General features: G+C 38.2%; 7 protein-coding genes across 8 annotated transcripts in view; 5 read left to right on the top strand and 2 right to left on the bottom strand.

Annotated features, from left to right (window-relative positions):
* LOC139728689 (ras-related protein Rab-37-like) overlaps positions 1–9,202 on the top strand; it is a 31,342-nt gene extending 22,140 nt beyond the window's left edge. The window contains exon 4 of the mRNA XM_071639625.1: positions 1–9,202. This exon is cut by the window's left edge and continues 30 nt beyond it. Coding sequence (XP_071495726.1) covers positions 1–73 — 73 coding nt within the window. The 3' untranslated portion in view covers positions 74–9,202.
* A 6,205-nt stretch (positions 9,203–15,407) lies between these two features.
* LOC139728673 (cytosolic Fe-S cluster assembly factor nubp1-B-like) lies at positions 15,408–28,892 on the top strand. Its single transcript, XM_071639608.1, has 10 exons — positions 15,408–15,539; positions 17,537–17,638; positions 18,269–18,402; positions 22,846–22,947; positions 23,952–24,042; positions 24,687–24,841; positions 25,697–25,807; positions 26,311–26,413; positions 27,127–27,210; positions 28,411–28,892. The coding sequence occupies exons 1-10, from the start codon at positions 15,509–15,511 to the stop codon at positions 28,461–28,463; spliced, it is 966 nt and encodes a 321-aa protein (XP_071495709.1). The 5' UTR covers positions 15,408–15,508; the 3' UTR covers positions 28,464–28,892.
* Positions 28,893–29,889: 997 nt separating this feature from the next.
* Positions 29,890–41,600, bottom strand: LOC139728686 (Golgi apparatus membrane protein TVP23 homolog B-like). The gene is made up of 5 exons (XM_071639623.1): positions 41,512–41,600; positions 40,271–40,505; positions 38,864–38,989; positions 37,385–37,513; positions 29,890–34,006 (listed from the first exon to the last, which is right to left on the bottom strand). The coding sequence occupies exons 1-5, from the start codon at positions 41,598–41,600 to the stop codon at positions 33,971–33,973; spliced, it is 615 nt and encodes a 204-aa protein (XP_071495724.1). The 3' UTR covers positions 29,890–33,970.
* A 12,512-nt stretch (positions 41,601–54,112) lies between these two features.
* Positions 54,113–68,751, bottom strand: LOC139728672 (ketimine reductase mu-crystallin-like). Its single transcript, XM_071639607.1, has 9 exons — positions 68,729–68,751; positions 67,027–67,282; positions 65,167–65,320; positions 64,104–64,166; positions 62,368–62,469; positions 61,030–61,207; positions 60,086–60,207; positions 55,723–55,807; positions 54,113–54,774 (listed from the first exon to the last, which is right to left on the bottom strand). Exons 2-9 carry the CDS (start codon positions 67,227–67,229, stop codon positions 54,701–54,703), a joined length of 981 nt encoding a protein of 326 aa, XP_071495708.1. The 5' UTR covers positions 67,230–67,282; positions 68,729–68,751; the 3' UTR covers positions 54,113–54,700.
* A 7,113-nt stretch (positions 68,752–75,864) lies between these two features.
* LOC139728685 (3-mercaptopyruvate sulfurtransferase-like) lies at positions 75,865–78,244 on the top strand. The gene is made up of 2 exons (XM_071639622.1): positions 75,865–76,453; positions 77,034–78,244. Exons 1-2 carry the CDS (start codon positions 75,865–75,867, stop codon positions 77,354–77,356), a joined length of 912 nt encoding a protein of 303 aa, XP_071495723.1. The 3' UTR covers positions 77,357–78,244.
* A 14,574-nt stretch (positions 78,245–92,818) lies between these two features.
* Positions 92,819–95,810, top strand: LOC139728676 (thiosulfate sulfurtransferase-like). The gene is made up of 3 exons (XM_071639612.1): positions 92,819–92,846; positions 93,964–94,578; positions 95,032–95,810. The coding sequence occupies exons 1-3, from the start codon at positions 92,819–92,821 to the stop codon at positions 95,328–95,330; spliced, it is 942 nt and encodes a 313-aa protein (XP_071495713.1). The 3' UTR covers positions 95,331–95,810.
* An 8,251-nt stretch (positions 95,811–104,061) lies between these two features.
* On the top strand, positions 104,062–125,906 carry LOC139728684 (thiosulfate sulfurtransferase-like). Of its 2 annotated transcripts, none has more exons than XM_071639621.1 (5): positions 104,062–104,358; positions 108,094–108,402; positions 109,265–109,391; positions 111,897–112,125; positions 124,914–125,906. In XM_071639621.1, the coding sequence occupies exons 2-5, from the start codon at positions 108,119–108,121 to the stop codon at positions 125,204–125,206; spliced, it is 933 nt and encodes a 310-aa protein (XP_071495722.1). In that variant the 5' UTR covers positions 104,062–104,358; positions 108,094–108,118; the 3' UTR covers positions 125,207–125,906. The 2 variants fall into 2 exon arrangements, with proteins under 2 accessions (XP_071495722.1, XP_071495721.1); XM_071639620.1 differs by having other exon boundaries at positions 108,090–108,402.
* The last annotated feature ends 3,143 nt before the right edge of the window (positions 125,907–129,049 follow it).

The raw sequence follows: 129,049 nt of genomic DNA, 5'->3' as shown, positions 1-129,049 counted from the left end.
AAACGATCCAAAGTTCAACGTCCGAGAGTTTGTCGAGCAGCAGAAGCAGACACCAACAAGTTGTTGCTCATAAGACGAACACATCCCTTTTGTAACCTTTGACCTGCCGCGGATGCCGTAGCTTGCCTGTACCAGTGACTGGACACTAGCTGAAAGGCAAGCACAAAAAAAAAATAAAAGTGGGTTTGAAATAAAGACAGGATGTATTTTGGAGTGGCGGATAGTCAAACTTACGCCAAAGAGATCGCTTGATCACCTGAGGCACGACGTAACTTGTTGCCATCCTGAATCGCACTGCTTGGTGGAGAGAGTTTTTGGAGGTGTACCCCGGTCCAGCGAACTTGTCACTGCCAGAAAGGTTTATCTACAAAAAAAAAAGAAAAAAAATGTTTGAGGATTGACGAGCGCAGCTTGGTGGAAAGAATGGGTTTTGAATGAGTGCAGATCGGTGTAGAGACCAATCTGCTTCTCAAGATACGGTTGAGGGCGCCCTTTAGGTCACCGCCGTCCGTCGCCAAAATGTTTCGCCACTGCAGGGTGTGGCTGCAGCGATGTATTGCTCACTGAAGCAAGACTGCCAGTAGAGGAAAAAGAAGAGACCTTTCAGCTGTAGAGATGGAAAAAAGAAAAACATTGAAACAAGATTTTGGTTCCAAACTTACCCCAGCAATCATCGGAATATGAGGGCCTTTTCTGACGAGTCTTGCTTGTTTAGAATATGGCTAGGGAGGGAACACTTTTGAAAGGCAAATGGAAAACTAGTCTGTCTAGTTTTATTGAACAGTGCCGTGAAGACATGTTGCCCAATGGATGGAAGATGGTAGGAAGACGACAGAATAGGGAGAAAGAGTTTACGCGACACATCTCGAGTCGAGAAGGCCAAGAGATCCGACCGCATGCACTCAGGGTGGTACGAGTGTGAAAGGATACAATGATTTGAGCACCAGTTCTTCTTCCGCAAAACAAGGTTCTGATATTGGACAGTGGCTCAGTGTAATTTTCAGCTGGAATATATTTACATATTCCATCAACAAAGGGTGAAAGACAGAAGTGCAGGGAGCTGTGTATCACTCCAAATATTGTATTCAAAAAGTTTCTTGAAGAGGGTCTAATTTTATTCCTTCAAACTGCGATGATTTTTGTTGTTTTTTGTTATTTCATTTTCTATACAAGATCATGGCCATATGATATTGAAGAGATTATTCTTTTCTTTTCTTTTCAGGGAAAGGTGCTGGAAATGAAAGAGGGTTGTTAGCTGGTAGATTGCTGTCATGATAAGAATTTTGTATGTTTGACACAGAGATAAGAGCTTCCCTCATAAGAGGGGTACAATCTGACATGAGCTGGAGTTAACAGTGAGATCAATTAGACCACGCCCATTGGAAGTGATTGACAACTGACTGCTCTAAATTGACTCCTTTTCTTGTGAGGTTCTGAGTCATGCTTTTCCTGTCTTTTCTTATGTAGCACTGCTGCTAAGTATTTTTTAAAAATAAAGCAAAGTAAGGATAATCTGAATTGGCTCTGAGATTTTTGCTGATTTAATACCCATTTTGGTAACATTCTTCTTAAATTGTCAATCCATTTTGCCCATATCATTTCCTCCCACCCCCTCCCCCTGAAAAAAAAAATACAAACAAACACACATTCACTTAATTTCCATCTGAGTGTTGGGTTACAAGACAGTGATGGCTGATGTTTCTTAACATCTATTGAGACCTAATGGGTTCTGTACAAAGTCTATGAAGATGGTGAAGTCTTGCAGTGAATTGGATCAATATTGCCAAATAATTTATTCTTTCCTTTTCACTGATTTTTTAAAGGAATTGTTACCCTTCTCCTAAGTTCAGAATGGTAACAGATAGACCTCCATGCCGTTGCACAGTCTGGTCAAAATATTTTGTCGCAATCATGGTGATGTTGGCACTAATTTTCTTGAGGAGCTCGAATGAAGAGTGGAGATAGCATTGAAACTGAATTCAGATGGGAATTTTCACTGCAGCATTTATACTCTTCTTGTTCTTTCATCTCTGCAAATGAAGGATTCAAAAAGGGAACCTTGGTGTGTAGAGGTGATTAATACACTATACTCTGAATGTGTGTAACCATGTCTTGGCAGTCGCTTAAGTTCTGGTGAACATAATATGTTGAATTGGAGGGAGAAAAAAGTACTATCATCTCTGTTTTTTGAGTAAACATTCCCAGCAAAAGTATATTCAACATTCCTGTCTTTGTGTGGATGTCTCAAATCCTTGAGTTGTAGAACAGAAGCCCTGTGTTCACTCTTTGTCACACACCCTCTTCCACAAGAATCTATGTATGGGACTAAGCATTTATAGATTGCAACTTTAGAAGGATTTTGATATAACATGTGTGCTTTTAGTGTGGTATCAAGGGTCTTGTAAAATATCTGATAAGTGTAGATGGCATGCACAAACGAGACACATTCTTTGCATTCTACATGTGTGTGTCAAAATAGGTTCAGGACGTGCACTAACTTTAACTTCATGTCATGCTGTGTTTGAGACAATCAAGTTTTTGATGGTGTTGTTTTATCTCTTTGTTCAAGCACTCACTTTCAGCTGAAGCTAGAGATGATGTGACAATGATTTAATTTTTCATATCATGCTCAGCCTGACATATCACAGCCAGCGCCATGAGTATAAGCTTACATTATCAAGGGGACAATCACATGAAGAAAGCCATTTTGGATTTGTGATGTCGTCTTAAAGGGCCTGTCCCACTGGAGGAGATGTCACTACGACTGCCATGACTCATAAGTCTCGAAAGACAAAAGAATAGCTTGTGCTTTCACCAAGAAGGTGACTCTAGGGCGACCCGTGAGATGTCTTCAAACATGGTGACAATTTATTCGCCAGGAAGTTGCGGAGACGTCACTGCGACTTCTCCTCAGAGGCAGAGAAATCTCGCGGTAGATCACCAAGGGTCTCGGCAAGGTCAAAGACATGTCTCTGAGACTTTGCAGACAAAAATTAGTCTTGGCGACTTGGGTGCAACTAGGGAGACACTGCCGCAACATCCCTGAGACCTTTCGAGACTGTGAAAAAAAGTCTCTGAAAAAATCAAACGTGTTTTATTCTCTCGTCACTCCACGGAGACCAGGCTAGACTCCAGGTGACATGGCGGAGACATTGCGGAGTCACTCTGTGACTAGGTAGACTCAAGTCCCCACAAGGTTGCCACCTAGTCTCTATGCCAATGAGATGCCCTCTTTGAATCAAAGGGGAGACAGCCTCACTAAGGAAGCTATGTTTTGTATTCGTCATCATGATCCTCCACATCGTTGATGCTATGGTAACGTGTGATATCCAGACTGGGTTTGTCTGGAAATCGTTACGTCACAAGAGAGCATGTTGCTCCGCTGTAGCTTTTTATGAGGTGTATGCAATGGTCAAGTCTGCCTATTATGTAGTAGGTGTGGTATTAATTTTCTCTCGCATGTGGATGTAATCTCATCTAACATATAATTATAAGATGCATTCCTTTTTCATGTTTGACCAAAGAGGCTCATTACAATATAGCGTCGCATCATATGGTGCTCTAGCTGTTACAAAAAAAAAAATAATCATAATAGATTATGATAATGATGATAATAAGGCCAATGTACATCATTTGTGAGAGTTTTTCTTCACAATGTTTTGAATATCTATGTGCTTGCCCAGTAGAACTCATATACAACTCATCTTGTATTCATGAGAAAAAAAACAGCAACTCAAATGCAAAGATTCATGCTTTGCAAAGCCCCAGTCACATAGACATGCCGGATCACCCCGGATCTGATCTGGGGTGGTCTGGGGAGAGATCCGTGTTGATCCCTTGGACATCCGTGGACATTCGGGAGGCCAACACGGCAACTTTTAAAGGTCAAAAACATCCGGCGTCATCTGGGGACTGCCATGTTGGCCAAGCAATCCGGGATGGTCCGTGTGGCTGCTGTGGTGGTCCGTGTAGACGCCACGCTCTTCGGGCATGGACCATGTAGTTGCCAGGTGGGTCCGGCATGGTCCGTGTAAGCGCTGCGTAGATGCCGTGTTGATACCATGTGCCCAGTCATCAACGCTCGTTTGATGCTCCATCCAGGGCGAAACTATCCCGGAACTCTCCGGATCATCGTCGGGATCCTTGAGGATCCGTGTTTATATGTGACTGGGGCTTTAGGATATTTTACTGTGCACTTGTGTGGTATTTTTTGAAGACATGCAGATGATGTTATGTTCGTCCGTTGCAGTAGATTAGCAATGAACGGATATTGTGATGAAGCAATGAGACAATGATATTGTTTGGCCACGTCATACATTTAATAGGTGTATCATATTGCATGAAAATGTGGAATTCTTGCTGGTGCAATCATTATTTTGTAGAGAAGCTCATGCTAAGATCAGATATTATACCAAAAGAGTCCAGTACTAGTGAGCATGTTGGTCGCAGATTGCGTGATGAGGTCCACAAGCATCTTTGTTTGATGTATGCTCAATAGGTACCGGTATAGAAAAAAACCACCTTCATTAGATTAATATCTTTGATTAATAGGAAATATTATATCCTGCTTCTTATAAGGCTTTGCGTGTTTACTCAAGTATACATTGTAGGCAGACAAGCGATTCTGATCTTATTTGGTTGGGGGGTTTTTTCCAAAGATTGTTTTCACAATTCACACATTGTTTCATACAACACTGTCCCTGGGGTAGAACATAAAATGGAGGTCCCGTGTGCGAGAGAATCACAAGTCGTGCACGTAAAAGATCCTGCTTCGTTTATTAATGGCAAAGTTTGGGGCTGTTTAACCCAGTGAAGTTGTTCCCACCTAACATCCAACCGGGCCCCATGGAAGACCAGCTATTGCAGCTGAATATGGGCTATCCAGCCATCCTCTCAGATGGAAATAAAACAAACAACAAATGCATGCATGATAATGAAAATAGCCACAAGATGACCATGTGACAGGCAGCAATTAAATGGCAAGATTATTTCTGCAGTTGTATGGCATGCTGCCACCAGCTACAAGCAGACATGCCACCACATACAGCCCAATGAACTTTACAATCAGTCCCGATTAACCCCTTGTGTGCCAATTGACACAGAGAACTCCTTAGCATTGTACACACTGTCCAAAGTCCCTGGCACAGAAAGGGCTAATGGTGTTGTGGTTGGTGATATGGTTTGTGATTACTTTCTTCCTTTGCCATAATGTATACAGCTTTATCAGTGGCAGCTAGGTCTCTTCTTACATGCTGATTTCTTACTAGTGCAACCATATGTGACTAGTTGAAAATGAGATTACCTAAGTATGGTGACATCCATTTCCGAGCTTTCTCTACATTTGTGCTCAGTCCATTTCAGCCTGACCAGGGGTCTCTTTTCCCTCGATGACAAGGATGACGTCTTCAATCAATCAACTTCAGTTTGTTCTAGTCAGCATTAATAAGTTACTGTAAAAGTGGAAATTTTCGCGATGTTGAAATTTTCGCGCATTTCATGCATCCACAAACTAGCGCGAAAATAAAAGCACGCGAATATTTTTGCTTGCCATATGTTCCTGTGCGTGATGTCTTGATTCCGCGGAATTAAAAACACGCGAAACTCTTCTTACCCGGCCAAGCGCAAAAAATTAATCGCGCGAAAATATCCACTTACACAGTAATCATTTGTTTTGTGTCTTGCTTTGGCTGAGGAGGCCAATGTGTGATTTGCAGCGACGTTTGCAGATGTTCCAGATCCAGGTAACACCATCAGCAGGCATCAGCATCTTGAACAAGCATGCTCCCATCAAAATCTCCTTGTGAGACCTAAACCCTGTTGGCTGACGAATGCCGAACTGCGGATGCAGTAATCTGATACAGAATGGATGTCAGTATTCCTGTTAGTATGTATCCTTGTTAATTGATTGGCAGGTTGTTGTTGTTTGGGTTTTTTTATGCTTTTATATCTTGAGTGCAGAAGCAATTTGGAATGCTGCTACAGGCATGAAGTGTTCAGGTTAAATTTTCCCATTAAGATACAACTTGCACAGCTGGAAATACCTTGTCGTTGTGTATGTGCATTTGAAACTGTTCTCAGTTGAACTCACATACATTTTTAGTCATATCGAGAGACAATTCTTTTTTAATACATTGTATAATTATGGTATCTATAGGTGTGGGCAGACTGGCAAAAGATCAAGAAGTTTAAGATCACGAAGTCTTCATCATCTCTTGTCATGCAATCACACCAGCAGTCAAACTTCTCGATCTTTTGCCAGTGTGACCGTGGCTTATATTTTGGTTAAAAGTGTCAAAACTTCAAGCTTAAGATGATTTGACTACATAGACAGTACTTCACGTAAAGCTAATGTTAGTAGCTGTCACTATCCACCACGGGGTGTATAGTATGATATCTCAGAATACTATTAGGAAAGAAGATGGAGGGCATATTATTCCAGTACTAGAAAACTGTAAACCTTTTTTTGTGTGTGTCGATGGTATGAAATCAAAGTTGAAAAGATGCCAGTATCTCTGTGAACATGATCAACTTCTGGGCAGACTGCTAGCAAAACTCTACGATGTCTCCACATGTGTCCTGACAGCTCTTGGCAGATTGACAAGGCATTTTGGAGACATTGGCAAGTGGGAAAACCAATGTGAATGTGTAATTCTACTATACTGCCATACTGTGTTTTTGTAGCACAACGTGTTTTGTTGATTGCATTTATCATATAGATAAGTCGGTACAGTGACTGAATGTCCCGTTAACTGAACCACACTTTTTTATTTCTTGGTGTAGTTGGTTTGTTTCTGTTTTGTGTGGTTTTTTTTTACCCTGTGGTCTCATTTCTATAGTTAATCTTGTCAAATACATTGTGTACTATTAAAAGATTACAGTAGATACATGTGAAATAACACTTGGGGAGATGTGCATATTTCCATTTCTATACAAAATACAATATTCCTTAAATTCCATTAAAAATGGAAATCATGGAAGCTGTATAACGAGCCAAACAAAGCTATTTACTGTGGATATGAGAACTTGACTATAATCGCCTCTGTGACTGTGATTGCTACTTTTCCTTTTCCGTGTGACAAGTTCTGTTGGCTCTAGACAGTTATGCTTCAAGAGTCCTATAGCCATTCAGAATGCTAATTATTTCCACTGAGTTGATATGAAAGAAGAATTCTGTCCGGAAAAGAGTCATGGAAAATGGTGATTTTAAGGCAGGCGGGGTAAAAAGATTTTTTTTTTTAAAGTATGACAGTTTGACTATCAGTCCACTGTCCTTGATGGCGTGTGGTCTGTTGAGAATATTTAACTGATATGGTTGTGCACCATTGTATGGTCATGCCACTCTATTTTAAGAATGACTGATATGATGATGCAATTTATAGAACCTTTGCACGAGTCTCCTAATTTGCCTTGTGTGAAAATTGACCAAAGTATGATCTCTTGGACCATGTACTAAGGAAAAGCTCCAATTCGAGAGAAAAAGTATGTTTGGTTTGGTTCGGTTCGGTTTAGTCTTTCTCTTTTCAATTATTTACATTTGAAGAAAGACCTGTGCAAAAACCTCTGAGTTTGCCTACCGTTGGTTTTTAGAATCAGTAGTGAGCACTTGTGACTTGCAGCTGCAACATGTGATACACTGTGCATCACTGCAAACAAGAGTTGTATGTAAGAAGAAGTAATCATGGATGATCATTCAAAGGCACATAGTGGAGGGAGTCCTGTAACCACAAAACCCACATTTTCAGCATTTACATTAGCAAAAACTGGCAATAGACCACTTGAGTTTCAGACAAAAATGTGATTTTAGAGAATAGTTTTTTGCAATTTTGTGTTTGTTGGTGAGTGTACAAATGGCTGCCTGGCAATTTTCAGTGAAAAAGCGGACATTTGAGAAAAGCTTTGGATTTTTCTTGCCAGTATAAGTGCCCCTTCTCTTGATAATAGCATGTACCACAGGTATAGATGTTCTCACAGGGTTGTATCAATGGCCTAAATATGTCATGAGCAGAATCAATGAGAAAATATTTCATTTGCTATTAAAGTGTGAGATTGATGAATTTCTCTGCACAAAACACATCAGGATTACTGCAAGAAAACAGTCATACTGTCACACACAAAGCTATTTTCGACAAGCTTTACAGGTCACTGTCTGAGTTGAAAGCATTCAAGTGGTTGTAGTGTTTGTATTATTTTGTCTGATTTCAAGTTCAAGTTGTCACATGAGCTGAACTCCCTCTCTGCAGTGCTTTCCCCCCAGACCAGCTTTCTCACTTTTGGATGAATTCTTTGATGGTCATTGGTCATCATTAAAGGACAAGCTTAGGGTAAACATTTTGTGCAATACTGAAAGGGTGTGTGTTTCCATGGAAACCATTTCTTGTTTTGTGTTTTTCCCCCTCTCAAAGTGATGAGGGAAAATTGTTCTCCAAGTGTTGGGGAAAGTTGTTTTTTTTTAAGTGGTTTGAAAAGTTCTCCGAATGATGGGGGAATTTATTTTCCCAATGTTGGAGAAAGTTAATCTCCATGTAGTGGGTAAAGTTGTTCTTCAAGTGGTGGGGAAGTTGTTCTCCAAGTGATGGGGAATTTGTTTGTGTGATGAATGATATTAAGATTGGGAGGTGGATAAGTTCTGTGGCATTGTTTCAGGCCATACTCATTTAGTTCTTGTAATCATATGCATAAAGTACCATGTGTTGTTGTGTTTATAATCATATTGGTATTTATTTGCCGTTCACGATATAGGAAAAAAATTGGAGTGTGGGCTGTATACCACTGTATATCCCTTTTCCCTTGTCGAATATTTATCAGTGACATTCATGGTATATGGTGGTGGTACGGCATATGGGAATGATGACAAAAAATTGTATAAAAGAAATATATGATTATGAAAAGATTGTTTAAAAAACTCTTGTATATACTATAGAGATCCTTTAGACTGCTTTGATTGGTCGACCACTGTAATAACTGCTACTTGGTCACCACGACATGAAATTTCATTGGCTGGCCTCCTGTGCATGAATATTCATTGTGTTTTCAGAACTTTCCATCAACTGGCCAGTGAGAGATATTGTGGCTATTCAACTTGTATTTATAAACCTTGCTATACTTCTTTCCTTGAATATTTTTGTGTCTCATTGTAGAAATGAAGAGAAAGATTATATGAATAAAGACAGAGAGAGAAAACATTGCACACGTTGTATGTCATCGGGCCAAAGGAATATTTGCACGATATGTTTCATATGTTTCCTATTCAAATGGTTGATACAGAGAGAGAGAGGGAGAGAGAGGTATACATAGAGATTGAAAGCATGGATAATATGCTTGTAATAGATGAGAGAGAAAGAGAATGAGAGAGATTTAGTATGAGAAACATTGGCCGACAGACAGAAATAAGGAGTAAAAAGAGAGAGAAAGGGTGAAATACATCATGGTGCAATGACAGATGAGAAGGGCTCTGCAAGTGACTGCAAGGTAGAGAGATAGATCGGTTGATTGACTGATTGATTGGTCGATTGGTTGATTGATTGATTGATTGAGTGATTGAATGAATGAGAAATAAGGAGGTATTATGTACTATATATATATATATATATATATATATATATATATATATATATATATATATATGTATGTATATATATATATAATATATATATATATATATATGTTTATATATATATATGTTTATATATATATATATATGTATATATATATATATATATATATATATATATATATATATATATATATATATATATGTATATATATTCTTGCTTATGGTTAGAGAATGACAGAATGAAATAAAGCTGCAGACTGGTAGAAAGAAGACAGAGGGACAGACATTGTTTTCAAACATTACACAAGGCATTCGGAATCAACGAGGAAGTATAGGGGTCAGAAGCATTTAAGCGTCATATATGGATAGGGGAACTAGAAGGGGTGATGGTTTGCAATTGCAGAAACAATGATGACATGTGAAGTGAGATCAATCGATTACATCATATTATATTGAAAGGGGCATTGCAGACGATTTTCATAATTTCACATCATGTAATGCATAAATCAACAGTTCTATGTATAGATTTGTGGAATTTATCGTGGCCCTTGAGCAGAGAAACCAATAATCTGAAAATCTTAAACAATTTACACTAAATAGTGTTGATGACATATAATAGGAGCCTCACATATTTCAGAAATGTAGCAGTGTAATTCCATTACAATACCGCTTGCTTAATAAGTCCGCCTGTTTAGAATCTATGCATGCCGCCTTCTTTTTTCTGCTTCCTTGAGCCCCAACTTGTGCATTCTCATGGTGAGGCTGCCATGTCATCGTCCTTGTTCATTGCAATTTCTTATAAATTTTGAAAACATTATACCTCATCCTAGTCACTATAAATTCTGAAACTCTGTACACAGTATAACTTATTTATAGTTGTTCAAATGTAAAAGTCTGAAAATCTTCCGGAGGTTCCCTTTAAAGCGAGCATCAATTTCCAAGATAATATGCCAACATGGATCATCTTCACGGACGGTAGTGCCGTAATATCTATTCTTATCAAGCTTGACAGACAGAAGCTTGAAGAAAGATGACATTTTGGGTTGACAACCTACGAGATGGCTTAATTTTCCTCTTAACTATTTACGTCAAGCACTTGTCATATATTCCTAAAATTTCTTTAATACATTAATGAAATCTCCAAAATAATATCACAATATTTTCCAAGATGTATATAGCGGGAGATATCATTAACAATCGAGTAGAAAATACTTTAGTCATGATTCTACATGTACACTGTATAATTATATGTATATGTGGGGTTTTTTCTGAAGATTCCATCGTGAAGATAGAAAAATAAGAATGAACATGTACAGTGTGGCTCTGTTACGTCCGTCTTTCTTTTCTATTTGTTTATAGTGTCATTGATATTCAATTTTTAACACATCTATAGGCAGGTGCATGCTCTTCATCACCTCAGCCACTCAATCTTTCAAAACAGAATACTCTGTGTAAACGCCCTCGCTATCCCCACGATGTTAGGGATCGGTAATGTTCTTGATTCAGAACTATAGCAGGATAATTTTGTCAAAATGACTGGCTATGGCCACATAATGTTGATACCCCTTAATTCTCAGGTGCACAATCATTCGCAAGCGTGCGAATTCTTATGAGAGAGAGACGGGGGTGGACATGAAATAGAGGAAATCATGCAAATACAAACATCCTCATATTTCAGTCAGATAATTATGATACAACTGATGGTAGTTCCCCTATATATACTTTCTAATTTACTAAAAAAAAAAAAATCTATTTCCGTTGGCGACCAATTCCAGAAGTATAAGAGAAGCGCGTGAGGAAATGGTATATAATTATATCGAATGCCATATACTTTACAACGATATTGTAAATTTTGTTCTTGGCAAATCGTTCTCTGAGATTTCTTTTCTGTGAAAGGCCCCAGAATCAGATAGTGGGCATACTCAGTGGAGTGCACCAGAAATATGTTCCTACACTACAATTATACAAAAAAAAAAAAAAAAAAATACCGTCTGAATGTCTACGAATGTGTACTTCTTGATGTCACGAATCTGATGGGCGCTGTCGTATTTTCAACAGCTGTTTATTAAAAAGCTTTCAACAGCTTTTTTTTTTTAATGAAAAAGTAGTAATGCACAAGGTACAGTCTTAACACATGTTATTGAATCATGTGGATTTCGGAAATCTTCGTCGTGATCCATCTGAAACGTGGTTTTACAATAGGAACTATATATCAAGAAATAACGCACCGGTCTATCGCATAGTGCAAAGTGTATTCATCATTGTTCATGATAGGTTTTAAAACATTAATAGCAATTCCATTAGCTGCGATTCATAAGGTTTCGGTTTAACACCTTACAAAGATTCTGATATAGGCCTTCAGGCCCAAACGCTCGATGGTATTTTATAATCTTCTTTCATACATGTATTTGGTCATCTGAGTCACGATCGCGGCGATAACATACCATTGTCAACGATTGTCTACAACTTAAACCATACCCCTCTCAACGTATCTACTCCCAAGCGTGTTTTTTTTTTTCAGTTGGTTCTTGCATCCATATTTAACGCTCCAAAATGTAACATTTGATATAGACAGAATTTGTATCACTGATACATGTACTACATCAATATTTTGACAGTCCTCATAAGTTTGTTAGTCACAAATATCTACGATCTAGGAGTAGTGAACACGTGCTATCGCAGAAATTGTACATACACCCCGGTCGTTAGTCGGAATCTTGTACGCTCTCGTATAGCTGCGGAGTTGAAATTCATTTCGACTTCTTGTCGCGGATATTCCAGGTCGAGATGATGACCTCTCAACCCGAATTCTGAAGAATTAATTCTTTCAAAAATCAACAAAGATAGCTGCGTGTTCTCTTTTGTACACATTGTAGCTCGGATCCTCCTAAGCTCTTGGAGATTTCTTCCAGCATATAGCACATCGGCAGGACATCGGCTGTCTATCGGCAGGACTTCCGGGTCCCAAAATACTGCACTGAGACCCACAACGTGAGCATAGTTATGTCTGTCTCACATAAATTATTCCATGTTCTCCTCGTCCAGAGATATTCCTGAAATTATATCATAAAGATATTTGTTTTAGTTAGTTATTATACAGCAAGTGCATTTCAACTCGTCTTTGAATGTGAAATTTGATCACATACCAAAGGTGTCCCAGTATTATGTAACATTGCAATTTTACAAACCTATAAATTGATTCCAATTCACACAAGCACACACACATAATCACATAATATACGTGTATAATTATGTATATATGTATGTATACCTGTCTGTCTGTCTGAATGTATGTAGGCCTATGTGTAAGTATAAATCATGCATTCATGTACTTTTGAAGGCATGCATTATGACGCTATACCACCTACTTTAGGGCCTATTATCTATCCATCTATCCAACAATCTTTATCCAAACATCTCTATCCAACATTACATCCAACGTTATCGCGAAGACAAGAGAAAGAAGTGGCAATATCAAGGTACTCAAACTTACCTCTCTCTCTGATGAGCAGTGCTTGTAGAATATCGTGTGCCTGGTACTGATTACTGGTCTTTTTCCCTCACTGGTTGACGGTGAAAATAGGCCAGAAAGGCTGCCATTAGCATCACCAGCAGGATGAGCAGAATCAGAGGAAACAGCTCGAACAGAGAGTGCAAGTGAATGGGCATCTTGAATGCACAAAGTCGCGACCAGACAGTAACAAAAGCACAATCTTTATAGGAGTTCTAAACCTCCGACATATTTTTGACAACAGTTAACAGCATTAGTTGTTTCATTGTAATCGCAATTAAACCTGCGTGGTTTCTGTGTCACGAAAATTTACTCAGTGTGGCCTGTGGGTAATCTGTCATACCGTATCTTCAGCTGTACTGTTTGCACTCAAAGAGTATGAATTGAACCACATGCATAAAAATACAAAAAAAAAAAAAAAAGACAAAGACAAATTTGGGCCAAGGTAAATAAAATGCATCGCGCTTGACTGCTATATGAAGTAGGCGTGTTGACTCATGCGAACTCTGAGATACAACATCGAACAAATCAACTTTCCACGGACGAGTGAGCGAATGACATATTACGATTTCAAGAAAATGGAATTTATTGAAAATATCCCATGCCAATTTTTGTAGTTACTATGTCTGTTTTCTGTATAGGCCTACCTGTCTCCCTATAAACTGTCTGTCTCTCTATCTATCCGCTAAACCTATCTGTATGTCTATCGGTCTTTCTATACTGTTGTATATCCATATATCTATTTATTAACCTGCTTATTTCTTTATACATCTATTCTTTAATTCCGTTGCAGTTAATCTTTGTTTATCCGAAAATTTGAGACAGGGTCGTTTATCCGAGGGTTCATTGTCCGGAAAACGAAAAAAAAAAAAAAGGTTCAGAATTTTTACGGTTCGTATTTATACGCACCTTCTTTAGATCATTGCAGATTAACAAACCTTCGGAAAAACGGACCTTATTTCAATTTCGGATTAACAAATCTTCGGAATAACTGCCCTCGGGAATAACGACACAAGTCTGTTCGGATTAAAAACCCTCATTTTCGGATAAAAGAACATCAACAAATAGGCATAGGACATTTGTGTGCTTCGGAATAACGGTCCTTATTAATTTTCAGATTAACGAACCTTCGGGAATAACGAACACCATCCCTCATACTTTATGTATATCTATTTATCCATCTATCGCATATCCATCCATCTATCCATCCATCTAGCCATCTTTGATGTAACATAAGTTTAACACTTTAAAGCAATTCATTGTCATCATCAGTAAAGTGCTACTTAAAAAAAAAACAAGAAAGCATATACAATTTGTATGTGATGGGTGCATATGTGTATTTTTCTTTCTAATACACCGAACACCATGACAGCTACAACGCAGCTATTATCGTGATTATATTTTCTCGTAATATGTATTATCGTTTAATAAGTTATAGCCAATGCTAGCAGATCCTAGATAAGACCTATCATACCTATATATTATAGGCCTATCAACCATGCTTCAATCTTCGCGTGTGCAAACATTCTTGATTTTGTCATGTAAAGTACTACGTCAGCATGAACACACAATATCATACGTGAACACTCCATTTTTCTTTTAATTCTGTTCATTGACTATTGATATTCATCATGTCCCTTATACTCGTTAGGTTGCATTAATTGAAGGCTATCTCTCATACAATGTAAAATGAAGGTATTGATATGCAAAGATTAAAAAGGAACAACGAGTTAGTGATAACAATCATCTATCTTTTTTTATAGATTAGTGTACATCTAGTATATGATCGACATATAGGCCTATGGAGAAAAAAACACACACACACACACAAATATATATATATATATATATATATATATATATATATATATATATATCATGCGAGATTACAAGGCTATAGTGAAAAAAAAAACCGACTTCCTTATATCATTTCCGTCTTGAAGATGATTAAATGATTTCATCTTTCCATCCATTTATATAATACATGTTTTATAGGCCTATATATCCGCGTCTTAGACATAAGCTCTCAGCCGGTGAAATAAGACAATGACAGAAACAAAATGATTAATGTTTGTATGCCAATAGTTGAAATTGATAAAATATATGAATTTTTAAAAAAAAAATCTAAAGGCAGTTGATAATGTTAAACGTAGTGAACAAATCAAAACTCTTTATCTTGGAATAATAATGACTGGTTGCTGTTGATATGATCCTCCAAAGTAGGCCTACAGACCATCATCATGTTTGGGCCCTGCGTTTCTATACAGGAGGTAGATATGATACGTGTTGCGCAATCTCAACCCAACTACAGGACAAAGTGTGCGAACTGTTACTAACTGTGGACGAAATAGCGAGCTGAAAAAACACATCCGTCTCGTAGTTAGTCATCCTATTTCATATTATTTGTCGGTATAGATCTGTATCAACTAGAAACAGAAATAACCATGGATGACGTACCTGAAAATGCTCCAGAACGTAAGTTTTACCCAAGAAAATATGCTGCTTAATCACTGTGAATGGGATTGTGGTCGTACGCTTAGTCCCATGTATTATTCTTTGTGTCTGCTGCTGTGCACGTATCTGTTGATAACCGGTGATAACAATCGTTTCTGTAATTTTACAGACAGTATTAACTGCTGTACTGCTGCGCAGGTTAATTTTAGTACTGTATGTGACTCGGGTCAGTCTGAATGTAGTTTTAGGCGTCATCATCATTTCATGGTACTTCACACATAGAATCTACTACCATCAAAAGCCAAATCGTGAATGTTCAACGGCACTGTTTTCATATTTCCTCCAACAGTGCAGCAGTGCTCTCCCTAAATTTAAATTAAATTTATTTAGTTTGAGACATTTCCAGTTATTTTTCTTCTTTTAGTTTTACACTCAATAGTAGACTTTAATTAGAGTTTTACTTACCGTAACACAGATGCCAAATTACAATGTCTAGATCTATGCCTGTTATCAGATTATGTAATCATGACCAAATGTGTGTCATTAAACGTGTTCAAATTCAATTTATGAAAATGATTATGGCTTTAAATCAGTGCACCGTGTTGATTTAGTCAATTTCGTATTTATATCTCGTGTATGATGAAGGTCATGAGGTAGGTCACACTTACATCAAATCATCAAACATTGATTGGATCGTCAACGTTTTGAATGAATTTTTATAAGAATCAGAGTAGCCCAAACGTCTTTCATTTTTTTACTTTGTACACTGATCAAAATTAATTTGGAATTTTTTTTTAAAACAATATTGTGGGTAAATTACAGAATACTGGCAGCCAATCAAGGAGAGCGCAAATCGCTCTGAAAAGAGGGTAATTACGCTTGCCGATAGCAACCATCTGAAATATTAATCCGTTTTTGCGATACGGTCCGTGATTCGGCTGTCGACGATTACATTTGTTTACGTGTGTTTTCTTTGGTCTGTGCGGCGAGAAGTGTATTCATACGTGGATTTCGGGGGTTTCGGGGGTGTCCCCCGATAGCGATAATAATGTAGTTCTAGATCCTGACGATGCTAGTCTAGACTAGCTGTTAAAATTTACCTGAATTTACGATGTATACTCACGTTTTTAGGAGTTGAGGATAGTCCATATCCTAGAAATCGACAGCAATTTAGGTGAGACAAGAAAACAATCACTTATCTAATTGCTGGTGCTAGCTTACAGTAGCTGCTTACGCACTGTGTGGGTGCGCTTGACAGCCCACCATATTGACTCTATACAGTCATACAACAGCACCCTACACATAACAGCTCATGATGCGTAAGTGTGCAGTGGTAGCACGTATTGAGTCTGCAGAACGCGCGCATGTTTGCTACTAGTAAAAGTACTACAGTGTACGATACGTATAGCAGTTGAGTGTGCACATGTCTCTTGACAATACGCGTATACGCGCTGCCTTGCCAAACTAGTGTGTAGTGTGATTGATCGTGAATGACTTGTGTCGAAAAGAGTGAAAGGAAGAAGAGCTGCTAGCTGTGATGACATCATCACGTTCAAAATAGTTCCGTCAAAATCGGCTCGATTTTCTTCATCGTCGATTTACTCGAGTTATCTTGATTTAGAGCAGTTTTCCTCTGAAACCACTCAATTTTCATAAAAATTATTTGGTCAACCTACTTTTTGACGGCCGTTCCATTCCCGGGCTTATTGGGGGCCCCAGACAATGGGAAAGACAAATTTCATCTCTAAGGGAGAGCCGCCGGAGGCGGGGCCTTTGGCCCCGCCTCCGGCGGCTCTTATACGCACCAATATGCTAATTTATATGACGCAAAACCGCTATTCTGTAATTTCCCCAATATTATTTAGTCATCTGAGAAAATGTTAACTTTGCCTGTCTGTCATGTAGGTAATCATAATCCTATCATATTCTTCAAAGAATTTGAACAACTGAGCTTGTATTAAGCATTTGAGTGAGTACGATTCTTGTTTCTGATGGACAATCATGCACTGTTGCCACAGATTGCCCAGGTACCGGGAGTGAAGATGCAGGGAAGGCGTCGGCCTGCCAGGGATGTCCAAACCAGAACATCTGTAGCAGTGCCTCTCCCACCATTGATCCAGGTGAGCTAGGATTCATATTCAGAAAATCACCATCATGTCCCAGTCCGGAGCAACAGCCGGGGATCAACAACAGTTAAAAACATTTTGAAGAATAAGCAGTTGCATGGCACCACTTTTGGATCAACAACAGTTAAAACATTTTGGAGCATATATGTAAAGCAATTGCATAGCACCACTTTTGGATGTGCGATCGCACCTCATCTGTAACTTTGGATACTCTTCTTCATTGATTAAAGAGTAAATACATGTAGATCAAACAAGGTTCATGTTCATGAAACATTCATGTGTGACAAACCTTCAAGTTCTCAGATTAATTCTTTATTTGCATATCAAAAATGTATGTTCACTTTTCTTTCGTTCTATAATGGGTATGTCAATGTGTTTGCATAAATTTGTGTGTGTGAACATTTCTATATTGCTATAGTGCATTTTGAACAGTGGATAACATGACTCCTAACAGTCATTGACTAGACAATTAATGCTCTTTACAAAGAACGCACGAATAAGAATCCCCTCCAAGTTTTCCCTTCACATAAAAGACTATGTCTGCATATGGGTATGATTGCTGAATAGAGGCTGCCTTTGTGGACATGACGGATACACGAATAATGGCTATATTTCTTCTTGCAGCTGTTGATGAGATCAAAGAGAGGATGTCCTCCGTCAAACACAAACTGCTCGTGTTGTCGGGGAAGGGCGGAGTCGGCAAGAGCACTTTCACTTCCCACCTTGCCCGAGGAATGGCTCGAGATGAAGACACACAGGTAAAATTACACGTAAAGATGTTAAAAAGCTACAACATGTATACCAGTCTAATACTACAAAAAATATTAACAACATTGTAATGTACACTTCTGTGCAAAATTGTGGCGCATGTCAAAATTAGCAACAGGAGCATTTTTTTCCATGAAAACTATATGAGTTCTTCAAAGCTGGTTGTATGAAAAAAAGAAAGAAAAACAAATAATTTTTCGTCATGTCTCTTGACATACATGTATCCTTGGGACAAATGTGAAATGTTATTAATGGCTATACAAGGGCAATTCCGCGGTAACGGAATTACAAATCAGAGAATTTTGGCTCATATTCTTTCACCCTGTACACTGGATTGATTACTTTGCCTTCTCTTGATACATTTAAAAGATGCAGAGGTACTCACACTGTCACCCCAAATACAAATTTGTTAAATGTTCTCACTTGGTTGGTTACAAAGGAGGTCTATGTGCGACGGTAACGGAATTACCAGAAAATTGAGTCACAACTTCAACTCTGACTTTGGGAGTTGTTTCTCTGAAATCTATAACACATACACTATAGGTTGTTGTCTGATGTCATCTTTGATTGTGTCAACTTCAATTTAGTTGTACTGTTTTTCAAATATTTCATCACATTTTCCCAGCAGCAGGCTTTTTCCCTGTAAAGTCAGTGGTAACGGAATTACACAAATGGTAACGGAATTACGCCTTCTAAAATACATTGGAAAAAATACACATTCTTGGTACTCATGTATTCTGAAATGTCTTGATAAAGATTGTTTATGCCTTTAGCTATAATATAACCACTAAATAAGTACTCTCTAGTCTTTGACCTTGAACTGCTACAAGTGTATAGGTGCCAAATGAGTTTTTATTGTAAAAAAACATAAAATTTTCATGCTAACGACTGTGATTTGAAGTTGTAACTATGTCAATCAAGATCTCGTAACTTGTAAGTACCGGTACCACATCCATCAAAATTTGTCTACTTTCAAGTTAAGAATTTCACACTCTGCAGGTAAATGACATCTAAGACACATGGTAACGGAATTACGCTAGAATAGCCCTACACAAGTACAATTCTATAAATCCAGTCAACAATACTCAAATTTTCTTGTATTTCTTTTGTTGATATCATGCAAGACAGATTTCTCTGTTTTCTTCCTCCTAAATATGCCAATAATTGATAATATGTGTTAATTACTTACAAGTATTGTACATTAAACATTATGTGCACATGCACAAGAAAATAACAAAAAAACTGTCCGGATTGACACTGAATTTAGATCTAAATCATAAAGTGCCAATTTACAGAGCAAGAGCACAGTGTGCAGCCCCATCATTGAACACAATGTTTAATCCAAAGGATGCTTGAAACTTTTAATTTGTTAAGTGAAAAGATGCAATTGTGGTTCAATGACAAATATAACAAATTACAATTCAATCATAAATTGAAAAGAAAATTTTCTTATTATTATGGTACTGCACCAGTGCTCAGTTATTATTATTTATATGTTGTGGCTTATATTAATCACTAAAAACTTGTGACATTTTACTAATAGCTGAAGTTGCCCCCTGGTATACGTAGTGCATAATTTGATAATTCTTTTACAGTGCTGTAAGTCCTATTTAAAATGAACTAAACTAGAATAAAACAGAATACAGCAAAATAACTTTAACAAACTACAACTTTTTGAACCATTAGAGTGAGTCCACCAAATTATGTTAATTCATAGAAAGGTACAAATTGTAAGAGGGCCTCTTTAATCCATCTGCAGCTCACTGAGTTAGAGTCAGATTAATCAACCTGTGAATAATGTTAGTATTTACTTCTAACCACACAAAAATTTCCAAGTGATGTCTTCAGAAACACCACAGTGATTTGATCATCCACTGTAATCATGACTTAGCCTATGAATTTCCTACAAGTTTCCTGTCTCTGTCTTTCTTCTTTGACTTAGTCTATTTTCTCATCCTGAGTGTTGCCATCTACTCACAAGAAGTGTGTATCTTCTCTTTTGCAGTAAGTTGTATTTGACTGCCTGACAGCAAAAAATGCTGTAATGGCACTTTAATGAAAGGAAACTGGATTGTGCAGCAAATGGTAACATGAAGAGTAAAGGTAGAAGGTAGAAGCCCATTGACTTTAATATTTAAAATCTTCTTAGGATGGGAAAGTATAGGCCTAAATGTTATATTGTAGAGCTGTATCACAATTACTGACTGGGTAAATTTTCATCACAAATGGTGTTTTTGTCTTTATTCCTTTTAAGAAGAAAGGATTAAAGAACAAATTTCAAAGGGTAGCAGATGCTCTGTATCAAATGGGCATGTAAATAAAAATAAATAGTCTCTGTGGAGGAAAGATCTAAGAAACAGATGAAAGAAGGTCATAGTCATACACTTACCATTAAAGATAAAGGACTTGAGGATGAAAACAGGACATGTTCAATAAAAGGTCAGACTATTGACTTGGTGATGATAAAGCCTTTAGCATACAGAAGGATCAAAGGTGTCACATTCAGTGGGCATCCCATGTCAAATAATGACTTCTAATCGGTTCTATCACAATGTGTATGATCCTTCTCTTAAGTTCTTGATCTTTCCTCACAAAAATTATCCCGTTCATTTCTCTCTGTCAGTAGCACTAGCAGTGCTCTCTTTTCCTTTTAAAGAAATTTTATGTCCTTCCTCTTCTTTCTAACCTTTGTTCAATTTATGCTGCATCACACCCATTCAATAGTCCCTCATCACTATACTTAGATTTTGTATGAAACCATGAGAATTTTTAGCAAGACAATATACATTGATATCTCAGAATTCAGTATGATTTTTAACATTTGAGAATGAGTATCTGTAGCAAACCTTATAAAGTTATCAGTTAGCACAGTCTCCATGTAGTTCTTGTACATGAGAAAAGGTGAAAGAAGGGAGGAGACTTTCAGCACAAGAAGTCTTGTCAAGCGTGTACCCTGATGTCAGGACTCACTGTCAGAGGCATCCAGCTATGCTGAGTCATGTCAGTGTATGGTATATTTTTCAACTTTCACTCCTTTACTGCCAATCACTAACACTGTTAAGCTCAATGATAGTGCCCTGAAGCTATTTCATGAACAGTTCACACACATATTGGCACAAAAGTCAGTTATGTCATTTTCTTCCATATTAGATGTGCGTGTAATTCCGTTACCATGTAATTCCGTTACCACAATTACAGAAGAACTGAAGGAGATATTTCACAAAATGTTTTGTGAGTTTTCAGGGAGTCACATGTAGAGAAAAAATTTACAAGGGGAGAAAAAATCAGTGATTACTTTGTTCAGGAGAAAACTTTTTTCATTTTTATGGTAACGGAATTACATCAATTTGTCAGTAGATTTTGAAAATTTCTCAAAAAAATATCATAATGACCGTGACTGAATGCTTCATTAAATGTGATTGTTGAAGCATAGGAAGAAAGATGTGGAAGTATGGTTAAAGCAGAGAGATATTTAAGTTGTTTCATTTTGAATTTTCATTTAATATTGTAAAATTTTAGATAAATACAATAAATAGTCTTCCAACTTTAAAAGTATGTACAACAAAAACGAGGAAAGTTATTGGAAAAGGGTTTTTTGTTTCCGTACATACAACAATCCGTCTGTATGGGAAACTTAAATTTCTGAGCATTTACTTAACTTTGAATTTTGCTGTTTTTGCCCTTCCCATACGGAATTGCCCACAAGTCAGAGACTGTGAAAGGGCTGGAAAATTTCACTTTTTATTGGCAACATTTAGAGGGCACCATATGTACATTTTGGTCTGGATGTACGCATCCTGTAGAAGTAACAGTGGAGTAAGTTGCAGCGTGCCTGTTATTGTGTACTGTTGCTTAAAAGGATGAGGACATGAAGACATACTAGTGCATCTTATCTGAACTCATCAAAGTATTGATACCACCAAAAAAAAAAAATACTGGCATGATCTACTTCTTTGATTCAACAGATTTGATTTCAGCTTCATTTATCTCTGAATGCCAAAACAATTTATTAATTCTGTAGTGCTGATGAGCATGTAAATTTTTCTAACTACATGGTTTCCTTCCTATGATTGGATTTCATACACTTGATACATTTATTGCTCTTGCAAATAATCCTATGAAATGTCAGTCCATTATGAAATGCAGTTGACCTTGTTTATCAAAGTTGACCTCGCATAAGTCAAATAATTGCCTAAGTCGAAGGCCTATTCAAGTCCTCTTCTCTATATTCTATCTATTTTTATTTCTCATGAGTCGGATTTTCTCCAGGGTGAAGCTATTTCTTCAGTCCAAATAGATTCAACTTAGGCGAGGTTGACTGTATGACATTGTAAGTGTGTATGCTTTGTGCTCATAATGTTCTGCATCGGCCAGAAATGCACTCTAAGATGTCAAGCTTCTTTGTGTCTCACTTTCCCCCTGCTTACACCAAGGTTGCTGTCTTGGATATTGACATCTGCGGTCCTTCTATTCCAAGAATCATGGGACTGAACAATGAACAGGTTCACCAGAGTGGCTCTGGGTGGTCTCCAGTGGTGAGTTTAGGTCGCCATGATGACATGTTTGCTGATATCATCTCTCTTTCTTTCACACTTTCACTCTTTTTTTCTTTTCATTTTTTGCTGGGGGGGGGGGGGGATGGATGACCTGCTGGCCATGGGGTGAGTTAGCTTAGTCAGTAGCGCTTCTGCCTCACGGTCCAAAGGACCCCGGTTCAGTTCCTGAGTCCCACCAAGCAATGTTGTGTGTTATCACACTGTCTCCTCTACTTTAAGAGGCAAAACACTCTGTCCCTCAGATAGGACATAAAATGGAGGTCCTGTGTGTGAGAGAGTTACAACTCGTGTATGTAAAAGATCCCGCTTCATTCATTCATTGCAAAGAGCAGGGTGTTAAACCCAATGAAGTGGTTCTGCCTTACATTCGACTGGACCCCATGGGATACTAGCTATTGCAGCTGAATATGGGCTATCCAACCATCTTCTCAGATGGAAATGAAACAAACCAGGTGATATAGTTTCTATGATTACCATCACATCTGGATGAGGCAAAAGGATAGGGCAGAGTTTTTGTTTAATGCATGTTTTCAACAAAATGTTAATCAAATATATAAGCAGAAACATGCCACTTTTTAAAGACCTAGAAATAAGCTCAATAAATCAACTTCATATTTGCCACAATTAAAGTTGTTCTCTCTATGAAACTGAATTATTACAGTCTATGTATTTCAAAATTGATTTAAACTTCAAAATTTATGGAATTTTGAAAGTGAAACTGTTGTGGGCTTTTATTTTGATTTGCATTATGGTTTGTAAAGTGTGATTTGTGACATGTGGTTTGCTAAGGATGCACGAGATGCTTGTGAGCAAGAAACCACAGGACCAATAGCTCTAAGTCCCATCTGAAAGGCTTGGTAAAATACCTTGCCCTGGGGCACAACTTTCACAACCAATGGACGTGAACCAAGGGCCCTGGATTGACAGTCCACTGAGACACGGCTCAGGCTTTTGTGACTGATATACTTGTATTCCGTTTGCAGTACGTGGATGATAATCTGGGTGTGATGTCCGTTGGATTCCTGCTCAGCAGTCCAAATGATGCTATCATCTGGAGAGGTCCCAAGAAAAATGGTGAGCTTATTAGTCTTATCTTCTTTTTACCTTTATTCCTCCACCCCTCCCCCCCCCCCCCCCCCACCCACACACACACGGACAAGATTCCTTTCTCATGTCTACCTCTTTTATGCTGGTATTCTTAGACTAGACTTACCTTGATACTGCATATAACAACTGTTTGAAATCATGCACTATCAGCTTCTGTCATAAAGGTAGGATAAAGATAGGATATTATTTATTATTCTTGGAGAGTTGTAGCTTTTTGGTGATGTATGAGAGCCCCATTATAACGATTAAGTTGGGAACATAACAATATTCTCGCTAAATGGAAATTGTGATAAAGTGGACAAACTAAACAAAACGAAGTAATGACATGTTCACCAGAAAAATCCTCTCAGTCTATCAAATTTCAGTATATCTGTGTTTACTAAAACCCTGGTGAACCTGTATCTTCTTCGTAGGTGACTCAGACTGTGTTGTTAGACAATGATGATTTTTAAGCTTGGCTTTAATAGCCACAGAAGAAAATTGGGACTTTTATTCCTCTTAAACTTCATACGCTATTCACACTGTCAATCAAGGTTTGAATGAAATCCTTGAAAGAGTCATATGAATATAAATGCTCAAACTTCTACTCATTGTTCCTCTTTTCTACTAAGGCCTGATCAAGCAGTTTCTGCGGGATGTGGACTGGGGCGATGTGGACTATCTGGTGGTGGACACACCCCCTGGCACCTCGGACGAACACTTGTCCATCGTCCAGTACCTGAAGGGGGCAGGAGTGGATGGAGCGGTCATCGTCACAACCCCCCAGGTCAGTGGTTGTCAGTGGTTGTCACTGTTGTCCCTCTTTGATGGACAGAACTGCTTGCGGCAGTGGTTAGGGTTGTAAGAAACTTGTAGGAAACACTCTTTCATGTTGACAAGTAAAATGAGAACAGTAGCTAGTGCCCATATGTTTAATTGTTTGAATTCTTTCGTTCCTAGTGTTTGAAAATGCACTCTTGAACACTTATATGGCAGGGCTTGACATTACATGGGTAACTGTTTTCTCTGGTGGCCTGTATGGGCTAGGGCCAATAAAGTCTTTGAAACTTTAAAAAAGAATGATAATGTGGTGACCTGAAATAAAGGGAAATATCAGAATTCATGTTGAAATTGAGCTGGCAGATCGGGCCACCACAAGATACTGTAAAATCAAAAATATTAGCGGCATTAAATTATCCCAAATTGGAGGCAACAGCCTTTTTTGCAGCATGAAATGTTGGTGAATTGCCACTGGCATTCAGTGCAATTAGTGTAGACAAGAACTCGCATTTTAATTTTGCGATTCGTGGCTCCTCACGAAATTCTTTAAGATTTCATGCCCGCAAAAATTTCTGATTTTACAGTAACCTTTTTAGAAATTTTGGTGGCCCAACATCAATTTTCAGTGGCCCAGGACCACCAAGCCATTGCTAATGTTGAGCTCTGTATGGGAACTGAAACACGGAAATCTAAAATTTCAAGCAGGATTGTAAAAGATTTTGTGGTCTTGTTCAGATTACAGCTGCAAATTTTTTTCATCAGTGCTGATGGATATTTTGAGGTCAAGTGCAACATCCAGGCAAAGAAGCAATGCTCAGGGGAATCATTGATAAAAAAAAATTTTCTCGTAAACACATTGCAGGAGGTCTCCCTGATGGACGTGAGGAAGGAGATCAACTTCTGTCGGAAGGTCAATGTCCCGATCATAGGAGTGGTGGAAAACATGAGCGGTTTTGTGTGTCCAAAGTGCAAGGTACGTATCCCAGTTATTATATCTCATTTTATAAAGATATTTCAGAAAAGTCTGGCTAAGAAAAACACTTTTTAAAGTAATTCCATACGAACGTGCTGTATTTGGAATCTCCTTGAATTTGATGGGTTTGTATAATAATTATCGATTATTATCATTGAACAGATTTCTGATGAAACTTGCTGGAAAAATTTATAATGACAAAAAGAACAGATGATTAAAAATTTGATAGTGATCCGGGAATTTATGTGGATTTTTGAAGGATCTTTTAGCGTTCTGCATGTGGGGTCTGAAGTGCTTGCTCTGCTCATGCGGGGTACCATGCAGCTGGAAGCTGATGCGTGAACAAAAGGCTTCTATATTGGGAAATTGAGTGATTTTCAGCATGCTCGTATGGCTGGAAATTAGCTGCTTTGGTGGAGGTCCCCGCTCTCAAAGTGCTTATCTTGTTTACTGGTATTTCATATCTTGCTACTTTCTGCATTTATCTGTTCCAACACCACCAGAAAGAGTCCCAGATTTTTCCTCCCACGACGGGTGGAGCTACCAAGATGTGTGAAGACCTTAAAATTCCCTTCCTAGGAAGACTTCCACTGGATCCAAGAATAGGTATGAGCAATATCTGTCCTGCAAGAGCAAAGATGAATTCATGAATCATGTCTTTTGAGTCTTTTAAGTAGAGTTTACACTGATAAAGAACCGACCATATTCTTGCAATGATCCAGTTATATTATACTAGTCATACTTGTACGAGTCTTTTCAGATATTCATCACGATTTTTCTCTGGTAATAAATCAGAATTTCATTCTTTATCATTTGAAGAGACCTTGTAGCTTTGGGTGAGATAGGGTTTCGGGTTTCCAACTTTTTTGTGAGGTAATGAGAAACCTCTTATGAAATAGGAAAGAGCATGCAGTCGTGTAACAAAGGAATTCAAAGTTTATTTGATGAAAATTTGATTTTAAGTGGCTGAACTATGCAACAACAAAGTGGTTCTAGTGAAAGGTGGGTCCCACCTTTGATAAGGAAAAAAAAAGAGGGTAATTGTTCCAGTGACAATTGTTTCAGTCTTATTTTCTCTAACGACCTAGGGTTACTAGAGTTAGGGTTGTGATAGTGTTTTAGGTTTAGTTTGATATGAGGATTGCAATGTGGAGTAGGTTATGTTTGTCAGCAGAAATTTTGTTCAGTCAAGGCCCAAAATTCCAGACCCTGCCATAGCCACTGTCCAATAGCATACCCAGTGGGTCATTCATTCATTCATGTAGGTTTTATCTTTGATATCTCATCCCCCGTCCGCCCCAATCAATTCTCTCCTTCAGGTAAATGCTGTGATGAAGGCAAGTCGTTCTTCGAGGAGGTCCCAGACTCGCCGGCCACACAAGCATACCTGGATATCATTCAGAGTAAGTAGGAACGGATTCTACTGTGGCCTGTATGAAACTTAATCAAATACTGTGTATGCCATATATTTAGCGAGTCTAAATTTTCACAAATATGTTACCTCCTGACATTTTTGCATGTGGTTGAATTGACAATCGTGGAATACAGTAATGGATGGAGAAATATTCCACATCACATTCATGTGGAGATCAGAGTTAATATATCTCTCATATCAAATTCGCTAAAGGCACCAGAGGCATAAAATTCATGTCTAAAATGAAAAATCTCATGGAATAATTTTGTATACAGTACCCTCCGCTACACAAATTTTCTATAGGTATTTGTGTGAAATGTGTGCACATTTGACTTGTTGGCACTGAAAGGGTTATTGTTGCATTGGTATTGAGAGAATTTACTAGTGAACCAGACTTCCAGATTGAGAGATGATTGTTCTTTTTTTTTTTCTCTTAAATTCATGGATTTAAAAAAAAAAAGGAAGAAGAAATGTTTGTTCAAATTATATCAAACTCGCAGGAATACACCATGTACTGGTACCCTGTTCGGTGTACATTATAGTTCTTCTTTTGCCTGCTTCGCCTGTGCCAGAACTAACATTGGTAGTTTAAGTCTAGTCGGTGGATCGTGCATATTGTGACCACATTAAATGAACTCAACACTGCCTGTTACGTCAACAGACAAGTGCATGTGCTGGGAATGTCTGTTTTGCGTTACTTTGTTTTAGTTCATGGACTAAGTGTACACCATGGATCCGATTTAAACTGTCATTGTGAACTGGCGCCTCAATGTTTTGAGACTACTCCTTTAACATATCAGCAGCAATTTTCATTAAGAGTGGGTTTTATAGTATGTAGTAATGCAAATTTGCTATGTAACACCTTGACGAACTTGTACCTAGATGATGGCTGATATTTGTATAAATTTCTACCTTGCAGCACCAGTGCCATAGAGGAAGTTTCTGGCATATTTTTTTTAATGTTTTTATTCATCACCAAAAGGAAAAAACAAAAAACAAACAAACCCACTTTCCTATGGTGACAAAATAGTGCATTTATAAACTCAATTCATGTTTTAATAGACATGCACATTCATGATCTTGAACAAAAATGCATTCCATGCCATATTTTACCAGTATACTATTCTACCTTTTGTATAATTTTTGATCAAAATGTCATGACTTCTCTATTTTGTCATTCACCCATTAGGAATAAGATCACACTGCACAAAGGGAGAAGAGGTTACCATGGACTGCACGTGATCACTCGAGACCAATTCACCTCAGTGACTCACCGAGAACTGAAGCTCTTAGCGTCAACAAATTCAAAGAAACAAGAGACTAAATAGTTACTAGTTTTAGTCTGGCTTGGTCAGTACTCTTGGACTTACCTATTACAAGCTGAAGCTACTGAGACCAGAATGTGCTGGATCTCTGTCTTTGGACGAGCTGCTCACAGAGGAAAATTTATTAATGATGCAGACGTAAAACTTTGTGTGAGATGAGAAAATCATGTAAAAAAATGTATGATATAATAGTGGATTACACTGTAATTCTCTCACACACATTGCGATGTTAACGGTATTAATTGAAACATGATCTTTAGTCCCACATATGCAAATTAGTGTCATTATGATACGTTTTCTTTATGCTAACTGATATAACGAGATATCAGCTGTAATGAGAAAAACTGCTCGGTCCCAACAAAATTTTGTTCGTTATATCAGATATTATTAGTTACCCCCTGCTTGTTCACGAAATACGGGCAAATATCTACGGTCTGGTGCCATATTCCATGAGGCCGGAGGCCGAATGGAATATGGCACCAGACCGTAGATATTTCCCGTATTTCGTAAGAACAAGCAGGGGGTAACGATTTTATCTTTTTAAGTGTAAGTGCTAACCTTCTTCTCGCTGATTTCCCCTCGTGAATGATGTTGAAATCGGCGGCTGTCAGCCATGACCATGTTGACTAAGGCCTACGTCTCGCGAGCTGATTACTGTATGCGCGCATACAAATACATACACGTACACGCCATAAGATACTGCAGTAGCCAGAATAAGTTGCTGTTGTTTATCAAGCGTCTAGTGGTCTTGGGTTATGTGCGTAATACGCTTGAGGACCGCACGCTGTCCTTTTGTGTTGTACAGGATTAGCGCGCACTTTCCTATAAGCGTCTTTGGTACACGCGCAGCTGGCTGTGTAAAACAGTATCATGACGTCATATCACGGAATACGGGATATATTCAGTGGTTGATTGACCAGTGAGATTACAGAATTCACCACCACTAAAGGATAATTTGTTATATCAGTTGTCAGCAAATAATGCAAAATAAAGAAAAAAAATTCTGTGGGACCGGGGAAATTAGTTTATTATATCGGATATTTCGTTATATCAAATCTCTTTCTATCAAGTTTCCACTGTGATAATAATGTAGAGGAATATCACGTACTGTAATGTGTTGAAAGGACATGTTTCTACCAGTGAATCCATCGTGACCTGTACACTCGCGCACACACACTTTAGGTCCTTTTACATGTTATTATGTGTAGATTTGTACAAACAGGAAATAAATACAGATGAACACCAATGTATTTTGAATTTAACTTACATAAACATGTATTTTTTTTTTCTTTACAGGAAATGATAGAATCTATCACAACATAATATAAACTGTTCATCCACAAATCAATGAATTAAGCATGTCAATAGGTTTTTTTTTCATTGATAAAAATACTTGTCACATCAATGCAAGAAGGTCTGTGATGGCATGCTTTTTTTGCATTCATCAGTGACCTTTTTACATTCATCAGTGACCTTTTTGCTAGGGGAGAAACTGTGTTGCTGTGTTTAAACAGTGGAACTTTGTTAAAAAGAGGTTACCTATACCAATAATAATGTGATTTTGAAGGTATGAACTCTTTACATTTCTTTCTTCTTATACCCTGATACAGCAAGAAACCCAATACATTTATCACAAGGTAATTTGTCCTGATACTTTAATTTCAGGTCAGTGTTATAACGACGTTCCCTTGTAAATGGGATGTCAGACGAACAGGGATGACAAAAAGAAGTACACATTAAGAAGAAACTAGCACAACTTGGCAAATAATGTTCGGGGGAACCTCGTTATAACAAGGTCGGATATAGCGAGAAACCTGATGCGGGGTAATTTTGCTGGTCCCATGCCTTTCATATTCTGTAGTTATTATCCTTGATATAATGTGATACGTAATAAAATGTCAGTAGTCCCAAAGCAGCTCAGTATAAGAAAATTCCACTTTACAACCTCTGTACCTACGTTCACAACATGACTTCCCAAGCAGATCTTGCCCCCAAAACAACAGAATGTTTTCCAATACAATGGCAGCAAGCTATCAAGACACTCAACAATGTGTGTCTGTCTGTGCTGTGTTCCAGCCTTTCACAATAACATCGCGACAAATTCTGACACAATTACAATTATAAATAAAATCTACAAGAAAGCAAGTCTTTCTGGAAATGTCTTTGTAAACAAGCTGACAAGCATCTACATGTATATCTATGTCAGTGGCAATAAATGTGATGATTGCCGCCAAATTGTCATGTTGTTTTGTTGTGGGTTTTTTTTTGTTTTTTGTTTTTTTCCCTGATTCTGATTGTGACAAAATGAATGTACAATGTAGTTCACTTTGAATCAGTCTTATCTGCTGATTGGATAAAACATCAAATAAGCAACAAGAACAACAGAAAATGGATCTATGCATGTGCAATGTTCAGTCAGAGATCAAATTGAGTACAGTGTAGTCTACAATGGCCACAAATCCCATTTCACCAAGTTTTACTCGTTCCAGTTCGGCTGTAGTTCCTACAATGTACCATACAGGTAAAGCACCAATCACAATGCACTGTTAGCATGCATCAAAACCAACTATTTACAAATGGCTTCTCATAATCAACATTCTCCCTACCCTCCATACACGAAGAAAGGGCATTACTGGTAGGTAAAGTGAAAACAGAAAGACTTACGAACTACATGGGCATCAATCACATACTAAATGTGACATCATATTTCACAAAGGAATGCTGCTTGGAATGACAAAAATCTTACATGGTTCAAGTAAAATGAACAACAAAAATGATTTCACAAAACTGTATACATGTAATAGACACAATCCAAAAACTCCTCCATTATATGTAGAATACGTTGTACATGATAGAAAGTTATACTCATTCACGATTATGAATAAATAAATAATGATTGGAAGTACATGTTTACAGCTTTGTACCAGCATTGTGAAATGCCCAAAATAGAGCAAGAATCGTAACTAGGAGACCAAGCACGAAACCCTTTTTCCCCTACCAGAGTTGGGTCATCGGAGAGAGAGCGACCAAGAATTTCATAACCTTTTCTCTCAATCCCTTGGTCTAACCACTGGGCCAAGCCTAATCCTCCTTTGATTGCAATAATAACCCAGTTTGTCTTAATTCTCATTGTCCTGCAAAAGTATTTTTGTGTTAACATCCCTCCCCTCCCCCTACACACACACATGCACACAAAATGACAGCCTAATAAATCTGACCACACTTATGCCATGCACACATCATCATTGCCCATCCCCCATTTTTTAAACGTTTTAGCTCTTACAGCTAACTGCTCTCACACCTCACCATGTCACCCAACAGTTGTCCAATATCCCAAAACTGACTTCAAGGTACATATGAAGTTCAATGAAGCTTTTAAAAGATGAGAAAAATGTACCTCTCTTATCTCATCAGTGAATTACTGCATGCTAATCTTAGCAGGTACATTATGCTCATTTTCCCTATGTCAAAGAAGAAAGAGGACTATTCCAAAGTAAATGGCTATCAAAAGTAGACAAAGCTTTTAAAAAAATTCAGTAACTACAAAACAAACTTACAATTCTCAAATAGAAGTTTTTTGAGAGGTGATTTAAAACAGATGAACTACAAAGTACGAGAAAATCTACTAAATTTCTGAATTGTGCCTGATTGCAAGACTTACATAAATCATTTGTTATACGTCTTTGTGTACTGGTTCTTGATCTCGACAAAATTGAACAGTTTCACTATTTTTTCCACTAAAAACAATGAAACATAAAACTACTCTTAGAATGATTGGAAAGCTTTAAGATACAAACACACATTGAACCAAGCATTCTGATTGTGCAATGCTGAAAGTGGAATGAAATGGTAAAATCCCTATAAATAACCATTCCAACAATCTTAAAGCATTATGGTATGACACAGGGCAATGCATGTAAGATAAAGTCATATTCACCTCGTTAAAAAAGAAAAAAATCCACTTAAGTATGATGTCCTATGGTTACACTATGCAATGAAAATTGTCCACTGAACATGTGTCACATCTAGATGGCTGACAAATAAACAAAACATGTACTTTTCACATTGCACAACATGGTAAATTCACACAGTCTGGTTCTCGAATGATTTGATAGCGCTATGGTATTTAACTACAATACAAAATCAAAGACTACTTGTTCTTTTATACCACAGAGCTATGACAGATTGGTAGGTCCATGTTCTTACTTCAAAAATTAGCTGAAGAACGGACTGTACTTAAAGGGATACATTACTGGCAGGGATAATTTCTAGTTTTGTTTTTTATTACAATAAGTAACCACTCCAGCATTCTCAGACTTGGACTGTGGAATGTCAAATGTAAGCTCATACGTACCTCCAATGGATGTGCGAGGATACTATGATCAATATGCAGCCAACCTGTTACCTCAATATTCATTCTGTCTTTTGATGGATGTCATTTTCAAATTAAGCATATGCTGGCATCACAGTATTTTGCAAGTGAAAATTAACTGTCCCACCAGGATGTAAAGCCTGTTGGAGCCTCCTAAACTGTAGCAGAACTATGACCTGATACAAGTATCGGGCATCTATACCTGGACCTCACTTTAATTACATATGTGTTGTACTTCTTTATAGAGACCTGATGTTGTAAGTAGGTACAGCTGACTTATAAGAACACAGATATAACACAAACTCGTATTTAATTTTCTAGCCCTGGAAGCTCAAAGTTTCTTCATATTTGATTGTCTGACAAATTGTACAAATCCAGGTAGGTCTACACACAAAGAAAAGAAAACTTTGAAAGAGTGCTTCTGAGCATTCATCAATCAGAAAATCAGCTATGAAATTGTGTACTGTAATTATGTGAACAAATGACTGAAAAATCCATGCAAATTCATACATATATTTCATATGGTCCTATTATTTCGGAGGGGGTTTGACACTTCCAAATCATTGGAATAATCTACGACTATTCATCAGCTTCAAATATCTTGACAAGCACTGAGTTGAAACATGTCATAAATGATATTTTTTCACAATCAGGACCCTGTTTTATGAAGACTTAAAATTGATTATAAAGTTGATTTCAACTGTAAGTCTACGGCAGACTGCGTGGTAAGGAAATCTAAAATCGATTTTATCTTTTGATAAAATGGGGCCCTGGATGTCAATGTGACAACCTCTACAAATGTAAAATGACATAAAGAGACTTGGATGACAAAAAAAAAACACACAAAATGTACCATCTCCAGATGCCCAATCTACCCAATACTCCTGAACCACACATAAGAGAATACAAAAACACTACATACAGAAAAGTAGCGGGAACACATCATCATGCAACTCATCCTCAATCCAATAAATTATCCCTACAAGACGAAAGGTGGAAACTCCCCTCCAGATGGCCTAGGATAAATACTGCTGCCTCAGGGTTGCAGACTATTAAGTCGTCTGTGGGGCTGTGGCTGAAGACATTGCCTGCAAAGATAAGCAAGAAAACCATTACATATGATAAGCAGAACTCAATAATGATGGTAATGACAATAACTATGATGATGATGATGATGATGATGATGATGATGATGATGATGATGATGATGATGATAATAATGATAAAAATAATAATAATAATAATAATAATAATAATAATAACAATAATAATAATAATAATAATAATGATAATAATAATAATAATAATAATAACTGAAGATCTTGGATTTAAAGTGCATTCTAAGCAGAAAGTTAATAAAACTGAGCCATGGTGGAAAAGACGGCTGGAGGGACAAATAACGGAGATGAGGGCTGCTATAAGTAAACTGACTGAGAGCGAAAAGAGGCACTGTAAGAAAATCAGAGGACTATCTCAAATTGAGAAAAGGTACAACGTAAAAGAAAAAGGGAGGACTGTCGTCATTGAAGAGCTCAAGCAGCGTGTGACGGCGAAGGCTGCCAAGGTAAAACGATACCAGCAACGTGTAACGCAATTCAGACAGAACAAACTCTTCAAGACGAACCAGAAGAGATTATATGAGGAATTGAGTGGTACTAGAAATCACCAGGAGGAACATCCAGACCCAGTCGAATGTCAACAATTCTGGGGTAAGATTTGGGGTAATCCAGTTGAACACAACAAGGATGCACAATGGCTAAAAGATGTCAAGAGACAGCTCAAGCATGTCGAGAAACAAGAAAACATCTTCATTGATGCACAAAAAGTGAAGAAACAACTGAGCAAAATGCCGAACTGGAAAGCAGCAGGACCAGACGCAGTGCATGGATTTTGGATCAAACATTTCACGGCAGTCCATGAGAGAATAACAAAGCAACTACAGCTTGCTCTAGAGAGCGGGGAGGTTCCCCACTGGATGACCACAGGCAGGACGGTCCTCATCATGAAGGACAAATCCAAAGGTAATGTTGCCTCAAATTACAGACCCATAACTTGTTTAAACATGATATGGAAGTTAATGACTGGCATCATAGCGAATGAGATGTATTGCTTCATTGAAGGGAAGGACTTATTCCCTGTCGAACAAAAAGGTGGGCGGCGAGGGTGCAGAGGAACTAAAGACCAACTACTAATTGACAAAATGGTGATGAGAAATTCCAAGAGAAGGAGGACCAACCTGTGTGTAGCCTGGATCGATTATAAGAAGGCTTATGATATGGTGCCTCATTCGTGGATCGATGAATGCTTGCAAATGTTCGGACTTGCAGATAACATCCGAGCTTTACTGACAAATTCTATGAAGGCATGGTGCACAACCCTCACATCGAATGGCAAAGATCTTGGTCAGGTGAGAATACAACGAGGAATATTCCAAGGGGACTCACTGTCACCTCTCCTCTTCGTTATATCACTCATTCCACTTACAAGCGTTCTGCGAAATGTATCGGCCGGTTATGACCTCGGAGGAAATCATGGCTCCCTCAATCATCTGCTGTTCATGGACGACCTTAAGCTCTTTTGTAAAGACGAGAAGCAGTGCGACAAGCTAGTTCAAACGGTTCGTCTGGTCAGCAAAGACATCGGCATGGACTTCGGCATCAACAAGTGCGCTACCCTGGTTATGAAGAGAGGGAGACGAGTGAAGAGTGCAGGAATACCACTCCCTGATGGAAGAATACTACAGAGTTTGGAGGAAGGAGAGAATTACAAATACCTCGGAGTGTTGGAATCTGATGATGTCTCGAACAATGCTATCAAAGTGTCTGTGACGAAGCAGTACTTCTCACGTGTAAAAAGTGTACTAAAATCACACTTAAATGGCGGACACGTGATCACAGCTCTAAACACCTGGGCGGTAGCAGTTTTGAGATACACAGGAGGAGTGGTCGAATGGACGAAGGCGGAACTGGCTGGTATGGATCGGAAGACAAGAAAGATGCTCTCGATCTACAAAACCCACCAAATGAGTGCTGATGTCGACAGGTTGTACCTGCCAAGGAAAGAAGGAGGCCGAGGGCTCGTGAGTGCGTCAGATTGCGTTGAAATGGAGCAAATCAGCCTCAACAATTACATAAACAGCAGTGAGGAAAAACTCCTTCGAGCCGTTCTGGTTGAAAGTGGAAATAATGTAAACGCCATTGATCCACTTACTTTCAAAAGCCAGAAACGAACAGAAAGATCTGCAAAGTGGAGACAAAAGCAGCTGCACGGGCAGTTTTGCAGAGAGACGGAGAACATCAGCAGTAATGACACATGGTTATGGCTGAAGAAAGGAGAACTGAAGAAGGAGACAGAAGGACTGATCATCGCTGCCCAAGAGCAAGCACTGTCAACAAATGCTCTGAAAGCCAAGATACAGAAGAGAGATGTGGATGCCACATGCAGGATATGCCGAGAAAGAGACGAGACAGTGCAACATATCGTATGTGGCTGTAGTAAATTGGCGCAAAAGGAGTACAAAAGACGACATGACGAACTGGCACAAGTCCTTCACTGGGAGCTTTGCAGAAAACATGAAATACCATGTGAGAGCAAATGGTATATGCACGAACCACAGAAAGTTTCTGAAAATGATCAAGTTAAAATCCTGTGGGATTTCGATGTTCAAACTGACAATGTCATCCAGCACAGGCGTCCGGATATCATCGTCGTAGAAAGGGCTCGACAGATGTGCACAATCGTCGATGTCGCGGTACCGGGAGACAGCAGAGTAGCCGAGAAGGAGAAGGAAAAGATAGAGAAGTACCAAGACCTTGCCAGAGAGCTTCGCCGCCTGTGGAATATGAGAACGAAGGTGATCCCTATTGTCGTTGGAGCACTCGGAACAACGCCAAAGCAGCTGCGACGGCACTTGGACGATGTTGGTGTGCCAGATCGAGTGCAAACGCTCCAAAAAGCAGCATTGCTGGGGACGGCACGAATCCTGAGAAAAGTACTGGAAGTCTAAGGTTCCAGGATGGAACTTGACGTGATATTAATCTCCAAGAGATATCTTGTGAAGATAGAGATAATGATAATAATAATAATAATAATATTAATATCAATAATATTAATACATGTAATAACAATAAATGACAATATATAAATCAATGAATAAATGAATAAGATACAATACTAATGTGCATGCTGCCTTTACGCTGAATGAATACTGGCATTCCTGGCATTCCTTCAACATAATGCTCTGTTGACCAAACTGGAAAAGGATTTTTTAAAAAATGACATTTGTGGAAGGGCTGCACAGTGCTGGCAAAGGAATTCCACCTTTTCACACTGCCTATCCACATGAGAATATCCCTTGCCCCAAGAAAGCAGGGTTGAAGAAGTTCTTCATGTTGAACTTTGACCTTCCAACCTTCTTTCATGACATATCATTTCATTACGAAGCTTCATCACGTCGCAAGCCTCACCGATTTGATGATTTGCCTTCCCAGGAACTGGGTCGCAATCGACGACAGCTCTTTCCGCGAGCCTATTTTGCAGCGGATGTATCCGTAAAGGTTGGCGCCATTCAGAATGACGCCTATCGTTGTAATGATCTGATCAAGAAACAAAGAGGAGACATTTCTGATTTGGCTGCAGCTGCTTCTTTTCATACAGTATGTCTAAAAGAAAATACAATCGGATTTTCGAATTGATAACTCCCAATATGATTAAACTGTCTAAATGCTACTTCAGGGTCTTAAAATACATGCATAACATCTTAGCTCTATTTTGCAGGAAACCCCATTCAATTTGGTTAAGCGGTCCCAGAGAAATGTGAATTGTTGTAAAGCATGTCATGAGTCATGATCTCAAGATAAGCACTTGGATATTCTTGGAACTTCTTATTAATGTGTGAACACAATGAACAGAACTTGGAGGGAAGAGATTCCTGACATGCTCTACAAAATTCCTCATTTCTCTTTGACCACTGAAGCAAATCGAATGGGGTTTTTGGTAAGATGTGTGCAATGAGTTATAGTTTCATACCCTGAAATCGTATTTGGATTGATTTGGAGTTATCATTGCCGAGGGTCCCATTGTAATTTTTTTTTTTTTTTTTTTTTTTTTTTTTTTGGGGGGGGGACATACGGTACAATTAAAATGCAATAATCAAAGAATAACAACAGGGTTTGACATTAGCGGTTGCCTGGTGGCCTGGGACCACGACAAGTTGATGTTGGGCTGCCAAATTTCCACAAATGTTATCTTTTGGTGGCCTGATCAAGCTGTTAAAATTCTACATGAAATCTTATCCTTTCATTGCAGGCCACAGTTCTCTTTTTCAGGCCAACAAAATTTCAAAGTCAATGATTTTAGTACGTTGAACACAGTGCCGCAAAATAAATGAAGAAAAAAAAGGGAAGTGTCAAGCTCTGACCAAGGTCTGCTATGTCACCATCAACACAGAGGCATTTTCCTTGAAATGATGACTGTACGGTTACTCCTGTTTGACTTTATCAAATTTGTCAATTACAAATGTGTATAAAGTACTATGAGAAAAACCATTATCACACCCATAAAAACCCATTCCAAACGAAGCGTCCTCAGCACAATGCGTATAAATTGACTTGTAACTTTAACAAAGGAGTTTGATGTAAAGTTTGCATTGAAGTATAAATAACTCTTAACCTAGGGAGCAAAGTCTGAACTTTCAATGGAATAATCATAACAGTGTACAGTTATTACACCTGATTTTCTCTTTAATAGCTTATAGCTATAGGTGTTAATCCCTGCAGCAAACATACACCGACTCACAAAATAATACACACAAGTCTTTCCAGCAAACCAGTGTGCTAGAATTCAAATCTTAGAAGTACCATTATAACAAAAGTTGCACCTCACAACTAGAAAACTGAAGAAAAAAAAAATCCTCCAATATAACAACTTCTGTCTTGAAACCTTACCAGCCAATTTATTTTGAGACCAAATATATTTGTGAAGACAAAGACGATCCAGAAGATGGGACAGACAATGAGACCAAACCAGAATATTCGCGACTCTAAACCAGACTCTTCATTCTTCTTGGAACCCTGAAAGAAACACAAGAATATGCGCAACAATCACACTGTCATTAATCTACTTTTAACTGTTTGTATGGTACTGATTTGTTATCACTTTGGTTTGATTTGCTTTAGACAAATTTTCTTTTTGAAAATCTTGATACACGATGAGCACAGTTCCATTGCATTAATTCACAGTATGATCAAAGTTAGGCATTCAAATCAAATTTTCATTGTGCATATTTATGTCACTATTATACCAATATTCATAGCACACATTTCAAATTATGAAATATGTTGGGTTTTTTTTAAGGGGGGTGTGTCATCAAACTAGCTGATTTTGATCAAACTAGTTTACCATTATCATAATATTTCTGAAACACCCTAAATCAAACATTCAAGCTATCTCTCTACAACAGAATCATGCCAAGGAGACATTTACTTGAATTAAATTAGTTGGGGAAAGGAAGTGAATATTGCAGTGAAAATTACGGTAAAGTTAGGCAGATAACTGGAGTACTGCTATCATATATCAGTATGACTCACATCAAAATGTCTAAAAAAAAAGAAAACCCTCTTGGGGTTTAACGTGAAATTTATATCTTTTAAAGTTTCTCCTTGAATATTATCTGCTCATGACAAGTAGATCATATGATATTATGTTCCATGCACAGGGTCCCTACTTTTTTCTGACACGTTGATATTTACTATTTGGCAAATCTTTAATAACGCCTTGCACGACAGTCCAATGGCATCACAAAATGCATCACAGCACATCAGCAACATGATAAAACAGAAAAAAGATGCAATTTGTGACACTTTTACTCCACAGTTTTGCTCATTATATGTCCACAAAACAGAGACTCCAACCCGAAGCACCTTCTGATCTGGAGATTCTCCCACCTGAACCCCCTTGCAAACGGGAGACTCCAAATTTATGTGCGCGAAGCGCAAAGTCCCTTGCGGCCTGGGTCCAGGGCCTGCTTAAGGGCCCTGGAAGCTTTAGGGTTCCAGATGCTCTCTCGTGCTATCTCATGCTTATTTTTTGACATACGATGATACTAGGTAAGATATCATCTCAAGCGGGAGACACAGAGCCAGGGCAGGAGAAATTGCATCTCAAGCGGGAGAACGGGAGATTTTGCAAAAATTGGCTTTCGGCGGGAGATCTCCCGTCGAGAGCGGGAGAGTTGGAGTCTCTGATAAAACAAACTTCAGCAGACGAAATTCTACAGTTCACAGGAACTACAGCTCATTGGAAGTTCTACCACAACTAAGGGTGTGGGTCTCTCGTCATGACCCCATCCTTACCTTTCTCGCCTCAAAGACCCAGTGACTGGTCCCATCTTCGTCGACGTGGTTCCACCATCTCAGCCCGACCAGCAGACGCCCCGTCACATTCTTCACCACCCAGAAGTCCAAGGCCAGCATGAAGACGATGACCACAAAGTCCAGGATGAAGCTGCTACTAAAGAGGTTGCAGAAGAGGTATGCCAGAAGTGCCCCCACCCGGAAGAAGAGGTGGGCCACCGCTGCCATGGGATACCTGGTCAGGTGGAAGGAGGAAATGACAAAAAGTGACTGACTGCATTTTCAGCTCTAACACCCAACAAATGTTTGAAGTGCAGTCAACCTTGCTTAAATCAACCTCACGTAAGTCGAATAATTGCCGAAGTCAAAAGTCTTTTCAAGTCCTCTTCTCTTTATATTCTATTGATTTTAACTTTCATAAGTCAATTTTTTTCTCTAAGTCGAAGCTATTTCTTCAGGGCAAATAGATTCGACTTGGGCAAGGTCAGCTGTATGTACCTCTCCCTGTGTACCACTTAAACATTTAATGTGCCAAGGCAGTCAGCTTAATTTGCTAAACTGTTTCATTCAAGCATTCTGTAATCCATCTAAACTTCACCTACAGTAGTTGTAGACCAGCAACCCCCATCGGGTGTAGCAATGTGCCTCAGTCCAACAGGAAGTCATGAGTTTAGGCAGAATAAGTAATCTCTATTCATTAACCCGTTGAGGACGAGCCCCAAGTGTACTCGGGCAAGGGTCTATGGGAAATGGCGTGTTGTAGCAATATCAGCTCATCCTCAACGGGTTAACAATTAGTTTCAAAAAATCTGTGGCACTTGTGGAAGAGAGCGGTCCAAGGTGCCTGCCAATTGGCAAACAAAGTGCATTAGGTTTTAAACAACTGATAGACATACACTGTAGAAAATGGTGAATGCAACTCTATAAGCATTTCTTTCTATTCCATCAAATACAGATATCGAGTTTAAAGTAAAAGTGGCAGTTGCTGTTAATACCATTATTTCATTACACTGTTTGACTCCAAATTTTTATCAATCACATCTCTTTTTTTTCATTTTTTACTGTATGTGAATGGTTTCTTTTGTGGAAATGAGAGCACAAATAGATGAATTAAACAATAAACAACTGACTGTGAGAATCAAGAACTGATGGATGAATAATCAAATGCCTTTTTGAGCTACAGAGGTTCCAACATCTGACTTATCTCCAGGAAGTATACAGCTTGTATGTTCTCAACAAACCTTAGTGTTTTCTGTTTTTTCCATTCATCCTCTGTTCCAAAGTCCAGCGCCACATCTTCGGTATCGTCAAGACTTGCCTGTAGTATCATGACAAAAGCATCATCACTAATCACAGTGACATTAAACATTGTACTAACACTGTAATCAATGTATGTATCAGCATCAAACATTGTATCAACATAAAGAATAACAAAGAAACAAAAACATTATCCTACCTAATTTTAAGGAACCCTACCAATGTTTAAATCCTACTAGTACTATTCACTGTGATGCTAGATATCTCATTCTCAGTAAATAACAGTGTATTGGCCCTTATGAGCCCATGCACTTTGCCAGACATGCTGAATAAAAAGGTAAACCTTTGGTGCAAGACATGCACTTCTGGATAGTCTATCAATGTCTTGAATAACATTAAATATAATTTGTTTGTAAATCAAGACCAAATGCATTGTCATAAAAGTGACATCTGTCATCATCATCTTGATCATCTTAAAAGAAGAATTACAAAAAAAAAAATGAATAGAATAAAATCTTATTCTTCCAAGTTCAGTTCTGCTCCCAGCCAATCAGATGCAAGGATTTCAGTAGCTTGTAACAGTTTGTCAGAAAAATATCCGACCAAAATGCTTCATGAAATGCCCCCCCCCCCCCTCCCCCCCGAGATGTGCTGATCACAATGAGGACTGTGGAAATGACACTAGGAATCAATAGTAGGATAAAGATATTGCTGGATTATTGCACTTTATTGTTACAAAACAAACAGACAGTCACACCAACAAGTAAATCCAGCCTATGGATGTATCCTCCCTTCATGGATGGCGACTGCATCTTCCATGGTGCAGTTACTGCCTGTAACTAGAACACTAGAGAAAGCTGTTCAAAGTTTGACTGCCTGCTGAACTATGAGTGGCCGAAGGTACTACTACTTGTACATGTAGTCTTCTAGCAGATCATGGATAAAAGTTAGCTGGATTTGGCATCAAAACTCGAATCAAGCAACTCCCTAATTCACTGAATCAATAAATTTACTGGTATTAAAAGAAGTACCTTCTTTTCCTCTTGTTCCTATGAACACTGCACTTCCAGTTTTAGTTGGCAGGTGATTTAAGCTCCATAGCAACACATAACCTCATACCAATAAAAATTTCATTGTGAAAGAATTGTTAATATAGACTTGCACTGTATGTAGGCAGGATCTAGCAGTTCAGTATGCCTGTACTCTACTGCAACATTTTGGCAAATGAATAGCTATAGCTGTTGCTGCTGTGAGCAAGCCATGGATATGTATCAAACACCCTTGCCAAAATATGCCTTCATGCCAAAATTCAACAAGAGCTAAACCTGTACTAACTTACTAGATCTATGCCACTTGCACTGCACTTGGTACTACATGGCGACTTGTTGATGATAGAGTAACGATATTCGTTTTTGCTGTGAAGTCTGAGCAGCCCTCTGATTAACTGTGACCAGCCCAAACATGAAGTGTTCAGTATAACTGTGTACTAGAAGCACCCAGGGTTACCCTTTTAATCTGATACGACTGCTGAATTCCGAAAGAGATCCTATGGTTTAGGGAAACCACATGCAGTAAATATTGGTAAATTAAAATTTACTGCTTTTTCCTCACCTTTTAGAGGAAAATGCATTAACGCAAATGTAACCGTGGCAACAGACTAGCCTATACAGCAATATAACATATGAAAATTTAAGTTAAGTAACCATTTTAAGACTCACTGCCCAACAAGCATGGCTACATGATTACCCATATTTTTGTTGTCAGTCAGTCAGTCAGTCAGTCAGATTATGGATAGCCCCGGAGACCGCGCCGCCAGGCGCGGTCCTGGCGGCTTCCCCGCAGTTTCGCTTATGTGAGCTCCCCTATTGCCACATGCGGCGACTTCACAAATAAACAGTAACTAAATTTCGATAATGAACACAGTAACGATCAAAATTGAAGTATAGATTACTTCATTGGCTTGGTTCTTCTCACCAATTCATCTGGAAACTGCAAAATTTTCCACATTTTTTAGGAGTAAGCGACCTGCCCCTTGCTGCCATTTTGAACGTGTATCCATTTGCACGCACCTACGCATGCGTAAATAATGACGTCATCGGTAGGGAAGCTCAAGGATATGAATAATGCATAATTACTCAGTGCATAATTACAAGGTGAAATGAATATGCATCAAACAGTTCATTTTCAATGTTTGCAATACTGTAGTACAGTACTGTATCATTTTGTATACAATTACACGGCTGGCTTAGTTACAACTACTAACAGTCTAGTTTATATAGAATTGTGATTTGAATCACAGCATCATGGATGCCATATTTAGTGAGATAGAGGAAGAGGTGGGGTTTCAGTTTTTCCTTGTTTTGTTTTTTTTTCCCATCGGCCGCATCGTCGATGTACATAATACTAGTAACATTGTAAATGAATATTCATGAACTCAGTGTGCATGATCAAGACATTATTATCATTATTATTATTATTTTGTAAGCGATTCAAGCAGCATTACTGGAACACATTTCTTCGGCGTATTAAGGGTACGGAAAAAAAATGCCAGCAGCATGTTGTTGTTATTTATTTATTTTTTTTTTGGCGTGTATCATTCATTTATGAATTACGTCTGCAGCAAGTGATACGTAGCCTTTTGTCAAGGCCCTCTCGCTGTATGGTGTGGAGAGCCAGCCGAGTGGGGTAGCGCTCTGCGCTCGGATGGACTAGCTTCGCTCGTCCGTTCGCTCTTCCGTTACAGCGAGAGGGCCTTGACAAAAGGCTAGCAATACAGTTCAAGTATTCTGTGCACTTGTGCAAGTGATTGTGAATTCTGTGAACATCGGTGAGCTGCTTATAAGACATCATTTTGCGCATCACAAGCAATGAAATGCATCAAACAGTCGCCAATGATAGTCATTTAGGTTTCATCGACCCATGTAAGTATTCCTAGTAGTTTCTGTTGAAAAATTAAGGAAATATAGCGCCGCAAAGGCACCCGTTTGTTCAACATGAAGATCTTGAATGGGAGCACGGCGCAGCCGCCACACGCAGTGTGGCGGCTGTCGCAGTTAGATTATGGACTGACCATCATGATGAAGTATGGTTATCAGAATCAATTCAAGGGTTTTTAACTATTTTGATCCAATCTTGAAACTTTATTCATGGACTGTCAATACTTCTGTATATACTACATTCATAAATACAAGCAATACATAAGCGGACAATTTTTAGTTTAGAATTTACTGCGTTGACAACGGTGTTGAACTAAGCAAACGCCAATATGGACGTATGGGACTACATTGAATGACTTCTTCCAACCAGCATACATATCGTGGTCGATTAATCGTTCTCATCTCTAAATCGGAACGACATTTATTTCATGTGAAAAATCGAAGATGATCTTAATTCGTTCTTACCATTTTACACCGGAAAACTTGATGGCCTTGAGGGATTTTATCTGCTATTTCTGTATCATGTATTAGGCTACTGTTACACGGAGCATGATGATGGTGTTCAGTACACGTCACAACAAACAACACGCACGAGAAGCTTGCAATTGCGATCGCGAGATACAAGTGGACAAACGTGGATGCAGGGGCGAGCCTGACACAGCTGCGGTGGCTGATTACTGTGATATATTATGCTCCACAAAAATCTTGATTTGATCGATTTTTATTATCCAGCTCCACAATATAGTTGTGGTCAATATGTTTGTAATATGTTTCATGTGATGTTTCAAGTTGATTGCAGCATGAATAAATAAATAAACAAACAAATAAGAAATAAAAAGTAACTTCATTTTCATTCAATCCAATCTAATCCAATCCCACGTATTCAATTCAATTCAGCGCAATTCAATTCAATCCAATCCAATCACAACGTACAGGAAATCAATTCTTCAAAAAACAAAAACAAACATATTGCGTATACTTTTAGCCAATAATTGCAGGTAGACAGGGAGGCTTTATCTATTTTGTGCAACAAAACATAAAATGGACTGGGGGATCCAGGGAGGAATGTGGAGGCGGGCGGGGTATAGGATATGAGCATGTATACCTCCATGATACGAGAGAAGAGGAGATCGCAGGGTAAGGGGGAGGAGACGGGGAGATTTTAAAAGGGGACGTATGAGATGGGACAGAAGGGAATAAGAAAGGAGAAGAAGCTATTACCTTTTTATAAATTTCCTCAGGAGTAGGAATTACACTTCCCGACCATATATCATATATTTCAAACTATGGTGGAGCCTATTAGGCTCCTACAACATTTCATAATCGTGGTCCTTTCCCATATGGATCCCATGCAATTAACTTGCGGATATACTTCTACTTTGCATGTCGAAGATCTGTAAACGCAGTCTGTCTATCACTTCTGCAACAAAGACAAACTATTTTGACATCGTTTATTCATAAATTATATGATTGCTGTTAATTTGTTTTGAAAAAAAAAACTTCTGTTATACGTACCTTTCTGTATTCATGAGACATCTTTGAATGAAATTACATTTTCAAAGATTTTTATCGAAATGCTTCATTCCTCTTCATCAAAAGAATGAAATCATATCCCCCTCAGATTTCCCGAAAACTGCATTAGCTATTTTCCATATTTTTACTTGTTTATCGCTACCTAATATTACAGGGACTCCATGGGTTTTGTTGAGACCATGCACGCTTCAGGGTTCTAACTTTTTTGGTGGGATAATGAGAAACCTATGTAGCTGAAGCTCGTATGAAAGGTGAAAGAGTATGTAATGTCCACGAGGAATTATATGTTTATTTGATGAAAATTAGTTTGGAAACGGCTGAGATATAAAAAACAAAGCAATATCGATATAAGGTGAAACCAACCTTTTATATAAGAATCGTTTTGTTTTACTTTGGGGTTTTTGATATCTCAGCCATTTCAAAACCGATTTCCATCAAATAAACTTTGAATTCCTGTTAGAATGGTATGCTCTGTAACATTTCAAAAGTGGTTTCTCATTATCTCGCAAAAAGTTAAAAGTTCAGTCTTCATCTCCTCCAATACTGTATCATCCCTTTAAGTTATGATAAGTAAGTGACTGCTCTTATGATGATCTTTTTTTTTTCAAAATTTGCTCCAATAAATATTTTTTTTTCATAAAGACCTTTGCTATTTTATCCTTACGCAATTAATCCTTATTACTGAAAAAGATTGGATTTAATCTTCCTTAAAACAACAGTGTTTCACTACACGCGCATACACACACACACGCACACACACACACACACAGATAAAATTTCCTTCTGCTGTCCTTAAGATGTGATAAAAAAGTTTTCCATTCAATTCTCATCTCACTATGCAAAAGCGGTTTTTAAAATATGATTCATTGAATCTTTAAAAATAATCCGAAATCTGTCATCCTGAGACCATCATCACTACAATCTAATTGATAATAGAATCTGAGATATCCCTTTTTATTCGATTTTTATCATGATTCACATAAATTCAAATCAAATCTTATAAATCTTTGCAACTATAACCGACTTTTGAACATTTTATGACAAAGCACAAATTAACCCAATTTATAGCCAAACATTTGTTTCAAAACAAACGTTTTTTTTTTTTTCAGTGCCATAACAGTTAAAATTCTATGCTTCCAACACCAAAAAATGCTCTTGATTTACTCAATATCTCTTTGTGATTCATTTCTCCTCTCATCTTAATATCTCACTCAAAAATCTTCATTTCGGGAACTATATTTCAGTGCAAAAAGCCCGGTGTTAAATATGAAATACCGAGCTGGTATTAAATTGCCGGTGTTCATTTGTGGTGTTAGATTAACATCTCCAGGTGTTATTTCACAATATAAAATTATTTTTTGAATAGTTCCTTGAATAGATATACTGTTCTTCTTGTTGATTTTGAACTTCGAAAAGACGATCATAAATTTTCCGATAAAGTACTTGATTTTTGAAAAACAAAAGAAGGTGTGAACATAACATAACATTACACCACAGTAACACCAGTTGATGTGGTCTCCTATTGAAGCTGGACGGGTGTTATACCACTGACATTAACACCAGCAATACCATATCAACACCATGCGGTATCACTGTTGAATTAACACCAGCGCAGTGTCAAAGATATTACCAGCTACAGTGTCAAATTAACACCACAAAGTGCCAGGTGAACACTTTTCAACACCATCACAACATACTTTCTACACCTGTGGGTTTGGTCCTCTAGGATCTATTGACACTTGATCGGTGTACACCATGGGTGTTAAATCTAACACCGATGTTTTTGCGGTGTTCCCATGGGTAATCTTCCATATACACATATATATATATATATATATATATATATATATATATATATAGATGTAGCCCATATGGCTACTAGCACATATAATAAGGAAAAGAATAGAATAGAAAGTTAAAGAAAACAGAAGCATTACAGTTGTTTTCCAAGTCACCCTGTGACGTCAATATGAATCAGTCTTTTCCCTTCTTGGAGTTCTCCTTTATTTTGATGTACTTTAGTGCAGTAGGTCAGACAGGAATTCCAAAGACAAATTCAGGGACAACAACCCAGAAAAATGATGACGAACACGTTGGACGTCATAAGGACACTATCTTTCATTTGGTTTATTATTTTGTTATCCAAGAAACAATAAAGTCTTGACCAGTAGTTACAGAGAACAAGGAAATAAAGAAACTAAAAGACAGTGGGCGAGTTAATCAGAAATTGAGATGAATCAGAGAAAACGGAGTTCCACAGAAACGAATGGGAGGAGCTAATGGAACAACTGACCAATAAGAAATTAATTTCCAGTGAAGATCACACCCCAAAATAAGATTTAGCCAATGAAATACTTTTAGGGAAAGGATGCCAATAGTAAATTTGTTATAAAAGACTATGTTCGAGCAGAGATTGATAGAAGAGAGGGGACACAACAGAGGAGCTGCGTGATTAGAGAGACCGGCAGATAGAGAAGGGCCATGAATAGTTGGAGACCACATCTGAGATAGAGTCAAGAGATCCCCTTTCCTTGTACATCATGCTCCCCTCCATATTAATCAACTAAGCTCTATCAACGCTGTGAACGTGACAAGGATCTTGGTTGGACTGCCAAGAGTCAACGAGCTAACTGGTGAACAAAGTATAACTGGTTGACAACGACAAGTTGAGAAACTTTACACCACGACGAGACAGAACTTTGGTTTACACCAACCTGGGGTGTAATGAACTCCAAATAGTCGACTGGTACGTGTCAGTAGAGATGTTGAAGCGTCCTGTCAGGTTGCCACAACGTGTACGGCAATGGTGATGAATCGTTTAAGGAAGCAGTGAAAGCAGACCGGTTAACAGACGCCCCAGCCCTTGGACGAGCTCGATCGACATGCAGGCGAGAACTTCACCCCGCGACCATGCCGACGTCGAGATAAGTGGCCACACCCATTAACATCATTATATCCCTACTAACAAAACCCCTCCCCTTCCCTTAAGAAGTGTTAAAGAAGTAAAGGTCTCCACAGGTGTAGAAGAGTAGAGTGATATTAAAATGATGTGTTCAATTGAAAGTAATTGGTGTTTGTAATCAAGTATCTATATTTCAGACCTACGAGAAGGCAGGTCGGTGAATAAATATGCTGTTCGCAGCATTAACATTATCCATATAAATTTTATCCCTTCTCCCGCATTTTATATTCACTGTTGTTGTGAAGCAATAATTAGTCTCTTTCTGACTTTTGGAAATTTGTTGATGTTTGGTGTCTATGTGATTAGCTAACCCCCGACCAGTACAGAGAGAAGCTAACAGACCAGACCAAAATTTATCCGCCTCTGTACAACATTGGTCGCCCCTTGAGACAGTATTAGGGGTTTGGGGGTTGCATATATAATAATCCATCTGATCTAAATGAACAATTTCATATAAAAAGCCCTTTATTCGCTTTGCCGTTATCTTAGAAAGCATCTTATAATCCGTATTTAACAAAGTAATCAGCCTATAATTATATATAATGCATCTTTGCCCTCTTTTTCAATTGATGTTATTACACCTTGTTTTTTAGACGTTGCTAAACCTTTCTCGGACGCTTCATTAAAAACTTGAAACATTAAACTTCTTAACATGGAAGCTACAATTCAACAGTGAAAACATCATTACCAGGTAATTTATTAGATGTCATACTTTTTAACGATTACCGACATTCTTCTTCGGTATTTCCCCATTCATAAAAACTCTTTCAGGATTTAGTTGAGGGATATCTTTATAAAATATGCCTTCTCTACAGTATACTTTAATAGTACATGTACATTCTCCCAGATCTGATTACAAATTTTAAATAAAATTCTCTATTCAACCGCAACATTGCATTCTTATCCTAAGTTACTTTTTTATCTGAACACATTTCCTGTAAAATTTTCGTTTTATTTGACTTGAGTAAATGCTCAAATAATCTTTCTTCTGTTCTTCCTCTTCATACAAAAAAAAAAAATGCTCTTGACCCAACTTTCAAACAACCTGTATACACATTACGCTATACAATTCTTCTACATACCTTGTTTATCATATATACATTGTACATCTTATATCTACAATTAGGAGACCACTAAAGATTTTTCTCAAGTATTTCTTCTTTTTTTATATTCAAGTCGTTCCATGCGTAAATCTATATGTATACACAATTATATATAATTGTATATATACATATATATATATGTATATATACATTTTATTATATATATAAACACAAGTGTATATATATACAGAACAGAAGGTATATGTATATATATATATATATATATATATATATATAATCATATTTCATACAAGTGTATCTACAATTACAAAACCACTACTAATTTTCTTAAGTACATGTATTTCTTTTTCATATTCAAGTCGTTCTATGCTTAACTTTCTCAAGTACTTTTTTTTTTTTAATACTTCCTTTGAAATTTTCATTGCAAGGATCTACACACACACACACATATTCACACACAATACTTCCTTTGAAATTTTCATTGCAAGGATGCACACACACACACATACACACAGACGTGGCCCTCCCCTATAAATACCGTGTGCATCTAATACAATATATTGTACAATTACTCCTTCACATATCTAGCCTTCAACAAATATTTGATAAATGTTGGCATTCATATGTACAAAGGTTGCGTATGATTAGCAAATGTGTACACACAGAGAATGTTTCACATTGAATATTGCTTGAAAGTAGAAATAAAGACAAACATGCCTGCATTCACACACACGCACACACACACACAAGCACACACATTCGATATCAATCCCCTTCCTCCCCCCCCCCCCCCCTTCCTCTCAACTCCTCCGTTCATGTGGACCTTTTGTGTGTTCATGTATGATTTAAAAATTAGCATCCATATTTAAAGAGAAACACATCAACGCCAAAGAATTATTTCTGTCAGTTTATTTTTTTGGTACATAGGAAGACAAAGACAGTTAATACACCACCTGATTCAGGTTCAGAAAAGCCACAAATACAAGACAGTATCCTCATTAAAATAAAAAAAAATAAATAAACAAATCGCAATTTCACCTTCCATGCATTCTTGCACACTTTTACCTGAGAACATTGGACATTTTAGGCCTGCATATGGATCCCCCCCCCCTCAACTCGGGGGGGGGGGGGGGGGGGGGGGCAGCCCTGGATCTGCAATTAACAAACTTGGAACTAAAGTCATCAATGTACAAACTTATGATATTAACTTTGCTTTATCATTTCTGGTTCTAGAGCAGAAGATTTTAAATATTCCTTAATGTGGGGGGAGGGGTGGGCCCCCTAGGGGCCCCCCAAGAGGGACATGGTGCCCATTTGAAGGAATTGAGATTCTATCCCCCTAGGGATGCTACCTGCTAAGTTTGGTCAAAATTCATCATGAGGTTTTCAAGAAGAAGATGAACATGTACAATTCAGGCTCCATTACAACTGTAGGACTTCTTCCCATCCCTCTCCTGGATCCCCAAGGGGGGGGGGGGGGGGGGGGGTGGGCACCCCTGATTCCGCCATGAACAAACTTGAAACTATGTGTGTCATCAATGTACTAACTCATAGTATCATCCAAGCCCTATCACTTCTGGTTCTAGAGAAGATTTTTAAAGGTTCCTTAATTTTAGGGGGTTTGGGCCCCCTGGGGACCCCCCAGGTAGGCCATGGTGCCCATTTGAACAAATTGAGATCCTGTCCCCCTAGGGATGCTAACTACCAAGTTTGGTGAAAATCAGACATGGCGATCTCAAAGTGAAGATGAAAATGTACAATTTAGGCCCCATTAGAACCCCTCCCCACCCCCCCTCCCCTGGGTCCCAAGGGGGGCACCCCTGATTCCCCCATGAACAAACTTGAATCTACAGTCATCAATGTACTTACTCATAGTATCATTTAAGCCCTATCACTTCTGGTTCTAGAGAAGAAGATTTTTAAAGATTCCTTAATTTTAGGGTGTTTGGGCCCCCCTGGGGCCCCCCAGGTGGGCCATGGTGCCCATTTGAACAAATTGAGATCATATCCCCCTAGGGATGCTACCTGCCAAGTTTGGTGAAAATCGGTCATGGGGTTCTCAAGAAGAAGATGAAAATGTAAAAAGTTTACGCACGACGGACGACGGACGACGCACGACGGACGACGCACGACGGACGCCAAACGAAGAGCGATCGCAATAGCTCACTTGAGCCCTTGGCTCGGGTGAGCTAATAAAACCCAACAAATTCTTGGCAAATGACGTAGGGCCTACAAAGCGCATGATAGGTAACGGAAAAAAAAACACACACACACACACCAAAAAACCCAAATTTCATTATGTAATAGGAAGACATCACACCACATCATTTTGTGTACATGTATTTTTTATTTTTCATTTTTTTGTAAAAAATATCATTGCATACATAATACTGGAATATCAACACATATAGATCTTTCAAATTGTAAGCCATAATCTCTGCATGCACACAGGTTGTAATGTACAAAATTTTCCTCCATCTAGCTCTTCCAGAATGTACATTGACATAGATACACTGAAATTCTCTACAGGCTTAACAACATTCACTAAAGTGTATTCCATGATAATGAATATCTCTGTGAATAATGATTTGGTCGTGCAATGAAAACCTGAAAATGACATTGTAAACTCAAACTTTACGAAACTTTTCTCTAATTCCACAACAAAATCATGAACAAATAACTCATGAAACCAGCAGTTGTACAATTGACTGAATGAATGGATGGATGAGAAGTACAACGTAGTTAGTATCTATTACACATACTTTAGGTTCATCTTTGACGTAATTGTTGACACTGATTCTTCATTTACACACACACACACACACACACACACACACACACACACACATACAGCTTTCCTGCATAGTTAAGAAAATGACTGCTTGCATTTGTGTGACAAATAACAAAATCGACGGATAATAACTAACCATTATTACTTTGGCATTACAAAGAAGAATTGTCAAATCTTAGTCATGGCAGCATTCATATAAAAATATCTAAAACACACAAGGTAATAATGAAACCTCTCACTACACACGAAAGCAATGTGCATGATGAGACATATAAATTCAGATAACATAGATTTGTGCTACATTCTTTCATTCAATATTTCTGAATTTCTTTGTCAGTTCAGACTCAAGCTGAAGTTTACATATCAATAATTGGTTTGAAAAGGGATAATCGAAAGACATTACTACTCAGAACATTAAGATTGAAAATGTCAAATGAATCTTCACAAACCTTTTTAGTTTTACTTTCTGGAAATCAATGTCACATTATTTTCACGGGTAATGCCACTACCTTTGCATTCAATATCATCTCTTTATAGTTATGTGCTTCAACAACTTTCAAGCCCCAAACATCATTCATTACTTGATTTATTTCACTGTTCCTAAACTTTCAAGGACCCATTTACCACTTCCTATCTAACTTATTCAAACTAGGGAAATGACAATCGTTCTTTTAAACAATTTTCATTAAAAACTGAACGTCCTCAAATTGACGCCTCTTTTGTGTTACAGGTTGCAATATTTTGGGGGCAACATTCTGTTTTGTATACAGTCTATACATCCAACATGATTCAAACTGCACTACGAGTTAGTCAAAAGATATACTTGCACTATGAGTATAAGAGGATACTGCAATATGAGTCTACTTGCAATGAGTATAATAGTCAAAAGAGGATACTGCACTATGAGATAGTCAAAAAATACTTGCACTATGAGTTTAATAGTCAAAAGAGGATACTGCAAAGTCAAAAGAGGATACTGCACTATGAGTTAGTCAAAAGAGGATACTGCACTATGAGTTAGTCATGATACTGCATGATAAGTTTGTCAAGAGAATACTGTAATATGAGTCAGTCAAAAGAGGATACTGCACTATAAAAAAGAATATGACACACACACACAATTTTCCATGGTATGTTTTATCTCCCATCACATTATAACATGATTATGAAAAAGGAATAAAAGTGGCAATTATAAATTTAAGTAGCAGCAATGAATTTCCTTTTCCATAATAACATGATTAATTATGAAAAAGGAATAAAAGTGGTAATAAAATTGAAGATAAATTTAAGTAGCAGCACTGAATTTCCTAGTTTATATATGAAGCCACTCTAAGCATTTGACTTTTCACTGCTTTGGTGAAGATAAGAGGAGTGTACACAAATGACAAATAAGTAATTTCAAGCACCTTCGTGAGGTCTGTTCTGCAGCACACCAAAACAGACACAAAATTTAAGTACAAGTGTTCCCATATTTGCGACTTAAATTTCGGCACATACATCTCCACTGAAAAGAAAAAAAAAAAGAGTATAGGAGTTAAAATCAATTTTTTACACTTTACCTTGTGATGAACAAGGCACAGCAACAGTTAACCCGTTGAGGATGGTTTGATTTTGCTACAACACGCATTTCCCATAGACACCTGCCCGAGTATACTCGGGACTCGTCTTCAGCGGGTTAAGGAAAAATAAACACATAAAACAGAACAAAAAAGAGAGGGAAAAATGCAACAAAATGAGTAAAATGTATATACACATGTTAACAAACACTACACCACAGAAGCAAAAAAGGCAATGAAACAGTAGTGAGAAGATTTCACAAGGAGTTGTGCGACAGCAGGGTAGTCTGTTGAGATGTCACTCCATCCCCAAAGCCTTGGAATAGAGGAGCTAGGTGGCTTTTTCGCGTCCAACCACCTTGTCGAGGACAATCCTGGAAGCGGCGGCATCCTGGATGGCCAGTCCTACAAGAAAAGTGACCAGGAGAAACCAAAGACAGCTCAACTATCAAGACATGGGACAGATGTGAAAATCAGGGTTTGCTGCAGTCCATGCATGGGTGACACGACATTCGCTTCCGCAACATATTATTGCTCTGGTCTTATTTTCTCAAAGGACTACAAGGGTTGGGTTAGGGTAAAGGGCTGTGATAGGGTTTTGTTAGGTTTAGTATGATGTTGGGAGGATTAGGATTAGGGTTATTGTTATGTTTGTTGATAAAATTCGTTTGGCTTAGCATGCAGACAGTCCACGGGAGAAACTGTCACAAGAGCAAATGGCATTGAACCCAGTCCATATGTTTGGGGAGGGGTGCACGCATTTTAATGGTTGGACTGTGAGAAGGGTATACCTTCATGTATGCAAACCAACATAAATATAATCCTTACTCCAAAAGGAACATTTTTGTTTTCCCAAATCCTGTTCAAACCATCTCTGACAGACTTATTTCAAGTTACCACATTTTCAATCACATAGGTATAATGGAGCACACAGCTACAGAAATGGCCTACAAAGTTATATCCAAGGTTAATTCTCTCTGTTTACTGCCGTTTCGCAACTTCAATGCCAATTACATAGCCTCCATACGTGTGGAGTCTCCTAAAGTAAACATACAGTATCTACAAAAACATCATGAAGCAAAAAGGCGTCTCCTCGATACTTCAAAAAAAGTTCTGGCAGTATGTCACAGATACTATAGCATGTTCTGATCAGCCTTCTTATTTCCTGACTTGACCAATGTAAATGAAAGTGAAAGGACAAGCTTCTTTCAAAGGATGTCTTCATAATAACTTCATGGGACAACAGCAAGGACCTCACTGCCATTGAAAAATACGCATTGGGGTTGGGATGCTTACAGTTCGATAGGATGTTGGCAACTTAACCCAAGACTGTATTTGAAGACATCCACTCACCTAGAGACTTGTAGACAGTTGTCTTGTTCCTCATTGCTTCAACTTTTCCATTGATAACTTCACCAATCTCACCAAAGATCTCCACCTGGCCGACAAAGTGAAAGGAATAATGCACGCAATGAAAAGTAAAAGGTTCTGTCTACAGAAATGACTGAAATAAAAGAAGGCATTTGCCTACTAAATAAAATGAATATTCATCACGTAAGCTCAATCTTTATGTCTCATTCATTATCAATACAGTGCACTCCCGTTATAACGAAATGCTTGGGACCGGCCATTTTCTTTCGTTATAACGAAATTTCGTTATAACCGAACAAATACAATATATAACAAAAACAAGGAAACCACGCATATATCATATTCTGTTTGTTGAATACTCATCACACAGTGGAAAGCTATATGAAATGGGATGGTACCTTTTTGATTTTATTTGGATATTACATTTAAAAGAGAGCATAAAGTTGTTTGTTGTCACACAATAAGTCGTATAGAAAATGATGGTTTAGGATTCCGTTACAGTTCGCTATTCCAAAGATTCGTTTTTCACTAAAGTTCGTTACTCCGAAAGACTCTTTGTTTCGAAGTTTCGCCATTCCCGGGAATCCGAAGGTTTGTTCGTTATTTTGCAGTTTCGCTCTTCCGACGATTCGTTATTCCGAAAGTTCATGATTTAGTTATAAATATATTGTTCGTTTTCCGATGGCTCGTTTATCGGAAAATGAAATGAGTTCGTCATTCCGAAGGTTTGTAAATGAAAAAAATGAGAAAGGTTCACTGTTCCGAAGGTTTTTTAACCCGACAATGAAATAAGGTTTGTTATTCCTCTGAAGGTTTGTAAATCAAAAAAAAAAAAGAAAAAAAAAAGAAGAAACGAGAAAAGATAGTTATTTCGAAGGTTCGGTTATCTTAAGACGATTATGAGGTTTGCAATTCCCACGTTTTGTTAGTGGGCACACCTTTTTCACCTTCGGATTAACGAAACTTTTTTTTAATGTTCCGATTAAAGAAAGTTTAGAATTCCTGTCATTTTCTGACTAACGAACCGTCGTAATAAGAACCATATCTCATTGTCGGTTTAACGAACTTTAGTGATAACGAACTGTTTGAATAACTCCAAAATGTTCGTAATAACAAACCCTATTCCATTTCCGAACCAACGGACATTTAGTTGTATAAGAATCTGTGTGTTTTGTGATAAAGTACCTTCGGAACAATGAAACAAACCTTGTTTAATTTCAGATTATTGTATTACAATAATGCAAGTTCCCCTCGGAAACTGTGTAGGACACAAGGAGCGAACACGTACACGGTGATGAGAAGCGTTCGCCCATGCAGAGACGCTATAAGTGCTTGTTCCGCTACGTATTTTCGGAAGCGATTTGCCTTTCGTTATAACGGAGCACATTTCTTTTGTTTTTCTTTGTCAGTGGTGCTCAGAAAATACTTCGTTATAACGAGAATTTCGCTATAACCGTGTTCGTTATAAGCGAATTTTCTACCATAGACTTCAATGGCGATAATTTTGGGACCAGAAGTTTTACTTCGTTATAACGAAATTTCGTTATAAGCGTGTTCGTTATAACGGGAGTACACTGTATACATTTTTAGGCTCACTGTCACCTAGGAGTAGCTTGCACAAATGCTGTGTTCTTAATTCTCGAGGGGTGTTACAGACAGAACATTAGACCAATGTCTCAATGAATCTCAGGATAGAAAGTATTGCTGTTTCCTTAAAAAAAAAATAACCGAAAACATTGTGTAGGATTGTTCACATTTTACTTTTGCAAATCTTGGCCCCTCTTGAAATTTGCGAAAGTTTCATGCATGAGAAAATTTCTGGAAATTCTGAAAATCTAAAGATTCAAGAGGGCTCTTACTCTAATACAGGGGAAACTTGGTATAACGGACACTGCTATAACGAGATATCGGTTATTACGAGGAAACTTTCCCAGTCCCAAATTTCCTTCCACACAAGTCTCTGAAAATGCTACTCTTATAGCGAGATCGGCTATAACGAAATATCTGCTGTAACGACATAAATTTTGTGATTACAAAGAGATAGAATATAGTATTGCCAAAAAGAAAAACAAGTTAGCGCTTCATTTTAGGAAATGGAAGTTCTCTTTATGACTTCTTAATTAAGAATATTTGTTGTTGATGTTTTTGCTTTTCTTCCTCACTGCTTGTAAAAGTGTAGTAATCTTAAATGACATATTGTTTTTTACATGTATATATTTACGTATTCTAAGAACTGAGTTTGTAAAGTTCAAGAGGACTGCCATTATTATAAGGTGACTAATAATTGTTCATCGCTGTATAGGTTGTATCATGTTATCTAAATCGTCGTTGTGTGCATGTATCATACTGTGTGATTAGTTTCATGCTGAAATGTACGCTGTACACGTGTTTTGTTTTGTATACATAGCAGGGTTGAGGCTTGTTCAAATGATGTTTTGTAAAACTTCAGGGAGAGTTTCCGCGATTTTCGCCGGTTTCATGTTTTACTTTTCTCCAGGGGATGTTTTGTCTGTCTCGCTCCTACCCGAGAGCGGGGGCGGCTCCATGTAATACAAAGAGTTGGTGTTAATATTTCAGTGTGTGTCTCTGTGTCTGTTTGTCTGTGTGTATGTAGGTTAGTGTGTATGTGAGTTAGTGTGAGTATGTGTGTCTATTTAATGTATGTGCGTGTGTGTGTGAATGGGTGGGTGTGGGTGTGTTTATTTGTTTCAAACAATATACAAACTACAACAAAGTTAAAAGCAAGTCATATTAAGATGAAGATGGAGTCGGGCCCCGACAGGGAAGTTGTGAGACTGATCAATGGTTACTTTGTTGGTTTAATTGTTTGCGGACCCTGTGGGAGCTGGAAGTTTGTTAGACGGATTCTCTTTCGATTTTAAAGTTTGTTTGTTTGTTTGTTTTTCGCCAAGCCTCAACTCTTTTTCCTCCACCTCTCTCTCCCTTCCCCTCTGACAGAATGCGATCTCTTAAATCGTTTCGAAAACATATGTATTAGTGCAACTGGTAATCTTATGGATTTGTTTTTTTTTTTCTGTCGGAGGGGGGGCGTATAAGCTGCATTTATTGTTATTATTATTTATTTATTTATTTATTTACTATTTTTTTTCATTCATGCTTGATTTCGCTCACAAATTTGTCTAATCATTTGTAATATTTTGTATATATCATGATTTTGTTGATTCAATAAAACATGAAAAAAAAAAAAAATATCTGAAAACTACAGCCGCAACAGATAATACATATAACTCTGGAATCAAGAAAAATACTGTACATGTGCAGTTGTAAGTATACATTTGGAAATCATCGCTCAATAAATTTCAGTTGCGAAATGCACGTCTAGTAAAAAAAAATAATAAAAAAATAAAAAAATAAAAAAATAAATAAATAAATAAATTTTGTGATTTCCAAATATAAAGAAGCCAGTCAAACCTGTTATAGCGAGGTAAAGCAAAATGTCTTTGGGTAAAGCTTTACTTCACCTGTGCTATCATGTTCCGAGATTGTAAAGCTCGCGATGCGCCCAAAACTATCTTGTACACACATATTTTCTTCAGTGCACTCCAGCTACCACCGCTCACATGTTGTACGTGTATGTGTGTGTGCGCGCACACTGTATGCAGAAAATGTAGTGGGACGGCTGTATGTATACATGACATCATCATGATGTTTAGCAGGTGTGAGGCAATCTGATGCTGTGATTGGCTTTCTACGTAGGGAATTCCCCATCTTCACACAAGCAGTCATAGTGTACATTAATACAGAATGTGTCACATACACACACAGCATTGTGCAGACCATAATATTCAAGCTTTCCACACACAACACACACCTGTACCATATCCACATACCAATCCACATACGATATTGACACAATCGCAAGCTAAATAAATTTACAAATTCAAACATCTACAATTAATAAGAAACACATTCTTGATATTGGATTTCATTGGCAAAAAAAAATCTTCTTACCCATAAAGGTGAGTAATTCCCTCACACACATTACCAAGTTATCAGTAATGATTGAAAGATGATGGGTAGTCCCACATGTGCAAATTAATGTCTTTATTATGTTATTCTTTCTTTTATGCCTTCTGATATAACGAGATATAGGCTATAACGAGGAAAATGACTCGGTCCCGACCATCTCGTTATATCGAGTTTCCCCTGTATCAATAAGGTTCGGTGGGTTTATCTCTCCATATTTGGCGCCTTTATCTAACGTGTAACAAAAAGTCGAGCAAGTTGTATTGCCCAGCATACAACTAAGTTTGTCTGTGAGTTGTCTATGAGTACAAGTTTGTCTATGACACTCTGTTCGTTTGTGTCTATGTCACATTCTGACCTTTGAATGAATGACATCTCCAGATTCCTGCAGCGCCCCCGGGGTGCTGTCCGAGTACACCACAGCACTTCTCATGACCTCTGACCCCAGCTCCTGCGCCCAGGGCACGCATGCACCCACACCTGTTTAATAACGACAAAGGGAGAAATATTTTTATTATGTTGCCTGGTACTGAATGGAATACCACCTGGAATACTTATGCCTTGCTGAGAGCAATAAATCGTTTTTTAAATTGATGAAATATAGCCATCTGCTCTGACTGATATCTTGTAACAATGATTTATATGACAAAATTCTTATGCACCACTACTACTAGTCATTGCTCATCAACTTTGTTCATTGCACTTCATGAATCATGGGAGGCCATAACATTGTTCACAAAATAGCTGGTATATATGCAATTAAGCATGCCAAATGGTAGCATCAAGCCATTCATTTCCAAAGACTTTTAACAATTTATGCACTTGTATAATTGGAATTTAAAAAAAAATCCTTTGTAATTTTTACCCGTATCACCAACTTACAAAAGCAAACAACAAAATCTAATGGCAAATAACTTTCCTCAATAATCTTAACACGGATTTCATTGCTTTGTCTACTTGGATGCCATAATCAATTTTTCAGCAGATTTGAAGATGAAGCAGAGTTTCGGTGTACATGCCAAAAAAAAATAAAGGAGATGAACCTTGTCTCTAAAGCCCTATTTTAACAGATCAGACCTTACTGTGGCAACATTGCAACAACGTCTGGAGAACAAAATTCCTTGCCTCAAACAATAAAACAGCAGGAGATTCTGTGAAAACGTCCGAGCAACAACTAGTTTTTAACAGGCAGGGTGTAAAAAAGATTATCAGAACACTGCCGCAGGAACTCTAGTTTGAAAGGCTCTGTTAAAGTGGAGCTTAAGATGAAGATGTTAAATAGGTGAGAGAAAATCAACTTGCCATTAATGTGCACCCCCTCCTTCAACCAGCCGGCCTCCAGGACAGGAGTCTGGGCCGAGGTGCAGGAAGCAATCACGTCCGCATCCTTGACGGCCTCCTTGGCCGTCTCGCAAGCCACAACGTCAAACTTCTCGGCAAAAGCCTTGGCCTTCTCAAACGATCTTGTCCATACCCTGATCTACACAGTGAAAACACAAGCAAGCTAAGAAAAGGGCGGAGCAAGCTGGAATTGGAGAAGTGTGTCTAGAGTTAGCGAAAGAATGATTCCGTTTAAAAAGGGCCCATGATAATGATCTGCTATGATACAAAAAGGTGCACAGCTTTTAGATGCTGAATAGAGCTCAAGTAACCCCATCACATCCAGAGGCGTGACTATCACATGCATTTGCCACGGCATTTGAAACAAGACACCCTTTGAAGATTATACTACAGCCTTATCTTCAACCTTTCATTATTCAACATCATCAATGTCAAAAACAGTGCAAAAGCATTATCCATGGCAGAAAAAAAATATCCAAATATAGATGAGAGTTAACTAAACTGAGTTTTGATCAACCCACACTGGTACACATGATCAGACCAAATTTAAAAAAAACAACAAAAACAAACAAACTTCAATAAAATTTGCTTTCTCAACCAGAAGAATCACATGAAACACGTGCCATTTTTATCAGAGAAATCAGACAAGATGTATCAAAATGATGGTGGAAGTTGTTGTTCTATGCTTCTGCTTTGACAAATGAATAGAAAGTCATTCTATACACATCTGTCCACACCATATGGCATAGGTAGACATGAAGGTAGTCTTGACTAGACAGACAATTACTGCGTACAGAAATAAATCAAAACTGCAAACTACTTTACATTCTCTTAATGTCATACATCAAAATATTCACCAAAAAGTAAGGATCACACAAATTATATGCTTATCTTTGTTGTGTCTTGGTTAATGATTTCATTTTTATCAATTTATCTATTCATTATTCAATCATTTAGTAACTTTGGTTTGTGTGTGTGCCGAGGGGTCATTTCATTGAACATTCAATTTTTCAATAATCCTTGATTCTTCTTATTGGTATCCGGTTTTTAGCATTCCTACATGCTTCGTATAACACTGCAATCTACCAAACCTACTGTGACACCACCCCCCCCCCCCCACTCCTCCACCATTACATAATAACAACACAACATGCACAAAATAAAACTTTTGGAGAACCAACATATTTCAAGAAAGAAATGAGTGTACATCAAATTGATACACTATATATTCTTAATGTTAAGAAAATAAATGTTTGAAAACACAGAAAACAGCAGAAGAATTCTCTTTCATGGACATACCTCCTTCAGCTTTAAGATGTGACGCAAGGCCTTCAGGTGATATTCAGCTTGACTGCCCGCCCCCAGGATAGCCAGGGTATCAGCGCCCTCTCTGGCCAAGTACTGTCAGGCACAAAAATCATTTGAAGGGCAACATATGACAGATATTCACCTCTTATTCTTTATCTCTAGATTGGTTTTACAAATTATTGAACTACAGTTTCGTGACTCAAGACCATTTCATAACATATCATATGACCAAAACTACCATGAATCATTTTCATCAAAGAGAGTCAGTGTAAAGCTTTTTACAAGCACTCATCAAACTCTCCTTTTCAAACACAACAAGGAAAAGTAGAAATTACGCGGTGCGTAAAATATGTCCCCGCCGGAAGTAGCATTTAGTAGCAAAATGTACAATATAGGTAAAAAATCAAGGTCAAAGGTCAAAGAAGTCAAAGGTCAAAAATCTGTGTAGAAGTTTTGAAGCCCTCACCTAGTGCTATCACAAAAAGCAAACGGAATCGGAATTGGGTTAGAAATGGCGAAGGAGTAGCATTTTGTAGCCAACGTACAATATAGGTCAAAAATCAAGGTCAAAGGTCAAAGAAGTCAAAGGTCAAAATTCTGTGTACAAGTTTTGAAGCCCTCACCTAGTGCCATCACATAAAGCAAACAGAAGTGAAATTGGGTTAGAAATGGCAAAGGAGTAGCATTTTGTAGCAAAATGTACAATGCAGGTCAGAAATTAAGGTCAAAGGTCAAAGAAGTCAAAGGTCCAAATTCTATGTAGAAGTTTTGAAGCCCTCACCTAGTGCCATCACAAAAAGCAAACGGAATCGAAATCGGGTTAGAAAAGGCGAAGGAGTAGCATTTTGTAGCCAATGTACAATATAGGTCAAAAATCAAGGTCAAAGGTCAAAGAAGTCAAAGGTCAAAATTCTGTGTAGAAGTTTTAAAGCCCTCACCTAGTGCCATCACAGAAAAGAAACGGAATCGAAATCGGGTTAGAAATGGCGAAGGAGTAGCATTTTGAAGCAAAATGTACAATATAGGTCAAAGGTCATGGTCAAAGGTCACAACTGAAATTATGTGTAGAAGTTTCAAAGCTCCCATGTAGTGCTATTATATAAATCAAACAGAATCAAAATTGGCTCATAAATGACAGAGAAGTAGCAAATTGAACATTTTGATCACACACGGACGCACAGACGGACGGACGGACGGACACACGGACACACACACGTACGGAGCCCGTTTCATAGTCCCCTGCTCGAACTTGTTCGGCGGGGACAAAAAAATATATCCCCATACACATTATGTGTGGGTGGGGGTATAATGAACCCAAACTGGTTCCCTGTTACTGAGACTTGCAAATGAATGCAAAAATTGTCGTTATTCTTTAGATGAATAAAGAATAAGCCATGCATAGAAGTTCCAAAGTTTCCCTGATACTAATCATGACTGAATACATTACAAAATATTTAATATTCCCAATCTGTCAAACCACAGTAATCACATTGAGATCAACTGTTTAGTTGATCTCAGTGTCATTCTGATTTTATATCAATATATCCATGAAGTGATCTCTACACATAGATCTTTATATCTCACAGTGAGCCCGCACATAAATGTTACAAATCAATAATGTTCTATTCCAAACCTGAATATCTGAGGGGTGTCTTTATGATGATTTGGGAGCACATCATGCAATTATGTTCTCCTTCCCTGTCATCAATCGTTGAGGGCTCACTCACCTTGGTAGCCACTGCTGATGCTGCTGCAGTCCGCATTCCAGTCACATGATCTCCATCAATAATCTGAAAGGGTTATAGCTGGAGTTTTCACACAAATGCCATACTGAGCACTAGATGACAGAATTAAGTATCATCAACAATTATTGTACATTTGGGTGACACTGGACAGTCATATGTTTGGTTGCATTTTCCAACCCAACCCCAACCCCCTCCCCTACACACATCCAGAAACATACTTTATAATTGCTATTGTACAGGCCGTATTATTTAGTTAGTAAGTCTAAATTTTATGTGAATTGGGACTTTACAATTTCGCAAGTGGTTGAATTGGCAATCATGGTATGTACATCATCAAATTTTGCTAATAGCACTCGACTTGCAAAATTTGCAAAAATATAAACTGTGTACAGTATGCTGTACACAGCTGAGACATACATGTAGATCCTCATATAAATGTAATTTACATCCATGTAATATATTGGAAAGTGGTCAGTATTCATCACTATTCAAACTAAAAATTTTTACTATTCAAAATATGCAGAGTAATTTATTCTCTAGACCAAATAGGTAATGTGGAGAAATAATGATTTTCATTTCATGCTTAAAGCAAAATCTAGGACTGGTGTACACACACATAGCATAAACGATAAGCAAAAGCAATGAACAAGGTTCAAGGTGCAAAAGAAATGGGTTGCACCACTGTATCCACATTAGCTGTCGATAATGCTGAAAGCAATATCTATATATGTAAACATATCCCTGAGCTCAAATAATGATGTCAGCAGATTCTGATTACAAACTTGAATACTGAGAGAGAAAATGCAGAGAGTAAAAAAATGCAGTCGAGAAACTTTCAAGATTAATTTTTTTTTTTCATGTGAGCTCTGTACACATGGACCTTGAGGCAAGAGTTGGTTTTATTCTTTCATATTGGGTGTTGCATCATGTCAAGAGTTTAGAAAGGGGGAAAATCATCAAAGAATCAGTGCACACCAACAGACAGGTCAACACACAGGAAGAAGAAACTTTAAAAAAAAGAAACAAACAAAGAAAAAAAACTCACCGCTTTTATCATCCCAGTTTTGGAATCATTAAGAATGATGTTGGCAAGATGCGATGGGATGTTGTGCTTTTCCATGTTATTTTTATAGTTTGTGACGATTTTGGTCGCTACAATATCATCTGCTACACTGTAGACTGGCATGATATAAGCAACCCTGGAAAAGAAAATAAAAGAGGAAAAATCTTGTACCATTATCACTTCCCTTAAGAGGCACTGTTTCCCTTGCTGGAAACCACCCAAATCAGGTTGTCTTTTGGAAACAAGTGCTTTGAGCTTCACTAATTTTTTAATTCAATAAAGGGGATGGCTAGTAACTGATCAGTGGGAATCAGTGGGAATGCTTGGGGATGATTGTTCCCATCCTTGTTGGATTCACTTAAGAGTACATTCTATTGTTGTGTGAAAATTATTTGCTTCAGACCGGTCTCATATTCAAGTGATGTGAAGTTTAATACCCCGTCACTGTACAGGCATGCTAACCTGGAAACATTAAACTGCGCATTACTTGAATACGGTATGAGACCATTCTAAAGCAAATAATTTTCACACAACGATAGATATATAACATACTCTTAATAAATCCCACAAAGAATTGGAACAATCATCCCCAAGCATTCCCACTGATTCCCACTGATCAGTTACAATGTACTAGCCATCTCCTTAAAAGATACAATATGCTTCAAATCACTCAAATCAGCCTCTGAAATATGATGTTGTTGCAAAATTGTGTGACCATTGTATCACAATTTTTTTATGCTGCCAAGCTGACAAAACCATTTTTTCCACCTCTGCCTTTTCTGACTCACACTATTGACTCATAATTTTTATAAGTTGTCCAAAGTTGAATTCATATTTAGTGAATCCACCACTTTTTGATCCCATCAGATATCTTGATAGGGAATGGAAAATGTGTGCTCATACTAATCAAATGTATATTTATATGCTGGAATGAGCAAGAGAGACTTATTTAAGATTTTTAAAAACAAAATCATGAAAAAGAAAGAAAAAAACTAATAACACATATCTCTTTTCAATGCCATATTTAGTAACAATATCATACATTCACTAAAAAATATGGTTTACAGCATCAAACCTAATCAGCTTTAATGTGATGTAGTATAATATGATCACTTTAAGTAAATCACCGTGCCATGCTATAGTGTATTAAGTTAACATTTTGAAATCAAGTAACAGTATAAAAGGCAAGGAAAGAATTGCTTTCATTAAAATCTGGCCCCAAAATATCAGATTTGGAATTTTAAAGTACAATTTCCCACGATATTGATGAAATTGAAAAGTAGAGTAGCAATGTGGATGACGTAAATAATCACGGTGAATCATCCATCACAACTCTCTAGATCCCAAAACTTTGATGCAAAATAATGATTTTTTTTTTTTAAAGCCACAAAATTACAATGTGAAGTGACAAGTCAGTCCTCTCTCATTGTATAAAACTAAACAATAATCAACTTCAAAGGATGAGTTTACTTTTTTATTCTTTTATTTTTTTCAAGGATATCCATGTCAGATTTGTTTGCAAGTAGAATCTACAAGACTTGCAATGCTATGGCATCATCTCATGTAATTTGTGCAGAATTTCTCACTTGTACGAGCTTGTGACAAATACGAATGTTCGGTGAAACTTTGGCATTCCTAAACTTTTCCTTTCTATAGTCTTATCCTTTCAATTTGAATCTTTCATTGCTCTAGATTTCAACAGAGAGTAGCATGAAATTGTGGAGTGAAGAGCTACATGTACTTCGCATATATTTTAGTTTTGAGACATGAAATATAAGAATCTTCAGTAAGACTATTATTAATAGGTGACATCACAATATTCATTGTTGTTGCCATAGTTACCCCTCATGCTGTGAAATGGGCATCATCGTTCTCTGGGGGAACACACCACTTTGATTCTGCTCATTCCCGTCCTCACCGCACTTGTCGTTCCGTCGCGAAAACGTCGCGTGAGCCTTCTCAATGGCTGGTATGAGGTCTGCGAACGTCAGCACAGCTGCTACTTCGGCATGGCCAATTATCCGTGGCATAATCGAAGCAGCCATGGCAACAGTGACTATCTATAGTTCTCTAGACTCTAGACTGCTATAATCGTCGCCTGCAAATGAACAAACAAGAAATTGCAATTATTTAAGGCACCAGAATATTGCAAACTGGATGAAGTACACTGTAACTTAGTGTAAAATAGCCCAACGAGACGCTACGCTGTGCGAACAACACGGATCTACATACAGCAACTGGGCTGTGTATAGTTAGTGTAAGATATGATAAGAAATAAACAGTGTCAGAACAGCCAGAATTTGATACTGCTACCTACCGTTAACTTTTGTAGTCAGGGATAGATCATAGATCCTACATCTTCAAGTTAGATCTCCACTCACGTGTGTAACCAGAGATCAGTGACATGTTATGGTACAGTACATATTTAACCCTGGGACGCTCCTTGTACACAGTTATACTGTGCAGCTAGGTACATACATGTGTGTACCATCATCACGACCATACACAGCTGATGATATGAAGCTTAACGTTAAAAATACATTGTTGGCAGCTAAGAAGTTGAAGCTACAAGTTGTATATCGTGTAGGATACTAGGTGTCCTACATTGTTCAAGATTAGGAAAGGATCAAGTGATCTAACAGTTACAAGAAACCCAACGCAGGATCGATAGCCAAGATCGGCAAGATCGCTACCATAACACCTCGAGTGTCACCAAAATGCTACAAGAACTTAATTGGACCACTCTGGAACAGCGCAGAGAAAATGACAGGCTAATTATGATTCTATGTACAAAATACACAATAATCTCACTCCTCTTTCAACACAGGACTATATCATCATACAGGCTACTCAGTTAACGAGAGCCTCGCAATCACACTCCTATCAGGTATCATATTCGAGAACTGAATCGCATCGCCATTCGTTCTTCCCAAGAACTGTAAGGAACTGGAATTCCCTGTCGTCAGAAATTGTTTCAGCTCCATCTGTGGGATCATTTCGAAACCGTGTAACGGTTGATCACAGTGGCTAGTATTTTCGTCAAATTTTCTATGTGCTTGTAAATATCTGTAAATAAATTGTATTATAATGTAAATAGCACCAGTCTGCAAGAATCTTCAGTCTATTGAATGAAGGATCCAGGCAGACTTAATCATCATCAGAAGAAGATTTCGGTTGAAGAACAGTATCTAGTTCTACAGATCTATCTGCATCATACGAACGTAAGTAACGCTAGACGCCTTCTCTAGCTAGCTAAGCGGAGGAGGGCCTAGGCCGAGGAATAGAATCCTCTGCTAGCTCTCAATCAACACTACAGTTGTGCATACCGAGGTAACTAACGTTACGCATAATTCTGGGAGTTACGCATGACTTGTTAATCTGTTAATGTTAGTCTTCAAACTTAAAATATTTTAGTGAACCCCCCACCGTTTATACCTATGTCGAGCGCAAAAAACAGGTGTGTTTGATCCAGCAAAATACAGATTATGTTAAAATGTAGGCCCGCTGTATTTCGTGACATCTGATGTGAGAGAGAGAGACTCACCTCCAGAGCTCCCGGAAGTTCAAACATATGCCGCAACTACGGGTCTTTAATCAGTACGGTACTGTGCTGTGCAGACACCCGCCCCCGAGTGCAGTGGTAGTCCTCAGTAAAAGTACACACGTGCTGCGCCCATACCCCACGACCCCCTCTAGCTCCCACCCAGTTCAGTGCTACACCACCCCTGTACGTGATGAGACCTCTGTACGCCACTGACGTGCTGTGTACGCACGCACCCCTGGATATGTATGGAGCGCCAGCCTAGTAGATTACCTTTTTTATTTTTTTTTATTATTCAGTTCTAATAAAAGCATTATGGATACTATATAGAATAGTCTCTCTGTATGTACCAATGTAATGTTCAAATATACTTTTTTATATCATATAAAGACAAAAATAATAGAAAAATTCTTTATCCACATATCGCCAACATAATACCGGTAATCGAGACTTGTTTTATTGCACGCCGTAGTCAAAGACTGGAAATGAAATTCAAGAGGGATATTCAGCTCATACTCTCTGCTCCGAGACTATAATAAGAGGGGAACTTTAACCACCGTACAAACATGAATTGTTCAATCGAATAAAAACTTGAGGGAAATAGAAAAATATGTTCAAATGTTGAATCCACATGTATGTAGAACTCTCATGGGTAAAGGTGTTATCCCTTATCCCTTACAGAAAGACTACGGTTTAATTTTTCTTGAGATGAGTTGAGTTTATTAACAACATATTTGTACATATACATGTGAATATGATAATATGATAACAATAGGATAAGATACAATAACATGACAATTTTTTATGAGAATACAATGATATTATACAAGGTACTTACAGTTATGCATGCATATATTTTACATATTTTTATACATTTATCTTACATAAGAATACATGTGGTGTAATTGATTTAGCATTATGATATATCTATCACTGAAAAGGCAAAAAGAATGAATATCGTATGTAATATAGACATACAGCGTGTATATTAATATATGCCTAGACAAAGGTTCTGAACAAAAAACAAAAACAAAGAAAAAGAAACAGAAGATAATGTTATTAAAAGGAGAACCAAAAGTTAGCACAAGTGCTAGTCGAGAATGGTTCTCCCATTATAGCTACATTTAAAATGCTTATTGCAAGGTGCTACCCTTCTAAAGTAAATGTACTATAGAAGTACATTAAACTAAACATTTAAATATTCTTTTCATCACTAAACTTTATTGAACAAGTGATTTTTTTAAACTTCACGTGTTTTCTAAATTGCTTTCCAATCTGTTGCGCTTGGACACTGGGAAGAAATTTTCCCCATTTATTGCTTTAGGGTTAATTGGTTGTGTGTGTGTGTGTGTGTGGTTTTTTTTTTTATTATTATTTTCCTTTAGTGGTCCATTACAAGATGTAATCGTCGTCGTTGTATTTGCTGTTCATTTTTATTTTTGTTTTTGACAATGCCAATGACAATGCCAGTAACTTAGGCCCTACATTGCTGATAGATATAACTGCAGTTATCATGAAAATTGTCACAATGACTTAATGTTCATCTTATCATTTGGGTACCTAATTAGAACAGTAAAAATAAAACAAGAGAAGCACTCTAAAAGAGCGCAGACCTCCGCCAAGCAGCTAATTTCCACCAATGATCTTGTCCACCGAGATCAGTGATTTTCCACATTGTTGAAAATCGCCCGATTTCCCAATACATTGTATAGAAGCCTTTTGTTACGTCATCAACCCCAGCGACAACGACAATGACAATGACATTAGTGCACGTATGAACACCTCAAAAATGCGCAGCTTGAACTCACAAGTTCATTCCCCCTACCTACCAAAATATCGAAAGTCCTTCGTAAAATCCATAAAAGATTTCTGGATCACTACCAAAATTTAATCACTCTGTTGCTTGTGCCATTCCCAACATTTTCTGTAAGTTTCGTCCACATCAGTTCACAACTTTTTTGAGTTTTTTTTTTTTCACACGGACAAACAAACCAACAAACCAACGTCGAAGAAAACAAAACCTCCTCCCTTGGCTGAGGTAATAATATTTCATTATATGGCTTACCATACTTATGACCCGTCAGGGCTAATCATCTCTTATCTGTTATGGGGACATTCCCTGCAGATATCAGAGGTGTATGTTATATGCGTGAAGAGAGGGCTGGTGGTGTACGTGTTTGTTTACCAAAGAGCGTACAAACCTCTTTGGTGTTTACAGTGCAGTAGACTGTAGTGCAGTAAGAGCTAGAGAGTGTACTGTCAACCGTTACCCGTCTGGTGATCCGAAGATTCCGAGTTGTATGAAGCCTTGTAATCTCTTCCAAACAATATAGTCCAGATAGGCCATCCAGATAGGACTGGCGTGAAGCTCCGCTACAGTTACCGGTATATGCAAATTTGTACTCTAATCTTGGGCTGCCTTGCTGGTTGAAGTCACCTACTAATTGTGATCTTCCAAGTTCCCGTTCAGGTACGTGCGCAGCCACAGCCCAGGCCAGGATCCTTTTATTTGGGCTTTTAACTTTTTGCGAGATACCAAGAAACCACTAAATGAAATGGCACAGATCTTAGACTGTACCACAGAGCATACCATTCTATGGAGAATTCAAAGTTTATTTGACATGTTTGTTGAAAATTTGTTTTGGAATTCATGGGCGTCACCAGGGGGGGTGCGTTGGGTGCGAACGCAGCCCCCTTCAGATCCTTAAAAAAATAAAAAAAATAAATAAAAAAAAAATCAGTCTTCGAGTGACCTCAACGCCGGACGCTAAATAATATTTTTTTTCTATTTTTTTTTTCTATTTTGCACCAGGGACACACACACACACACACAAACACACACACACACACACACACAAATCGTCGGTAAAAACAATTCGCACCCCTGGTTCTGGCAGCACTGATTTTATACATATCTATTAGCATTCTACAGTGTTTACTATTTATCGACCGTAATGTACATCCGTACGATACGGAGCACTTATACATGTTTGCATGTACGTGTGCTACTTACAAGTATGTAGGGTCTATGTACGTTACTTCAGACCTATCCACATTGCCAGCCCAAGAGCGAGCCTTAGCCTCATTTTTAAAAAAAAAATGAAAAAAAAAATGGAGGGGCAAGCATATCATTTTGCCCGTCCCCCCCCCCTCCATAATTCCAGAGACGAGAAGATTTTCTTATCTTTTTTTTGACAGAAAAACAAAAAGTAACCCCCATAAAAATATTGGAGGGGCAAGCATATTTTAATTTTGCCCCCCCCCCCACGATTAATAATTTCCGAAATGAGAAGATTTTCTTGCTTTTGAAAGAAACAAAAATGTTGCCCCCATAAAAATATTGGAAGGCAAGCGCACCATTTGCCCCACCCCACATAATCATAATTCCCGCAATGAAAAGATTTTCTTGCTTTTTTGTTAGAATTCAAGAAATCCGTCCGATTATTTCACCCAAAAGCAGTGGCGTAACTATATAATTATATAGGTATATAGTGTGAAACATTGTTCAAAAAGCCCGGACCCGACAAAAGATTGTGATTCAGCGTGATTCTCGAACGAACGAAGACTCGGTACAATGTTGCGCAATGTGATGTAGAATGTACACCTTTGTACCTTAAGCTTCGTTATATCAAAGCTAGATCATTGATTTTGCAGTGTTGCTTTACAAACTAGTCTACATAAAAATGTCTTGCATTCCCAATAAAAAGACTTGACCTGGGCTACTTCCTAACTTTTCCATGTATATAATACACACACACGAACAAACTCGCACAATTAGTTTAGGGGATGCTCTTAAGCGCAGATTTTGGACATCCTTTCCCCGCTTGGTCACTTCGACGCCACCTCGCTGGTCATACCTCCCCATTCATGAACATAAACCCACACCCTTGACTACCAGTGGCGGATCCAGGGGGAGGGGCGTACCGGGAGTCCCCCCTCCCCCCCCCCCCCTTTGATTTCCAAAGCGAAAAAAAATAATAATATAGCTTCAAACGGCAGTTTTTGGACAGTAAAATGTCAAAATTTTCAAGCTCGCTCGCTCCTCTCGCTCGCATTTAGTCGTAATGCCATTCCCCTGAAGTTGCTGCCAGTAATTGCCTGCAGTTGCGCCTGGTGCGCCCCCCCCCCCCCCCCCCTTAATTTCCAAAGAGAAAAAATATAGCTACAAACGGCAGTTTGGGGACTGTAAAATGTCAAAATTTTCAAGCTCGCTCGCTCCGTTCGCTCGCATCTAATCTTCATTCTTCTGATGTTGCTGCCATCAGTAATTGCCTGCAGTTGCACCCGGTGCCCCCCCCCCCCCCCCTTAATTTCCAAAGCGAAAAAAATATGGCTAAGAACGGCAGTTTTTGGACTGTAAAATGTAAAATTTTCACGCTCGCTCTCTTCGCTCGCTCACCTCGTGTTGCTGCCAGTAATTGCCAGCAGTTCCGCCCGGTGCCCCTGCCCCCCCCCCCCCTTGATTTCCAAAGCAAAAAAATATGGCTAAGAACGGCAGTTTTTGGACTGTAAAACGTAAAATTTTCAAGCTCGCTCGTTCCCCTCGCTCGAATGTAATTATTATGCTCTCCTGATATTGCCGCCAGTATTTGCCACCAGTTGCGCCCGATGCGCCCCCTTAAATTCCAAATGTCTGTCCAAAAAATCTCGTAAACATTTAGTGTCAAAACGCACCCCCCTTGAAAAAAAGCCGGTGACGCCCCTGGAATTGCAGAGACATCCAATTCCAAAAGCAAAGTAAAACAAAGCGATGGTAATTAAAAAGGTGCACAGGTCCCACCTTATTCGGATCACTCTGTTTTGGATGTCTCGGCCATTTCAAAGCCAATTTTCATCAAATAAACATTAAATTCCTCTTGGAATTACATGCTCTTTCATATTTCATGAGAGGTTTCTCCTTATCTCACCAAAAAAACAAAAAAAAAAGTTAGAAACCTGAAGTTAGGTCTTAACCAAAACTATAATGGTCGCTAACTTTTAACAAAAGACATCACAAGGAAACATGCAAGTTATGCTTCCTCGGTCTAGGAAATATTGTATTCCAGTATTTACCAGTGAAATTAACAGATGATATCACTGGCAGAGTCTTAGTTGGGAAAGGTTTTTTATTTTGTGTGTGTGTGTGTGTGTGTTTTGTAGGAGTTTCCAAGTAATCTGAAGAAAGATAGTAGAAAAAGACATGAAATATAATGGCACATTAGATACTCGTGGCCACATAAACTCCCATAAGTGATGATCTGGGTACGATGAATCAATACAAATTGACATACCTATTGCACTGCTGCAATGGAAACCTGCGAAAAGCCAAGAATTGAGACTAGTTAAGTAAAGTCCTTCTTCATCATCATCTTCTTCTTCTTCTTCTTTATCTTCATCTTCTTCTTCTTCTTCTTCTTCTTCTTCTTCTTCTTTATCTTCTTCTTCTTCTTCTTCTTCTTCTTCTTCTTCTTCTTCTTCTTCTTCTTCTTCTTCTTCTGGTTCAGTCTGCCTCCTTCAATCCTGAAGATTCAGATAGATTACAAACTTTAGATTTGTGTGTGTGTGTGAACCACAGTGGTTGAGGTGCATGGTGCAGGGTATCAAACAGCACGAGGACATGTATTTAACCCATTTTGAGGACGGGCTGATTTTGCCACAACACGTATTTCCCATTAGACACCTGCCCGAGTATACTCGGGACTCGTCCTCAATGAGTTAATACAGTCCAGGGACTAAATATCAACCACTGCCTTCCGTTTGTCGATGTCAGAAGGTTTCCAGGGATAGTGTGGTTACACTGCTCATTCCATGTTCTTGGTGTTCTTTTGAGGAAGGAAGACATTTTGTGGTGTTCCTGTTCTGGATCCTGGTACGATGACATATCCTAGTGCATGGAGAGCTTATGTGGGTGCAGCAACCGGAATGATGTAGGACTGGGTCAGGAAGTTTATGCAGTGATGGTGGAGTTAAATAGGCCTACATCACTGTGAGGCCGACGTCTTGTCAACATTGCTGAAGGGAGGGACATTCAAGCTCTTCTAGTATGGATTGCACACTGTACGTGTTGTGGTACCTGTTCAGCGTTAGAGGAATCATTACTTCTACAAAACAAATTGCTTGTTTAAAGGTGATCACGATATCCCTCTTGCAAACATCTCAGCGAAATTTGCATGGTTGAAGAATGATGTCCCCCAACATCACATACGAAATTTTAAATACACCTCAATGTTTGGGGTGTTTGTTTACTTTTTGTTTGTGTGTTTGCTTCATGACAGAATTTAACTAGAAAAGCACTCTGAGAGCGCAGACCTCCACCAAGCAGCTACTTTCCACTGATGATCTTGCTCTTCCATAGAGATCAGTGATTTCCGCCCACTAAAAATCACGCAATTTCCCAATATAGAAGTCTTTGTTACGTCATAAACCCTCAGCTGCACGGCGCATCTCACCCTAGAGCAGAAACTAGAGTATGCACTTTAGTACACCCATGAAAACCTCCAAAATGCGCTGCTTTAACTCCCAAGTTCATTGCCCTACCTGCCAAAATATTGAAAATCCTTCATAAAATCCATAAAAACTTCCAGATCACTACCAAAATTTAATCAGCTGCTCCTTTTGTCATTCTTAGTTTATCGAAATCTGTGAAATGGACAACTTTTTGAGTTATTTTGCATACGGACACACAAACTAACAAACAAACCAACGGTAATGAAAACATAACCTCCTCCCTTGGCAGAGGTAATAAACTAACCCCATGCCATATATGAGAATATGCTCCTAGTTTCAAAGAATAACAGTTCTTCATGATGAAATCTCTAGTCGGCACAGAGAGAGGCTTGCAGAGCACTGTGCTTAGCTTGTGATATCATGTGGTCATGTTACACATGCCTACCATAAATATTGAACAGTTTACAGTTGATCAAATATCAGGGTCCATGATACACTATAAGATTTGTTTAACTGTTGCAAGCCAAGTTATTTCTTCACTACTTGAATGATTTCAAATTTACATTCTTCAGAGGGGACATTAGACCGGCATTCCTTGGTTGCCTACATGTACGAGTATTCATTTGCTGCCAAAGTGGCCACATAGAACAAATCACAATTTGTTCCATGTTGATTTTGTTTGTGTCTTCTCGCAGGAGTAAACCAAGGTTACGATGCAGCGAGTTGGTGCCCTAGTCAGCTGCGGCTGGCTGTCCCGAATCTTGTCCCCCAGTGCTCAGCATCTCAAGGTCCTTGATGCAAGGTGGTACATGCCTGGCAGTGATATCAACTCCAACGCAGAGTACACTAAGAAGCACATACCCGGCGCTGAGTTTTTCGACATCGATGCCTGCACACTCCCCCAGTCGCCATACTCCCACACCCTCCCCACCCCGGACTTTTTCGCTGACTACGTCGGAAACTTGGGCATCTGCAACGAAACCCACGTCGTCGTCTACGACAATCACGCGGACTTCGGTGTCTTCTCGGCGCCACGGGTTTGGTGGCTGTTTCGCGTGTTTGGTCACAACCATGTCTATGTACTAAACGGTGGGCTCCCACAGTGGATCAAGGAAGGCCATCCAGTGGCGAGCTCAACGGCACCAAGGGATGTGGAAAAGAAGACGTTCAGTGCAGTACTTCAGCCCCATCTGTTCAAGAGATTTGAGGACATGACAGGCAACCTGGAAAAGAATAAGTTTCAAGTTATGGATGCAAGATCTGCAGCACGGTTTAAAGGGGAGGCTCCTGAACCACGAGAAGGTACAATTTCCTTCTTTACTAAACTTGTTTTGTTTTGTTTTAATATTAGGCTAGTTGATGTAGTATTCAAGTCAATTATTTTTTTTTTCTTCTGCATTCGAGAAACATTGGAGAACATTGTAGACAAACATTGGAGAAACAAAAGCCAAAGGGGATACAAACATGCACATGAATGCAAATATTAGATGGGTGGAAGGCAACGTGTACAGTTATTTTACTGGTAATGATAATTTTTGTGTTTGTCATGGTTTGTACAAAGTTTCATCAATATTTTAACCACTTTTGCTTCTTTCTCTCAAAAACTCTAAAATCTTTCTTTGCAGCACAGAGTACTATGCTATTTTCGTAAAGCTTTCCAATGTCAGTATTAGCTGAGGTTGATATTCAAAGTCAAACCTCATGTAAATAAACAATCTACACTGTACATCTTTTGACTGAATACTTCTGCCAGGACAGAGGCTTCTATAATTCCCATCATGGCATGTTGGACTAATTAAATGTAGGCAATTCCAATGGGATTCAGTGGGATGGGGGAAGATGATTCCTTATTAATGTGTGTCTTCCTGTCAATCATCTGCAGGTCTATGCAGGGGCCACATGCCAGGGTCCATCAACGTGCCGTTCTCCTCACTCCTCAATGGCAAGGATGCCGAGCAGTCGCCCCGCCTCATGAAGTCGCCCTCCGAGCTCGAGGAGATCTTCACCTCCCGGGGCATCGACCTCTCCCAACCTTTGACCGCTTCCTGCGGCTCGGGCATCACAGCCTGCATCCAGACCCTGGCGGCCTTCGAGGTGGGCAAGCAGAACGTGGCGATGTACGATGGATCGTGGGAGGAGTACGCGCAGCGCGCCACGCCCAACCAAATGGTGGTGTGCAACCCAGAAGAGGCCAGTGCCGGCTGAACTGAGAAAAATGGTCATGTTTATTTTGCTTTGATCTGGAGAAGTATCACATCAAACTCTACAACTGGTTATGAATGGAGAAGGATGTGGAAGTGTGTCAACGTGTTCATTGTCGAAATCTATTTTTTTAAATGTGCTTCTTCTGTTATGTGTTTGAAGGTGAATCATGTGAGCAATATCATCAATATGGAGGTTCCAATGTGATAAAAGACCCCATGTTGTGTTTGTTTCAAGCTACTCTGTATAGGCTCTAATCTTATATTTTTTCACATATGATTTGGGCTAGTGTAACACCAGGTTGGTATTTCAATCTGCCAATATTCCAAGGAGTAGATGCCCACCTGCTTTATAACTGTGTAGGTGCATAGGTAGGATGGTGTTTCTTATTTTGTCGATTTTGTGAAGTGCAACTCTTTGGAGATGTGGAGTTAAGTTTGTCAGGATCTGAATAGTGTTTTAAAGGCTGATCCAATAGGTGCATGTAATGAATCAGTGGGGATGTCTCCCATAAAAGTACGCTCTTCGTACATCATGTACCATTGATTTTTCAAATAATATTTGGCACTGCGTCAGACAAGTTATGCAAAATTTTAAAAGAAATTGAATGAAAGGGACCTGTTTGTGATGACATTTGGTTTTTTTTATGAGTCCAATGTTGACATTTGTGCAATTAGCGAGGAAGATCCTGATTTCAGTTTCCATTAGTGTGATCTACAGGAGAGAAGACAGCATGGGCCCTGTTCCATAAAGCTGTTTATAAGGTTATGTTACGCACGACTTTACAAACTTCTTAATTATGGCAAGCCAAGTGGGTTTCCTAATCTTTGTTGATTTCTATAGCTAGAGTTGAAATTTGCAGATGATAACGGGCGGACCCAGGAATTCTGTGAAAGGGGGGGCGCAACTAATATTTCTGGTGCCACTTCCGAGCTTCATTTCATTTTTTCTTTTCATTTCTTTTGTTTTTAACGAAAGATAAAGGGGGGGTGTGCGCCGGTTGCACCCCCCTCTGGATCCGCCACTGTGATAATGATTTTTGTTAATGTTAACACATGTTTTTAGTTGGAAGTGTAATTTTTCTTCCAGTGTAGATGAAATATTGACATACAATCGTACTTTGTTGAAACGTATTAGGGAAAAAAGTGGGCGCACATATTGGCACTTCATATTCCAATTGTTCCAGCTTTATGAAACATTATGCTAACTTTAGTGGCAAAAAAAAGCTGCTGAAAACTGCTTATCCAATAAAGGCAAGCCAATGGAGTAAAATGGAGTCAAAAGGGGCCTGAGCTTTCGATCCTAGCAGAATCTTCGTCAGAGGCAAAATGACAAACAAGCAGGGAAAGCAATCACATATAAGGACTTCACACAAGAACAGACAGGTACAGGCTGGGTACACAGAACAAAGAAAACAAAGGAGAGGGTGGGAGTTCATGGGCAAGGAGCCCAACAGGTAAAGAGAGGGGGGATTAGAGCAGGAGGGTGGACAGACAAAGGGCAGAGGAGAGTGGACAGACAAAAGGCAGAGGAGGGTCAGTGGTGATCAAGAGGATCAAGGGGGCAACCAATGTAGGAAAAGGATGAATAGGGAGGCAACATCAAAGAAGATAAGGAACACCAGAGGGATAAAGAAAGGGAAAGAGTGAAAAAGCCAACAGCAAGGGGAAGGGGGGGGGGCGAGCAAACAGTGAACCCTGAAAGGAGTACCAGGAGGAGGCAGCAAAAGGAAGTAATCAAATAAATCAAAGTATATATACACACAGTAATGATAATGATAATTGAAGTAACAATAATGAAAAAGATATTGATAAAAGAAATGAAATAAAATACATATGAAAAAACTGGGGGAAAGAAGATTGTATACAATGTACACTGTGTGTGGATAGGCAGGCAAGGCATGACAGAATACCCCTCGTGACCACTTTCCATCCCAATCTACCCTCTCTCCACAATATCCTTCGTGATAACCACCATATCCTTCATACCTCTGATCGTCTCTTACAGGCCGTCCCAGATACTCCCATCCTGGCATACCGACGCCCCCATAACCTCAAGGATCTTATTGTCCGTGCTGAAGTACCCTCCCTCACTGACAATTCTTCTCCTTTACAGCATGGCACATTCAAATGTTCAGCCAGTAGGTGCATCATTTGTAGCATACACATCCACGAGAGTGACTCTTTCACCAGCAACTCTACCGGCCTCTCTCACCACACAAAGGGAAACATCACTTGTACTACCACTAATGTTGTGTATCTCATCACTTGCAGAGTTTGCAGAATCCAGTATGTTGGGGAAACCAAGACAACACTCAAAAGACGCTTCTATGGACACAGATCTACTGTCAACACAGCCAAGCTCGACACTCCAGTGGGCCACCATTTCAATCTACCCGATCATTCCATCACTGATATGACTCTACAGGGCATTGAATCTTTAGGCACTCGTCCAGACACAGTCAGAACCAGCAGAGAGAAGCTCTGGATGAGACGACTTCACACCATCCAACCCCATGGCTTCAACATCCAGGAGGGAAATGACTAACCACCTTTTATTCCTTTTTATTCTTATTACTATTGTTATTCAATTCAATTCAATTCAATTCAATTCAATTTATTTCACATCTTTAAGAAAAAACACACACAATGATAGACATACATATATGTATAAAATGTACAGAACAGAACACAGAAATATACACAAAACAAAGCATAAGCAGTACAAGGACAGTTACAATGAAGTATAAACGCAGTAAAAACAGTAAGATCTGCAGCAGATGTGTGGGAATGACAAAAGGCCATTGGCCTGTCAAAGGTCAAACCCTTGATGGACTGCATCTTACAAGTTTGCATGTTAAAAATTGTGTTTAAATCACAGAACATAAACGGAGACAAAAAGAAAGACAGTAGAGAACATTGCAAGAATAAGATAGAGAGAAGCAATGACAAGATTTACATGAACTAAACTCAAAAGACAAATACAAACAAGCTAATGAGCTACAACAACAATAACAAACAATATATGAACAAACAACAGGCAATCAATAAAACATAAAGATACCTCATAATATATTACATATTATTTTTTCTCTAATAAATAAAATTTATACTTCCTTTTAAAATCACTTAAAGTGGAACACTGTTTAAACTTATCTAACATATTATTCCATAGTACAGGACCTTTATAAGAAATCACTGTTCTTGAGAATTTATATCTATAAAAAGGAATATACATTTTATGGGAATTTCTAGTAACATACATATTCACATCAAAATTATAAATGAAATAATCATTAAAGGCAGAAGGTAATAACTCTTTGGTGAAGGAATACATAAAAGAAGCAGTCTGAAATTCATTAATACTATAAATATCCAATAATTGCAACTTTAAAAATAACTCTTTAGTGTGTGCCAAATAATGTGTTTTAGTTATTGTACGTATTGCACGTTTTTGGAGTTTCAAAAGTTTCTGCGTTAAATACGTTGCACAATTACCCCATACATACTCTTTTTCATTTTTGAATTTCATTTTGTTCTTTCTTTGCGCTTTTTCCATTTGCAGACCTGTTTATTCCCAATTAATCCCTTCCTCTAGTCCGAGTCTCTTTTATACAGCCCTTTTCTACCTAAACATACACGCACTTGGTTTTGTTGGTTTATACTTATTGTGCTTACTATGCCTTGCCTGCCTATCCACACACAGTGTACATTGTATACAATCTTCTTTCCCCCAGTTTTTTCATATGTATTTTATTTCATTTCTTTTATCAATATCTTTTTCATTATTGTTACTTCAATTATCATTATCATTACTGTGTGTATATATACTTTGATTTATTTGATTACTTCCTTTTGCTGCCTCCTCCTGGTACTCCTTTCAGGGTTCACTGTTTGCTCGCCCCCCCCCCCCCCCCCCCCCCCCTTCCCCTTGCTGTTGGCTTTTTCACTCTTTCCCTTTCTTTATCCCTCTGGTGTTCCTTATCTTCTTTGATGTTGCCTCCCTATTCATCCTTTTCCTACATTGGTTGCCCCCTTGATCCTCTTGATCACCACTGACCCTCCTCTGCCTTTTGTCTGTCCACTCTCCTCTGCCCTTTGTCTGTCCACCCTCCTGCTCTAATCCCCCCTCTCTTTACCTGTTGGGCTCCTTGCCCATGAACTCCCACCCTCTCCTTTGTTTTCTTTGTTCTGTATACCCAGCCTGTACCTGTCTGTTCTTGTGTGAAGTCCTTATATGTGATTGCTTTCCCTGCTTGTTTGTCATTTTGCCTCTGACGAAGATTCTGCTAGGATCGAAAGCTCAGGCCCCTTTTGACTCCAGCTAACTTTAGTGTTCAGACTTTATGACAGTTTCAATGAGCAAAGTGAACCTGAATTTGGAAGTACCTATACAGTGGTCACAAGAGATTTTACTGCCAACTGTTTGAGTTCAAGTCCAGACTTTAAATTGTGCAATGTCCTGAAGTAGTTTGTAGGTAAATAATCCTATTCATACATGCCTGAAATTAATGATTTCTCAATATCAAATTTTTGCAATGGAATGTGAACACCACAAAATCTTGTATATGGACTCACTCACTCACACACACAACACACACACAAAGTTAACTCTCGCAGCAGAACCGTCATGATAATTTGCCTCATGCAGTGTATATATTGAACAGTACATGCACATATACATGTATACACACACACAAACCCCCCCCCCCCCCCAAAAAAAAAAAAAAAATCATACATACCTGCACACTACAACACTCGAGGGGTTGTATTTTTCTTTTGCCATGTGTGAACAGTAGCAAATAGAAGCTTTGCATTGCAATGTGAAAACCAATAAATCTTGTGTGTCTTCCTATCTTTCTGTAGCTTGGTACCAGCCATGAGTAGGGTTGTGTGCCATTTAATATGCAAGGGCAATGATATGTGAATTGGGGCATGTGAGACATTTTTCACCAGTGGTCAAATTCGCAACCCGGAACCACAACTACGGAGGAATAAGTACAGTGTACTTTATCCCTTTTCCAGAGAGCAAAATTAGCAGTTTCCTACAGAGTAGATGATATACATTGTATTTTGTTTTTTTGAGGCAATTATGCCGTGTTTACTTTGCAACTATCAGTCGACTCACAAAGAAAAAAAACCCACTGAAATATATGGCATGTATCAAATGGTCTACATAAATACTTGTTAGTGATTGGTCATAATGCAGTCACCTGACTAATGCAGCGAGGATCAAAATTGTTATATTGTGAGCAGTGATGTCACGTCGGGTATAAAATATGATTCCAGAATTTGACTTGCCACCAATGGGGCTCCAATGAAATGATGTGTATTTATGTGGACCGTAACATAACAAATATTGCCTTTAATACGTATCTTTGAAATGATAACACTTCACAGTCCCTTGGGACTTTTATTTTCCCATAGAGACAACATTTTTCCCACAGCACTGCACACTTTGAGAAAATATAACTCCCACAGGGATATCAAGCGTTATGTTGCACGTCTAAAAGGGCAATATATGTATATACTGTTATACAGTACTTACAACTGATGTTTGTATCTAGGGAAAATCTCAGAAAACAATACCACAGAAACTGATGGATTGTACTCACCTCTGCCTCTTTGACTTGGATGCAGACTTGACTTTCTGTGACTAAATCACTACAGAAAATTGGCTGAATGTATTGAATTAATCTAAAATTCATTTGGTGGCTCACAGATCCTTTTATAGGACAGTAGCCTTTTGTGGGGACTTTCCCATTCACATTCAAGTCTTTCTTTATATGTGGATATGTACTAATATTCTCTGCTGCAGTTTTCTTAAAATTTGAAAATGGCAAAGGGAAGATTGGTACCATATTTTAGGTTTAAGGCTCTACAAGCTGTGTAAAATGCATGCAGGAGATCACAGAGGATTCTGTTCAAGTAATAACTTGCAAACTTATGCTCTCGCAAAATTAAAGACAGATTGCATGTTTAAAGGGTACATAGTCAATGATTGTTTTGTATTTACTGTATGTCTTCCAGTATGAAAAGTTTCCTGAAAGACATTTGAATCTCCTTAATGTGGGATTGTGTCCCAGGGAATACTAGAATATTGCTGAGAATTTTGCCCATGGCATTAAAACTAATTTTAAAAGATGAGATTTCAAATTTATGCTCTCTCTAGAGAAAAATCAAGACATATTACAAACTGCCTTTTGAAGGAAAAGAACTGCATACCTATATGTGATATTTAAAAAAAAAAAAAGATACTACATGTGGTTGAAAAATTACAAATATTGTGCTCGTAGGCAAACATTTTATGATACGTGTAGTTGGAATGTAAAGATTATCAAGATTTGTTGGGAATGTTGGTGTTTGTATTTTCCTTTTAAAATTTTCTTGTTATATGTCTCAGTGTCTTAAAGTACTAATGAAGCATTATCTGCCTCTTACACAAAACTAACTGTCATTTCATTTTGTTTCCTTGTGTCTCAAGTTGAATGAAGTCATTTTGAAGGACATTGTACATATTGAAGTAATTTCCTATCCGGTGAATGCATTATTTGCAAATCATATGAAGAAAACAGTGTGCTTATTCAAGGGTATGTAACGAAGACTAGATGTGATGTACCTAACAAGGCCATTGTTGAATGACAGATCTAATGTCGCTTTACTCTATGTATTACCTAACAAATACATACTATGCATTAACTCTGGGTATATGAACCGGTACATCATTATTTACACTTTTCTCATGTAAGAGAATGGGGCAAATCATGTATTGGAACCTTGTTACAAAGATATCAGATATTTTACAGTGCACTTGTGTTATAATGAATGAGGTTATATCAAAATTCTGGTTACAACAAAGTAAAAATTCAAACATTTTTCGCTCGATGTTTTTATTGTTTACCGTGTTTGGTTACAATAAAATTTTGATATAAAGAAAGAAAACTGCCGAACTTTGTAATAACGGGAGTCCTCTGTGTAGCTAAACCCTGTATGACAAGACAATTTTGCAGACCCCAAGTCTTTTAGTGCATATTTAGGTGATCCGAGTATCCTCTCGGATCACCTATTGTATCTGTACTGAATCTTTCTTCTTTATTTCTTTCTCCTCAAATGTTGTGCAGCGGTTAACTCAAAAAGTCATTCACCTATGACTTTAAAACTTATACCATATATGTATCACGTCATAAGAACGACAGATCTAATGTATCTTTATGATCAGTCAACCATGACGTCACTATGATGTCATTATCTGAAATCACGTTCACATTCGTATCTCATTAATGAAATGGAATTTCTCAACGACATTTACATATAATATAGTTTAAGTCAAGTTCTATCGATATATTTAATAAAATTTCATCACGACCCTGGTAAACGAGTGCGTACGCGCGCGTTGAAATTTTAATATGTTCCAATCGAGCTCAAAATTGTTTTGCACACGTTTCAGGTCATTTGGAGTATTTCAGAAAAAATCGACGGACGCGTACGCGCGCGCGCATATACGCACGCACAGCTCATATGCAATAGAAATTTCCAGTTTTTTCACACTTATCGGCTGCCTGAAATGTCAAGGAATATTTCTACCAAGTTTCAAGTCAATCCGACTCAATATGACGTTTTACGGGCCCGTCAAAGTTGAAATTCCGCGCGCGCGTCAATGGCGATATACAGTACAACTATGCCAAAAAACTGCCAATTTTAAATCCGATTTTACTCGTCAGGATGGACGGTGACCCCCCATTTTCTGTACATATTTTGAAAGCTGATGAGTTGTACATGTCATTTCATGGGGTGGCAATGCTGACAAAATGATTAAAAGATATCAAATTTCTTAATAAAGTAAAAAAGTAAATTTTCAAAATGACGTCATCAAATTTCAAGTTCATTCGAGCGTATCTCACTAGTCCTTCGTCAATTTTCACCCAGATTTCAGTATGATGTAGCTTATCTAATGTTCTTTCAAACATAGAGTAACAAAATTTTGATTGGATAACAGTATCACCTCGTAAAAGTGGATTGAAAGTAATCTTGTCAAATTTGACCAGTTTACGTGTTATCTCTATGGGAGTGCAGTTTTTCTGGAAATGAAAATTGACATGACTATCTTTATCGAGCCCTAGCTCACTTAAGCTTCGGTTAATTTCTCCCAGATTTTAATATGTTGTAGCTGAGACTTTACGCTACCGTAAATGTGCCCTTTGTTTTTTCATACGATGTCAGAATCACGTCAAAAAATTGGGTTGAAATTCAGGCTTATCTTCGATGTATTGAGATATTTCTTTCTTTCTGCAATTTTCTTTGCAATAACTCAAGAAAAACGGCCTCTATCACTTCCATATTTTGCACATGTTTAGTTCATGTCACGTGAATTATTTCATAAAATAACAACTACTTGATCGGACACCATCTTGGGTATGTAAATTAGGGTCAAAGGTCATAAGTGTTTCACCCTGTATCTCAGTGAATACATGTCCTATCTTTCCCATATTTTGCACACGCAAAGACCATGTTACAAGGATCATTTCACAAAATAACCACTTTTTACTCAGATGCCATCTTGTCTGTGCAAATTGAGGTCAAAGGTCATATGTACTTCTTTTTATGTTATCTCTATGGGAGGGAATTTTTTTTAAATGTGAACATTGACATGATTGTCTTTATCGAGCACTAGCTCACTTACCCTTCGGTGAATTTCTCCCAGATTTTAATATGTTGTAGCTGAGACTTTGCGCTATCGTTATGTGCCCTTAGTTTTTTTATACGATGTCGGAATTACGATAAAAAACTTGGTTGAAATTAAAGCTTATCTTCTATGTATTGAGATATTTCTTTCTTTCTGCAACTTTCTTTGCAATAACTCAAGAAAAACACGCCCTATCACCCCCATATTTTGCACATGTTTAGTTCATGGCTCGTACATTATTTCATAAAATAACAACTACTAGATCGGACAACATCTTTGGTATGTAAATTAGGGTCAAAGGTCATAAATGTTTCATCTTGTATCTTAGTGAATACCTGTCCTATCTTTCCCATATTTTTCACACGTATAGACGATATCGCGAGAATCATTTCACAAAATAACCACTATTTCATCAGATGCAATCTTGGGAGTGCAAAGGTGGGTCAAAGGTCATATGTACTTGTTGCTGTTTCTTCGTTATAGTGTATACAGAATTTGGTACCTAACATGGCAGATATGACTCCCTTTGCTAAATGAGAATGCAAACATCACACGGCCAATGTCTCTAAACACAGATGAAACTTGTATGGTCATGCCTATTGCGATCAGGACTCGAATCATTGATAAAAAAAAATCGGATCACCTTAATTTGTCAGTGATGACAAATTACAATCTCTAGTTCCCTTTTGTTTTTATACCGTGATATAGTGAGAAATCTTAGATACTAAATGTATTAAGGTAACTGTTGTAGTTTTTAGCTTCTCGTTAGAAGGTTCCCCTGTACAACCAACAGTCACTGATGGTCATGCGACACTTTATTATTTGCACCTTGCAAACTTGTTGAAATCATCAGCAAGAAAACGAAGCTGAAAAATATGAACTCTTCACCCTCTGACATCACATCTTCCAAAATGCTAATGATGGCAGTATTGGTTCACATATATATGATTATGCAAATTGTTCTAAATGTCTCACTTTTTCTTTTATATAAACTTGTTTGCCTTATTCCACACACCGCTGGTAACCTCAGCAGATTACAATGTACTATCAGCAGATCAGACGGCCATTCTACCTGAGATGTTTAACTATTACAAATGTAAAGATGGAAAATACTTTGGCAGACTGTCCATGGTTTTTCTTTATAAATATATCCATAATAACCTCATTGTCATGTTGAAATGTGTCTTTTCCCTATACATAGGAACCTCATTGTAAAGAGGCTGCAAGGTACCAAATCTTTATATTTCTTTCCCGGATATTGTGAGTAACCTTATACATCAAAGTAATTGTCATAGTGTTTTAGGTCCTCATTATATCGAGGTTACTGTATCTATATTTTGCAAAAGATGTTACTACACACTGTTTTATCTAATCGTGACGCAATTCAAGGGACAACATTTCAACCTGCACTGATAGGTCAAAGACAAGTTTTCGTTTCGGCTTCCTTTCACTCTAAAGTCCCGATGGAATGCATTATGTTATGTGTATGCATATTTGTCTGATTTGATTTGATTTGATTTCTGCATTTTCAAATAAGAAAAGCTCATAATTTCATGCATAACTCGGGAGCAACTCTGCCTCAAATGCGAAGTAGTGACTGCACAGGCATTTTAGCTTGCATCTATGGTGACAAACGCGGTAATAGAACGATGATGTTGTGTTGTTTGCCATTCATGTATAATTGCGGTGTGCTGTTATAGCAATATTTTTCAAAAAGCAAATGCCTTGAAGAAATTAAATGACACATCAAAAGTATGTGAACTTTAAACGCAGTGTTTAGTCATGTCTATTTATAGCTTCTCTCTTCTCCGCATTGATAAAATACCAAGTACAAATTTGATTCATGGTTACAAGTCCATAGATGATTTAGCGGTTCGCACGGCCTTGCATGTTTTAAGAAATCATGTACTGATTGAGCTGGTGTGTGCATGATCATGTGTGTGATAGAGACCATTTCTTTCTTCTTTTTTTATTTTTTTTGGTCTTTGTGTCTGTCTATTAGTATTAATATATTTTGTCGAACACGTTTTGCACTAGATTACATGTACAGATGCATTTTTAATACTATATACACAGCAGAAAAGAAAGTAAACACGTTTTCAAGCTCATATTTCTCATAGAATATTTGATGTTCTATACATCATGTTACAGGTAATTTAATTGGCTATCAACCTGTTAGGTCATTTAAAAGGGAAACTTCAAACTTCTCTTCAAAGGCACAAAAGTAAAAATTGCAAGTTTAATGGACACGTTCTCATTCATGCGTATGTTCTCTTCATATAACAATGAGAAAAAAAGGACAAATATAAAACAATAAGAAACACAAATTAATTTGCAAAACCACCCACCGATCTCTGTAATGTCTTTGGAGCCTCCAAAGATAAAGAAAGTCAAAAGATAATGGAGAAAATGAAGAATCTTCTGTCAAATCCAAACTCAAATGACATTAGAGAAGAGGCAGTATTAACAAAAATGGTAGGAATTTGAAATGTTATTTCAAATTAAGAAAATTGAAAATGATACTTATCTCTTGAATTTGTCTCATGAATTCTAAAATTCCTAAATTTAAAAAAAAAATGAAATACAGAAATTCTTTCCCTTTTATCAGTTTCGGCTCACTCCTTATGTCAGTTGAATTTGAGTTGACACAAAACTCTTATTTTCCCCCTTTAGTTTCCCTCTTTGTTTTGTATCTTTTGAGGAAATAAAGAGATACAAGGGAACAAAAACTTATTTTTGCTATTCATTCACGTCTCTCATTGTGTCAAACTAATTTTTTGTTATCAATGCGATCATGAAGGGCATTTGCAAATGAATGACAAAATGTCAATTTTTGCACAATTTTTACTTTTTGCCTTGGAAGACAAAAACAAATGTGTTCACTCATGCGTTAAAATTCCCTTAGTACTAATCTACTGAGTTGATAGCCAGTTAGATACCCTTTTAAATAACATGTTATATGAAACAAAGATTTTTACCAAAATCTGTGAAAAATATTTAATGGAAATAGCGTTTACTTTCTTGGTTTGTTTGTTTGTTTGTTTTGATGAGTGTAGGCCTATAAGACTTTAAAGACTATTTTCAGGACTAACAAGTTCGTAAGAAATTTAAAGAAAGTATCCTTTGTAGTTTTTCCGTTTTTTATGCCTCCGCCACGGAGTGTCGCCGGAGGCATTATGTTTTCGGGTTGTCCGTCCGTCCGTCCATAATCAATTTGTGGACAGCGTAACTAAAAAATCGTTTGAGATATCCTAATGAAAGTTAGCATGTATATGTATGAGTGGGCGAAGTTGTGTCTATCAACTTTTGGGTGCACATGCTCACGGTCAAATGCTCAAAATTTCAATTCAATTCTTCTCCTGTTTATTCAATTTTCATGTGATTTCGGCGAAAAGCCGACTCAATCGTTTCCTTACACGCCAGCGAACACACACACACACATACATTCACAAACACTCACATTGCCTCTCTCCGTTTCTCTTTACTTCTTTCTCTTTAATATCTATTAGTGTCATGCCCCGCTAAAATCTGAGCAGATAATGTTTTCTCATGTTTCTTTAACTTCCATATTATATTCCAACAAATAGCAAAGTATACACATAGCGAGAGTGCAAACATATAAAATAATACACAATAAACGACAACCACTGAATAATTTACAAAAAAAAAATCAATGAAAACAAATACAGACATTAATTTTAAAAACATGAAAAGAAATTCGATATACATGTACCTCTCTGCATGGACGCATTAAGGGATTTCCACTAACTTCTTGATGTCTTTCGTGAAACTTTTGATGTCACAAGCTGTTTACCATTAGGAGAAGTGATTTATAATTTTTTCGAATATCACATTTATTGGTACATATGTGTATACGTCAGCTGCATGTATCAGAAAACATCCTACCATATAACAATTTTGCAATAAAGCCTAAAATATAAGGATATATCACTACTTTTCTCACTAAACCATAACTGTAAACGGTTTATTCTAAAAAACAATTCAATTATAACTATTGTTCACACTTTGTATACTAGTATTTCACAATATTTAGCATTGATTATACTGATTAACATTTTAACTTTAGTTGTTTCTATCCCTAACTCACATTTTAGAACTACTTTGAAACACTAAATCTGGGTTTTTGTTTCATCTGCAAAAGGTAAAAAGCCTTTAATTCTTACAAATGAACAAGGAGGTATACCACCATATCACTATCTCATTGTCTGTATATCATCTAGCCCCGTGACACGGTGGGGGCTTACCTGGAGCTGACTAGGGTCATGAACCGTCTCAAGACAAACAATTCCTGTTCACCCTCACTATAGTCACCACTCCCACAATCAAAACACAATCAGTATAGAAACTGGCAGCACCTTATATAGCAATCCAAACAAGATATAGGCTACAGTATATGATCCCTGGCTTACGACAGAACTTGAACTTCGGACGGTACTATATTGGGCTGTCTACATAAAGGTGATATTCCACACTCGGCTCCGAAAATATTGAACCAACTCGTCGCTTCTAGTCTGTTAGTGAAGCAGAAACGCTCGATTGTGTTTGTCAGTGACAGCTGCGTTTGCCTCGTAAACTTGGATTGCGCCGGTAAGTATGAACAAAAACTGATAGCAGCAGATTTTACAATCTCTAAATATTATTGCAGCACAATAAGCCTGATTAATTGTCTGGTTTTTTTTTACTGTAGTAGCCTATAGTACTAGTGCATATACAGTATATATCACATGCTATTCGGTCAGGTCACACGAATTCTTGCCTAGGTGACAAACTTACTGCAATTTTATGCAACTGAGTGTATGTAGACCTACATGCCCTGATTATGTCATGGTGCTGTTATAGTCTCATGAATTTTGACTTCTGAGTTAATTTTGGTAGTCACAAAAAGAGAAGTTAGATCTTAAGTATCAACATGCAGCCCGAATATATATGGTGATCGTAAATGTTTAGACTACGTTGTTGTTGTTGTTGTTGTCGTCGTCGTCGTCGTCGTTGTTGTTTTGAAGGGAAAAAACGAATCTGATATACATACATTCTCACAGCTGCAATCAAATCGCGCTGAAGGCCCGACGTATTCCTCGTATGATAATCGCGCATCGATATCAATGAAAAGTTCCGATCGTCAGGGAAAAATGCTCCCCGGCCCCTGGTCTTTGATTGTGAACACAATTTTGACCTGAGTCTATATCCTACCATAATTATGAAGACATGCTAAATGAGCTGTTAATCGGCACCTAAAATAAGAAAAGCATGTATGATCTTAAAGCAGTGTTTGCATTAACATGTCTATTTGTAGTCTTACTCTTGTGTGTTCAGGCCTATACACAGATGAAGTTATCAATACTATTAGGCCTATATCATTGAGGACTCGGCCGAATAGCATTTTCAACATGCATCTTACCTTCTAATTCCAAGGTCATCCTTCTCCATCGAAAGCTTAAAAATCCAGTCCAAATATAAGTTAGTCTGATAAGAAAGAGTAAAATATTACGAATTCAGCGGTAAAAGTTTGATAGAAATCGAATGAAAATAACGAAGTAACGACATTTTGAAGTTTCGCTAATTTTCAGCAAACAGCTCTTGAACGATCAATATAAATACGCAAATGGCAAAGTGAGCATGTCATACCCTCACAAGTTGCCATATAGTTTGTACAAAAAATAAAATGGAATTTCCAGTTTTTCATTCAAACGCAATTATGCCCCGAGAGGCTCAAATCCTGATATCACTATTCTGAAGTTACTCAACTAGGAATAGCATCATGTTTCAGACTTCACTGGCAGAAACAGTGAATTTTTGTAATTTTTATACATGACCAATGGAAAATTGTGAGGTTACGTGCCATGGTCAGCTCACTCATTTGCATAAATGTTCATATCCACTGTACAAGAAATGTTTTGCAGAAATTAGCAAAACTTCAAAATTTCATAACTTCTTTATTTTTCATCCGATTTCAGTCAAAGTTTTATCGCTGAAGTTAAAAGATTTTACTCTTTTATTATCAGACTAACTTATTTGGACTGGATTTCCCCTTTAAGCCATTGCCCCGCTTCACAACGATAGTTTTAACATGCAGACTGGATTTCAAGAAATGAGGTGCATGAAATATTCTAAGTGGAAAAGACCAAACGTCGAATAAATGATATAGTAAACTGTTGTGTTCGATATTCAATTAGGGCCTTTATAGTTCTCCGGAATACTTTTCAAAGGTTGCATGCAGTTTACATGCATCATTGTTACTAAATTGTAAATGATTTTGTTTCAAAGTCGGCGTTGAATTTGAATTTGTTATCAAAATGATATATTAGCAGTAATAGTATATATGCTTAGATTTAATGCTAAATGTTATCTTCATAAAACTCGTATAGAAACGCGCCAAGTGTGAAACGCGGATAAATTATGTCATCGCAGAACGAACGCCCTCCATCATTCCTGTGTGTACAAACCTCATGAAAAGTTCGCCAACTATAATACACATTGCAATTTTTACATGAACTTGTATTGTACCGATTCAAATCTCTTCCATTCGGCAACCACTGGAAATAGACTTGTTGAGAAATCTTGACCTCTGAACCTAGTGCACGGGTTGATGTTTGTTTTTGTTGTTTTTTTTTGGGGGGGGGGTGTTTGCTTATCTTTCAGCAAACACAAGATCTGAGCTGTCACGCAAGCTCGTTGGTTGGACAAATTATTTGTCTGTTTCTTGTTATTGTTTTTATTTCTCTTTTTGTGAATAATGATAACATTATGTACGCGTGTGGTGATATGATTTACGGTATCGTGTACAATCACGGTATATTGCCAAGGGTCCGTTGTGTTACATATACGTCGATCCGTTTGAGTTTCCCTTTAAATTGCGACTGCGGTGGGTTCACCAAGTTGGCTTTAATGGACGGAGCAAGGAGGTGGAAACCTCCCTGAACTGAGTCCACCAGAGACGAACCATAGTTATTAAGTTTCATGAAAATCGATTCGACGTGATATTAAAAGAGGACTGGAATAAGTAAATTTCCCATGATATCGTAAACCTGCGATATATAATTGCAACCACATGTCCTATTTAAATCGAAGGTGATTCATGCAGCGAGTCTCCATCCAATCAGTTTCCCTCTGAATTGTTCACAAATTTTCAATAAGTGTCCCTTTTTGCATGAAATGACAAGACAATCATATTAGGCTGCCCTCTGCAGTTTTGCCATGCACCCGAAAGGTCCCGAACAACTTTTATACAAAATATGCCCTAGTTATGGAGGTGTGCCCATTCTTATATTGATCCTCTCAGTGAGCGCTTCGTGAACGGGAACTCGTGCATCTTCTTATAGGAAACTTTTATCTTTTTGATTGATAGAGTATACCTAGTAACTGATCTATGATCTGAAGATCAAAGTGGTGAACGAAACATGATGTGGCAACCATACTGCCATATAGTTAAGAAGTTCTTCTTATCTCCTTACCTTATCTTAACTCCTTATCTATTGATTATTCATCAATGACGCATTGAGCCGAACTTATTTCGCTATGATATTATGATAACCATCTGAAAGCTATTGACATATTTCCTTATTTTCTTGGTTAGTTGTTTGGTATCAGTACGGTTGTGACCGAGGCTGCAAACCTGGTCACGTGCAGCCCTATTCCACAAAAAGAGGCTGCGCGTCTATGAGACCACTCTCAATGTTAAAGGTTGGTACTACAGTGGCTCGCCAAGAGACAAGTTGCACGGGTCGTTCTCTGTGCTTAGGCCTAGGGGTCAATCCAGGGGTAAGAAGTTTCTGGAGTTGTAGCTTATGAATTGCTCCCCTCCCACCCCACCCCCCTCCCCCCCCCCCCCCCCCCCCCAAAAAAAAAAAAAGAATCTGGCAAATTTATGCGAACTAACACCTCATTATCTTTCTTTTACGTATATGCAGATTCTAAAATGGCATCAGGAAATACTGTTCCCGCCTTGGTGAGCGTGAAGTGGTTGGCAGATGCCATGAAGAGTGGGAAGACGCCGGAAGGCCGCCCTCTACGGGTACTGGATGCCACATGGCTGGGGATGCTGAACGAGGGACAAGAGGCGTACAACAAGCAACATATACCCGGGAGCTTCTACGCCGATGGCAATGTTTGCCGCGACAAAACCTCGGGGTACTACTACACCATTCCCTCCGCCGAGGACTTTGCGGAGTTTGCCGGCAAGATGTGGGGCGTGGACGGAAACACCCACGTGGTCGTGTACGAGAACGACCCTTTCTACAAGATCATGACGGCACCGAGGGTGTGGTGGCTCTTCCGCCTATACGGACACGACGCCGTGTCCGTTCTCGACGGAGGGTTGCAGCAGTGGTTAGCTGACGGTCAGCCGGTAACGGACAAGGCCACACCCGACCCCAAGCCCGTGACATTCCCGATGGCGGCAAAGCGAGGCCACTTGTACAAGTCGTACGAGGACGTCTTGCAGAATCAGTCCCAGCCGAAGTTCCAGCTGATGGACAGCCGCCCCGTCGAGTGGTATGATGGTTCGAATCCCAGTCCGTACCCAGGTACGCGTTTATAATCACCTTGCTTATGAATATCGCCGTTTTCAATTTAGAAGCACTTTTGGTAGCGCTAAACGCTGTCACGGTCATGAACGTTGACGCCACAGAAACGCACCGTCATTCTTGAAAAATCCCAAATCCGGAGCAAGATCGGGATCACTCCCAAAATCTAGTCACCTGTTCCTTTAACACAAAGTGACCTATCATGTAGATTTCAACACAATATTGTATAAAGCCTTTTGAGTAATATTGCGAACAAAATAAAAATAGATGAAATGAATGATATATGCACATGGGCATAGGCCGGTAAAATAAAAAACTCCTTGGCAGAGGCAATGAAACATAACTGTCAGCGAAGTTCGGCAATTTCTGAAATTGAGCCACTTCCAAGTTAAAAGAATGTGACGGTAGTCCTTCTCTTGTCTCATTTTGCTTCTTATCACTCCTCCACGCCAGGTATCAAACTCGGCATCATCAAAACCGCCACGAACATCCCATTCCCCAACGTCCTCCGGGAAGGCTCGAGCATGTTCAAATCCCAAGACGACCTCCGGACTCTCTTCGAGTCGCACCAAATCGACTTATCGAAGCCGCTGACGTCGACTTGCTTCGTCGGCATCACCGCTTGCATCCTTGCCCTGAGCGCCTTCGTGGTGGGGAAGGAGGACGTGGCCGTGTTTGATGGCTCGTGGGACGAGTACTCGCAGAAAGCGCCCGAAAACACGATGACATTTTACGAACTTAAACAGGCCTAATGCCACGAATTTTCTTTTTTTTTTTCCCCTTCGTCTTCTGCTGCTGCTACTGCCATTCTAGAAGATATTGAATGGTGATATTCTGCGGGACAAATGATTCCTCAAAGTGGCCAGTCTTGTTTTATCGAATAATTAATGCAAATTTCGAATCATTTTCGATGTATAATAGTGCAATTGAATCATGTTTCTTTGTCTTTGGAAAGAATAACTTGACTATAGTGTGACGAAAGCCAGAAGGGTCTAATCTGTCACATGTTCAAAAGTGATTTTATTGCAGAACGCATATTGAAACACCATGTAGACAGAAGATGGTGCCCACCGTATTTCATTGCTGTAGGGTTTATGACTTGTAGATCATTATTAATCATTCAGAATGACAACACACCGGTAGGTTCTTGACAACCGATCGTCACTTTTTATACTATTGGCAGTATTAGTCGGATGAGAATTGAACTTTCTTCCACGCAAACCCTGTGAGAGTATAGTCTCTTAAAGAAATAGGTTCAAGTTTGCACCTTTACGTGTGACACTTTTGAGCGTCTTTACGGGTGCAACTTTGTACCTTTCATACCAGTGAGCACAGGTGCTCACTCGCCTGAAGGGTGCAAAGTTGCACCAGTGAAGATGCTACAATAATATGTGTCACACGTGTAAAGATGCAAAGTCGAACCTATTTTTCTTAGAGTGTACTATTATTCCCAAATGAATCTTCTCTGAACTCATGAGAGTGATCTGGTTATAAACATATTTCGGGGCAATTTTAGCAAAATCTGACGGATTTTTACAATGGTTTACAGTGTCCAGGCTCCGTTGGACAGTGTGTCCAGTTACGAAAATAAAAACAATAGCTGAGCTGCATGCTCCTACTAAGTGCCATGAGTGCCACTAATATAGTGTTTCATTTAATTTCCTTTTATTCAATTTTATTCCATTTTATTCCAACAAATACATACATTTAAAAACACAAAATCAGTACAACGTTGTAACAAAGAAAGTATTGTGCATTGACTGACAAAAAATACTGTGGCCTTTCTAATTATACTGAATTAAAATCGACACTTTTGGAAATGGAGGCGACAAGCTGAAAAGCAAAGCTTGCATTTTGCATTCTCCTCGTGGGCAGTAATTGATTACGGAACTGAACTATTAAAACTCGAGCAAATTGCCTTAAAAGAACACATAGTACAAACGTGAAGCTATGAAAAAATAACTGTTTTCAAGTACTCCAAAATCTGACAGTCACGATTATCTCTGTGACAGGATTAACTGTACGAATTGCTGCAATACGCAATTGTATTTAGAATGAACGATTCAGCTAATTGTTTATCATCTAGGTGACAGCTGTTCGTAGATATTCAAATGTTGACTTTTATAGTTGTTAACATTTCGTATAACTCGATGTTCCCAATCCATTCAAACATCATTATAAAGCTCTGTCAACGAAGTGAAACAGAATACAAAGATTTTAAAACAGTATAAAAAGATTCTTCCGAGTTTATACTGAAGTTCCATGTGAAAGTATCGGTGTTAGATTTTGGGTGACATCCTTATGTATTTTGACCATATCCTTATGTATTTTGACCATGCCAATTTGTTTGTTTGTATGCTTGTTTCTGTATTGTTTGCTTGTTTGTTTTCTCAGTTCAAATCTGTTTCTATACATTATTAGGTATGCACAGTCTTACAAGCAATTTAAAGGCTTTCTCATGTGCATTCCATTTTTCATCATTACAGTTGTGTACTTTGTGCTGATTTGTATATCATATGAATGTAACAATACCTTGTGTTAACGTTGTTCTGATTTGTATGTCATGTGTTTTTTATCCTTGTGGAATGATGGAAATAAATGAAATGAAATGAAATAATAAACAGAATAAACAGAATGAATAAATGAATATGTGTATAGCCACCAGAATGTTCGACAGTGCATTGATATATTATTAACTTCTTCAACGGGTCGTGGGCATATCAAAGTAGTCGTTGGACTTCGACGGGTGGTGAGCATTTTAAAGAACGAGTCATCTTGGTTGTCATGGCCGTACAGTTGTGATGACCTTCGAGATAGGCCTAGATGTGCACAATCGCTCTAATAGATCACGCAATAATGGCACAATGTCTTCAAACTTGCTGAGAATATTTCGAAATTCAAGTTAAATTCCACCTCAACGTTGCCGATTTGCTTCAGTATACATTAATGAAAAAAACAAGAACACAAAGATATCATATTGATATATAGGTAACATGATTGTTTTAAAATTTATTTCATCTTATCTAAGTCAAGGAGGTGTGACACCTTTCTATTGTTTTTGTTTTGTTAAACCATTCTTAACGATTTATATGGCAAGCGTAAGTCTGTCGTTTGCTCTCAGCGACACTGTCTTTATGAAAAAAGAAAGAAGAAAAGTTGCAAAATGTTGGGGGAGATGAAGAAATCATAGAGGCCTCCCACAAGCGAATAAAATACACAAGTCTGACCCCAATGACTTTTTCGTACCAATGATACTAAAATAAATCTGGAAAAAGAAATCTAACAAATAAGCCATATACGATCTTGTCAAAAACTAATCAGATATGGCTGATGAAGGTGAGTGCCCCTTAACAAAATACAACTCATTTAGATGCTGGACACGATTTCTTTTGAATTTGGGAGAAAAACAAGTGATTTCTGAGTGATAAAACAGTAGTACTCTTACTTTAAGGACCTCTGAGTCTTTACAAAGTGACAAAATGTTTTCGTACTTCGCGAACGACGACGATAGCCGAATGAATGTCGACGGTAGTTGGCGCTTTCCATCCTTCTACAGTCAATCCCTCTCTTGTTTGAGCAGGGTGAGCAATTCTGTATCTTGTTCAATTTGAATTCTGAAGAACAAAAATCACATGAACAGAATTATTCATGGATTGCGTGAGATGTGCTGTGTTTTGCCAAAAACCAATTTGATGATCAGAATTCACTTGGTGAATATTCAAAACATCCAAAAGTCTTAGAGAGAAAAAAAAATTCTATTTCAAGGAATTTCGAAGTAGAGGATGACAAAGATTGATCTATAATCGAGTATCTTCAAAAGAATATGACTTGCAAGTCAGCTTTTGCTAGAGGTGTTTGCTTCAAGTTCCATCTTGGAAAGTACAGAAATCTTCATGTTGGGACTCTATAAATATATATATATATATATATATATATATATATATATATATATATATATATATATATATATATATATATTTGCATCGAAGTTGGACACTAATTCTACGCAGGGCACCAGCACGCAAAGTAATCTCGGATCACGTCACATGTATAGGGGTGATGTGGTTGAGCATTGGTGTCCCTGCATGGCTGGCTAGATCATCAATAATTGATTACAAAGAAGCAGTACCGAAAGAATATGATTTCCTGTATTAGTATGGACCAGTAGCCGATACAATCACTGGTTTTGAACACGTGGGCCCATCACAAACTGTTGAACCATGCAGGGGAAGGCCATAGAAGGTTGAGTGTATTGCATGCAAGGTTTCTCCCACACTCAAAAGCACGTTTCAGAGCATACATTAGATGCAGTATGCACAATACTTTGACCTCTGAACTCTAAAGGAATTCTTAAAGAGATCTAGTTATTCTCTTGGGTAACCCAAAGAAACTGAACTTCGACATGTTCGGTGCGTGTAGCAAGAGTCAAAGTGGCGCTGGTAGTAAACAACTACGAGGGAAATAACCCAGCACATTCTTGTGTCACATTACCTTTCCGGGCAAGCTACGCGGGCTTGTTGCGATTAGGGATTTTCCAGCACGCAGAAGAATTTTTCTAGGGAATTTGCGTGTTTGGGAATAACGAACGTTCTGAATAATGTACAGTCAAACCCGCCATAGCGGCCACCTGTTTATAGCGGCCACCTGTCTAACGCGGCCAGCGGCCACAGATTTTGTTTCCCGTGGTTTTAGATTTTAACCTGTCTATAGCGGCCACAGACCCGATGGAGCCGTAGCCGAGCCGATAAGTCAGTAGTTTGCAGGCACAAACCCTTGTTGGTCGTATTAGGAGTCTGCATGTGCCAAGACTAATACGCGCAAAACTGCACTGTTGGGAGAAGCTACAACACAGGGCCTATGGGACAGTGCTGAGGTGGTGCATATAGTAGTCTTGGCGTAGACTCCTCTACGACCAACAAGGGTTTGTGCCTGCAAACTAATAAGTCAGCGTGTTTTTCTGCTTTGTAGCCTTGCCAGTCATTCCTGGGCAGTCATCACTCATTCAGTCATAATAATGCACTACTGACAATAGTGTTAATCTTTCTTCACGACTGTACACATGCTATACTGTACGTGCAACAATTTCATAGACACCGGCACTGTTCAACGCATTAAAAACACACGTGTGCTTACGTACACACATCCGTGTACAGGTAAGTACTTATAGATGTATACAACGATGATAAAGTACATGTAGGCAATGCACACAAAGTTGGATAACCTGTCTATAGCGGCCACCAGTCTATTACGGCCATTTTTTCAGTCTCCCTTGGGTGGCCGCTATAGACAGGTTTGACTGTACTTTATTGCATTCGGCGATCAACGAAATTTGGGGATGATAAACATCACCCGTTACATGACTTTCATTATTGACCAGTGTTCATTGACTACCCAGCAAGCATTTGGACGTTTTCTGAACGTTTTTGAAACGTTCCAAGTTCCAAAGGTTTTACTGACGTTATATAATGTCCAAAAATTCCCACACAAAATACCCAGACATTCGTTGATCCGAAATTGAAAAAGGGTTCGTTAATCCGAACATTTTGTGGCGTTATTTCGAAGGTTCCTTAATCCGAAAATGAAGGAAGGTTCGTTATTCTGCAGGTTCGTTCTTCCGAAAATGGAATACTGCTCGTTAATCCGAAAAGGAAGAGATAGTGTATTCTAACGAACCTTCGGAATTACGAACTATATTTCATTTTCGGGTTAACGGAACTTCGGAACAGCAGACCTTATTTCATCTTCAGATGTAATAACCCTCAGAATACTCCTACACCTTGTTTCATTTTCAGATTAACGAACTTTCGGAATAGCGATCTGTACCCACGTAAGACACCTGCTGTGTTCAAAGTACATTTTCAGGAAACATATTCGATTCGGTCAGATTAATTCACTTATTCTAAACCGATGCTTAATATAACACATATCATAGGTGATCGTAAAAAGCATCGAATATTCTCAGACAGACATTGTGACTCTGGCTTTAATAACCATTTTCCCCCTTGTTGTTGAGGGCGCTGTCATGAGCTGACGCCGCTATCGCTCCGTGAGGGATTTTGGACTTTTTTCACCTTTTTCTATCCATTTGTTTCACGATTTCAGTTTGCTGCACTGAAGTAACAGAATTTGTCAGACTTTGTGTGTAAACTGCATCACATTTGAAGTACATTATCTCATGTTCGAAATGTCTTCTTGCCAACTGCTTGCCATCACGACTCACTTGGTTCAGGTTATATTTTAGTACACCATGTAATAGCAACAAATGTAACCGATACTCATAAGTGATGCAATAATTTTTATACTTTTGATATGGTCAATGATAAATAAGTGATTGATATTTTTATTCATGTTGATTGTTGCCGTTTAAGGAGGTATTCTTACAGCGTGAAGCAAACTTATCATTTTCTCACAGTTTTATCTATGAATATAATATGTACGAGTGTATATGTGTGTGGGCGTGAATGCGTGTGTGTGTGTGAGTGTGTGTGTGTGTGTGTGTGTGTTGTGAGGGTATGTGTGTGCATCTTAGTGTTTCACTTGTCACTTGATTGGTTTATGCCACAATTCAAAGCTCACGGTATACAGAATAACAGGAGTGCTGATATTATCACTTGGTTCAGGTTATATTTTAGTACACCATGTAATAGCAACCCATGTACCCGATACTCATAAGTCATGCAATAATTTTTTTATATTTTTGATATGGTCAATGATAAATAAGTGATTGATATCTTTATTCATGTTGATTGTTGCCGTTTAAGTATGTATTCTTACAGCGTGAAGTAAACTTATTATTTCCTCACAGTTTTATCTATGAATATGATATGTACAAGTGTATATGATCATTATATATTGTTTTCATGCAATAATGACTTTTTATATTTCATTGTGTATACAGTTGTACTACTCCGCAATTCAGCCATTTGGCTGCCATGGCAGTATTATGAATAAACCTGATTGAAATGAAATCTTTTTTACTTAGTATATTTTATTTCGAGTTCACTCTACATATCACTTACTGCTCAAATGTACAAATACGAATATACGAAACACATCTCCTGTCAAGGAATACACTTAAACATTCCACTTGAATGTTCAAGGGGAATTTCATGAAGCGTTTTGTCAGATATTTAGTCTGATAAATTGTGAAAAGCTACTGAAATCGTTGCATCTGATTGGCTGAGAGCAAATTTGTCTGACAAAGTTGTCGGACAAAATGCTTCATGAAATGCCCCCCCCCCCCCATGAACAAATAAGATGTACAAATTAATATTCAAATATACAAAATGAATATATATAAAACATATAGGGCCTATCTCCTGTCAAAGAGTATAGGCCTAATCAAATGTGAACGAAATATTTTATTAGAAAAAAAAAGAAACATCACCAAAAATATGAGTAACACGTACACACACACACACGCACACACACACGACTCTTCCTTCTCGTATGATATCCTTCGTTTGTCCTTTATAGTAAGCCCCACCCTAAACCTTATCTATACTCCCGTCTCCCTTTAAATCCAGTTCAATGCCAGACATTTGCCGTTCCTCCTCCCCACCTTTCAACATACAGTAGTTCCAAAGTCCAAACATTCCGCGTTCCCTCAGCAAATACACAATCTCCTATTTAGTCTTCCTTTCCCTCCACAATTTGCTATACAACCTCCAAAACACACACACATTCATAGAATGCTTTAGTAGTTATAGAAGGACACGAAATACTTGACAAAAATAGTTCTTTGTATCTCTGTGAAGATAGTTTTCGCGGATTTATCAAATATAGCAATAATTATGTAGGCCTATCAAATATGAGTGGTGTCTTTACTGACAATATGCGTTACGAAAGTCCCATTTTACAAACAGTTTCTAGTCAGCCATGATATTTCCCTTGTCTTCCGCGGGGATATTTTGGTGTTTTCAAAGCATGACTATAACATTCTCACTTCATGCTATGATCACTTTGGCCATGACAATTGGCAGGAATGCAGCTCAGGGCCTACACATTGTAAGATAGAAGTATTCGAGTGATTGTTGTAAAGCATCAAGAAGTGTTGTGATGTGCAGAAAGGGTAGTAAGATCCGTCTGTCCGGAGGAGTCTTTTATTTTTTTATCTTTTTATTTATTTTTATTTTATTATTATTATTTTTTTATTGGGACGCTATCGCTCTCCTCCGGAGGGGATCCGTGAAGCCAGACGCAGTCTCCGCGGAGATCCCCGACGACCAGATACAGACCGATCTTTTGGTCAACGGAAAGGGTTACCACAAGTACTATCCTATACTGATTACATTTTAGGACCATCAGATTCCTGCGGCCCAGCGAAGCCTCAGCAGCCTGTCCAGCGCTAGTCTCTCCCACTCCCACTTTTGGCCAACATGACCAAGAAGGTACAAGGCGAGGTGAAGAACTAGTATATAAGCCACCAAATTAAAAAACAAAACAAAACAAAACAAAACAAAATAAAACAAACAAAAACAAACAAACAAAACTTCTATGGTATAGGCTATCCAACCATCTTGTCAGATGGAAAAGGAAAACAAACAAAAACAAACAAACAAAAAATAAACAAACAACCCTCACATGATCTTGATCCCCACCCCCAAACAACACCACTTTCCCCCTCCATACTCACACACACACGCGCGCGCGCGCACACGCAGTATTGATTTGATATATACTGGCTGTACTTAATTATTTCTGCATTTTTTAAAACGAAAATCATCGTCATTTTACGGTATACATTCAAGGGATCGTACAGTTATGGTTGAGACCTAATTTCAGCTTTCTAACTTTTTTGGTGAGATAATGAGAAACCTCTTATAAAATATGAAAGAGCATGTAATTCTATGAGGAATTCAACGTTTATTTGATGAAAATTGGTTTTGAAATGGCTGAGATGTCAAAAAAGAGCGATTCTAATAAAGTGTGGGACCCACACTTTATCAAGATCGCTTTGTTTTACTTTGTTTTTGGATGTTTCAGTCATTCTAAACCCAATTTTCATCAAATAAACTTTGAATTCCTCTTAAAATGGTATGTTCTGTACTATATCATAAGTGTTTCATTGGTATCTCACAAAAAGTTAAAAGCCCAATTCTCATCTCCACCAAAACTGTACCATCCCTTTCAGGTACAGCGGATTTTGAGCAAAAATGTACAAATTCATAGTATAATAATGATGACCAAACTGTAAAGTATTTGAACAAGCACAATAAATTCAGCAATGCACTTATTATTCCCAACTACACTAACAGAGAGAAAAGAACAACGGCAGGAGTCTGCATCTTATAACTTAAAGCAGGTGCTTTGGATGGTGATTCAGCCTCAGCTCTCTCAACACTGACTGCCAAGTGAAAACTTTTTGCGAGGAAGGGACAAAGTACAGAACATCCGCTCAAGAACTCTACTGCAAACTATTGAGTGAACGTCGTGTTGACCTCAAGATGGCCCATTTACAAGCTGGGTACAGTCACACAATACTTCATTCAGCTGGGCCGAGGTGATCATGAGAGGGTAGGTTTGTCAACCCGTGATGGCTTCTCGACATTGAGCATGTAGTCTCGAATCTGAGAAAGAGAGGGGAAAAAAAGATATATCTTTTTTTCTCTCCTTCTTTATTCAAGCGTGCACCCTTTGTGAAAGGCGATCTCATTTCTGAGCCATTGCCATCGCCAGAAATGTGAAACGTTCCCAAGCTGGCTGTCTCACCTCTATTAGGCACCTCAGTCGTCCCTCTAACAGCTTGTAGTCGGTGACGAAGCCTTCTCATGATATATCGTGAGTATAAACTACTGGATTTTCTTCTCGATGACTGCATTTAGTCATTGAAAACGTTGGTAATGCTGTATTGTCTGACTGTTCTCGTTTGCGATCAATATCTATAAACGTTGCCAACTTTTTCTTGATGAAATGTATAATATAGGTTGAGAATTGTGGTCCTTAATTGTTTTACAAGGACTGCGTTTCCCCTAGGGCCTTCCCATGAATGTGTAAAGATTGAGATACGTGATCTGTTGTGACGGTAGTCCTGGGCTGCGCCACTTTGGGGATCGTAGGAGCTTATTCCCGCCACTATCGGCATCTATCGTCTGCTCAACTAAAAGCGAATAGAGTCAGCTGAACATCTGTATCAATACTGGATTGTTATATTTCTGACACTTTTATCTAAAAGTATGAGAAAAAAGAAGCAAAGGACCAAGAGCCTATTCAGACCTAAGACGAGCAGGTATATATAGATAAAATATATTTCTGTTTGTTCCAGTTGTTCTTGTTTTTGTCTCGCCTGCGGAGCAGAAGCCACACATAATAAAATACGTGTCACTTTTCCGACATGGATGCCGTTATCATCGGCGATCGACGTCTTCAACAAATGTGGTTTACACCACAGAATTCTCATTCTGTGGTTTACACTCTCAAATTTTTCACGGATTGGACCTTTGACCACCAAACCCACACCACAGATACATATGTAACCTTAAATGCCTGTCAAGTTCGAATACTGGTATGGAGTCCAGCATGTTCAAAGGTTAATGGTCAATGAACTTTACCCAAATAGCTCAATCAATGTATAGAACTGTGGTGTGATCTTAATAACTTTACAAGCTCATAGTTAAGCACAAAGACGCACTCGCACTCGTTGATAGCTAACTTGAAGTTATAGAAGCTCGAAGATAATAATTGTTTGTAGTCTATTTACGAGATTCTTCGGGGTTAAGAGCGCTCTGTAATCAACGAGCCGCGGGATCCCCACTCGTAGTAAAGCATCATGTGGACAGAACTTGTTGATAGAGACTTAATAAGCCTAGTTAAGTGGGGGGGGGGGGGGCTACATAGTAAGCCTGTATCCTCTATTGGTCGCCACTTCTCTTGTAAAATGCCTTCTCGCTTGTAACATCTAGAGAATCCCTTTCTTTCAAAATTATTCAATTATTGCATGATACTTCTCGATGACAAGATGTATAACAGGGTGTTCTAAGTGAATATTTTTTTTCTCACCGTCAATCTATATAAATTATGTAAAAATTCTTCTACTGACTGACGGCTGTCTTCCATATCCATATTCCACTCTCTATTCCCTCGACCCTCCACTCTAACTCTTTCACATCTGTTATGTCTCACGTCCAGTTATTGTTGTTAGGTGAGCCCATGTTTACGTCCTCGCTGATGTCAAGTATAATATGTCCTTGTCCCTGTCTTTGTATTTTATCTCTCCATTTTATACCTATAATAAATTCGTTTATATTCGTTTATATACTGTACATTTTCATTTATAACAAGGGCACGCTCGATCGCTATATAAGTTCCTGACTTCTGGGCCTCATTTCATAAAGAATTGATATGACAGCAACTCTTGCTGGAATGGCAATTGTCATGGTAACGACAAGAATCCAGCTTCCTGATTGGCTGTTGCTATGGGAAGTTGCCATTCCAGCAATTTAAAGGGTGTGTACAGTTCTGGTCGAGGTGAGGATTTAGCTTTTAACATTTGCGAGATATTCAGAAACCACTCTATGAGATGTCAAAGAGCATGCAGTTCTAAGGGGAGTCAAAAGTTTATGCGATGAAAATCAGTTTTGAAATGGCTGAGATATCCAAAAACAAGGTGAAACATAGAGATCCTAATTAAAAGTTGTGGCATGTCGCCTTTTATTATTAGCACTTTTTGGATACCTCAGCCATTTGAAAACCAGTTTTCATCAAATAAACGTTGAATCCTTCTTAAAATTACATCCTCTTTCATATTTCATAAGAGGCTTTTCATTATCTCACTTAGGAATGTTCAAAACATGAATCCCCACCTCAACAAGAACTGTACAGTCCCTTTAAGAGCTGCCATCCTAACATCTTTTATAAAACGGGGCCCTGGAGATGTGCAAACAGCATATTCAAATTGATTGCATTGTTATATTACAATCTATGCACATTAATTTCCTACTGAAAATAAATGTCACTGAACTTTACTGAACTTAAAATGACACACATGAACTGACGATACATATGAATAAATGTGTATAATATAGACACGTATATATTATACATTTCACCGTCGCCACAAAAGTAATCATAGCGCCGTACATGATTTCTTGATGATCTCATTTCAAAATCATTATCCAAAATCTGTACTTTTTCGTCCAAAAAACATAAATCCAAGAAGTGTTGAATCTGTCACCAGATTAACACACAGTTGAGGAAATCAGCTATGAAATTCAAGTATGGTCAATCTTGCAGGAGAATTTATACGTATTTTAAACGCAGTAGGTCAATCTTGCCGGAGAATGATATGTATTTTTAAACGCAGTAGGACAATTTATGATAACACTCCTCACAACAAACTTAAAGTTTCTAGTTTCCAGTATTCTTACACTTCGAAAAAATGGACCAGAAGTTATTAAGAATAACAACAATTTTTCATGATCGAATATGAAATCCTTCATTTTCTATCGAATCCCAACTTTTTTGCAATCTTTTTCAATTGATTTTTTTTTAGTAGTGTGATGCAAGCGTCTCATTCTTGTGATACAATAATGATAACCTTTTTGACCTCTAAAATGAATGGAGAAGAAGCGAACAAAACGATAAAAAATGTGCACGTATTCTTCTATGTGTGGTTGGTTGTATAAGTATGTGTTTGTGTGCGTGTGTTTAGCTCCCCAGCATTCAACAACAGGTATGTGACAGGCCCTAAAAATGCGTAAAGAGAGAAATCCCGATGCTCTTGACACTGCGGGTTTGTCGTTATCTTTTTGATAGCGAGGAAACTGAAAAAGCAAATGTCTATCGATTGAATTAACCTATTATTCATCACACACTGGTATCTAGCACTATCAAGTTTCATATCGAAATACAAAGCTATTCAGGGGCTGCGGATTTTTTTTTAAAGAGTGGGGAGCTGAGAGCTGACTGAGGTCAGGGGCAAATCATACCCCCTCCCCCTGCTCCCTCACCCCGCTTTGACGTACGGTTGGAACCTTTGGGAGTCATAGGTTTTGCTGTCGTTTTTTTAACGTTACACACACACAAACACACACACACACACACACACACACACACACACACATATATATATATATATATATATATATATATATATATATATATATATATAGCAAAAAAAAAAAGTGGGGTGCAGGCAAAGCCCTGCCCCCCCCCCTCCGATTCCGTGACCCCTGCTATTTACCAACATGAACAAATTTATAGACACTGAAACATAGTCTTCTTGGGGTGTTGTTTTTTATATATTCCTGTTTCCTGTGTGTGTGTGTGTGTGTGTTTATGCGTGTGTGTGTGTGTTTGTGTGTGAATTTGTGTGTTACGAGCCAGGTATTTTCATTTCTAATTTCATTATGTGTTTGTGTGTGTGTGTGCATGGCGAAGTCTGTTTTTGTGTCACTTGCTCGTATTATATTGGCAAGTTATTATTCAGCTTATGATCTTTAAGAGTGTTTGTTTAATAAATTTCATTGTGGTCGCGACATGTGACTTTCTGACATTTCGGGGTTTTCTTTCAGGTAGGATTCTACATTGAAACCAGACAGGAATGGATTCTTCGGAGAAGGTGGAAGCTCTTGTGAGCACGCAGTGGTTGGTCGAACAACTTCGGAAGCGCTCGACGGCTGAAGGAGAAACCCCGTCGCCATCGTCGTCGACGACGCCTTCGAGGCTGTGCATCCTCGACGCAACGTGGCTGGGCTTACTGGACGAAGGACGAAAGGCATACCTGGCGGTCCACATCCCAGGATCGCTTCACTTCGATCTCAACCAGTGTCGGGACAAGACGTCAAGACTGGAATTCACTCTGCCGAGTCCGGAAGAGTTCGGCAGGTTGGCATCTCACCATCTGTCCTATGTTATTCCAAATCATTTTATGTTTGTATTCATTTCTGTTCCAATTTTAATTTTGTATGTTTGTATGTCCAATTTATGTTGCGTTTGATCAGTTTTTTATTATTTGTTATCATTCTTGTAGTTGTTAATCTTTGTTATTCAGTTTTGTAAATTCTCATACACGGTCTTGCTTAAAAGCAGCTTCAAAGCTGATTGCAGGCTTTAATACTGTGTTGAAATAAATATAAACCAAAAGCAAATCAAATCAAATCAAATCAAATCAAATCAAAAAATCGTTCAAATAGTTGCGTAGATGTAAATCGTTACACAAATCACAGTAGATGCATAAAGCGTTGCCATGGTCTAACGTCTAATGGATGATTTGTTAGTCAGGGACATACAAGAACAGCTTTCTTTAACGAAGACGTTCATCGCAACGTCACATTCTAACTTGCAATAGTTCTGACAATATACTCAGTGTTAGTCAAAGTAGATGTATAGCGCTAGACAAATCACAGTAGATGCATAAAGCTTTGTTATGGTCTTATTGTTAAATTGAATGCTATAATAGGGAAATAAGATAACAGCGTTCTTTAACGAAGACGTTTATCACAGCGTCACATTCTAACTTGCAATAGTTCTGGCAATATACAATTAGTGTTAGTCAAAGTTCTATTAACTTACAATACGCCTTCAATTATACGCCATGTCATTTGCGATACTTTGTCATATAGTACATGTATGCACCTCACAGGGACTGTACAGAACATTTTTAGTGTAGGGGGTGGGGGTAGTGGAGGTGTCAATAAGGGCAAATGGTTTGAGGATCCGCTGATTTAATGCATCAACTTCCTTTCAGGTACGTTGGCGGCGAACTAGGCATTGACAACGACACTCACGTGGTCGTCTACGAGAACGATCCCGTCTTCAGAGTGCTGTCGGCGCCGCGGACGTGGTGGATGTTTCGCCTGTTTGGTCACGACAAGGTGAAGCTGTTCACGATTGATACAAACACCACTATTACAAAATGTGCTGTTATCATGACTCTGATATGGCATTCACGTCCCACTGGCTTCCTTATATAACATAAAAAACGCTGTTTGTATTCATTCGGTAAACCGCTTATTTATTTTCGTCATTCATTATTTCATCACTCCTGATGCGTTTTTATAATTATATAGATAACCTAAAATGATGGCACCTTATACTATAATGATTGGGACTACCACAGAATCATAATATTATACCGATTTGCGAGCAGACCTTTCCATTGCCGTATCAATGGTTATAAGAAACGAAGACTTCGATTATTTAATTTTCAATGCAGCTGTAGGATGTTGGATGGCTCTTGGGCTGATGCTGATGACGGAAGTCAATTTCAAACTGGGCTTTGTTTTGTTTTTGTCAATATCACTCTTTTGAACAACGCTATGTATCAAACTGTGTGTTGCTGAGACAATCGTCTTTTCTTGGTCAATTCTTAGACAAAATGGTGTGTGGCAATTTGGAGCTTTCATTTTCTAGCGTCGTCCGGGATTTTCAATTCCACTTCAGTATAGGAATAACAACAAGTAGTTCTAAGTTTCAGTTCAATCCATATCGGGAACATAGGCGCCGGAAGTGAGGGGGCAGGGGGGGGGGGGGGGGGGGGGGGCGGCGGCCCCCCCCCCCCCCAATCCAAAAAGTGGGGGGGCAAAACGCATTTTTGCCCCCCCAAAAAGCCCCCCCCCCAAAAAAAAAAATAATAATAATAATAGTCAAGATAAATGAATAAACAAATAAAATGAAATAAATATGTATATAAATGAATAAAAGGAAAAAAATATGGCTACAAACGGCAGCTTTTGGACTGTAAAATGTAAATGTGTAAATTTGGACTGTAAATTTTCAAGCTCGCTCGCTTCGCTCGCTCGCATCCAGCAGTTGAGCCCGGTGCGCCTCCCCCTTAATTTCTAAAGCGAAAAACATAGCTACGACGACAGTTGTTGGACTCTAGAATGTCAAAATTGTTAAGCTCGCTCGCTTCGCTCGCTCGCATTGAATCGTTATGCCATTCTCCTAATGTTGCTGACAGTAATTGACAGTAGTTGCGCCCGATGCCCCCACCCCTTAATTTCCAAAGCGAAAGATAAATATAGCTACAAACGGGAGTTTGGGGACTGTAAAATGTCAAAATTTTTAAGCTCGATCGCTTCGCTCGCTCGCATTGAATCGTTATGCCACTCTCCTAATGTTGCTGCCAGTAATTGCCAGCAGTTGCGCCCGATGCCCCCCCCCCCCTTAATTTCCAAAGCGAAAGGTATAGTTACAAACGGGAGTTTTTGGACTGTAACATGTCAAAATTTTCAAGCTCGCTCGCTTCGCTCGCTCGCATTGAATCGTTATGCCACTCTCCTAACGTTGCTGCCAGTAATTGCCAGCAGTTGCGCCCGATTCCCCCCCCCCTTAATTTCCAAAGCGAAAGATATAGCTACAAACGGGAGTTTTGGGACTGTAACATGTCAAAATTTTCAAGCTCGCTCGCTTCGCTCGCTCGCATTGAATCGTTATGACACTCTCCTAACGTTGCTGCCAATAATTGCCAGCAGTTGCGCCCGATGCCCCCCCCCCTTAATTTCCAAAGCGAAAGATATAGCTACAAACGGGAGTTTTGGGACTGTAAAATGTCAAAATTCTCAAGCTCGCTCGCTTTGCTCGCTCGCATTGAATCGTTATGCCATTCTCGTAATGTTGCTGCCAGTAATTGCCAGCAGTTGCGCCCGATGCGCCGCCCTATTAATTTCCAAAGTGAAAGATATAGCTACAAACCCCAGTTTTTGGACTGTAAAATGTCAAAATTTTCAAGCTTGCTCGCTTCGCTCGCTCGCATCGAATCGTTATGCCATTCTCCTAATGTTGCTGCCAATAATTGCCAGCAGTTGCGCCCGATGCGCCCTCATTTATTTCCTAAGCGAAATATATAGCTACAATTAAAACTCCAGTTTTGGAACTGTAGAATATCAAAATTTTCAAGCTCGCTCGATTCGCTCGCTCGCATTTTATTGTTATGCCATTCACCTTATGTTGCTGACAGTATATAATTTGTCGATTGTTTCACACCGTCATTCCACAATCCATGTGAGGAAAACTTACAATGTTCCTCAATGACTGCGTTGTTGAATGTATCACATTCCGTAATGTATTGTAGTCCCATTATTGCTCACGCACACACGCACAAGCATACAGACCGTCAAAATTACTTTATGGTTCCCCCCATGTTTCGACAAACCGTACGCCACTTTACATATATATATATATATATATATATATATATATATATATAATAGATGTGTGTGCGTGTGCGTGTGTGTGTGTGTGTGTGTGTATGTGTATATTGTGTAACATATGCATGGTCTAATCTTGAGCCCCCTCCGATGTTTGCCCCCCCCCCCCCCCCCCAATCCAAAACTGCTTCCGGCGCGCCTGCTCGGGAATCCACCTACCTTTTACAGGTTTCTGTTCTGGATGGTGGGCTGAAGCAGTGGCAAGCTGACGGACAACCAGTCGAAAGCGGGAACGGCTCGGCGGTTGAACCAAAGCTCTTCACGGCAAAACCTGCCCGACGCGACATCCTCAAGAGTTTCGATCAGGTGCTCGACAACCAGAAAACCGGCGACTTCACCATGATCGACAGCAGAAAGAAGGAGTGGTTTGATGGCAGCATGGCTTCAATTTGGCCAGGTATCTACCGTTCACAGGGACCGCGGAACCACCCAACCCCCTCACCCATCCCCATCCACACCCGTACACACACAAACACACACAAACACACACACATAGGCCCACACACATACTTTTGGCTCTCAAAGAGGAAATCCACCCCAAAAATAAACAAACTTCACAAAAAAAGAGAAAATATTCCCTATAGAAAGATACAAAAATGACAAAAATGGGACAAGAAATAGGGATGATATGACATTTTGAAATTTCACATTCTTTCGGAAAATATTTCTTGACCATACCTACTGATATTCAAATGAGTGAGTTGATGATGTAATACCCTCACAATTTTTCATGTTTTTTACATATGAAATTCGAAAAAATTGTAATTTTTAGCTGATCATATTAAAGTATGTTCACATACCAAGATATATCGGACTTAACATTCGTTCTTTTTATCATGGGCACGCAGTTTTAAGGGAAGTTTTATATCTATCCAGTTGATTTTTATCATTTCTGTATATGAAATGAATAAAAATTGTGAGAGCATTTCATCGTGAACTTACTATGTACAAAATAATTTAAATGTTTTCCGAAAAATTGTGAAATTTCAAAATATATCTTTCTTATTTCTTACCCGATTTTTTTCATTTTTGTATCGTTCTGTAGGGAATATTTATCTCTTTTTTTAAGCTATTTATTTTTTTGAGTAGATTTCCTCTTTAAAAAACCACACACACACAAACACACACACACACATACACTTTTTTTTTTGTTTTTCAACGATGTTTATTCTGTTCCATTCAAAGTAATAGAAAAAAATAACAATTTTCATTTGCTACAATTGAAATGACGAAAATATACATTTGTGATCATAATAGCAAATTTGCTATTGCTGTACATAATGACATAACAAAAATTACATTTTCATGAACAATTATCAATTTACATACAGTCACTTCCCCTATGCTCTCAAAAAGAATTGCTTAAATTTAACAGTGATAATTCAATTCTTCTAGCATTAATCTTAATAATCATCCAAATGAATTATGCAGCAAAATTATACAGTGATAAATAATGGAACCATATTATTAATCAACCAATACCCGCCCACCTACTAACTCATATCCCTTCCTGAGTCCCTATGACCACCCCCACCAGTTCCCTCCCTTCCTGTTTCCTCCCCCACCCTTATCTGTACACATGCAACACACAAACACACACAAACACACCCATACACACACACACACATATACACATGCACCTAATTTGGTTAACTGCTCTTGCCTGCACATCACAATATAGTAAATATAGTTATATAATCAGCCCGCCAACAGGCTGACAGGAACGCATGGGAAAGGAGGGGGAGAAAATACAAAACAACACAAGAGAAAAAAAGAAGAAGAAGAAGAAGAAGAAGAGGAGGAATGAAGGAAAGGAAAAAAATGAAGAAAAGAAAGAGTGGAATACTATGGAAACATTACTATTTTCATAAAAGTCACAAACGTTGCACGTAGCTTCAGACTGGTTTATTCAACGAAGTCTCAAAATATTCCCATTTTTGTAAATGTACATGTAGCTTCCCAGCCTTGGTCGCAAGGATTTTTTCCTCATTTATTAATTCAACAATAATCTTTTGCATCTTTTCTCCAGTGGGTAACTTATTTCCCGTTCTAGATTTAAAAATAATGTATTTTATTAAGATAATCAAAGTATTTACACATTTTGATCTATTTGAATAATCCGAGATTCCCCCAAATATATCTCTCCAATCCATATTCCTTAACTCATTTATATCAAAATAATTAATTATGAATTCCCATAACGGTTTCACTTTAACACAGTGTAAAAATAAGTGCAGATAAGTTTCAGGCTCATGTTGGCAGAAGGAACAAAGGCTGTCTGTTACAAAACCAAACTTCATTAAACGCTCCTTAGTGTAAACTACGCCATGTAACATAATAAATTGAAATTCTCTATATTTTCTTATCAATGTACACTTACTCGGTTTAATAAAAAGATCTTTTATTTCTTTGTTTGTATAATCATAGCTACTGTGGTCATCTTTAATTTGTAAAACATAAGATGACTGTAAATCTTCCACCATAGCCTCATATATTTTTCTCGATTTTAAAACTTGCAAATTTACTCTCTGACCAAAAAAAAAAAAAAAATCAATTTTAAGTCAAAGTTTGTGAAATCAACTTGCTGAAGTGTACCTGCTCTCATAGAGTCCTTCCATTTCTGAGGTATAGCATTAAATATATCATTCAGTTTAAGCAATTCTTCTACCTTAAAACCAAGACCCAAGCTTTGAAAATGTGACTGAGATCTCAAATGACCGTTATCTAATATAATATACCCCAAAATGTTACAAAAGACCAGACATGCGCAAGTCGTAGAGTTCAGACGTGTTTCTGGGTGGGCTCCCGCCGCATACTTCCTCCGTCATTTACACATATCGAAGTACAACCTCTACTTGTCGTCAAAGGTGCAATACCACGCGGAATACCATTTAATTCTACAAGTCATGTCAGATATTCAAAAAACATATAATCTACGAACTCATATTTCAACGCAAAAATCTGACAAATCCGCCAAAGTCACGTCGAAAATGCCAGGGAACAGCAATGCAAGGGGACCTACCACAGCGGGCACGAGGACGCGCTCATTGCAACCTGCGCCTCAACCGGCGCCCCAACAGGAGCCCCCACAAGCCATCGGTATCCCAGCAACGCCGAAGCCAACTCCAACCCCAGGCCCTGTGAATGTCCTGCCAACTACAGGTGCTGGAGATTCCGGGGACTCTCGTGAACAGACATCCTGCCCACCAACCAACCCCGACTCTGGCGTTTCCACCATAATGAACGAGTTGAAAGGCATGATAACTGAACTATCCAACAAGTTGACAACGAAAATGGACTCGGTACTGCTGGAGATAAATACTGTGAAACATGACCTGGCAGAAACGAAAAGGTATGTGTCCGAAATTGAGGCAACCGTGAACTTCAACGCTGAAAAAATACAGTCGTTAGAGAAGGAAACCATACCTAACATAAATGAGTCAATGGAAAACAAAATAGACGATCTTAATGAAAAACTGATATCGCTGGAGCTGCACCAGAGAAAGCAGAATCTCCTTATCTACGGGATTCCGGAGGATAGGAATGAAAATATCTATGATACGATTGCTCATGTCTTCTGTCACTACCTCGGCACTAATTCAGAGGAAGCCCGGGCAATTCCAGTCATCAATGCCCACCGACTGCCCTCCGCCAGAAGAGACGCTCAACCCACAGGGCCCCAGCCTATAATTGTCAGATTTGGCCGAATGGCCGACAGAAATCGTCTGCTACAGGCGTACGAGCATCCCCGAACTCGACCAGCCCCCGCCGCCCCTTCCGGAGGTCGACCGGACCCAATACGCCCCTCGAGTAACCAATCGACCCAATCCACTCCAGACGGCCAGCAACCCGAAAGCACGGAGAGAGTCGACAGTCCTACCCAACTGGGATCCACCAGCCCCGCCCGGAGCTATGCTGACAGCGTATCTCACGGATTCAACTTCGCCAGGGTGTCAATACGCACAGATCTACCTGCCAATATGAAATGGGAGCGGGCACGATTAGCAACTATCGCCTATAAACTTCGACAAGAGAAGAATCTCTCAACCAGAATCCGGCAGAATGGAACCAGGGTGTACCTTCAAACGCGTAAAGCAAAATCGAATGGAGTGCCGCAGCAAAATTGGAGTGACTGGAAAGAGTAAGCTCATTTCATTTAAAATGTATTCTACAGTGAAATTATATTTTAAGAAATTTGATGTCTGAAAACGTGTCTTCTTTTTCGTACACTGCAACCAAACAAAGAAAAATTGTGAATCTTTATGTTACCCAAGAATATCAGCTTATTTATGGCTCACATAAGATTATCCATAAATGTAATATTGCTGTTTCTAATGCCAGGCAAAAAACAGCCTGAGTTAGTAGGTGACAGAAAAAAAAATCTCAATTCAGGATGTATGAGGCACAAGACTCTTCGCCAGTATCTCTTTTTTATTCATACATCGGCATGATTTTTTTTTTCTTCACCATAAAGAAAGAGCGACATATGTTACTGCCAATGCAATCAAGAATATTGCTTAAATTCCGTGTGCATTTTATATGGAACTCTTATAGTTGCCGATCAGTTTTTTCTTTATTTTGTGTTGTTTTTGTTCTCAATGTCTCGGAATGAATTCAGTGGTACATTAACTCAATTTAAAACACTGGTATTTAGTTTACAAGAGAAAAGAGAAACGTTTCTGACAAGCCCGGTGTGACGCTTCTTACATGATGAACGAACGTTTCAACTTTAAAAGTTTGAGTATTTTATTTGGTTTATAATTGGTTAGTTTTTTTTTATGGCGAAAAAGTGGTTTTGCGTAGTACAAATAAATGATAATTTCTCCCCGAATTTTTATAGAGTAGTCAATAGGATGCATAATATGAAAGTTATTACACCCTTTAAAAAAAAATAATATTTTTTTTTTTTGGATATACAGGGCACTAATGTCCGTGAGACAAAATGTATGTTATAATTCTTTGAAAGGTAATTCGCATATATATTCTCATTTGTTCAAGAATTCGGCGACTCTCTCGGGTTCACCCTCTGTATCTTGTCAATCTGATAAATCATCGCACTCATCCATGTTACCTTTTCCCGTTATGTTACAGACTAAGGGAGGTCGAAATGATATTTTGATGAATTCATTGGAATTGAATACTGACTTTTTTCTCGGCAATGTGTCATTTTTTTTTTTAATATATAAAATCCCTATTGTATGTGTGGCGGTCTACCCCCCCCCCCCCCCCCCCCCCCGAAAGAGGAGGTGATTTGCGACCAGGTTGTTACCGCCTGCTGGATGAATGATTATTTCAATCCTTTAAAAGGTCAAAGCCCGAGATTTTTTTTTTTTTTTTTTTGTGCGTATGTGTGTGCTAAGGTACAGCGACACTCTTTGGCTTGCCTATTGTGTGATGATAGAATAGACTGGAGATGCACTCCTCAGTATAATCCCCATTAATATGATAGAAATTAGTGTAATGTAAGAATCATTATGGAGTTTCTAGCAACGTCCACGTTGCCTGTGACACCATAGCCACTGTTAGCTGCCACCTTGTAAATTCATCCGTGACTGTTACTTTTCTTGAAAATGCACCCAATAATTGTTTGTGTATATGTGTGTGTGTGGCATACCGTCTCCCTTTCGACCACGGGTGTCCTCTTGATGCAATTTAACAGCTTGCATTGCTTTTCCCGCCAAAATTGAGACAAAAATAATGATGGCTTTCCCAGTCAAATGAATGGATTGAAAGGCTGTTGTAAATTTGATGGCTCATGGTATTGTTGAGACGCACACATCCTAACTTCCTCTTATCTCTAGATGAGAGATTTGGAATTTCTTAGAATTGTGTTTTCAACTAAAGTAACTCCATACCCCTTCAGAGGATGAGCCCAGATGTTAGAGGTTTGCAGTTTACATAACCCCATTCTTTTGTTCTAAAAAATGCACTCCTTGCAGTGGATGCACTCTATGGTACATCCAACTTAATTCATGGCTATCGTGTGTCTTAACATTGGAGTTGAGACACGCCCATCATGAATATCCAGCCCCCCCCCCCCCCCCCTCCCGTGTGATTTGGGATTCATTAGCCCCTTTCCGATAATGAGGCCAAATGTGACAGGTTTACGCACTAAGCGTAACCCCATTCTTTGTAAAACTGCAGCATTGTTCCGCATGCACCCTGTGATATTTGGTCTCTAAGGAATTTTCTAACAATGTATAGCAAATTCTCGCACTTATAAGTGAAGTGCTAATGCGCTTTTATCTCGTGTCATTACCCTCTCCTCCTTGCATTTACAAATGAGTTGAAAGTACGCTTTTATCTTATGTCATTACCCTTCTTTTTTGTATTTACAAGTGAAGTGAAAAAACACACTTTCATCTTATGCCATCACCCTTTGCCATGACGCCTGTATTTGTTATTATGTGTCAATCCCTTCTGTTCATTTATCGTGAAAACATTCCCTGGATCCCTTGAACTAAAGTAATTTATGTAAAGTACATAATTATCCCACACTGGTTTGCTCCGGTTTGTAGAGTACCAAAAGAGTCTGTAAACATACAGAAAGGTTTTATTACCAATACCCTATCTGTCCTTCCCGTTCTATCCTGCCACCGCGATTCCTTGGCTATACCTTAGAAGTTGCATACTGTTTGTCATACAGTGCAATGCACAAGGTTTTAATGTGTTCCGTAAATATTGAGCACTATAAATGTACATTATTTTGTAGTAATGGAAGTTTTGAAATGTTTTTGAAACATTATAATACGCTCTGGACCTTAAAACTACTCCAGATGTTTTATGTATTCAACACACAGGTGACGTGCCTTGTACTAAATATCACGCGAATGTCTATTGTGTATGGTCTAACCGTGGTACTTTGTTAGTTTTCTTTTCCTTTTTTATCCTTCTCCTCCTCTTCTTTTCTTCTTCTCTCTCTTCCTGCTACCACAGATCCGTCTTGCAGACAAGTGCACAATAAATTGTCCCACTTGTATATTCAAAAGCCTTTATTCATACTGTTCATTATACTCATAGCCACCAGGTGGCAGATTTCGGGTGTCTCGCTGGGACAGTGTGAGGTTTCCGGGGGTCCCTCGGGAATTATCATTTCCTTTGTCTACAGCCTTATTCTCATTTTGTTCCTATAACCTGAAGTCATGAGGTACAATTTTGCACTATCCTGTTTGATACCTGTATTTTTTCCCCTTTCTTGTGCGGATATTACTTCCCATGTTCATAGTATACATGTTGTCTATTTCAAAATGCATTTTATGTGCACTGTATAGTTCTTCTCCCCTTTCACTTATATGTTGGCTTACACTTAGTCTCAACAATGTTGATGTCACACGATAGGGACGCTAGCTTCCGGCTCTATGCCGCCCTCTCTCGCTTACACTGGCGTTCCCTCTGATTTCCTGCACACATGGTATACTGCATACTCTTTGCATCCTCAGCATACCGTCCAGTACATATCTCTGTTACCTTTCTGTCTGATGGCCATTATTATAAAACGTTTTCGCCTCATTGATTACATTGTTATATTGTACAATTCTTGATTACCATGTACAATACTTTAATCCTAAATCTTGAACTCATTTGTTTTTTGGATGTTAAATATGAATGTAATTATTTTTTTTTTATTTTTTTTTCTTTCTTTCATTAATCGTTCCGAAATGTTATATCCGAAACTCAAGAAAGATGTATTTAAACCTCCTTACATATTCTCTTATGCAGTTAAATTGTCGTGTTATCATTGAAGGATTATTATTCATTACAATTTTATTTCATCTAATGTTTCCCCATCGTATTTTCCGTATCTGGCGGGAGCCCTCCCCCAAACACACTACAACATGGCTTTGTTATCCCACCGTCTTCGCTCTAGCATATCGGCATATCGGCTTGGCTCTCACAATCCTCTTTATCCTTTCCAATGCATGTATGTCTTCTCGGAAGCCCACTGAGACACTGGATTTATTCTTGTTATTGTGTTGTGTGTGTTCTATGTCCTTTTCTGTCGATTCTTCTCACTGCTCTTACTTACCTCATTCTTCCCCTTCTCGTTTCACGTTCTACGTCTCCTCAGCGATCTTCTGCTTATCATGATTTTGACGTCACCCATGTTCGTAACTTACTCCAGTGTCTTGCCACATTACGGCGACTGGGTATTTTTTTGTATTGTCCACTCGTTCATTACATCCTAGTCTCGTTGATGACGCAGACTTTAAAAGATTCGTCTTGTATTCGTAATTATGGCTAATTTTTTGAATGCTCCATTTTATTCCTTATCGAACGATGATTTTTTTGAATTGTTTAGGGACACAGGCTTAGACTCTGACCCAGTGAGTGGGTCAACCAGTATACGAACCACCCCTTACGATAATTTTGTTACCGATAGCCTGAACACTGCTGCAAATGAATTGCCTTTTGATTTTAGTAATGATCATATCACCCAAAATAAGTTGTGCAATTATATTACAGTGAATCAATACAAAAATATAATTCAGAATTTTTCTGAGGATACATTTTCTTTTTTGCATCTAAATATAAGGAGTTTGAATAAACATTTTGATGATTTAAAATTTTTATTAGAATCTGATGCAAGCCAGTCGCTATCCGTTATCGGATTAAGTGAGACATGGTTAGCTTCCAATGCAGAAAATTATTTCGCAATCGAGGGTTATAATTTATTTGTTAACAATAGGTCTGATAAGAATGGAGGGGGGGTTGCATTGTATGTAGCACGTTCCTATGATACTATTATTCATGAAGATATCTCTAGAATGGACAATATTGTTGAATCTTTGTTTATAGAAATTTTCATCCCAGGATGTAGAAATCTTATGGTAGGCGTTATATACAGACCCCCTTATTCAAATTCTAATGATTTTTTAGATTATTTTTCAGATCTGGCTAATTCACACGTTTTTAAAAATAAGGATTGCTTTTTACTCGGCGATTTTAATATTGATTTGCTGAAGTCTGAGCATGATAATATCTCTAGTGAGTTTCTCCATACACTTCTGTCCTCGTCTTTTCTTCCGCTTATTTCTAAACCCACACGTGTTACAGATCGCTCTGCCACCCTCATTGACAACTTGTTTTGTAATATTTTACCCCTCCCCGATTCTTTTATAATTCTTTCAGATATGACCGATCATTTACCAATAATGACTTGTTTTACACCTAAAACACCAGCTAATACTAAACCTGTTTCATCTTTTTTGTTCAGACGTAGAGTTTCACCTGAAAAGTTAGCAAGTTTTGATGCGGCTCTCGAGAATGCTGACTGGTCAGGAGTATTTGGCAGCGATGACGTTAATATATCTTTTCATAATTTTATGGAAATTTTCAATCATCATTTAGATGATGTAATTCCAAAACAAAGAAATAGAACCGAGTATAAAAAAAACACCCAGGTTACCTTGGATTTCAAGATCAATTCTTCGTTCAATTAATAGGAAAAATCGTTTGTATTATAAGTACAAAATTGAAAAAACTGAGCGATCGAAGAATAGATATACATCATACAAAAATACTTTGACAATGATTTTACGTTCTGAAAAGAAAAGATATTATTCTAAGCAATTATCGAGATATAAGTTTGATATGAAAAATACCTGGAAAGTTTTAAAACAGGCCATGAATGTTCCGAGTAAAAACTCTGACATTGATAGAGTTAAAGTGAATGATGAATTGATTAATGATCCCCTTTATATTGCAAATATTTTTAATACTTATTTTTCAAAAATAGGCGAAAATTATGCTCATAATATTCCTGCAACAGAGACTCATTTTACTGAATTTTTAGGTCATCGTAACTCTGATTCCATATTTTTCATACCAACTAACAGATTTGAAATTATTGATATAGTTTCCTCTTTTGAAAATAAACGTAGTTCTGGTTATGATGAGATAGATAATTTTGTACTTAAGGGTGTTATTTCCTCGGTTGCTGATCCACTTGCTCATATATTCAATTTGTCAATTCTTAACGGTGTGTTTCCCGATAAAATGAAATTAGCTAAAGTAATCCCAATATTTAAGGTAGGTGATAAGTTTGAAATCAGCAATTATCGCCCAATTTCATTATTATCGTCATTGTCCAAGGTCTTAGAAAAACTCATTTATAAGAGAATGATTAATTTTTTGAAGGCACATGAGGTTATTACGAATTATCAGTTTGGTTTTCGCGAGAAACATAGTACTACGCATGCTCTTTTGCATTTTGTTGATAGAGTTGTTCATGCAATTGATAACCATTCTCATTTAGTTAGTATTTTCTTGGACTTCTCCAAGGCCTTCGACACTATCAATCATGATATTTTACTTTATAAGTTATCGCATTATGGAATACGTGGGAAGGCCTTGGAGTGGTTCAGGAGTTATTTAGTTGATAGAAAACAATTTGTAACAATTAAAAACTATGATTCAGATGTAAGAGAAGTCAAATGCGGCGTCCCACAGGGAAGTCTTTTAGGGCCGTTATTGTTCATTATTTATATCAATGATTTTTGTCGCGTATCCGACAGCCTCTCTTTTATTCATTTTGCAGATGACACAAATGTATTTTTTGCCCATAATGATATTGATTTTCTTGTTCATAAAATCAACATTGAGTTGAAGAAAGTGACAAATTGGGTCAGGGCCAATAGGCTATCACTCAATGCTCAAAAAACGAAATATATGCTTTTTAGTAACACTGTTGACAGTTTAAGTATGAATATAATATTAGATGACTCTCATCTACAAAGAGTCTCACATACCAAATTTTTGGGTGTCATTGTGGATGACAAACTTTCCTGGAAATCACATGTTGATAATGTTTGTAATATAGTATCACGTAATATAGGTATAATAAATAGATTAAAATTTTATATTTCACAAAAATCATTACTTATGTTATATTCGTCGTTAATATTGCCTCATCTTAATTATGGAGTATTAGTTTGGGGCAACACTCATCAGAATTTATTAGACAAAGTGTTTCTTTTACAAAAGAAAGCTCTTCGTGTTATCTGTAATTCCTCTGTATGTTCTCATACAAATATGTTGTTTGCCTCCAACAAGCTCTTAAAAATGACAGATTTGTTTTTGTTTAATTTAGGGCAATTTATGTACAAGTATTGTAATAACTTGCTTCCATCTATTTTTGATTCTATGTTCCTCAAAAATCAATCATTTCACAAATATCCCACTAGGCGATCTGGTGAATTTCATTTACCTCTTTTAAGAACGATTTTTGCTAAAAACTCACTTATTTATGTAGGCCCAAATTATTGGAATTCTTTGAATCATGACTTAAAAGATGCTCCATCCATATACTCTTTCAAGAGGAGACTGAAGTTTTTTTTATTGCAATCGTATGACTCTACAATACTGAATTAACCTTTTGGCTTTTTTTTAATACTAACCTGTTTACTTTGTCCCCTACTCGAAGAGGTTTGCAATGTTGTCATCTATGCCATTTTTTACCCATAGAGTCTAGTAGATGACTCTCCGTGTGCTACCTCGGTTCATATATCCCTCTATTTTCTATTTTCTTGTCTTTCTTCAAGGCGTCAAAATTTCGCTTTCCCCAGCAACTATCTTCTGTTTCTCTCGGCATGCTTCTGCCGAAGATCGCTGTTTATGTTTATGTTGTTTCTGTTGTTCTGTTACTGTTTCTGTCTCTTGTTTGCGTTCTTGTCTGCTATTTTGTCTTCAGTTCGTCAGTCTTGTCCATCCCGTTTTGTCCTTTACAACCTTTTCTGTAGTAGTTGTCTTGCTGTCTAGTCCTGTTTTATGTTAGTTCGCGTCTATGTAAATGTATTTATTTGTTAATCTAATTTCTAGTGGGCTTCCAGACTTCTTCCACTTTGTTATCTGTTTGTATATACGACGGTTCAATTTAGGATCTTTTCGTTGATGTTCTTCCCCAGAGGGACCCACATACTACAAGCTCTGTCTTTTTAGTGGGTCCCTCCATTTTTCGCATTTAAAACAACGGTATACATGTATTTCGCTTTGATCACTTATGTTTCTTTCTTGCAATACGATGTATGATTACTTTAGGTCCTCAATTGTTATACTCTTTTTATTTCACTATGTTCTACTTACCTTATTTTCTGTTACAAAATGAAGTGAAACATATGTTTTTTGTTGAAAAATGAAATAAACTTTGAACTGAACCTTTGAACTGAAACCTGAAGTTAGGTCCCAGCGAAAACTATACAATCCCTTTTAGATATTGAAGTAAGCCAACATTCTTCAATCATCATACTTTATGGTCAACTATTGCAATCTAGTTATTATCCTTTTAATTTCTGTTTTTTAACATGCTCGCTGAAACTAAAACACGATTTCAAGAACTGCATGATCATCCCTAGTTAGGGTTAGCTAGGCAATATCCCGCACAGAGGAGTTTTATTTCAGCATGAGGAGAGGACATGTGTCATCACCCATCATCATTTAAAGCACGCACCCTCTAGGTCATCTTCAACATCAGACACTTAATTGTCAGAAATTAAACAGGGAGTGCCAAATACTCACTGTCAAATTTCTGTAGCATTTAAATCACATAATTGAAACGAAGTCAACAGTTTTACTTCGAATTTTGTACACTGAAAGAATAAGTGTTGACTCATTATGCTGTCAACGTAATTGCGATTAGATGTCTAAGGAATTGACATTGAAAAATGGCACGAGCTTTAAGGAATGGCAGAGTACCTAGTATCGGTGGAGAGGAGGATTGGGCTTTTAACTTTTTGCGAGATACCAAGAAAACACTTATGAGATAGTACAGAACATACCATAAGAGGAATGCAACGTTTATTTGGTAAAACTCGGTTTGGGAATGGCTGAGACATCCAAAAACAAAGTAAAACAAAGCGATTATAATAAAAGGTGGGTCCCACCTTTTTTATTCGGATCGCTCTGTTTTGCATATCTCAGCCATTTCAAAACCAATTTTCATCAAATAAACGTTGAATCCTCCTAGAATTACATGGTCTTTCATGGTTTCCCATTATCTCACCCAAAAATGTTAGAAACCTGAAGTTATGTCTCAACCAAAACTATACGGTCCCTTTACAAACGGACCTCTGTCTATAAAATACGTAATCATTCTTTGGTGTAGTCCACACCGGCGTAGTGACGATTCGTTATCATCCTTTGTTTTGTTCCTTTTTTATATATGATTCTTCTCGGTGGTGGTGCGAATAGGACTGAAGTTGGGCCATATCCGACAAACAACAAACGTCCCCTACGACGGTTTCATACGAGAAGACAATGATCGCTTAGTTCCGCCCGAAGACATGCGTCAAGTGTTCCAGGCCCAGGGCGTGGACCTGTCTCGCCCGATCGCCTCTTCTTGTTTCGTCGGCATCGCGGCGTGTACCGTGGCTCTGGCGGCCTACGTGCTGGGGAAGGAAGACGTGGCGGTTTACGACGGATCGTGGGATGAATTCTCCAAGCGAGCTCCGGAAGACTCGGTCGTCATCGTCCCGGATCCGTAGAGAGATTTGGATAAATCGAACACGGTTCTACTGCGTATTCTGTATTCTCTGGCGGGACTCCACAGTTAGTTCTTGGCTCCTACGTAATACAAACATCACGTGATTTTCCTACCAGTGTACAGCTCGAAAAAGAAAATACAAACATTTGACGAAGGGTACGTTCCGTAAGAGAATAATTGCATATTTCCAATATTAATACTAATATGATTAGCAAAAGACATTGTGTGGAAAAATATGCAAATTATGCTAATCCAGTTTAGGAAAGGTGCATTCCAATGTCTTTTGTTGTTCAATCATATAATTGACAGTTTACTCGAAGTAGCAGTATTGACAGATGATGTCACCAACAAAATTTTGATTCGGAAGACTTTCATTTTTGCAGTCGTTTCCAAGTGATCGAAGAAAGATAGTAGCAAGCTATTATAAAATGTATGACAACCGTGCAGACATTTTTTTTTTTGCCATATAGAATGGTGATCAGGATATTATAAATCAATAAAAGTCAACATGCATCGCATAAGTCCTTTAACACGACACGCTGCGTTCACCTTGACACATGGGTCAAGGCTTGCAGAAATATTAATCAACTACATGTATCAAGTATCAACTATCAGAGCTATGAAGCATTCTATCACCGCTAAGCAAAGACGAAGACGAGGATTACAAAACAAACTAGGGTATAGCAGCCTAACCCACTAAAAATGTGTTCTACACTATAGTCTAGCTTATCTGCTGTTGAATAGCAGGTTATTTTAGTACTCGTGCCAACTCCTCCCTCCCCCCCCAAAAAAAAGAAAATAAAAAAGATTAGCTTCTCTTACACTTTGCCAGTATTTTATTATTTTTGTCTTTCTATGAGCTTCTTCTCTCCCCATTTAACCTTTCATTATCCAGTGTAGATTACATCGTATATAGACTATATTGCTTGCGTTTTCCCCTATTCTATAATATTTGCAATTTGTAGTACACATGTACTTGTACTATGTTTTATTATAATTGTTTATATATAGTAACCTTGCTATAGAGCAGCATTTTGCTGATTGCAGATCTTTAAACAGTAATTAACTCAAAACTCCACTGATAGCGGGTTGATGCGTGTACAAGTCTTGCACTATACCCTGTTCGGTGTGGATTTCGTGGGTAGAAAGTTTGAGTTTTCATGAACTTCGTTTGAGACATGATACAAGTATTCTTTACAACAAACTAAGTGTCCGTTGATTGGGGAAACTTGTAGACCTACTGTTCAGTATCAGAATACGTACAACCTTGTAACTTTTTGTTGCCTTTGTTTAAGTGGTGTTTAGTTAGTGCTTCTACATCTATCTCACTTTTCCTTCATTTTTTTTTACGATCAGGGGTTACTACGTTTATTTAGTTAGTATTTATCTTTTAATCTACACGAGTCTATTTTAAATGGAAACCTGTAAAATATTTCTGCTTTATAGAGCAAACGTACTGTCCATTGATTGGTGAAATGGTACCTGTTCAGTATCAAATATACGTTGTAACTTTCGGTTGCCTTTTTGTAAGTAGTGTGTACGTTGTGCTTCTCTAACTTTCTTTTACTACATGTCCCATGTCATCGGGTGCTGTGTTTGTTTATCTTGTAATCTACGCAAGACTGTTTTAACTGTAAAATACATGTACTTTTCAGATACACGTTTATATTCAAAGGGCAGCATGATTTTCATGGGCATCTCATTTGTCACTATCATCAATTCGATGTGGTTTATTCTTTTTTGTTCTAAGACTTCCAGCAGGATTTATTACATGTACTCAGTATTTTTGTGTGGTTTTCTTCAGATGTGTCTTCCAATCCTGTTACTTTTGAATTTAAAGCATCATTATAAATTATTTTTTGATACAAGCACTAGAGAATCTGCCTGATGAGCATTTAATTTTTCTTAAAAATAAAATATTTAAGGCTTTGATTATTAAAGTTTATATACATGTATCAGGTGATACAGTAAATTGTTTGTAATTACAGTAATACGTAAATTCAAGAATAAAGAAATACAGTAAACCTCGCATGAGTCGAAGCTCTCGGGACTGACGAAAATGCGTCGACTTAAGTGAAATTCGACTCTCGCGAGAGTCGATTTTTTTCGACTCACAGTTATGTACATGTATTATAGTACATTTGCATGCATATGTGTGTGTGTGTGTGTGTGCGTGCGTGCGTGCATATGTGTGTTTGCATTCAAATTTGTCTGTTCTTGAAGATAATGTTCTTTTTTTGTTCTAAATTGAACATGGAATTTGTATCAATACTAGTAGTTAAACGTAGTTCTGAGAATGTCTGCACTGTAATGTGGCAATGTGCATGTGCTATGTCTATGGTGCAACATAGGTAGCCATCTCTGTCAACCTACCCTGAGACAAACTCTCCCAGGCCCATCCCACCTCCATTGAACAAAACTATACAGCCAGCCGGGCACGCACAAACAAGCTCCGCCCACTTGGCCTGTCACTAAAATACTAAAGCAGCGATTGGTTGACCAAGGAGTTCTGGCTTGACATGGATAAAGTATGGATGTGCTGTGTGTATGGATAAAGTATATGTATCGATGTGCTGTGTGTATACATGTATACATGTGTATGTATTCGACATGCGTGCAGAGCGGTACGGTGAGTGTGCATGCTTGCCTGCAGCAGGCCAGGGACGGGGTTCTGCGACATGCCGATTTTTTTGTTCTCCTCTAAATGTAATATGAGAATGCCAGACAAATCTTCTTCGGCTCAAGTGATGTAAACTACGTGTATTTTGTACAAAAGGGACTGAATGTTTTACTTCGACACAGCCGAAATTCGACTCTCGTACTTCGGCTTATCCAAATATTTCTTAGAGAAAATACATAGGGAAAAATCGGGACTTTTTATTTTGCTTCGAGTTAAGTGATTTTCGACTCACTCGACGTCGACTTATCCGAGGTTTACTGTATTATCTTTTATATGTATGCAGGTATATAATAAATACACAATATTCATCTCTTCATTCATTCCTGTATTACTGTTGTGTATCAATGTAGTCTCACAAAGGTACATTCATAAGCATACATGGTCCTGAGCAAGTCCTAATGCTTTCAGTAACACTGTATGTTGCAAAAAAAAAAAAAAAAAATTGACATATAATATACTTGTAGCACAAACCCTTACAGAGCACTTTCAATCTGCTATTTGGAATACAATATTTGGAACCAATACCACGATACTAACCACACATCTTTCTTCTTTTTTTTCCAGAAATATTTCTCAATTTTATTCCATAGATTTTGAAAGGTTCAATAAACAATGCACAAATAATTTCTCTTGTTCTTCATAAAGGAGATACATCATTATATACACCCAAGACATCCCCTCACAGAAAGTGAAGACCTAATAAAACACATCTGCTAAAACATGAAGTACAATGCATCATAGTCTCAATCTATAAAATGGGCAACAGCACAAATAATACTTAATGTTGACAAAACAACTAAAAGTGGGCAATGAAAAAACAACAACAAAGATATATGAAACGGATATGATAAATCATGCTCCCTGTAAACCCAAAGCAGTGAAATCTATGTTGCACTTTTTGTCATTGTACTCTCAGTACAAATGAGGGGGTCGGTGCAATATAGTGCTAACCCACACTTTTGTCAAAATTGAGTTACATGCATTTTCATAATCCTTATCCTTCACTCTAACCTCTGTGAAAATATCATATTTGAATTCAACCAATAAGATGGTAAAAAATGCAATCATTGATGTTTTATTAATGTATAATGTATGGACTTTCCAAACATTCAACAGCGATTATCTCAAAATGACTATTGTGTGGGTTAGCACTATATTGCACCG

This window comes from Diadema antillarum, unplaced genomic scaffold (genome assembly GCF_040938485.1).
Source record: "Diadema antillarum isolate AM-2024a unplaced genomic scaffold, OU_Dant_1.0 seq00000190_RagTag, whole genome shotgun sequence".
Lineage (NCBI taxonomy): Eukaryota > Metazoa > Echinodermata > Echinoidea > Diadematoida > Diadematidae > Diadema > Diadema antillarum.
This window is presented reverse-complemented; position numbering and strand designations above follow the sequence as displayed.

What these genes read in the sequence shown, in the direction of transcription:
- LOC139728684 (XM_071639621.1), top strand. Translation starts at nt 108,119, where the DNA reads ATGGATTCTTCGGAGAAGGTGGAAGCTCTTGTGAGCACGCAGTGGTTG. An exon ending in GCCTGTTTGGTCACGACAAG is followed by an intron (nt 109,392 to 111,896) that starts GTGAAGCTGTTC and finishes TACCTTTTACAG; the next exon opens with GTTTCTGTTCTGGATGGTGG. An exon ending in CATGGCTTCAATTTGGCCAG is followed by an intron (nt 112,126 to 124,913) that starts GTATCTACCGTT and finishes TGGTGCGAATAG; the next exon opens with GACTGAAGTTGGGCCATATC.
- LOC139728673 (XM_071639608.1), top strand. Translation starts at nt 15,509, where the DNA reads ATGGATGACGTACCTGAAAATGCTCCAGAAC. An exon ending in GCTCTGGGTGGTCTCCAGTG is followed by an intron (nt 22,948 to 23,951) that starts GTGAGTTTAGGT and finishes TTCCGTTTGCAG; the next exon opens with TACGTGGATGATAATCTGGG. An exon ending in GAGAGGTCCCAAGAAAAATG is followed by an intron (nt 24,043 to 24,686) that starts GTGAGCTTATTA and finishes TTTTCTACTAAG; the next exon opens with GCCTGATCAAGCAGTTTCTG.
- LOC139728672 (XM_071639607.1), bottom strand. Translation starts at nt 67,229, where the DNA reads ATGGCTGCTTCGATTATGCCACGGATAATTGGCCATGCCGAAGTAGCA. An exon ending in CATCAGCAGTGGCTACCAAG is followed by an intron (nt 62,470 to 64,103) that starts GTGAGTGAGCCC and finishes TGTGCCTGACAG; the next exon opens with TACTTGGCCAGAGAGGGCGC. An exon ending in AACTGTCTACAAGTCTCTAG is followed by an intron (nt 54,775 to 55,722) that starts GTGAGTGGATGT and finishes CTTTTCTTGTAG; the next exon opens with GACTGGCCATCCAGGATGCC.
- LOC139728685 (XM_071639622.1), top strand. Translation starts at nt 75,865, where the DNA reads ATGCAGCGAGTTGGTGCCCTAGTCAGCTGCGGCTGGCTGTCCCGAATC. An exon ending in GGCTCCTGAACCACGAGAAG is followed by an intron (nt 76,454 to 77,033) that starts GTACAATTTCCT and finishes AATCATCTGCAG; the next exon opens with GTCTATGCAGGGGCCACATG.
- LOC139728676 (XM_071639612.1), top strand. Translation starts at nt 92,819, where the DNA reads ATGATTTACGGTATCGTGTACAATCACG. An exon ending in CGGTATCGTGTACAATCACG is followed by an intron (nt 92,847 to 93,963) that starts GTATATTGCCAA and finishes ACGTATATGCAG; the next exon opens with ATTCTAAAATGGCATCAGGA. An exon ending in GAATCCCAGTCCGTACCCAG is followed by an intron (nt 94,579 to 95,031) that starts GTACGCGTTTAT and finishes CCTCCACGCCAG; the next exon opens with GTATCAAACTCGGCATCATC.
- LOC139728686 (XM_071639623.1), bottom strand. Translation starts at nt 41,600, where the DNA reads ATGATACTACAGGCAAGTCTTGACGATACCGAAGATGTGGCGCTGGAC. An exon ending in GTCTCAAAATAAATTGGCTG is followed by an intron (nt 37,514 to 38,863) that starts GTAAGGTTTCAA and finishes TTTCTTGATCAG; the next exon opens with ATCATTACAACGATAGGCGT. An exon ending in GAAGGCAAATCATCAAATCG is followed by an intron (nt 34,007 to 37,384) that starts GTGAGGCTTGCG and finishes TTATCTTTGCAG; the next exon opens with GCAATGTCTTCAGCCACAGC.